Genomic DNA, 144,179 nt, shown 5'->3' with positions numbered 1-144,179 from the left:
CCCACACAAGAAGTTGCTGCTCCTCTCCTGATGAGCTTCCAGTTTAGAAAATCAAGCAACATTCACAGGGCAGGAGGAGATGGGTAAAATAAAGATACTTACACATTTGATTATACATTAGCCCAGATCCTGGGCTCCGGTGAAGCCACTTTGTGCAAGTCTATATGTACAAAGCAGCTGTAAACTTAGCTGATCCAGGTAGTTGGAAGATTCTTCCACTGTGGGGAAATCCTTTGAAAGCATTGGTCTGTTGTGGCAGATGCTAGCCCAACCCCCTCCATCCCATGGTGCAGGGAAGTGGCCAGGGAAAGGAGAGTGTGGGCAGAATGTTACCAGATTCTGTGGATCTTCCAATGCTGACCAACCCCTTGGGGCCATAGGTAGCATCATGGGGTCCACAGGCCCCACCCTGAACCGGGGCTAGAGAGGACTAGAGCAATACTAGGCTAGGGAGGCCTCGCCCCTCGTCAGGAGCAGGGCATGTTCCCAGTGGAGGAATGATTTAAAGGAAACCCAGGAGAGGAGAGTGAACTTCGTATGGCACCAGGAAGCAGGACTGATGCTGAGAGCTGGGCAGGGAATGGCAAGGGCTTTGTGAAGGCTGCTCTAGCAACAGGGACTTGGCTCCCCCGCCCCATCTTTGGGAGTTGAAAGCCTCAGAGAGACTAAACAGGATGCTACAAGACTGAAGAGAGTCTACTAGGTCAGTGACCATGTCCCAAGCTGAGGAGCTCCAGACTGGTAGGAAGTGACCCAGGGAAAAACATAATTTGGGTAGCTCAGAAACTGGAAGGAACACTTTGAAAGACCCCTAGCACCCTGTGTCGGGACCTGGTAGAGTTGGTAGGCCTGGGTCCCTTTACCTTGCCCCCCACTGCTCCTTTGCATGTTGCTCTCTGGGGGAGCAATTGGAGAATGAGGAGGTGATTGAGGCTGCAGCTGGGGCCCCCTCTGGGATGACTGGACTGGCAGAAACTGGAAGGCCATGAGTTGAGCACTAGACCAGTTGGCCATCAGACCTTTCTGCCCCAGATAGTCAGGCAGCACCTCTCAGGATTCTTCCATTTACACTGCGCAGGACTGAACATTGCTACTCTATCCAGAATCAGGATTTTATTTAGCTAGTTGGTTGGCTGTGGCTTCAGCCACCTTTGTCCCCATCCTGCAAGTCTTGAGCTCATCTCGGCCGGATCAGAGAATTAGGCTGGTGATACAAATCTTTATATACATCCTTAAATGCCTTCCTCCCACAAAATGGACGAGGTGGGTTTTCAGCATTCCTGCAAGTGAAACACTATGGACCAGAGGCCCAGTGAGACTTGGACTATGGATGTAGATGGGCATGGGTCTTGTACAGGAAAGCATGATTCTCAAGAGCTATCATAGTAAACACTAATGCACATTTTGGAAGAGATAATAAACATCATGCTTCAGAGTTTAAACCAACCTCTAGTAAAGGGGATTAGCAGCAAACCTGCCATAGGGGGCAGATTATACTACATCTGCCTAGTGTGAGGTTTCTTGCACCTTCCTATGAAGCATCTGGTGCTGTCACTGTCAGAGAAGAGATAATGGACTAGATGGACCACCCCAACATTGCCTGTGTCCACAGCACTGGCACACTGATGGGGTACACAGACCCCACATCGACCAAGAAGGGGGTAATAAGGGCTTGTAGGTGCAACCCCACCCTGTTACCGCTGTGTGAGGTGTCAAGCCTGGAGGGAAGAGTTAAAAGAGGAAAAACCCAGCTCAGTAGTGGCTGACTGGGAGAGGAGCTCTGAGCTAGCCCTGTAAAGGAACACCTACTTGGGGCCAGAGTCTAACCAGAGACTCCTAAGTTTCAGCACCTCCTTGGTACAGAACTGGCCCTGTGCCAGACACTTTTTGGGAGCTGAGGGGTGTTCCCCATAACTTGTTTGGTTCCCCTTTTTAGGGTTCTGCAGAAGTTAGCTTGGGAAGAGACTATGAGAAAGGTCTAGCCATGGGCCGTAGTAGGAAGCAGCCCAGAGATACAGCAGGTGGTCTGAACTGACCTTATCTACTTCATTCAAAGCCCCTGGCCTGGAACCCAGAGTAGAGGGAGAGCCTGGGTTCCCCCATAAAGTCTGAAATTGGGTCGAAGATCCGGCGTGATGATTGGTTGGACTTGGTTTGCTCTGGAAGGGGAAGGAATGAAAGTGATCTTGCTGGAGGGCTGAGTCACAGGAAGAGGTAGCTCACCAGAGACATGGTTGGCAGGGTTGCCTACTATGGCAACTGACAGATGCGTTTGGTCCCTGTCAGGGGGCTATAATTTGTTCTCTGTCATATCAGTGTAACTCTGGAGCAGCCCCACTTAAGTGAATGTAAGAGAGCAAAACTTGGTCCTAGATCTTCTCTTAACTTGTTGCAGGAGGCTCACTGTCCACTCACCCACCACGATAAATGCAAACTACTCTGTAAAAAGTCTTTTTTAAAAAATGCGCCTAAATGAAAGAAATCACAAGCAAAAGTGGAACTACATTAACCACTTTGCATCCTAGCTGACAAGAGTCCATTGATAAGCGCACTAACTGAGCCCCCGGGCGCAATTAATAATTTGCTGCTAGCAATAAAGACTCATCGGCAGACAGAAAAGTGGAACAAGGAAGCAGGACATAAGAAATAACGCCTTTGTCTTAGTCTTGGACTTGTTTCCCTTACTAGGACAAACAGTTCTTCTGGGAGAGAAACCCACTGGCCAACTTGGCATCATGCCGCTCCTGGCATGTGTTAAACAGGTCAGTTGGTGGTCCGCTTTCCCTGGCACAAACCTTGGTTGGATGAGTTTTCTCACAAAATTTCTTGCCTTACAAAAAATGTCCCGTATCATTTAATAGCAAAATGAGATCCTTTTGGTAGGTTTTACAAATTATTTTATAGAATTTAATGGGCTAGAGATTTATATCCCTGTTATTGAATCCTGTAGGATGGTTTTTAAAAAAAAAAAAAAAAAACTTGAGAAAGGAGACAAATTCTGTAAGGCTATAGAGTTGTTTCTGTAGTCTTTTATTTCATTTCCATAGAAGCCTATTGATTTCATCCCTATTACATTCTATAGAACACCTTTTTAACACACATACAATGGCTAAAACAGATGTTATGGGCTTGATATGGAAATTATGGGGTGAAATTTTTCTCTTCTTCAGGAGATCAGACTAGATGATCATAATGGTTTCTGCTGACCTTAAAATTTATTAATCTATTTTCATAAGGGTTGGCTCTGCATGCTACACTCTCACATCTCAGTTGCTAGTGCCTGATCTGTCAGGGAGCTGATTATACTCTGGCTTAGTGGTTTTACAATGGTGTAATTCCATTGACTTAACTCCTGATTTACACAAGCACTTTTAAAGACTTCCTGGGCATTGCTAGGGAAAGTAGAAAGGACACCATGAGTTGACCTGACTCTCAGCCCATTTCTAAGAAAACCCTCCTTCCTTGGTCATTATTACATTCCTTCTGAACTCTCTCTTTCACTTTCATTGTTACAAACCCTGAGTGGTACCACAAGGGATTTTTTAATTTCTGTTTCTCTTTCACTGTCCTGGTGTTACTCTTCCCCACAAACACATGGAAACCCTCTGACCTTCTTTCCTCTAAAGAGGTAAAATGGTATACCAGTTAGGATACTAGTTTGTGACTATTTTGTGTCTCAGGCAGAGAACAGGAGGGATCGAGGTGCACCAGTGCTCAAGGCCCCCACAGTGAAAGGAAAATGACCAGTCAGAGAGACCCAGATAATCCTTGCAAGTGATCCACACCCCCACACTGCAAAGGAAAGCAATGAAACCCCAATGTCACTGCCACTCTGGCCTCGGGGGAAATTCCTTTCTACCCCCACCTATGGTGATCAGTTATAGTAGTTCTGCAAAACAGACAAGCCAACTAATTAGCTACTCTTGTCAGTGGCAGTTCCAAGAGCTCTTTGTTCCTGTGAGAAAACAAAATCACTTCATTAGGGAAAGACTAGAAATGTGCATCCAGTTTGCATTTGAAACAGAGGAGCTCTGCAGAAAATGAGCAAAGACAGAGCAGTCCAATCATTTGCTTTCGGATTTATTTATTGCAGTTTATTTTATTTTGGTAAACGATGCAACTGTGAATGATGTTTTTACAATTGGATTTGTAACACCGCTTCTGGCAAAGACGCAGGATCTGAATCTCATTTACATTCAAGCCCCTTTCCACCATTCTGGCAGCATAAAGAAGCCTTGCAATGGACACAAATTACATTTACACTCATTTTAAAGCTGGAGGTATAAATTAGAATCAGGCCCATAGTTTATAATGATGATGGTTTATTCTCTCTGCTGCACAGGAGAGGGGATTTGTTGGTTGTAGAGGCATCTTAGTTTTTCCCCACCTACTCTAAAATATAGCAGAACGACCTGAAAGTTCAATTCTTTACTATTAGGAAATTCGCAGACAGACAGCAAGAGTGAGACATACGCAGTCTGATATTAGAAGTCAGTTTCTATATGTTCTACCCATTATAACAATTCTTAGCACTTCTATAGCACCAGTTGCCTAATCTCAAAGCGCCTTACAAACATACAATAACTGCTTCACAATACCCCTGTGATTGTGTCAGACAGTGTATATCCATCTTAGGCCCTGGTTCAGCAAAGCACTTAAGCATATTCTTAATTTTAAGCATGTTTTTTTAACTCCCAGTGAGTTCAATGGAATTTAAGCATGTGCTTACACTGATTGGGGATGGATTTAAGCACATAACTAAAGTTAAGTGTGCGTTTGAGTGTTTTGCTGAATCAGGAAAACTGAAGTGCAGGGAAATAAAATGGTTTGTTCAAGGCCGCAGGGTGAAGCGTTGGCAGTGGTGGGAATTAGAGCTGGGTGAAGAATGGATTTTTTTGGCTCATTGGCCATTTTTGAAAAATCAAAACGCAGCAAAAAATTATTTCCAATTAGAACAAAAATGAAAATGTTTGAACTCTTCTGTGAACTGGAAAGTTAAAAAATAAATTTTTAAAAAAACTTTTTTCAATTTTGACCATTTTTACCCATTTTAAAATCTTAATAGAGAATTAAACACATTGTAATGATTAAACACTTAAATTAAATAATTTGTTTTTTCAAGCCCCCCCAAAAGAAAAACAAAAACTCACCACATTTCATTTAGAAAATATTGAAACAGACGTTTTTTGTGACTTAATTTTTTTTTCTGAAATGAACAATTTGGTGAAACTAACACAAGTTGGCAGAACAAATTTGAATTTTTCATCCAAAAAAAGTTTCAGATGAAAAATTATGCCCAGTTCTAGTGGGAATAGAACTAAGCTGTCTGGATTGTTAGTGCCCTGTTTCATTCCTAGGCCTTTATGTTTCATGTTAATTAGTATTGTGTTCAGCATATTTTGTCTCAAATAGACTTTGCTATACAGTAATAAGTACCACCTCCTTGGTCTGTCCTTCTCCCCAGTACTGGGTGCTGTCTCTCTCCTCAGTTACCATCCTCATGTCTCACTACGGCTACTGGGATCATGTCTGCATACTTGCATCAAGTATGTAGCCTGCTCAGGCTACACACTTGATGCAAGTATGCAGACATCACCCCAGTAGCCGTAGTGAGACATGCGGATGGTAACTGAGGAGAGAGACAGCAGTTAATGTGCATAAACTTCCTGCAGCATTAAACCCTGACTGATGTGTTCTCTTAAGGCACTTGCTATAGGCAAGTTTGCATCCTGGATCAATGTCCTCCCCTCCAAGGATTCCTTACAAAGAGCTGTTTCATTGTTTCCATGCATAACATGGCATAACAAGTGTTTGCAATATTTATCTGCTATAAAACATTTTCCCTCACCTCTTTGATCTGAACAATACCTTTGAAGTCCCTTCCCATTTCCATTCAATAAAATGTGGCTTTCCTTATGGTTGCATTCAGAAATATATTTACCTAGGGATTCAAGCCCACTGGAATTAATTTTTCCAGACTGATTCCAATCCCTCCATCATTTCCAATGGGATGTGATTTTGCACAGGCAGGTGCTATTTTAATGATCACCTTCCTGAAGCTAGGAACTCGTTGTGTCATCACGGATGAGCTGCACAATGAGTCAGTGCGTGATGGGGAGAGGAGAATTACCTTGAAGAGGTGGGTCAATTCATCAGCCTGTTGGAGGTCCAGTGCTTTCGTTTCCCTTTGCTGCTGAACAGCCAACGTCAGGGGGAGGTAGGGATGGAAAGACAGATGATGAAGGCAGGTGAGGTGACCATAAGGAATGTGTACAAACCAAAACCAAATATCATGAGTTTCGTGCTATTAATGTGCTGGTGGTGACATCTAGGGATTTAGCCTTGAGAAAACACTTCCTGGGAAGATAAACTTTTGGCTCCTTTTGCCGGCCGCACTAATAAGCGCAACAGTCTTGGCTAAGGGTGGTGAAATGTGAGACGTGGCAGCTCTTCCCTGAAATCTGCTGCATCTTTCTGCAGATATGGTCCCATGTACAGAGGGCTTGCTGAATCCTTGGGGGTCTTGCTACATCAAGAAAGGAGTAGGAGGATGTGGATCCCATTTCTTTGCTGACAGTGACTGAGTGGAGCCAGTGGCAATGAGAATGCACACACTAGTGGAAACATAGCTTGTATGCGTCCTGTCAGTGGTCAGACCAGACTGTAGAGAACTCCAGCCCAGGGGAAGGTGGATCTCAGGATTTCTACATGCAGGAAACTGTCTTTGTCATCAGTTACATAGTATTGACTTTTCTGTCATTTTAAATTCTCCCATGAATGGTAGGCAGAAGGAGTGGGAGAAGCCTTTGCCCCCTCTTGCTCGGATGTGAGCGCTTGTCACCGCTGGAGGAGTAAGAACTAACGGCAATACAGCTCACTTTATTGCTGGTGCTGGGATAAGGCAGGAATAGATCTGGCTTTTGTAACAGTTCTGTTAGTTTCCAAAATAAGTGATAACTCTGTACATCACAGCCATGCGAGACCTCTGGGATTTGCTTTGAAGCTGGACCGATGCAAAGAGTTTGGATTATTATAGGATTTCAGAGTCGTGCAAGCCAGATGTAAAAGCTGAAGGATTCACTGTGCAGAGAGTATACAACTGGATATCTAGAAAGGTATGAAGAGAATCTTTTCTGTTTGCCTTAGAAAACATCTAAACCAAGGGTAGTTAATAGGCACACCAGGGACCAAACCTGGACCGCCAGATGCTTTTGAACGGAGCCCCAGATTTTTATTTACTTATTATCTAAACCAATAGTCCAGCCATTAACCAGTGTTTTAAAGGAAAAGGACCCCCCACTTGGAGGGAGGATGTAGACCAGTGGCTCGCTTGCAGCCCAGTCAGCACACAGCTGTGGCCCATGTGACATCCACAAGGCCATGCAGGCAGTATATATATGTTGTGTGGATGCAGCCCACATAACACGGGGAGCTGCATATGCAGCCCACAATGGTAAAACCACTGATGTAGAGTCTAAACCAAAGATTTCCAGGGCTATAAAAACTATGTATTCTAATGACCGATCTTATAATTGAACCACTGAGTTCTTCAAATGATCAGAGGAGTAAGTCTGTCTGATGTCACGTTTTGGTTTCCTAGATCCTTCTTGGGGGCTTATAATTAAATAGACATAAGATTATCCTGATATCTCAGGAAAGGAAGAGTTTTGAGATCATGTTCGTTGTGCAGGATTGAAAACTTATCCATGAGAAAGGAAAGAATCTTGGGAAGGGATTTTCAGCAGCACACAGGGTTGGTTTAATGCTGCTCCCATTAAATTCACTGGGAGTTTTCACATTGACTTCGATGGCAGCAGAGTTAGGCCAATGCTGAGCATGTTAGAGCATGTTTGGCCTATGCCTCTAGGCAATGAAGTCTGGAGAGACCATCAAATACTTGTACTTTAGTGGTAATCCATGCAGTCAATACATTCAAGAATACATCATGACATGGAAGAAGATCCTGGCAGCAAGTCATTTCGTATCCTGTAGAAAACTCCACAGCAATGGAGAGAGGGCCAGACTTTCAGCTGGTGCTAATCAGCACAACTCCATGGAAGTCACTAGAGATGCATCAGTTTACACCTGGCTGTGGATATGGTCCAGAATAGATGTAGGTACCTTGTGTATTCTGATCACTTTGCATCATTACGTAGTGTGCATGAGTGTGTGCATGTACACAAGCAGAAAGCCCAATGTTCAGCCCTTGCTTGTGCAAGTAGTGCTTGTTGGTGTGAGCTGTCAGTGGGATTACTCATGTGAGTAAGAGCGTTAGGACCTGTCCCATAATCAGACAGTTTTCTGTATAATAATATTAATAAAAGCTAGCTCTGATATAGCACTTTTTATCCATAGATCTCGAAGCACTTCTCAGGGTCAAAAGGAGGTAACGCTTTGGAGGTTGAAGTATTCCTGGCTCTGACATCAGCAGCCGTAAATATGCAGATACCCACACAGTGGTGAAATGATTGACCATATCCACTCGATTTACACAATTCTGGGTGCTGCAAATACAAGCCCAGGCCCATTGCATTAAAGAAATGACCATATTTCCTCCAACACAAGCAGCAATTCAGTGCCTCTGGACTAGTAGCATCTGGCATGAAGCACGTATGTTGTTTCCAGAAACCCAAGGCAGAAGGGCATTTTAAAGCAAACAAAAGGTTGAAATGCTCTAATTCCAGCGAGCACTTGGAAGAAGGATTTGGGTGCAGGCTGTGGAAATGCAGCCAGCACTTGAGCTAACCCCAGGCTGTGTGACGTATCACAGCAGCTATGTAAAACAAGGACTCTTTTACACTTCAGCCCTCTCCCTCCAATGGGGTGTCGCACCGAGCTGAGTGTTACCTGACTTTGATGTTCTCCATACAGACCCCATATTTGTTCATGTTTATATGGCCTGACAGTGAAGGAATGGCTCTGCTTAACATCCCCTGGGTTTCCTTGTGGGTAGTTTTAAACATCACACAGCATGTCCAACAGCCAGTCAGACCCAGCCAGCCAGCACTTGTGTCTGACGGAGCAATGGATGAGATCACTGATTGCTTGCGTAGATTTCAGACCTACAGCCTCCACTGCATGAAGATATTTGGAAAGCTCCTATCCCATCCAAATAGGGATAGGAAAGTACTGAGGTGGATGTGAGAGGTCAGCAAACTAGCACTTTCCTCCTTAAACAAAAAAGAAAAAAACGTCCAGCGTGTTTCAATTATATATATTTTCAGCCAGTCTGAGGAGCTATTCAAAAATAAAAATCTCTGAGAAATTACACTGGCTGTGCAAGTTTGGTAAGCCAGATCCTACCACCTGACTACATTTATTCAATCTCAGTGAACCAGCTGCCCCTCATTGTCCATTCAAATCAGCTGAAACTCCATTGACCTCACTGGAATTATTCCTGATTCACATCAGGGTGAGTGAGAACAGAATCAGACATGCTTTATGGAACATCCTCCGCCAAATTCTGCCCTTGTTTATGTTAGCATTCTTTGTACTACTAGGGGCCCCGCCTGAAATCACTGTTAGATGCTTTGCATGCATACAGGATCAGTCCCTGCCACAACAGCTTAGAATTGAATAGAGAAGGCTTAAAGAAAGCATTAATATCCCTGCTTTACAGGTAAGGAAGGAAGGCATAGAAAAGAAGTGTTAGCTAAGGTTGTACAAAAACTGCAAGAGGAACTGAAAACAATGGTCAGAAGGCACTCAAAGTCTAGTGCTTTAACAGCAGGACCACCTTTCTCTCACTCTCCTGAGCCTTGTGTGTTTCCATATTTTCAGTTTTCATGATTTATTTTAGATTAACAGGCCAAAATGCAACAACAAAGAAAGAACAAATGTAACATCTTCAGAAGACAGAAGGTGGCATGTGTGTCACTGAAGGATCTTTCACCTGACTCCCAGCTGGCTGTATTTATCTGTATAGGAAGCATTTCTGAATAAAAAGGACTGACCGTGAAATCAACAGGATGATGATCTTCATGGCGACTTAAAGGGCTTGAATGGGAGAACTTTCAGAGGGAGAAACCACCAACTAACGATAGAAAGAGAGAAGGAATGGAAGAAAAGGAGAATACACATATTTAAGAAAGGAACCTGAACTGTATGTCCCAAATTGTTCAAACATTATCAACATTGGGTGAAATTCTCCCCTGTGCAGAGGACCAGAACAAGGCCCATGTATCTCATATGTCCCACTTAAACCCTCCCAACTGGGATCTTTTTTCAGAACTGAGGCCCCTTCCCTATTTCTCTCCTAATTTTTCTCTGCATGGACTGAAATAGAGAATTTAAAATGATGTCATATCCAAAAAGAAAGCCCAACCAGCTGGAAGTGTATTTGTGTTCAGTGTCAATGGGGTTACATGCAACAAGGCAAAATCTTCATTAAAAGGCAATTTAGCTCAAGTGGCCAGTAGGCTGAACTGCAAGGAAGTGACATCTTGGGATAATGAATTCACTACAGAGCTCTCTAAATGATGTAAGTCCATTTATATGAAATATCTCCTTTATGAGAGACCATCCAACCTCTTCCAGTCATTAAAAACGCTGGACAAAGCCAAGAAGGGGACACCACAGTGTTATTGCAAAACAAATGCAGTAAGAGGAGAAGGGGAACCAGGGGAATCCTGATGTACATGCGTGCTTCCCTCATGCTGATAGTTCTTCTGATTGCAGAAGAAGGTTATTCAGCTTTTGGCTATGAGCAAAAGCTCTGCTGTGAAGATGAAACCAGAGTGGAATTAGTTGACCCCCAAGCCACCTTCACTACGGCCGGCTCCAGGTTTTTTGCCACCCCAAGCAAAAAACAAACAAACAAAAAAAACCTGGATGCCGCCGCCAAAGCACCAAAAAAAAAAAAAAAAAAAAAGGCCGGAGTACTGTCCCTTGAAAAGTGCCGCATGGACCGCTGGTGCCTAAAGCCAGCACTGACCTTCACTTAGTAACAAGATGGGGAAAAAATGGGACCAAACCCAAAGCCAATGTTGGTTGGTTGGACAGTTGAACTGTACATTGGGGTAAACATGAATCTATTCTGTTTGCTTCAGACAGCTGAGTCTCGCTACATCTCATTGGTAGCATGCACAACAGCCAAGCAAGACAGCAGCATTTCAGACAGAGATCCATTCCACAGCATGTGCTACAGCAACCGATATTAGCCTTAATCTTTCCCAAGGAATCGGGAGGCTTAAAGCCACCTGGGAAGTGATTTGAAGTGGTGTAAAATTAAACGTATTTTGATGCTTGAGTTCAGAATGGGTTTTTTTCAACTCATACAGGCAAGGACTGAGGGATGGCAGAAGCTGTGACAACCAGGGTAGAGGTATTAGGGGTCTGATTCTCCATGTCACATCCGAATAACGCAGTGATATATCAGGCCCTAGGAGGAAACAATAAATAGCACCGGATCCTCAGATGATGTAAACTGGCCCAACTCCACTGAAGTTCATGGAGCAAGGTCCATTTACAGAGAATACCAGGGTTGGAAGGGATCACAGGAGGTCATCTAGTCCAACCCCCGGCTCAAAGTAGGACCAATCCCCAGCTAAACCAGCTGACCATCTGGCTCATAACCGACAATACATACAAAGAGTCAGTTTCACTGGTGTGCTTTTGCTGCGTCGTACCACTCGGATATAAAAAAATGTAAACCTAGCTTAGGTGGCCAGTAAAATAAGACACATGAGTATTTTGTATCACCACATCGTCCTCATGAATCAGGAACACTATTTTTAAAAAGTGAATTTAGCACTCTAGCATCAAATAAGATTGCCTGTGCAGCCTCAATGCAGCCTCTTTGTGCGTATAAATTACAATGCTTTAATTATGTGATCACATCCAGTGGTTCTCCCCAACCACAAGACCCCTGCCTCCTTCAGCCATCTATTGAGTGTTTCTCTTTATCCCCATCAGTCAATATGTGGTCCCATGCATTTATTACTGCCCTGCATCTAAACCCTGGAATGGTTGAAAGAATATTATTAGCAAGGGCAAGACAGTGGATTTTTTTTTCCCCGCAGATCTCATTCCCAGAAACAGCTGAACTGTTTTAATTCACACTTTCCCCCCAAATTCCACCAGAGACAGACACTCAACATGGAAAATTTCAGCCCAAACTGTTACAATTTGGGAAAGTTACATGCAACTGAAAATACGGTCGTTCAATGGAAAGCACTGGGCAACCTTAACTATAGGTTTTGCTATCTGCACTGTTTATATTTGTCTTCTGGATGGACCAAGGAAGGCCCTGTTTGCCAACTGGCCAGATTCCTGGTACCTTTTGACACATTTTTCACTCATTGTAAATATTTACAGAGATGGTTATCCTTGGAATGACATCATCTTTTTCCAAAGAAATTTAGTCCAGCATTAACGACAACAAAAAAAGAAGTGATAAATATATCTGAGACTCAAGAAAAGCCCGAACGCCATGGTTGCCTGATACTGTCTTTTTAGAATGAGTTGCTGGGGAGAGACAGGGAAGGTTAGTTTAAAAAGCACCAGGGACACCAGACCAAGAGTCTGTCAGATCCGTAATGGTTTATTCTTCCATGGCACTCAGATACCATGATGATGAATGTGGTAAACCAGATTACAAAGGTACAGAGTTGTATTTTCAGTCACAGGTTGTTGTCCCCTATGCAACAATTACTGGATGAAACTCCGTGGGCTGTGTTATGCAGAGATCAGACTTGATGATCATTATGGTCTCTTTGAAATCTATGAGCTCACTTCTCCCTTGTTTCTGAGCCCCCCCCTTGGTTCATGTGGCACCAGGGAGCCATTTGGATTTCTATGGAACTGCTCACATGCTTAAAGTTAACCTCTTGTCTGAGCGTTTGCAAGTTTTGGACCTAAATTTGATTGTTGGTCATTAGTAAGAATCTCTTGCATTAGAGCAGACTGGAAAATGGGAAGGGGGTGGAATCTACAAATATTTGTGTAATGAACTGTTTCTGTTTTTCAATGACAATATTGTGTCGACAGAAATTTTCCTACCAGCAGCTCTACTTTGCGCTTAAACCAGCACATTTGAATCTAAGGATCTCAAGGCAAGGAAGGATGGTCTTGTAGCGGAGACACAATCTTGGGTGCTGATAGAACTCAATTCTACTTTTGGCTGTGAAGGGGCTTGTTCCTTCACCCCTTATGTAAGGAGTTACTGTGAAACAGTGACCCTTAAAATCCTTTCTCCTCCCTGCTTTGTCAGGTAGAAGGGAAAGAAACCTCCCTTGTGCCATTACCCCTGTGGTGGGCCTCTGTGTCTGATCCTTAAGTGGCTGCTTGCCAGGCTAATCTTGAGGAACCTCCTTAAGATAGTCCCCTGCCTCTCTGGCAGCCACCTCACTCTGTTTGAGCTGCAGCCTTTTAGCCCAGCTGTTGCTAGTCAGCCACATGGTCACAGCTGGGGAAGTAAATATTCCGTCCATTAACCCTTCATGGCTGCTATGGTGTGTGGTTTAGAAACCCAATCACCATGCCTTAGTCGCAGACTTCAGGTTTGACCTTGGGGGCAAGTCACTTAGCCTCTGTCTGCCTCGGTTTCCATCGGTAACATGGTGGTAATCGCATTCAGTGCTGTGAGAGCCTCTGGCCACAGATAATATTAAAGCACTTATATTAAAGCACTTTCCACCTGTTAATTCTCTCTTAGCAATTCAAATAGCTCCCCCCAACACATGCATCCTCTTCAATGCCCCTCTCTCTCCTAGGCCAGTTCTAACATTATCACTATTTTGCTTAGGGGTGTTGGGTTTTTTGTGTTTTTTTTTATTTTTTTACTGACATTTATACTGTAAAAAGCCTTAGTGTGAACACAGTTATACCAGTTAAAACATGCCTTATACCCCTATAATTAATTATTCCCCTTCCGATGTGAGAGTAGCTGTAGCAAATACCAATATCATTAATAGCATTACCATAGTGCTTAGGAGCTGCAGTCGTGGAAAAGCACTCCCCTGTGTTAGGTGCTGTACACAGACCAAAAGGACAATCCCTATGCCAAAGAGTTTACAATCTAAATTGAACTGTGCCCGTGTTAGGGGATTGTGCCACTTTAACTACCCCACTATAGTTAACGTGGCACAACTTTGTAATGTAGGCAAAGCCTAATATCACCTCTTCTCAAATGCATCCATCCTATACGCACTAGGTTTTCCAGAGCTCTTAGAGGATTAGTCTGAGGGATGGAACACTGCTTCAAAGCTGCAGATCTGGCTGTTGGATCTTATGAACATGTCCTTGCAGCCAGCTGTATTAAGCTCTTCAGCAGTCCTCTGGCCCTTCAGTCTGACCGCCCAGTCTGATCCCTGGAGTGATACTCAAGAAAGAGTGAGTCCCTCTTCCTGCCTCCCAATATGTGCCGCCAGCATCTTCCTTAGCAACGTGTGATTTCTGGAAGTCGTCAGTTATGCCTGAAGGGAACTGAACTAATCCTGGCCTGTGGAAGTCGCAGTAAACATTCTCCGAGATGACTTACTGTCTGTCACAACATTGTGCAAATCTATTTGTAACTGGGATTCTTGCAGGGTGAGATCAGTCCCCACCACACGGCAGTTAAATCCAAGAGGAAGTGAGAGTGTGCATTGGGTTACGTGATGATATCACCTTGCTCACTGCAGCCATATGCCTGTGGGTCTGTTCCCATATGAGAACCTCTGGGAGATTTATGAAACTGATTCAGAAGGCTCAAAGGTCCTCCTTTCTCCCATCCCCAAGGAGCCATGTTTAAAAATGATTCAAATGTGTCTGCAGCCCCCCATCCAGCACATGCTGTTCAGACTGGGTGGATGGGGTCCAAACTGATGATTATTAAATACAGTTGAGATTAGCCGGCTTGTGAGAGGCTCATTAAAAAGACAGCCTTGGCCGCTCCGGCCTGATTGCAGTGTCCCCATTATCACTTGTTCTAGGTTTGAAGAGCGAGTGCACTGAAAATGGCAGGGTGGCTTCGGCACCCTAGGGGGTGACTTGGCCAACCCTCCCCAAGTATAAGCCTGCCCAGTCCCACGGGGCACATATTCAGGTGGCTGTCCCAAGCTGAGCCCATGCCATCGCATCCACACTGCTATTTTTAGCATGTCAAACAGAGCTAGTACATGTCTATTTACCTGGCATAGGCACCTACTCTGGGGGTGCTCCAGGGCTGGAGCATCCAGGGGGGAAAAATGGTGGGTGCTCAGCATCCACCAGCAGCCCTGTGGATCAGCTCCTCCTCCTCCCTCACAGCGCCTCCTGCCCACCACGATTAGCTATTCACCAGCATGTAGGAGGTGCTGAGGGAGAGGGGGAGGAGCAGGGGCAGGAAGAGGTGGGGGGGATGGGGTAGAACGGGGTGGGCGAGGGGGAAGGGGGAAGAAGAAGGGCAGGGGTGAGGGCTTAGGGGAAGAGGTGGTGAGGGGGTGGGGCATGGGGGAGAGCATGGCTCGAGCACCCCCAGGGAACTGGGAAAGTCAGTGCCTCTGCCACCTGGGCTGGGAACCTTTTTCCTAGCTACTGTGTAGACATACGGGTAGCCCTATTTTCCTCCCTAGATGGTGTCACAGACCAGAGTGCTCTTTTCTATCCACTAGCACTCCGCTCAATGAACAGTGGCATTTCCAAGCACAAGTCAAAGAACTTCATCAAGCTGGAGATAAGTTTGAAATATATATCAGTGTCTGCAGTGCCAGAGACCTTGAAAGAATTTTGTAGCTATCCAGGCACAAAAATCCCAAATTCCAACTCTATGGCAGCATGCAACAGAGCCGCACTGGGATTCCTCCTCATCCACTTGCAAGGGTCCAAGAACTGTACCCATATACCCAGCTTTTAAACTCTTGGCAGGCAGTCCCTCACTTCATGTAATGCTCTTTTCCTTTGCTTTTGGAATGTACTTGAATGTATATTCAGCAGCTCAGGGGAAATCACTGCAGCCAGTTAGGAATGATAATCTGGAATGGAAAAATCCCACTTTACCCTATAGAGGAAACAGACAAGGCCGTGTAATCAGGGAAGTGCCATGCTGGTCTGTGTATGTAGGGAGATATGGAACTTTGTAATATCTGGCTCAGGTGCAGTCCAAAAACCCAGCAACCTGGGAAATTGCAGGCCAAAAGCCCCTCCATAAGACATTTGTTTTTTTTTAAAAATTAGTTTCTGGTACTTTCCAATATTCTTTTCCTTTTGTTTTCTCTTTCCTAGGCAGGCCAGCTCTCCACTTTGAAAGAGCCTTCCTGGACATCCTGTCCAAACAAATCCCCACCACCAACTGCTATGGAAAGCAACGAAATATTTTGTAAGCTCAGTTTAGACTTTTTAGCAACTTGAAAAGTATTGTTTCCTGCCAATGCATCAGCATTATCATTGTTATCAAATATCCTGCTTTTTCATTTCATTAGTCAAAACTTTTTTTTTTTAATTAATACAAAAATTTGCTCAGGCAGTAAGAAGAAGAGCTTAGCAGCTATAGCAGTGGACTGGGACTTTGGAGTTCAATTCCTGGCTCAACCCCTGCCTTCCTTTGTACTGATGACCGAGTTGTGGGTGTAAGGCCCTGAGCAGATACAAGATTGATATCCGCAGATATTCGTAGAGTTGCAGGGCTGTACCAGGAACCACAATGGCAAAATCAGCAGCATGTCAGGCCACTGCTCACAGGAGCAAGCACCCAGCCTAGGTAGCTCCTCCGGTGCAGCTGTACCACCCTGAGCCCAGCCCCTTGGTGCAGGCATCAGGCTCAATAGCGGCTCTCTGTGGTTGTGCTACGGTGCGCAAGCGGCTCACACACTCCCGGACAGGAGACGCAGACAGCTGTGTGGAAGGAACTCCTGTCCGGGAACATGCGAGCTGCTTGCACACACTAGCACAGGGGTCGGCAACCTTTCAAAAGTGCTGTGCTGAGTCTTCATTTATTCACTCTGATTTAAGGTTTCACGTACCAGTAATACATTTTAATGTTTTTAGAAGGTCTCTTTCTATAGCTCTATAATATATAACTAAACGATTGTTGTATGTAAATTAAATAAGGCTTTTAAAATGTTTAAGGAGCTTCATTTAAGATTTAAATGAAAATACGGAGCCCCCCAGACCAGTGGCCAGGACTCGGGCAGTGTGAGTGCCACTGAAAATTAGCTTGCGTGCCATAGGTTGCCTACCCCTACACTGTCATGATGAACATTTCAATTAAAAGCACTCTACAGTCTTTAAATTCCACGCAGAGCTGCCAGGACCTCATTTTTGAAAGTCTCAGCTGAAAAGCCAGAAAAAACAGCAAACCACAGTTTCTCTCTCTCCTAAGGGTGAAGGGTTACATCAGGTGAGATATTGCCTGTTTTTCAGAGGAGAAAATCTGAAGTGGCTGCAGCTGGGTGCAAGAGTCAGCTGTGGTCAATGGATAGTTTATGGAGCAAGAGGAAGCCTCTTCTCAAGCTATGTTTCTGAGTCTTCAGTCAGAGCTTGAATCCATTCTGAATGTGGGGCTAAATGGCTAGCTGTCCGAGCATGGGTGGAAGCCCAGAAGGTACAGGGAGTGACATTCCTACCTTGCATCACATGGGTATCTGCACTCCATGAGCATGAGGATGGAAGGATGCTAGTGTTGCCAGCGATACTGCGTGACCCAGATGTGTCTGCAAGGATAGGACTTGGCCAGGATTCTACTGCCCTGCAACTTTCCCACACAAAGGGCAGCATCTGGTGCCCAGATTGGGATGGGCGTGTGACTTGCAAAAGGGACTGTTGATGAATGCGCTCCCCCAGGACAAGTGGAAGCATAATTCCTATTGGCCTCCAGCTGCATACTATCTTGTTATGTTGAGAGGTACTGGTGATTGCATCAATCAGAAACCTCTAAGATTGGCTGGGGAAGCATCTTTTAATTAACATAATTGTCATGAGATGTTAATCAGAGGCCTCTCCCCTTCACCTAAGACTATAGGGGATTGGGAAGCTGCCCAGGGGTTTGGACTGAGTGGGAGGAGGGCTTTTGTTAAATAGTGAGAGGGAGAGAGAGGTGGGGTGGGAGGCAGAACACACACAACAGAGAAAGAAGCAGAGGCAAAAAGCAAGAAACCCAAGCAGTAGCTGATGAACACAGTGTGATCCTGGGAAAAGCTGGAGGGAGCATTTGGGTCGATTGGCTAAAGAGACTTGGGGCTGTAAGCTAAGAAACTGCTTTTGTTCTTGGTTCTTGCTGCATTTGGAGAAGCAGGACTTTTTACTTTCTTTATAAGTAAACAAAACTGCATCAGAGAAATATCCGACTCTCACCAATTTCTTCTTCCAACTGTAACATCCTAAGGGGCCCAGACTTTCACTAGCCCCTCAGGTCAAAAAGGGCAACACCTCTTTGGGCCACCATTCGAGGGTGCGTACCTCCACACCTGGCCTGGGCAAACTAGTGCAGAGGTTTGTGATGGAGACGCATCTTTGCCTCTCAAGGAAATGGCTTGTCATGGGCTGTGTTTATTACTGACCTCCTCAAAGAGACCATTGATCATCTGAAGATATGTCATCGTGTGATTGGCCAGGACTAGAAATGTACTAAGTAGGATATTTTTTTTTCTAATTTTGATGGTGCATGAGCTAAAAAAAGATCTGACTCATTATTCAGATACTATTGCACGGCTGCTGAGTCCTGTGTTTGAAGAGTAGCATCCTGCCTGTATGACCCTGATATCAGTGTGACCATGCCTGCACGAATCTTAATTAGGCCTCTTATTTGAGTATTTAATATGTTCTTGGTACAGATTTTCAGTTGTCAACATTACTGTGCCTCTTGGATTTAGGCAGGAAAGGAAGCAACTCAAACTTGATGCAGGAAGTCCTGGAAAGCTCTGAGGCAAGCCAGATCTCATGCGATTTTCAGCTTGATTTCCACGATGATGAGGACTGGGGTAAATTTGGTAAAGCTTAGGAAAAGCATCCTGATTGTTCAGGTTTTCTCCTGGTAGACCTAGTCTCTTGCTGTCTTTTGCCCATTCACAATTAGAGAGACTCCCTAAACCCCAGTCTCTGAGCCAGTGATTCAATGGTCAGGTTATTTGTGGTCTTAAGGAAAAAATAATATTCCATTGACGTGTTACGTCTCACCTCATATTTCCTAATATGTCAGGAGACTGCACCTGTACATTTCTGATCTCAAATTCAGCCACATGTAGAACCCCTCTCCCCTCAGGTGGAATATAGTCTGTTGACACAGTTGGCTTTAATGTTAACCACTTCCTTTCTTAGGGTCTGGAATACCAACCTTTGACCTGACAGCGGGCCAGGTCCTGATCCCGTTTGCAGCAGTCTAAATCTGCATAACTCCATTGATGTCAATAAAGCCGTTCTGGATTTACATCGGCTTAATCAAGATCAGACTCTGGCCCTCAATCAGGGCCAGTGCAAGGATATTTTGCACCCTAGGTGAAACTTCCACCTAGTGCCCCGCCCTTCTTTCCCCCCAGAGCATCGCTTATTATAAACTTTCAAAAATGAATATTGCAGAATGTGGTATTGTTCATTAGAATTAATACACCTTCGGCTTGAAAATGTATTAATTTCATTATTTAGTCTATATATTTCATGAAAATAAATGGCGTTGGGTCCCCTGCATGTGGCTAGAGTCCCTCCTGTCCCTGCCCCCTTCCCCCCCCCATGTATCTGGAAAGGGCTGTTTTGGGGATCAGAGCTGGGAGTTGGAATCTGGCTTCTATTCTCTACCATGGCACCAACTCATTGGATGACTTCAGGCAAGTTACTGCCCCATTCTGGGCTTCAGCTCCTCACAGAGCTAAGGTGTGAAAAGGTTCCTTGTTCCTGCACTGGAAAGTGCAATGCAGGTGGGAGAGGGTGTCTGAAGGCCTCTCTTCAGCTGTGAGGCGAGGACAGAGTTCCAGCCTCCGTCATGACCGTCCTGGTTGCTTTACTCTGCCCCACACCAATCGCTGCTGAAGCCCTTTGCTCAGAGAGCTCTGGCCCAGGGCAGAGGCATCAGTGTCATCCTGGGCCTGATTGTCAGAGCCGCTGAGCATCTACGGTTCCCCCGATGTCTGTGGAACTCCAGGGTTCTCAGCGCTTCTGAAACTCAGGGCAATTTATTTTGAATGCTGGGCCAGGACTGAGTCTGCTAAGGCAGGTCCACATACACCCCTCAGTCCACAGCAGATCTCCCATCAATAACAATACAAGCAATCAGGAGAATGGTGAGGGGCGATTGGCCTAATGCTGGGAGTGGGGCAGATACGGCCCTAATGTGGTCACTAAACTTCTACCTAGTAAAGTTAGTGGTGCATCTGCCGTCATTCAGTGGGAGAAAAAAAATCTCTTGGGTGCTGCAGCCTGCCCAGGGTTCAGCTGCACTTAACCTGAGTTGCTCGAACACTTGCAGTGGTTGTGCACCACACAGCTGGTTATCCATGTTACTTGAAAATCTGGCTCTGATGGTGTCATAATTAGACTTAACACTTACTGCCACATTTCCTAGAGCTGTTGTCCCAGGCTGGCTGCAGACTCAGGCAGACAGAACTATGTCAGCTAAACGCCCATCACCTTTGGAAGATTTTCCCTGTAGCCATAAGGGCTCAAGACAGCCATGTTTCTTTGCTGAAAACTTGCAGTGTGCTGCCGCTGAATCCCAGATTAATACCTTGTGTGGGCAGGTGCAGAGCTCAGGGCTTGAAGGCCTCTTCTCTAATGGTCTGAGCCAGTGCAGAACTAGGAGCCTTGATCTCCTGTGTTCAAAGCAAGACTCTGACAATGACTCACTGGGTGACCTTGGGCAAGTCACATCACTGTTCCCTGCCTCAGTTTCCCCAAAATGGGGCTCTATTTACCTGCTCCACAGGGCTGCACAGATGGATGGGGATTAAGCCTTGGAAGGTGGCACATGATAAGAACAGTTACACTTTTGCAGCTCGTTAACCCTGTATCGTCTGGCAAGGCCATAATTCACCCCCACAAGTGGACCAGTGGCCACGGTCTCCTCTTCCTTTCCCCTGCCCCACCTCTCGCCGCTGCATTGCTGTCAAAAGTAGGGTGACCAGACAGCAAGTGTGAAAAATCGGGACTGGGGTGGGGGGTAATAGGAGCCTATATAAGAAAAAGCTCCAAATATCGGGACTGTCCCTATAAAATCAGGACATCTGGTCACCCTAGTCAATAGCCGGGCTGATGTCACCTGCTCCGATCTGCAAATGGCAGCCCTTGGGCAGCAGACGCTGCTGCGACAGGGGGTCTGGGACTGCACGAGCCAGAGGGAGCAGGCTAGGGAGCGATGTGGGGGCTTGGGGAGGAAGTGGCTCCGGGCTGGCAGGGGAGGTGCGGGCAGGCAGTGATGCGGAGCGCGGCAGAGGGAGCCGGCGGGGCCGGTGGTTGCAGGGAAAAGGAGGGTTTAATACATCAGGCTACATTCAGAAGTGGGTAATTCTACACCTGCTGCTGCTCTTAGCATGGATGTTATACCAGCTAGACTCCCTCTGGTCATTCTTAGACTCACACCTGCTTGCCACTGTGTAACTTACCCCTTTGCCCTCTGGCTTACCTCTGAATTTGACCCACCAAGTGTAAGGGAGTCAAACCCAGACCACCTTACCCTACTCATTACCACGTAGCTTTGTAACCTGACCCTATCCCTTTAAACAAGCAATTCTGAAGAGGAGCGACACCTTGTTGGAGTCCTCCTTGCTTCTTCGGTCAAGTGCCATCAGCCTTAACATGCTTCCCTAGTAGTCAGGAGCTTGTTACTCAGAAAATGACTTGCTGCTACAGGCCTATGTCTCCCTTCTTAAACATGACAAGGGGTCATTTAAACCAGTGCCTACTCCCAGAAATGCCCATTGAATCACATAACAGATAGTAGTGAAATGAATTGTGCTGCAATCACATCATCAGTATAAGCTCCTTGTCCCAATGAGAACACACTGTCAATATAGTAATGGTTAAAATCCATCCCACAGTACCCAGCCTGAGTAGCTGGGATCTGGGGGAATGTGGCGGGAGCTGGAGCAGAGAGGGAGGAAGCCTGCTAGCTGAGGTGTCGTGGTGAACGAAACCCATGTGTCCACATCACCTAAAGGAACACTGGTCATTTTGTTTTCCCAGGCACTCAATGTCATTCAATGGAATTCACCCTGCAGGGCAGGAGGGGACCTATTGTTAGCCTCCCGCACTGTAGGCTGCACAGTGCCACTCACAAAGCATTGGGGTCCCCCCACCCTTCGTCACAGCCCCATTTATGACTGAGAGGAGCTTACTTCTCCAACTACTGAGCCGAGTCCTTTGAGCAAAGGAGGGATTATCCAGCAGAGTGTATCAACTGCTATCGCCAAACACTTTCCCTCTAGGCTGCTAATTCCCAGCCTGGGGTGGGGAATCATGCACAGCTAATTAGAAACAGGTACCGTCTGCAGGTGACATTGCCAGACAGAAGCCCATTCGCATCTGACGCAATCTGCACAGTCTCCAGTGTTTGAACAAGCCCCCCGGGGAAGTGATGAATTTGTCACACCTGTTTCTCCAAATTTAATAATAATAAAATAATTCCATTCAAGCCCGGGGAAGGCAGCATTCCAGTAACAGTTTGCTTTTACTGACTGAAATTTCCCGTAAGACGGGCCTCTGGCTATCGAGTGGAAAATCTGTCCTCACTCACTTCCCCCTGCAGCTCCGGAGCAGACGTACAGAGTCTGCCTGACTTTTTTAGTCTTGCCAGGGCTGCAGCAGTAGCTGTGGAACGTAGTGTGCTTGCTTATCCCGAGTGTTGAGTCAGAGCCATGTCTAAGGAGGCGGAGGAGCTGGCAGCTGTGTTCCAGGGGGCGCTACTAGGTCCCGGCTCACTTTGTTACGCAGCAAACTAGGAACAGATACTTGTAAAACGGGCCCTAAAAGGAAAAAAAAAAAGACATGATTTCAGTGATAACATCAAAGGAATGTGTGTAAAGGCCATAAATGTCCCATGCCATATGGACGATCACCAAAGGTTGCTTGACGCATCGGACCATGTGTTTTCCCCTAAGCAGCGATTTCTATTGTAATTTAATGATAGGACAATGAGAGGCGGAGCATTCCTGAGTGGTTAATGCTGCATGCAGGTGGTGTAATAACTGTGGCATGAGGCCAACAACTGCATACGTTCAACTCACCAAGCAGTACAATAGCCATTCTTAAGGCAAAGCTTGGGGTGTCTTGATGGCATTACGAAATGGAACTGCTATAGGCCTGATCAGTTATGCAGCATCGAGGATATACCTGTTACATCACTGAGAGCCAGTGAGAATGCTCCCAGGGCTAGAGGCACAAGGGGGACTTGGGTGTTATAATACTTAGACAGGGAACACAGGAACATAAGAACAGTCATACTGGGTCAGACCAAATGTCCATCTAGCCTAGTATCCTGGCTTCAGAGAGTGGCCAATACCAGGTGCCCCAAAGGGAAAGAACAGAGCAGGTAATCAGGTGATCCATCCCCTGTCGCCCATTCCAAGCTTCTGGCAAACAGAGGCTAGGGACACCATCCTTACTCATCCTGGCTAATAGCCATTCATCGACCTATCCTCCATGAATTTATCTAGTTCTTTTTTGATTCCTGTTATAGTCTTGGTCTTCACAACATCCTCTGGCAAAGAGTTCCATAGTTACCATTTTTGCTGCCCCAAGCAAAAAAAAAAAAATAGCCGCCTGGACTGTGCTACCCCAAGAATGGACAGAATGCTGCCCCTTATCATGTGCTGCTCCAGGCACGTACTTCCTCCGCTGGTGCCTTGAGTTGGCCCTGCAGGTTGACTACGTGCCGTATGAAGAAATACTTCCTTTTGGTTTGTTTTGAACCTGCTGCCTATTAATTTCATATGGTGACCCCTACTTCTTGTGAAAGAAGTGGTGACCCTCTCTCCTTTGTATCCAACAGCCCAGTAGTTAGGGAACTCCTATACAATGTAGGAGACCCTTGTTCAAATCCCACCCTGCCTAATGTGGAGCAGGGATGTGAACTTGGGTATCCGCTATCCCGTTATGGGATTACTCGGGTGCTTTAAGTTAGGCCCCTGCTTAAGTATCTTGCAAATCCTTAGGTACTCCCATGCATGTCTCACTTGAGACAATGAAATCCGACCCGCTGTAACCAAGAGGAGGAACTGGCCTTGGCCTTGGTGGTAAGCCTGGTCTAATGTATTCTATCCATTTTGGGGACGTCGAATCTTGTATTTCATATCGATGCTGAAGGCCAAGGAAAACAGGCTCCTTTCAGTTACTATTGTTTGGTATCAAGTGTTTTCCTGTGCAACTAAAGAGGTCCCTAGCTGAAGTTCTGTAAAGGAAGTTTAGGGCAAATGTTTGTTCACAAATTGAGGGGAGGAGGGATGATTTTTATATATAAAAAGTAGAAATAGGTGAGCGTGACTGATTCCCATTGTGCTATGATATACTTATTTTACCCTTACCCCATCCTCCACCACAACCTCAGTTATATGTCCGTTACTTCTCCTAGTCTAGTTCTGTTGATAGCTTTTGCGGACAGTGCCTAGGATAATGAGGCCATGATCCCTGCACAGGGCCCTTCGGTGCTTCTGTAATGCAAATAGCATATACAATAGTAACAATACTTGTAAATTGATATTTGTGAAAGCATCTGGCCTTTGTGGAGACCTCCCATCTTCCCAGGACCAGAAATGTGCATAGTACAGCAGAAAGTTCTCCACACTATCCCATTTTATTAATCTGGTGTTAGTAAACCTAAATAAATAATATTTAAAGGAGCCATCTTCTCCTGCACGAAAAGTGAGTTTCTTTGTTCATTTGATGAGTGTCTGCTTCTGCCATGCTGTCCCATTTGTTGACACGCCACCCCAGCTCACCTCACAGGCCTTCTTGCCTTGAGAGGACAACCATCCACTCGGCAATGGGGAAAACTCAGTTTCCATGTTCCCTGAAACCCAGGCTTCCCCTGCTCCACCACACAAAGAGATGTCAAACAACCTAACCTCAAGCTGGAGGGACACACGTTACCATGGCCTGGTCTACACCTAAAATTTAGGTTGACCTAGCTATGTGACTTAAAGGTTTGCATTCATACCCCTGAGCGATGTAGTAAAGCTGACCTAAGCCCTGGTATAGACATCTGTAGGCTGAAAGAAGAATTCTTTCGTCAACCTAGTAACTGTTTCCTGAAGGAGTGGATTCCCTACAGTGATGGAAAAATCCCTTCTGTTGCTGTAGCAACTGTCTATACTATGGTGCTACTGCAGCACAGTTGCAGCACTGTAGTTGTGCCACTGTAGCATCTGTAGTGTAGACATAGCCCCTGGGGTAAGGGGGATTTGATTCTCATCTGTAACAAGCTATCTGTCACTGCGACTTTAAATCGGTTTAATGGCCGATATACCGATTTAACGCTGTATCCGTTCACACGACGTCGTCATTAATATCGAGTTAAACGGGCTCCTAAATCGATTTCGGACTCCTCCCAACGAGGAGTAGCGCTAAATTGATAGCGATAACTCGGATAGGGTTCGTGTGGACAGAATCGACGTTATTTGGCCTCCGGGCGGCATCCCAGAGTGCAGCACTGACCGCTCTGGACAGCATCTGAACTCGGATGCAGGCAGGTAAACAGGAAAAGCCCCGCGAACTTTTGAATTACATTTCCTGCTTGCCCAGCGTGGAGCTCTGATCAGCCGGCTGCGATGCAGTCTGAAATCGAAAAAGAGCTCCAGCATAGACCGTACGGGAGGATAGGTCTGATCGTGTTATGGGGAGACAAATCTGTTGTATTCCTGCTCCGTTACAGAACCGAAATGCCAAAGCGTTGAAATAAAAACTCCAGGATACACAGCGCTGCGTGACAGCGTAACGGGAAGCCGAGACTCAAATGGACGCTCATGAAGGAGGGAGGGGTACTGAGGACTCCAGCTATCCCACAGTCCACAGCAGTCTCTGAAATTATTGCATTCTTGGCTGAGCTCCATGTCTGTAGGTTCAAACACAGTGTCTGGCGTGTTCAGGGAACAGCTCCTCAGTTTATCCCCCCCACCCGTGAAAAAAAAGGGAAAGATTGCTGTGCTATGGCGTTTGCTCAATGCACTCCTCGAAAAAGGCGCCAACGGGTTGTCTGCTGCCTTCACAAAGGGAGGGGTGAGGCGTACCCAGCACCCCCGGGGAAATGTTTCTGCCCCATCAGGCACTGTGCTCTCAACACGGAAGTGGGAACTATGGGATAGCTGAGGAACAGCTACCCACAGTGCACCGCTCCTGAAATCGATGGTAGCTTTGGACCATGGACGCAAACAATCGATTTCGGGATCCCACTGTGGACGCGCTAAACCAATTTTATTAGATCTGTTTTGTAATATCGGTTTAAGCTAATTCGAAATAATCGTGCAGTGTAGACGTACCCTGTGATTGCCTTCCCTAATAGTAGGTGGTGATCCTTCTGGGAAAGGGTTAAGAGGGTTTTGCTGGACATAAGGAAGGGGAAAGTGGCTCTTGAGAGAGAGATGATCTAGAATGTGGGCTGAGCAATCCTGAGGGAGGAAACATATGATCAGATAAGCCAAGGAAGAAGGCTTAACTGAATGTGTTCTGTTGTTATTAATCTCTGTGAACAGAACCAAAACTCAGTAATGAGCACAGGGCCGAGTTTGTAGTTTATATAACATGGGAAAGGCACCTGTTTGCACCATGTTTACTCGGTTCTGGGCTTCTATACTCCTCTATCTACCTACCCACTTGCCTTACTATTTATACTGTGCTTTATTATGGTTTCTAGCTTAAGCCTAGAGTGGACCGTACTTTTCTGAGCAAAGGGGAGACGAGGTAGATGGGAGCTGGTGGTCAGGACTTGATTACAGGCTATTGCATTACTATCTATTGAATTTATGACTATGTTAGACACTAGTGACAGATGCCAAACTCCTTCTCTCTGTGATTTAAGATTATTGCTATTAGGTCTCTAAGAACACAGAGGCAAAACAAGAACAGAGCTAACCCATTCGAAGGAGTCTGGGATTACAGCTGTCTTTAATGAAATCCAAGTTAGCCACAGAGAACATAAGTAAGTTAAATCTCATCTGCTTTGAGGTTTCCCTTTGGTCCCAGAAGAAGCCAAAGGCAGGATATGAGGAGAGGTGTATAGGCTTTTTCCGGAAACACTGAGAGAAAGGCAAGGAAAAATGCTTCCCCATGCTCCTTTTGTCTGCTTTTATGATGTGACCTCATCACGAACAACCTCATCTAGTGATGCAGGCTACAGTACAACACATTGCATAGCAAAGCAATGAACGAAGAGAGAGCAGACTAGTGATTTTACCCTCTTCTCCACCCCCAGCAAATTGGATTAAAACTTCTGGAAAGAGCCAGATTGGAGAAAGGCAGCAGGAAGAGAATCCCCTTCCTCCACATCCCCACTTTCATCCTCCCCATAACCTTACTACATAGTCCCTAGGCCAAGCAGGGAAAAGCAGTGGGACCACGGAGCATGGGGCGGTGCCTAGGAAGAAGCACTGTACACAACACATTCCCTCTGCTACGTTGCAGGATACAAATTGGGGATTAATTGATCACAGCAATAAATATTCCCAAGAGCTGTCCTGGACTGCATGAGAGCAGTCACACCGCACCAGGGGTTTCTTGCCAGCCCTTGAAAACATGATTGTACTGATATGGCTGGCAGGAGAGGCAGCTCTGAAAGAAGAGCGCCCGTGAAGGACTTAGTGCTTCTGGCTGGAGAGCCACACAGTTGGCAGCTGGGTGTCTGGTGGATTTTCCGCCACAACAGCTTTTTCTTGACCTCGCTCAATGTTTCATTAGCAATACGTAATGCAACCAGGAGGCAAGCAAGTGGAGCCGTGAGAAACAGCTTTATCAATAATGCTGAGAGGCCAGTGTTACGTGCCGAGCATCTGTTTGTCTCTCTGTCCACAGGTTTATGTTTGTAAATTTCAGGTCCCTCACCTAACTAGATCCCTCTTTGAAAGGGGAGACTTTTTCCCCAGTTCTACTCAGACTACGCCACCAGTGTGCCCTGGAAGAGGCCAGAACAAGCTGCAATGGCCCTGCAAGTGAGCCGCTTGTGTTGCCCGACGTGTCTGTATGTTTATAGCTACAGTTACGGTTCACAGGATGGGCTGGTACTAAAAGGGAGAATTATAAACTAAAATTATCTGTCCTCCATCAGCCAGTAATGCTGCCCTTCAGTAATGGCCTTTCCTGCCACATATCCCCCCCCCCGAAACACTCTGCAGAGTTGCTAAAAAATCTGCAGCTCAGTGATTTATGATTAAACTGTGGTTTATGATCAAAGCATGGCAACAGCTTAGCTTTAAAATGCAGCAGCCATGTGGGTGTCATGGACCAGCTAAGGCAGTGAATTGTGTGTCCTGGCAGGATAGCAACAGGGAAGCGCTGAACTAGAGAAGGCAAGATTCTGTCAAAAAACTGAGATCTTCATAGCCCTTCCATACCTTGGTCCCTTCCTAGAACTCAGTCCAAACCAACATTTTGGAATCGATTTAAAATGCTCCATTGACTTTGTTTTTCTCATTATTTGTTCATTTTCATGTACTCTGTACTTTCTCCAGTACTCAGATGATGATCACTGTGAGATAGATAGATAGAAGTGGGTGGTGGTATCTGGAGATAGATGGGGGGGGCGTGTCTGGGGATAGATAGATAGATTAGATGGATGATAGAACAGACTTAATTTTTCTCTGACACTCAGGTAAATCAGGGATAGTTACATTCTGGTATAAATCAGAATAACTCCATCACCATCAAGGGAGTTACACCAATTTATGTCAGCTGAAGATCTGGCCCCATCCTCTCCTATATATACAGCAGTAAGAGGCTCAAACACTCCTGTTTTATTATTGTGAGGAATAGAGTTTTGAACTATTATTGAAAAACTTTTTTGAAAGGGAAAGTATTTATTCTCAGCTTCACCTGAGAGTGTGTGTCATTCTGGGGTTTGTAAAGTAGAGGGTTATTTTAAAATGTGAGCATCAAATTATCAGATGGTGCAAATCCATTCACTTTGCTGGAACTATACTACTTTATACCAGCTGAGGATTTGGCTTTAAATGTACATCAGAGATGTCAACAAACTTTGGTAAGGCCATAGCTCTGTACTGTGTCAATGGTTTGTTCTAGCCCCGTGTGCTACTCTTCTCAAGGTAATATTAGTTCCCAGGTAATAATCCCCAAGTAATATTGCATGTCCGAGTAAGTATCTGTCTGTGGCAAGTATTTTAACTGCGACGAAGTGCTTCCATCTGCAACTTGTGAAGGGAGCTGCCTTTCTTTTTTTAATAGTTGCTTTGTGTTTCACTACTGGGCTTATTATGTCCTCTGCTAATGAATCCATGGATGAGATCACAGAATAAAATGGAAACCAAGAGCTTGTTAATTGGTAACAGAGGCACAAAGGGGATAGGTAGTCTGGTATGTGTCTGCTTACTGCAGACATTTACATTTTAGTTACATTTTACAGTTTCTTTTCCACTGAGGTACGTACAGAAGTCTGAGCTCTGTAAGATCCAGGCAGTGAAATATTCCCATATTCCATAGGTATGAACCCAGGGAGATTCCAGGTCTCCTGAGCTCTCATAAACTCAGCAGTGAGACTTTTTCCATCACCGCCTGAGATTTCTGACAGACATTGTCCTACCCCTTGAAATCTGTTCATGACTTTAAGGACAGATCATCTTGTTTGGGTGTTTCCTATGAAGGGGAATCGCGTAGGGTCTGACTTCTCTTTAATACCAGTGTAAATCAAGACTAACACCACGCAAGTCAATGCAGTTATGCCGGTATGAGAGAAGAATCAAGACTATGGAGTGTAAGGGCTGGTCTACACTAGAAAGTTGGGTCAACTCAGCTACGTTGCTCAAAGGTGTGAAAAATTTACACTCCTGAGTGACCTAGTTAAGAAGACCTTAGTGTATGGCTACACTTGAAATTTCAAAGTGCTGCCGCGGCAGTGCTTTGAAGTGCCAGTGTGGTCACAGCGCCAGTGCTGGGAGAGAGCTCTCCCAGCGCTGCACATACTCCACATCCTCTATGAGTGTAGCTTGCAGCGCTGGGAACCGTGCTTCCAGTGCTGCAGCACAGTTTACACCGAGACTTTACAGCGCTGTATCTTGCAGCGCTCAGGGGGGTGTTTTTTTCACACCCCTGAGCGCAAAACTTGCAGCGCTGTAAAGCGCCAGTGTAGCCATGGCCTAAGTCTCTGTGTAGTCAGCTGTAGGTCAATGGAGGAATTCTGCTGCTGCTGTAGTAAATATCTACACTGAAGTGCTACAATGCTGCAGCTGTGCTGCTGTAGCATTTCTGGTGTACACATAGCTAAGTCAACAGCCTTCCACAAATGACTGCTGTGGTCTTTCCTGCATCCTGGGGCAAGATTCACCTGATAAGAAGGATGCCCTTATGGTTAAGCTACTGGACTAGAATTCAGGAGATCTGCATCCAGTACCCATCCGCGCCATTGACTCTCTGTGTTACCTTGGGTAAGTGACTGAACTGCTCAGTGCCTCAGTTTTCCCACCTGTAAAATGGAGATAAAAGCACTTCCTTTCTTCTAACCTTTGTCTGTCTTGTGTATTTAGATTGTATGTTCTTTGGAGCAGAGACTGTGATGTCTTCACATTGCCAAGCACAATCAGAGCTTGATCTGAGTCAATGCATCTTGGAGCTACTGTAATACATATAATTAATAACCATATAATTAATAACCTCAGCACCTGGTTTCTTCTATCACAATGGATGCTACAAGATTCCCCTATCCCATTTCTCCTGTCCAATTCTCCCCTTTGGCATTTGGATGGCCATCCTGACCATCCTTCTGGGTTGGATGTGGTTCTCTCTATAGTCGGTCAGTGTTGAGCCTTACATTAGCAAAAAGAAATTACTGGAAAGTAACACTGTCCTATCCACTTCCCGCCACCCTAATTTCAATGGGCCCATGGGGCCAGAATGCTTCCTTACAACTGCTATTTTATTTGGATCTTCCTATACCTGTAGGATTGGTGAATGCTAACTGTTAAACCTGTGACCTTTCTAACCAAGTCACTTGCAGCTTGAAGGTGAGAAGACATAGCTCCCTGGGGTATGAGTCATCCAAATGAATTGTAATTTCTGCTCGTTAGGCTGGAATTCTGCACTCACATTTTCTTCAGGAAGAAGCCTTGTGTGACATGGAGACCAATTGGTGGTTCACTATTCTGTGTCAGCAACTCCTATCAGGCCTGACAAACTCACTCCACCTAATACATTGCAGTCATAGTATTACTTTGTAAAGAAAGTTGTGTACGGTGTCAAATGAAAGCTTCTGTTGTACTGATCATCATAAGCATTATGAGACAGGAGCTATGCAGGAAGTTGTCTGCATGTACTAAAAAGAAGTTGAAACCATGTAACCAGGGAGGGTTGATAAACAAATCTGTCCCAAACAAAGGCAGATTGATTTACCTGTTGACCTAGTCTCTGATGTGAAGGAAGCATTAAAAAAGCCAAAACACAGTGGGACCTGCATTTGCTTGTAATTCAATAGGAAATGCCAGTTTGATGAGGGGATGTCAGATCAGCTTGGAAGACACTGGAGACTCAAACCACAGGGGGATTGTCTTGTCTCTGGGGTCAGAACAGTGAGTTTGGGGAAAATATAAGGCGAGGAAAAAAGACATCTGGTGATCCATCAAGGGTGCAAATAGGACAGCACTTTTTGTATCCATGAAAGCTGGATTCTGGCCCTGGGAGCTGGTGATGCTGAGTGGTTGCTTATGTGAGATGCTTACCTTTGACAATGATTGTAGCTGCTAAAGTGATGGTTAGTCTCTTAGAAGCATTAATGCTTTTTTTTTCTTTGTAACCATATGTCTTCATTAAACTTTCTTTATATCACTTAAATCTCTGTTTGTTAATAACCTTCTCATGTTTGTCATAAATACATCACAGTGCTGTAAAATTACTCAAAGTGTGAATTCTTAATTGAATCAAACAAGCTGGGGTGTGCACTGGAGCTAGCAAATTTGGTAATTTCTGTAAGGATCCAGTGACGGGGGTGGATACTCCAGCAGAATGCTCCTCCACGGGGCTTGGGAAGTCTGGTGCACCAAGTGTTACCTGCGCGGCAAAGTAAATGCAGGCAGAGCTTTGGGGGAGATTGTTTGGGTGGGTAATGATCAGGGACCCAGTAGGTCCCTCTTTTCCCTAAGGCAGAGGGGTAATAAGGTGATTCACAGTTCTGAGTGCCTAGAGAAAGTGTCACACCTTCACCTTAAAGTACGAGATGTGGCAGAGCCAGGAGGCTCAATGCACTGTACCTCAAGCAGGGTAGCTGACAGGTGAGAAATCCAGCAGGTAGACAGCTGCAGGACGAGAGAAGTGGGTCTAGTTGATAGAGCAAAGTATCTGGGAGCCAGGACTGCTGAGTTCAATTTCTGGCTCACCAACTGGCTGTCTTTTTAACTTTGGGCAAGTCACCTCTGTGTGGCTCAGTTTCCCCCCAGCAAAATGGGGATTATAACCCTTGGAAGGATATTTGGTTAATGATCTTTTGCAAAGTGCTTTGAGAAGGTTGGGTAAAGTGTGCTTACTAAACACAGGATACCGTTGTGCTGAAAAAAATGAAAGTTTTCCTCTTTGCATTTCTTAACTGAGGAACCAATGTTTCTGTTCTCCTTTGATCAGAAAATAAGGTAGCTAACCCAAATAAGAAGCATCAGTAGAAATAATAATAATGAATTGTAATACTTAGCTGTAAGGCTCTCAGAAAGCTTCTTTTTCCTCTGTCCTGGAAGATCAGTGTTTAGTGTCAGTAATGGCAAATCCCTGGGCAACAGGTATTATGCCTTTGCAGACTCTTATTCTCAAACTGGCACTTCCTGGGAGGTCCATTTGTTGTAACCACTTGACATCTTTCTCTATAAGTGAATGTACTTTCTGAGCACAGCGTCTATTAGCTCAACAAGTACTTACTTCAGGCCTATTTTAACACACAGCTCTGCAGGGCTGTTGCTTATCTCAGGATACCAGGAGAAGCTATGCAGTGTCTACGCCATTTTTAGTTGGAAAAAAAGATGTAGAGGGTTAATCCTATGCTGAATGACTAGCCCTGAGACTGCCTAAAGCAGTGTCAGTAGAAGCACTTCAGACATGCCTCATCAAACTCAGACCTAGGAGAAGAGGGTTTCCTAGCTAGCCATCTGGACTAGATGCGTAGAGTAAACGTAGCATATTTTCACCGCACTACAAGGAGAGTTACGCAGTAATCAGTAAAACATGGAGCTCTTCCCTGCCCATGGCGAAAGTGTATCCTTTCCTCAGTGCCATCGACTCCGTTTTACGTCTCCTCCTCTGCTAGACAGGATGCTCAGGATCAACAGTGCCAGCCACCTGTGGAACTTACATGACCTTCCTGGAATGGGTGACGTATTGGATTGAAATGATGTCACATTCAGTTACAGAAGGCAAGTGTGTGTGTGTGTGTGTGTGTGTGTGTGTACACAAAGCAATGCTCATCCTAAATTATATAAGAGCTTATTAATAATCTTGGAGTTTTATACTTAAGACCCACCCCCATAGTATCTGAGCGAACTTGCACATAAAATAAGTAGCAATGGTGAAGTCCCTAGCAGATATTAATTTATTTATTATTTTTTTATTATTACTTTATTTTATTATGTATTCGTTATTAACATCCCAATTTAAGAAACCACACATCTTCAGCACCCATGTAAGCACATGGTTACCATGCATAACTTTAACAGTACGGTCAAGGGGACCATGACAGGCTGGCTGGCCTTTTAAGACAAGCCAGACTCAGCCTTCCCTGTGACCTAGCAGCTAGCACCCGGCTGACAATGGTGATATGGCAACTAAATGACACTTAGTGACTCCAGCTGCAGGGCATCAGGAGGAACTACTTAAACAGACCTGGGAAGGTAGGTTAGTGGGAAAAGCTGCAGGGAAGACCCAGGAAAGAGTTGAGTTCTTGGGTAGAGCTTGGTAAAAGCAGGAATCTCCTGCAGGTAGGAGAACCCATGGGGAGCAGGTCCAGGCTCCTCTGAATAGGAATGCGGAGATAGGGCTTAAACAGGCAGGAGGACCCACAGGCGGCAGCTTGGCTCTAGGGCTGACAAAAAAAGCAGTGAGATCCCTTTGGGGAATCTGTCAGAGTCCCTGGGGAAGGAAGGCAGTGAGGGGAAAACCTGCTAAGAGAAGCAGCAGCCAAGGAAGAACTCTGCAGGAGCAGGTTAGGCTCTGTGTGGGAAGCCCTGAAGCAGGGTCAGTAACCACACTCCAGTGGCGCAGCTGTGTAAGATTGATAAGTTCAGCAGAGAAGAGAGAAGCCCCTAGGCCTAAGAATCCAGGGGAGGCTGCTGTGTTAAGCCTAGGGAAGCAGCACAAGGAGGGTAGTATGGGTGGGGAGTATCTTATGTTACACGGGCTAAAACCCATAATTCAAGTTAAGCACTTGCTTATGTGCTTTCCATAGTGACTGCAAGGTGGTGGGGTGTGGTATAAAGGCACTGCTGGCATTCATTTGCCAAAAGCAATGCAATCGTGCTGACAAAAGCTTTCTGCCACACCATGTCATCATTTATACTCCCTTTCATACAACCACTTGGGATATGCTCTGTCGTCTCTCTAGCTAACTAGAGACCTCAAGCTGTATTTAGTCTCCTCAGCTTCCAGGGGAGCCTGCCACAAATATAAGAAATTGTAAAAGTGGGTCTGAATCTAGCTCTTAACTCTGACACCGTCACTGGGATGGAAGGAAGTCGATGCATTTTAATTGTCACCAGTTCTAGACTCTTACATTCCTCCTGGCACCAGAGCATTGGTTCAACGTGGTGAATGTAAATGGTGTTCTATGTTCTGTCCTTATAAGAGCTTGTTATTACTGTCAATAGATCTCAAAGTTCTCTACAAACGTCACTATATGTTTTCCTGTTTCTCACATGGGGAAACTGAGGCACAGAGGCGCAGTGACTTTCCCAAGGCCACTGCCTTTCCTGATAAGGGGACTTGAAATTACTTTGACTTAAAAACTGCAGCTTCCTCAATTATCTTCTCCTGCTTTGGGGTTGAAGTCTTCCCAGGTCAAGTGGAGGCTGTTCAGACAGCCTCTGCCTCCAAAGGAAGAGTTAAAGAAGGGGATACAGGAAGAAATCCTTGCAACCTGCTTCCTGTGAAGACATATTGCACAAGCCCAATGGTTTTACTCTCAAACAGCTGCAGCCCACTTCTTCTCGGGGCATAAACACAACACTTGAGAAACATCCTGCCAATAGACACATTCTAAACAAGGAGGGACTTTCTGTTCTCCTGGGAAAGCACTTCACAGAAAAAAAGTGTGAGTCATTCAAGTGTATTTGTACTGGAATAACTGGCCAATTATGTTTAATTAAAGATTATTGGGGTACAGTTCTCCTCCTTATGGTGTGATCAATTCCTCTGAAATCCATAGGACTGTTCATCTGAGCAGGGATTGCAGGATCAGGTCCTTCTCTTCTGGGTTGGGAAACTGGCTGCTGCGGACTGTGTAGATATGCCACAAGCATTATGGTTATAGCGCTCTGTCCTGAAGTCCTTGCTCACGTTGGGCTCCCACTAATATTAAAAATGGGCCTTTCAGTTCTCTGGCCTCTGATTAATGGATCGTAACAGCCCCTTTGTGCTGCTGCTGTTAGGATATAGCTAAATCTAACAGCAGGAACTTCATCAATAAGGTGGGAGCCAGAACACAACAGTTGCCATCCATAAAAGTTAAGAATCCTTTGGGAAAGTTTCTCCCAAATCCCTATTTGCACTCTATTAACCACTAAAATAGTTATTGGTTCAAGCATTCATACAGGAACCATCCAGGCATCTATCCTGAGGGCTCTTGATTGATTTGAGAGTAATCAAAGCAGGGAGGAAAATTAACTGCTAAACAGGCTACAGGAACAGCAAGTTCACTAATACCAAATACTCCAAGCAAGGGAGCCACGATACTTTAGGGTCACTAGTAAACTATGTTCACACAAACCACTTGCTGGAAAACTTCAAATGAACAAATTCATAAAAATCAACTCTGTGTCAATCATTTGCCGACAGAAGAAAATACTGACTGCATTGAACAGATGGCTTCTTGCAAAAAGTGGAACTTTCAATATTCTCATTTGATTTCTTCCTCGAGAAAGAGAAGATGAGAGCAAGGTTACAAAAATAACACAGTTAGATTGAACATGAGCCAACCACAGGTTAGAGGCATGTGGAAGTCATGACTTTCATGTTTTAGAAGCCCAATACTTTCAAGATATGGGGCGAGGGAAGACACAAAGAGCTAAACGCTAGCCTGATGAAATCTTTTTATTCTGCTAAGCTTTTCTGAGCACTGGCTCAAAGATGAAAAAATATAACAAAAGGGGATTAAATAGGCTAAGATCGCAAATGTCCCTGTGTGATTATTTGTCCTAAAATCATCAGTGAGGGGACTGGGATCTGGCTGTGACCTTTCAGATCTAGTGCCCATTTAGCCAAGTAGAAAGAACCACACAATTATATACTAATTTTTCCATGAACTTTTCATAAACACAAAGACCTATTCCCCTGATTGATCAACCTTTAAAAAGCTATCTCCCACCACGGTCCATTATCTAAATATTATTTTTAGCCCGTTATTCCTTGTTCTAACCTTAGTGCCCAATATGAATAATTCATTTTCCTCTTTACTGTATCACTTTTGTAAAATCTCAATCTTTCATCTGGATTCACATCAGAACATTACAGCTGAGATACATTTCTAATTTGTCTGGAGTTCTAAAAAAATATACTGCTCCTTCCATCTGAGAATTTCACAGTATTGTCATCCCTATTTTATGAGTGCGGAAAATGATTTCAAATAGTAATACAGAAAGCAGGGAGGTCAGGATTCCTAATGTCCTTCTCTGACCAGTAGAAAACACTGTTACAGCCCGCCAAGCTGTCCTGCGGTGTCTCAAGGACAGATCGTTAAGAAGCAGGGCACAAATTGCAAATTGGTTATGAATTCTGTACTTAGTTGTCATCAACGAATTATCAAGTGTCAACTCCTCAAGCACTAAAACAGCCTAAACATGGAGTCACAGACAGTCCCCCTTGGGCACTTTCTATCTTGCCATCCAGGTAAGCTTGTAGATAGATGATTCATTACAGCAATAGTCATTTTACTCCAAGTCCCAAAGAACCAATCACTTGCCTCAGGTCAGTTGCACCTTAGATCTCATACTAGACAACACTGGTAGCCAAACCTGTAATAAACTATCTAAAGATTTTATTAACTAGGAAAAAGGAATCAGAGTTATTTACCAGGTTCAAGCAGGTAAACATACAAGCACAAATAAGTTCCAATCTTAAGCTTAAGACAAATGGTCCATCTAGCCCAGTATCCAGTCTTCCAACAGTGTCCCCAGTCACGTGTTTCTGAGAGAATGAATAGAACAGGGCAACTATCTAGTGATCCATCATCCACTCTCAGCTTCTGGCAACCAGAGGCTAGGGACACCCAAACAGAGGTTGCATCCCTGACCATAGCCATTGATAGGCCTATCTTCCATGAACTTATCTAATTCCTTTTTGAGCTCAGTTATAGTTTTGGCCTTCACAACATCCTTTGGCAATGAGTTCCACAGATCGACTGTGTGTTATGTGAAGCTACTTTTAGTTTGTTTTAAACCACCTGCCTATTAATTCCATTGGGTGACCCCAGGTTCTTGTTATGTAAAGGAGTAAATAACACTTTTTTATTCACTTTTTCCATGCCGGTCATGATTTTATACACCTCTATCATATCCCCCCTTAGTCATCTCTTTTCCAAACTGAAAACTCCTAGTCTTCTTAACCTCTTCTCGAATGGAAGTTGTTCCATACCCCTAATCCATCTGTACATATGATCTATTGTTCTGTTTTTGTTCTACTTCCCATCTTTGAATTACTTGCAAATGTTATCACTGTCTCATTTCATTGTAAGTCTCTAACTGGAAACATATTTCCTCCCAAATATCTGTGCTTGAATATTTCCTGGGGCCTAAAACCATTCCATCCAGGTATCTATTCCACTAAATAAAAGCATGATCACCTGATCATTCATGTTTAATGAGGCAGATTCATTTGAGTTGCTGCTTTCTCATCTATATGATGCTACCTGGGGTTGTGTACACTATTAGTGACACATCAGGATCCACCAAGAACACATGAATCCTCAGTGCTACAGGCAAGCTGCATTCAAATCCTGTTGTTAATATTGGTCTGTTCTAGGCTAAATTATTCTAGAATAGGATAGTGAAGTTTATGTCAGAAATCCTAACCACCACTGACTACCTGAGCTCCAGTAATCAATTTTCCCAGAATATGATGTGGTTCAATGTACATCTGACCAGTGTTTTCCAGAATCCCAATCCCTAAAGGTGAGAAGCTTTAGCTGTGATGTTCTGCCATTAGAATCCAGTCATCCCATGGCCCATCTATCCATTATGTCCTTCTCTACATATGTCTTAATGTTCTATAAGTCTAGGGTGACCAGATAGCAATTATGAAAAATTGGGACAGGGGGTGGGGGGTAACAGGTGCCTATATAAGTAAAAGACCCAACAATTGGGACTGTCCCTATAAAATCGGGACATCTGGTCACCCTATATAAGTCTTATGAATGCTAAAAATCAGCCTTCTCTAGTCTAATGTTCTTTCATTTTCACATAGGATGAAATTCCATCCCTCCCTCCTCTCTCTCAAACAAATCTTGCCATCAAAGTTTATATCTCAAGAGAGGATGCTGCAGGCAGTAAGACCTGGGCTCCTATCCTGCTTGGCATGAACCAGTGCCTAAACGTGTATCTCGGTTCCAGAATTCTTTAAAAGAGAACCCCACCACCACACACACACACACATTGATTCACTTTTTGTTTTGCTTCTGATTCAGGGAATCACTTCATGCTGATACATAAATTAAATTAGGGAGGGGTGAGTAGATAGGATGAAACAAGAACAGGCCTGGGATGGTCAGATAAGAGGAAACAAAAACAGGTCTGAACTTTTGCCTAAAACATTAATCTCATAGGGAACCTGGTTTGAAATTTGCATAGAGCAGTGGGTGGAGAAAACAAAGAGGAAAATTATGGTGAACAGGTTTTAACAAGTGAAGGCAAAAGGCTGGTATTAACAGTTACTGAGACAAATACAGCAAAGGACTTTGAACAATCCAACATTTTTAGCTTTCTATGACAGTCTTATGGATTTAGACAACGAAATAAAATGTTTTCCAAGCATATGCTAGAGTTAGAGTCTGGAAGGGATAAGCCTGAATGCTCTGTAAATATAAGAACCATAGGAACAGAGGATTTCTTCTGTCAGATCAGAGCATTGGTACAGTCCAGGATCATGCTTTCAGCAGTAGTCAATAGCTGAAATTTACCTGAGGAATGGGAGGTTTGTGGCCTAGGTTAGATAGGAGGTCAGACTAGATTATCATAATGGTCCTTTCTGGTCTTAATTTATGACCCCATGACATTGTGAATTTCCATAATACTCTTAGCCAACTGGGCAATGATTATATTTGGGGGGGGGGTGGAAACCTTGCGTGAGCCCCCATCACACTTAACTGCCAAATAGATCCCATTGCACCCAGTATTCAACGTTTGCTCTTCACGAGAGCCAGCAGTGGTGGGAGATCTGTAGTAGAGTATCTGTGCTCAGAACAGTGGGGATGTGGTATTTTTAGACGACAGTGGACCACTCTCAACTTCTCTCCCAGGTTCTATTGGTGATTCATTCATAGATTGCGAGGCCAGAAGGGACCACTGTGATCATCTAGCCAGCCCTCCTGTATCACACAGGTCCCAGAACTTCTCCAAAATCTTTTAGCTTATCCTAGCAGACCTTTTAGAAGAGCATCCAATCATGATTTTAAAAACTATCAATGATGGAAAATTCACCTGGGAAATTTTTTTCCAATGGTTAATTACTCTGACTGTTAAAAATGTGTGTCTTATTTCCAGTCTGAATTTGTCTAGCTTCAACTGCCAGGACAGGGGACACAACTTCTTGGAAACAGAACTGGCTGCAAACAATTGGAACATAGGATTTGTCACAAATTGCAATGGGGGGAGGGAGGGAGAAATCCTTCTCCCCCTTCTCTTGACAAGCTCTATAGCTAATTGAAAAACAGGACAAACTTGTTATTCCCCCCTTTCCTAAAAAAATTGTGAAAAAATTCATCCTGCTTTTTCACAGAAAATCAAAATTTGGATGCTTTACCAGCTTTATTTAATATGGCTGCTGGTCCTGAGCTGTTTGGGAAAAAAGATGATTCTGCTCATGTAGGATTATCAACACCACTGCAAAAAAATTGGGGGGATATTTGAAATGACCAGAATATAAAGAACAGATGAGTCAACTCATAACATGGAAATTCTTAAAGAGCAGTGATAGGCCCGCATTCAGGAAACACTTTGTGCCACAAGTACTCTTGTTCACTTTGTTTAAATATATCCTTATTCTGTGAAGCCTATATGTCATGTTTAACTTTAAGCCTGTGCATCAATGCTTCCTGAATAGGGATTCTTTCCTGAATTAGAGTATGCAGAGATGCAAACACTAGATCTGGTCAAAAAAAATTCAAAATTTGAAATTTTGTTGAAAATTTTGAAATTGAGTGGGAAGCTAATTGAGGAAAATTTTCAACAGGCATGTGATTTCTTCCCCCCTTTTTTTTTTGGACTGATTGTGGAGGTGGGTGGAATTATCTGAATTTTGACACTTCCATTTATTTTTAAAATGGGAGGATGTAGCCAATAAAATATTAAATTTTCCATCTCTTTCTGACCAGCTCTTGACTCAGCCTGTCCAGTTTGTCCAGGAAAGGGTCAAACAGTAGAGTGAAATATCATTTTTTTTAAAAGACTGGGTAATCTTCTGACCATTTATATCTGAGGTAATTAGAGTCGCAGGACTCAAGGTTTAACAGGACTCCCCCAGGTCAGAAATTATTTCCCTTCTCCATGTGCAGCAGATCAGAGTTGATCATATCTATTTTGTCTCTCTTGGATATGTAAGGGTGGGCAGGATATTCCCTATAATGTAATTCCCTTGATACAGCAAGGATTGGTTACTGCTGGAGGCAGCATACTGGATTTGATGGACAAGTGGTCTGATCCTGTGTGGCAAATTCTGAATTCCTAGGAAAAGCCAGCTGACAGGAGATGCAATCAGAGGGGTGAAGTAGCTGGAAGGAGCCAGTCAACCAATTTTAATTCCAATCAGGGTCCAGGTGGTGCCCTCGGATTGTAGCTCAAAAGGATCCCACTGCTTTTTAGGAGCTTGATTCATGGCTTGTTCGAGCCAACCTAAGTGTTTGCACTGACTCCAGTGGGCTTTGGATCAGGCAAAAGGGAGTGCATCAGATGGCAGTGCTTGCTGACTGGAAGAACATCAGAGATGTGTAGTCAGGACAGTAGCTAGGTGAAGGCAGAGCTGAAACTCTGAAAGTTTTTTAAAAGGTAAGTAAGTGGGGTGGCCTGAATGGGCTAGTTTATACTGCCCGTTAGGAAGAACATCCAGGTTACCCACCCACTGAAGGAAGGACACCTTTAACTCTCAGTCACAAACCTGAGGTTCCAGGGAAGATTAGAGATAACAAAAAGATGCCCTTGAAATATACTAAAGGGGGTGGTCTGTGAATTACTGATAGCTTTGGATGAGGAAACGGGATAGGGGTTAGGGGGCTTTGTCCTCAGTTGGATGAAACACAAGCATCACAAAAGAGAACACATTATCTCTCCAAACACACACACACCCCAGACACATAATCCCCTTTTATCAGATCCCGAGAAGAAAGACGAGGCTTCTCTTTTCTCTTTCCTTTTCAAGGCATCAGGATGGAGCTCAGTTCAGACCTTGCTCCTCTTCTTCCCCCTCCCCTGCCCCACACACAGCTTTTGAGTTTGCAGCAGCTCAGAGACATTCCCTAATGAGAATGCAAGGTTGCAATTACATGGGCCTCCACCTCATCTGGTGTAAACTGGCATAAACCAAGTGAAGTTTGGCTGATTTACACCAGCCGAGGAGGCTGCAATGTGTGAGAAGCATCTTTGGACCTGGAATCCTGCTTGCCAGCCTCCTGTTCTTACTGGATTTTGTTTCACAGCATTAATAACTGGGGGAAAGACTAAAAACTCTGATAATATACTTTGCTGATGCTGTAAGGAAAATATTCTCTGAGTCACTTGCCTTGAGCTGACTTTTTTTTTTCTCTCTCATGGAGCAGGGGGTTTCCTTCTTTAGCCATAAACTGCATGCAAATACCTTTGTGTGTGTGTGTGTGTGTGTGTGTGTGTGTGTTTCAGTTTCACAAGCTAACCCATGCTCCAAAGGGACTCGAGAGGCTGTTCCTTTAATAAGCCAACTGGAAAAAAAAAATGTGAAACGCTTGCCTTGAGGCATCCCATTACAGTGGAATGAGACAAGGATCAGGGCTTCTAGCTCAGCTATAAAAACCAGGCAGAAGCTGGCTTCTCTGATCACAGTTTGCCTTACTGTCAAACATCTCTCACTCTCTCTTTCTCAAACACACACAGACTGTAATACAAGACAACTTTTTTTCTCAGTTTTGACAGGACAGCCACAAAGTGGAAAGGCGGTTGCTGACTTTTACATCCTATTTATTTCATGGAGGCTGCTCGTGGTGGGATCTAATTCATATCAGAGCTGGTAAGGTAAGTCTGCTTTAGCACAAATTGCTAAATCTAAAAAAAAACAAAAAACCCCAAAACTACAATAACAAAAACCCTCAGGAGCCTTTTTTTTTTTTTTTAAGCTTGCAGTAATAGAATGTGCCCTAGTGAACTTTACAGTCATTGCTTTTATTCAGTCTCAACTGCCAGAGGATTTCATCTGGGAACAGTTTTTTATGAAGTGTGCATGCGTTCAGGCTGTTTTTATTTTCTGAAGTCTGATATAATCAGATGAGTGTCTCAGTGGCATTGGCCTGAACAAATGAATGAACCAGTGAATGAATGAGCGCTGGGATTGCTGAGCTCTAGATCTGGGGAAATGCAGACAAAATTTGGATGACAAGGTGGGTACAAAATGAATGTCCAGTTGGAGTGGAATTCTTGAGGTTCACTTTGCTACTCAAGTAACTAAAGAATGTGCCCCCACTATCAGATCAAACCCACTTCTAATTCTTAGGCACTTCAAATAATTGTCATCACTAGGTATGAATTGAAAAGAGTTGGAAGGTTTTCATTTTTAATTGGCCACTTACCTTGAGCTAAAGTTTTTTTTTTCTCCCTCCCCTACCCCCAGGCTCCAGTTTCTTCCACAAGTACAGTGACATCCGACTCTGTATTGGGGAACAAAAGACAAAGGCAGCCACAGCTAGTATTTTATTACTAGGTATTTAAAATGGGAGGACAAGGGGACTCCAGGGCAGAGGGTTGAAATTCTGCCATCATGATAGGTAAAAATGAGCCACTTTCTGTACTAACCAGAGTTACTTTCTCATGCTTAACCAATTACTTCCTTGTCCATTACAATTTTTGGCATTACTAGTGATCCCATTGGCTTAAATTGCTTCAGCTGATAGAGAAGATTGTAATCCTTGGCTTTGTTTAAGGGTTAAGTCCTACTTCAGAACTTTCTGTGGTTACATCATTTCTAAGTGTTCTCCCTTTGTGTCTTACAACTTAATATCTGGTTAATGGGAAGAACTGGGGTTTGGCTAGTATTTTCATTCTGACAAAACTTTCATTGCACTGGGCAGATAAAATGTTACGTTTATGCTGCCTGGCGTAAATGGAAAACCACGACATGTCTCCAATGTACAGCAGGCACACACATAGTGTAGAGGCACGAGAAAGGTATTCTTTACCAACTCTTCATTTATCCGGAAGCTGGAACAAAAGCCAGTGTAACTGCAGTTATTCAGTGAATAGGGCAGAAAGTCTGATGTAGTATCTTTTTTTTCACCAGTTCATTTAGCAAATGTCTTCCTTTAGTGAATGTTCATTTTCAAACTTTCCCTCCTTATGCTGGAATAAAGTAGCAGAGAAGAAAACATATAACTACACACATTAAATTAGTAAAAAAAACATGCTCTATCTAACATATATCAGAGTGCCTGTATGTGCCTTGAAAAGGTTTAAAACCAGAGCCTGCAAATGGTATGTACTCTTTGATGACTTAGCAAGCATTAACTCTTTTATAACGGAGAACTGAAGAGAGAGCTAGATATGGAACGAGAGTTTTCTATTTTGTGTCTTTTCATTTCACATTTCTAAGCACTAAATCTTAAAAATCAGTTTTTTTTTTAATCAAATTAACATGCTCAGTTAAAATCAAGCTGAACCAGTAACCTCACTGGGTTTTCACACCAGTTATCAGGGAGTTCATAGTCAGCCTCATTCTGCAGCTGGTCCCCCTCTCCAGTATCATCCCAGCAAAGAGCTTGCTTCTGAAATGAACTTGGGGATTAGCAGCTGTAAAACAGCAGAGTAGGAAGGGACTAGTCAAAAGATTCCATCCTGCCCACACCTTCACTGGCCCCATTGCATTCATTGTCTGCAGCAAATTAATATTCATGTGCCAGATTTTCTCTTCATTAATTTTATCTCATGTCTCCTTTCATCCCTGAGAAGAGGCTTTTCTAGTTACTGTATTGATGCTGTCCATGCCATTGGAAGAGCCCTATGATCCACAGAAAAGCATGTATCTTGCAGATTAGAGCACTGAGTTTTGTCTGACAGCAAAGATGGTGTCATATAGCAAGAAGTGTCAGACAGGACATATTGCTGAAACCGCCCCAATAAACGGAGATCTGAAAAAACCTCTGCCTTTCCATTGAATTAGTGCTGCTGGGTGCTCCATAAAATTTAACTCAGAAGCACTTCCCAAAGTTACTGTAACTCTGGCCAGAGTGCATAACTTTTATAGGGAAATCCCTTCTTTTGCTAGCCCTATCACACTCAGGAGAGACTCTCTGCCCTCTCCCTCCCACAAAATAATTGCAGTTATGCTTAACTATCATGTTACCAGCCTGGAATTTCAAAAGGTGTTTGACATTCGATAGGGGTGGCTTATTCATCCTAAATCTGCCATTTATAAAATCCCTATAATAAACTAAAGGGATCTTTCATATGTGCAGATGTTCTGGGATGCTTTACCAAGACAGTCAAAGCTCTCTTAATTGAAGATATTCTGTCACTTAGGGATAAGCAAGACCAGAGTAGATAGCTGCAGAGTCTATAGTTCTTTGGGTAGGTTCCATACGCTCCTTCCTTCTCTGCTGTCAAAATACAGAACTGAAAATGGATTTAAATTACTGCGGTGATTTCGAGTCTAAAGCTTAGCAGCTTCATAACCTCAAGGGATATCATCATGTGAAGTAAAGGCCACCCGCTTATAGCTGTTTGCTACTCTTATATTACACATCTCATCTCATGTTTGCCTGGGCTTGTATGACTTTGACGTGTAAGGCATTTTGGATGCAAAGGCACAATGGCAAATGCTAATTATTAATCATTTGGTATGTTGGATTGCATGAATTGACGATGGCGAATGTGAATTTATTACCAGTGATCTGGTGTACCTAACATTACGTTACCTCACCCTTGCAGAGCTGCTAAGTTGACATAGTGAGTTAACTTTAATTAGAGTGTAATAAACCTCTTACTGCATAAGATCTGGATTCAGATTTGAATTTGGACACAAACGAAAAATAATTGGGTGGTCTCTGCATAGTTACCAACTAGCCATTTGTCTACCTTACAAGCTCAACACATAATTAAACATAAGAGACGCAGGGAGGTTGAAAATTACTCCAGTCTGAGGTCTGGGACTTGATATATTCAGCCCTGGACACATGCCATAAAGGCACTGCTAAGTAAAGGGCCACTGACAGTTTTAAGGTCCAATATCTCATAAACCTCCAGGGTTAGAAATGTATGATTTATACTACTGGAAAGTTAGGAATGTCATCTTTCCAATGGCAGAAAGCATTTGTTTTGAATTCTGGCAGGCTGTAAGATATTGGTTTGTAAAAATATGTTCTAATTTACCATTTGTTTCCCCCCCCCCACCTACGTACCTAACTTAAATTCTTATATGGTCTTTTTTTGTTTGTTTGATTTTTTTTTCCAAGCAGCACTATGTCAGGAACTAAAACATTCACAAAAAACAATAATTTATAAACTATTTAAGCCTGAAAATATCATAAAGCACTAATACCTAAGCCTTGCAGTTTTCCAGATAATAGCTGCAGTATGATCACAGAAAGCATGTTACAACTGAAGGGGAGAAACTAACAAAAATGGGAATCAGAATGACATGATTTTATGAACCAGTCTCACATGATCTTCCAGGGTTAGAAATATTATGGTAGACAATACGAATTGTTTTAGGACCAATAAAGTTTGGTCCTAGATTTGTGCCTGAAAATACACTTGAGCCCCTGGGCCAAGGAATGGAAGAAAAGGGGACAGTTGCAGGTCAACACTGAGCTATGAGATTTACTCTCATTGGTGAAGTGCTTTGAGATCTATGAATGGAAAGGACTTCCAACGGCCTGATCCAAAGCCTGTTGAAATCAGCCACCATGACCAGTGATGCTGGAACAATTTTTATAATGGGGGTGCTGAAAGCAGAAACCATGTATTTGGGTTGTTTTTACTACTTCAAGTCTGGGGGTGCTGCAGCACCCCTAGTTCCAGCACCTATGATCATTGCCTTCAGTGGATTTTGGATCAGACCTCTTAACAAGCTGCTGTTGTTATGACTACATTAGTTTGGGGTCTCTTTGTGCGCAATATTGTATACACATTTAGAGACAGTCCCTGTCCCTAGAACCTTACAAATAGACAAGACCGAAACATCATTACTGATGGCTTTAAAAGCTTTTTGTTGGATTTAAAGGAAAGAAGCGAAACGACAGTTCTTTGAAGAAGCAAAATGCAGAAAGAAGCAAAATGAACAATTCTCAGATACGTTGTTGAGCTCTTTCAGTTTCCACTGAGCTGTGGGGTTGTACAGCTTAACCATCCCTGTCGATGGTGTGCTGTCTACTTGTGCGTTCCCCACTCCAGCCAATCCAAGCTGACGTTAAATGCCTTCCGCACGTGGGGAAAGTTAACAACTGGGCATTCTTCCAGTAAATAAAATCCCCCAAAGTGTGATGGAATTAACCTGCACAAAATGGTTGAGGTAGGAGTGGGAGGGGATTCTTTGAGACAAAGGGTATTCTGTGGGCCTAGCAGGATGGTTGGATGCATAAAGAAGGAATATTGTGAAGCCCATAGTGCTGTGCAGAAAAATCCTTTACCTATGATCTTTTCCTAGTGTTAATAGGAAAAGCTGTTATAACGTAAATGTGATTTGGATTATACATCTTTCATCATACTTGGATGAGAAAAAATAATCTTCTTAGGTTTCCTCTTTGTGTCATTCACACACCCCAAATCCCATTGCTAATACACACAGCAATATAGGGCCATATCCTCGGCTGGCTTAAATCAATGTAGCTGCATTGACTTCAGAAGAACTAGGCCAACTTACACCAGCTGAGGACATAGCTCACAAACTGTCCATAATAAAACACAAGTAAGATATTGCTCCTTGGGCTATGGAAATGATGTCCCATCTACCTCCCTCCCCCATATATATAAAAGGGTTATTTGTAAGTTGGATTCAAAAGACAAATTCATTCCGAGTTGACTCAGACATTAGAAATATCCTCAAATTCACATCCTTGATGGTGTTGCCACTGTCGTTTCAATTAAACTAATCTTTGCGGTTGTCAAGTTTTAAGAATTTCTAACCAGAAAATCCCTGTCTGCAAATAGCCTGTGGCATTTTGTATTCTTCAGAAAAGGGAGGGTATCCTTGCCAAGTTTGCATTCAGTCATCTATCACGTATAAGCCATTCTTCCTCAGCAATAGGGGAACTCTGGTGCCTACTTATAAAGATTACTCACACAGAAAACGCTTTCCTTTTAACCAGAACTGCATGAGGAGCAGAAAGGAAGCTTTCTTCAATTCATATAGCTGTTTGGTTTCCAACCCCCTAACAAAAATGATATTGTTTCATGGCTAGAAAACCTATTTGTTTTTGTAATTGACTAAGAAGAACATGGTAACGGACACGAATTAGTTTTCAAATTTCAAATCTTAGAAATGAAAAAAGTCTGTTAGGGTTTAGCTTAGATATCTGGTCCCTCCCCCTGCTGAGCTGTAGCTCTAGCAAGAAATGAACTGGCTATAGTTTTAGACGGAGGTTTTCAAGATGGCCCACGGAGGGGTGCTGAACTCATTTATTTTCCTTTGAAAATTGCTGGTGTAATGGCCCTGATTCAGCAAAACACATGTTCTAATCAGTCCTGATTCATCGGAACAATTGAAACACAGGCTTAAAGTGAAGCTGAACTGGGGAGTTAAACTTTAAGATTAACTCTGTGGGCCTGCTTCTTATTTACCCTTATGCCTCTTGACACCACTGTGTAAAATAGTCTTAGAATGGGTGTAATGTTTTTCACTTTGATGCTCAGGCCTCTTAATCTTTAGGCCTTTGGGGTTGCTTTTACTTACATGCACACACACACACGCACGTCATTATGGTTATTGGTATCTCTAAGGTGCCCAGCGCTGTGGTACTTGAGCATCACTACACCAGATTGCTTTCCGGGAAAGCGATCACCTTTTCATTCCCCCATGGGCTCACAATCACAGTGACCCAATGATAACCCAATTACTGCACTGCCAAGTCTGGTATAAAGAGTACAAGATCCAAAGAGTGCAACATGGGATAGAAATGGATTTCCACTTGCCTGGTCTCTCTCAATCTGACTCTGGTCTGGTCACACTTCTGTAGCTATTTTGCTGTTCTACTAGTCTTATTTTACTGGTTATCTTAGCTTGGATATGGTACTGCCATAGGCATTTTGGGGAAGTCAGTTCATACATGTGATTTATTGGTTTGGGATCCCTTAAGAGCAAATTATGAACCCTTTACTCACATTGGTGATTGATTACTTACACAGATGCCCTCCTTGGAGTAATGGCTTATCATTAGGTGATAATTGTAGATATACCAATCTCCTAGAACTGGAAGGGACCTCCAAAGTCATCAAGTCCAGCCCCCTGCCTTCACTAGCAGGACCAATTTTTGCCCTAGATCCTTAAGTGGCCCTCTCAAGGATTGAACTCACAACTCTGGGTTTAGCAGGCCAATGCTCAAGCCACTGAGCTATCCCTCCCCTCCTTGTGAGTAAGGGGTTTGCAATCTGGCTCCAAATTAATAGTGTTGTTTTAAAGGGGCAGGCCCTGATTCTCAATTACTCTAAGGCCGCCTTACGCTACTCTGAAAGTATGAAGGAGTCTTGCATTGGATGTAAATATAACTTGCAATTGGTGTAAACTTTAAAGTCCCCGTACACTGTCAGATGGGTGCAAAGGGCTTAATGTAAATGAAAATCAGGCCTGAAGTATCTAATTTATCTTTAGTTGCTTTATATATGGACAGAGTTTATCCTATTAACTGTTAGTATTGCACACAGAGTTGGAAAGTTGAGTGGGACCTAATGCATAACGCACCAAGCTAGTTGCATTGTAAAGAAACTTCAGCTTTCTCAAGATGCAGCTACATGGGTTGACCTGATTCTGATCTGACTTGGATCCATGTAAGTCAGAAGTAACCTCTCATGGAATTACACCAATATAAAACAGGTACGACTGAGAGGAGAACTGGGTCTGTGGAATGCTTTCCAGTGGATAGAACGTATTACACCTGTGTTTCACCAACATCATTGTTTGAAATTCATTTAATTTCTGCATGCAATTAAAGGGATCGGTTTTCCTCTGTGCAATCAGATGAGCTTAGACACTGCAGGCCAAATTCTCTGTTGATGTAAGTGTGTTGACTTCAGTGGAGATCTGCTAGCATAAAATTGGGCCCTGCTCCTTGGGTTCCACAGCTCAAGTTGCAGTCAGATATGGCTCTGGTGTGGATAGATCCCAAGTGAATATGCTTGAGAGAATGGGTCAGAGTATTCTTGGAGGATTCTCAGATCTCCCTTCAGCTCAGCAGAGCCTCAGTTTGTTACATTCCGAACACTGTACAAGGTGTCTCGGTTTGTGCAGATTTCTTGCACAAGTGCAGTCATTGATTCAATGCACTACTTGCTCAGAGCTGCCTGTGTGTCTAGATTTTCTGTTCGCCTACATGATAAAAGCTTATGCTTTACATCAAAGTACCAAGGAGCATTTCAGGCTGAGTTAAGGAGGAAAGATCTACTTCTTGTTTCAAGTGCTCTGCACCCATTTCCCTCGTGGCTTGTGGATTTGATCTGTCGGTGGAGGGGGGCGAGGGGGTTGCACTCTCTGGAGTTGACTCCATCCCATCTCCGCCTTTCAACAATATTTTTTGTTCATAAAATAGAGGGTTTAAGGAAGGATCTACTACTCCACTGCTGGTTTCCAAAGAAGCAAGTTCTTGATCCATTATTTCTGACAGAATTAGGCCAAGCAGCTATCTAGCCTTGGGGGAGACAGACTTCTAGGAATTATTTCTGTGGTCTCATGTGTTGGTAAAATGTGCATATTCCTGCAAATTTAAAATGTTAGTACCAAGGACAGAGGAGTTTTCAGCTGGGATGGAATGCAGGCCACATAAACCATGAATTCTTTAAAAAAATGAGTGGTTGTCTCAAAGGAAGGTTGCCGACTCACTCCCTCAGCACCTATTAAGAGGAAGTCATAAGCCCCCGGGAATTGGAAGGGAAGCGGTAATATTTCGCGTAGCTGAGAGCAGTGTATGTTTATGGTGAGGTCTGAGGGAAGCATCATCCCAATGTGTAATCTGCAGAGCTGGAATAATTATGTGGTTAAAGCAAAGCAAAATTACAAACTGCAGTGCAAATAACCACAACTGTTACTTAAAATATCCTCCTGCCTTCCAACCGATTGCTATCTCAGCCATTCATATCTTTTGAACGCTTTGTCATTTTCCAGTCCAATGCACAAGTGTGCCAATTGTGTTCTCTAGTTACAGCTAAGTCATAAAGAAAGAAGAACACTACTCCGTTTGCCTCTATAGACAAAGATCCATCTACAAAGTTAACTTAAAAGACGGGACAATGGAATGTTTGGCTTATGGAATGGGACACTGGATAATTGCATGCTGGCTTTGTGACCCCAATATAAATCCTTTCACTTGATAACATGGTGCTTTATTTTCATAAGAGCCCACGTTCTATGAAATAGACCAAATTACAAGACAAATTCTTTGATTGGGTAACTCCATGGAGGGATAAACTTGGCTTGATTTCTCTATAGGCTGTGTGTGATCACAACCTCACCTTTGTGCAAAATTAACATTTTGTTTAAATATGAATGAATATTATCTGCTGATCACATCAGTGGCTTTACTCTCTAACTGCAAGCTTTAGCGTAATTACAAAACTATTTTTAAAAACATAACTGTTAAGTGTTTACTGTGATAAAAAGCAAAATCGAAAGTGAAGAGATGCTATTAGTCAAATTACGCTCTCCTTTCCACCACTGTAATTCTAAGAGATTGCATTTGGCTAGCATGGAGTCACTCTGGATTTAAACCAGTGTCACTGAGGAAAAAGGTGCAGTGAAAATCTTAGAATATAGAAAATGGAATCAGACCCCCAAGTATGTATAAGGAATTCAACATGTGTGAAATGTGTTCATGGTTATTGATCAGATCTTGAAAGCTCCATTTTGTTTTTACACATCCTCATCAGTATTGTTGACTCTGAGCATTCAAAAATCATGGACCTGGCCTGAAAATTATGACATTAGAAGGGGAAGAGGAGGCTCATTTTATTTCTCTTATGGTTTCTAAGCCTTTAGGTCACATTATCTTCCTGCTTATAAGCTTTTTCCTGCAACCAGAAGGCTAGAAACATACTTAAAACAAAGAAAACCTGTGGGTGTTTTGGATTTTTTTAGATAACATGATTCCAGGAGCTGGGTTTTTAAGAGAAATACCAAATATCACAAGCCTCATAATATCATGAGAGCTGGCAACAGTGAACTACTCTTAGTTGCCCCTCTACTTTGTTGATATTAGTTGGCAAATTTATTGTAGGTGTCTCAATGGTGGATTTGAGGAGAGATTTTAATGCAGTAAAGGTGGTGGTCTTGTAGACAGCTCTGAAAGGACTTCTCATGCATAGAGAGTAGAATGGAAGAAACTGCAAAGATTGTTTTGAAAGAAGCAGACAATCTGGCCATCTAGGGAAGCATCCTTTTCAGAGAGGTGGTGATGGGAAACGGGGCGAAGCATTGAGTCTGAAGGCCTTCCCGTGAATGCTGCTTCTCTGTGTTTCTAGGTGCAGTGGTTTCTCAGCCTAAACATGTTTAGATGTTTGGTTACAGTAATTCTCACTCATGTTTGTGGGATAAATTAATTATCAAAATTGGGTGGGGAAGAAATCCAACCCCATAGCACATTGTTGGAAGTTTTATTACTTTCCTCTGGAACAATGATTGTCAATGTGCTCTTTATTGTGGACTACTTACAACAGATCAAGGAGACTCCCCTCCCAGTTACACATGTTCTCTATGGCCACCATAGTGCAATGGAACTTGGAAAAGCAATATTATGGCAGACCTGGAGACACGAGGAAAATGAAATCGCTTTAATGCAATGAGTTGGGCCGTTTATGTCCCTTATTCTGTAGCTGTGCTTCTTTCCTTCTCTCTGTGTTGTCCACCATCTCTTCTGATCTGCAACCCCTCTTTGCCAGTTAGTTCTGTCTGCTAACTCTCTCAAACTGCCTTTTTTATCTGCAAACTTGACCATGATTGAATTTACACCAAAGAAACACCCACTAAGGAGACTTAATTGCTGTCCTTGATGTCTGCCATGCAAACCCAAACAGGTATGTAAGGGGGACACTGCCTCAGAATTGATTCACATGAAGTTCAAATGATGGCAGGCAGGACCACGATTGCATTTTGTGACCAATGCATCTCTGTGGACTATTTGGAAGTAAGCTACTCAGATTCCATGAACCTGTTGAACAATGTCCAGTCAGCATTATTAAAGGAGAAACTTTCTTTGGATTGAGAGGACACCATACCTTGATTAGAGGAGTGTGAGTGGGCACTGATGTACTTTCGCCCTTTTTGACTTCATTTACGTGTATTTTGTTTTTGGCTTAGTAATAATAACATACTGTATTGCACCTTCATCCAATGATCTCAAAGTATGGCAGAAATGTTAATAAGCCGAGTTTTGAGACACCCCATGAGGCATTATGTTCATTTTACAGATGGCACAGCTGAGGCAGAGTCCAGTGGCTAAACTGAGAGTAGATCTGTAAGGTGGTGTATGTTAAAGAAAACTGTATTGGAAATACTTTATTCCACTTGCCAGCAGGTAAATCTGAATGAAGAGAAGTCTAAATTTATGTAACGTATGCTTTTTCCCAACCCATTAATTTACAGCTTCTTAAATATCAGAGTAAAGCACAGGGCATTTTAACTTACAGACTCCTGTTAGTTGCATTTCTTGTCACTTTTCCATATTCTGGCCTATCTCTATGTGAGATACACCAACGTAGAGGAGCCTCACTCATGTCTAAGTAAGTCAGTCACTGTGAACTGGTGTAAATTACATATTGGAGGGTGCAGGGGCAGAAGAACAGCAACTTAGACTCCTTCTACATGGAATTAGTGGGCCAAATACTGCTGTCATGTACCTCAGTATAAATTCAGAGTAACTCCCCGGACGTGTAAACGAGAACAAAAATGCACAGTTAGTCTTAACTTCCCTGGGCCTAATTCAGAATTGATGCTAAGTGACTTGCCCAGCATCAGGCAGCATGTCGGCAAAAGAGCCAGGAACGAAACCTAGAAATTCTGGTTCCCAGCTTCCGACCATTGTGACCTGATGGAAACTAACCCTTCTGGGCTATGTGAAATGGGCTGTCAAAAGCCTATGGGTGGTTACTGAAGGAACAGTGGGGGTTCTGGAAATGAAACAGAGCTTTGTATTTGAAATTAACATAAGTTGCTATGATTAATACAGAGAAGAATACAAACTTTGTAGTTTGAAACTGTCTGTGAAGGCCTCGGAATAATTCAAAGTGACGTCACTTAGGTCTACCCAAAAAATAATGACCTCCGGAGAAAGTGTAACTTGGCAAAGAAACTTTCCAAAGACAAGTTTAGAAATTTGTAGATCTTTTCCAGCCCTTCATACATCTTTGCTAAAGGCAGGAAGAGCAAGAGTAAGCAAATACTTTTACTCTTAGGAACAGTTTTATTAAAAGGTACAGATTGTAGGACTGATTTTTGCTGCATGGTTAAGCACAAATGTTGCTTTGGCTGTGGAAGGCTTTTTACTGGAAAAGGCACTAATCTGGTTTTTAGCTTCCTTGAGTGCTGCTTGTGGACCTGTTTCCATATTTAAGAGTCCAGCGGCCCCATATGAGTCTGCACAAACTAATGGATATGACTGATTTCTGTGCTGCAAATGCAAGCCGGCGGGGGACAGAGTTTATAACAGGAGACAAAAGAAAAGGAAAGTGCAAACCCAGACCTTCTGTTTCCATGGAGTCATTTTGAGGAGGCATATTTCTATATTTCCGCTTCCGTTTTTAGAACAGAGCCCTCTTTTTTTTCCCCCGATTTCATCCCCTTCTTGCCGTTCGCATTGCTGATGTATACTGCTGTTTCCAATCTATATTCTCTGTCTGTGTTGTATCTGCCAGAGGCGTTTTAATTCCAGCCCTGGAAACTACTGTAAGAATGGAGATTGCTTTGCTGTTTCGGGAGGGGCATGTGGGGAGGTAGTAGTTAGCAGATGCAAAGTCCCCTCTTTTTATTTGATTTCTCTCAAGTTTTTAGCAAATTGCTCTACTTGGCTGAGTGCTTTGCACTCCGCCAGGATTCTGAATGTAGCTCGAAAGCACCCCACTGGCCTGCTTGTTTTGTTTCTCTTTTGCAAATTCCTGGTTTCCAGAAAATTATGCTCAAATAACCAAGCTCTTGGCAAAAGCCAGCTTCGTGCACCGACTGGATTTCCTGCTAGTCTGTGCTTCTTTTGAGGCAGTGAGAACTGGATTTCAAGAGAAAGATAGGGTTAGCTTCCCCATTGCTCTCTCCCAATTTTCCTTCTATTGGATCAGTAATATTACTCGCTCTGATTATATTCTGTCCCCTAAAACATCCAGACTGTCTGTCATGGCTCCGATAAAAATCCCTCTGCAGTTTCAACTGAGTGTTCTGTTCTTCACTTCTGTCCTAAAGCATGAAAGATGTCAGCTGTTTAACAGTGTATGACATCACTACACAACAGTGATGCTGTTAAACAGCCGATGTGTTTCACCATAGAGTGAGGGTGCGTTTTGTACGTGTGTGTGCACATGCATATGAAGTTGTTCTTATGTTCAGCTCGTAAAGACCTTGGGGATTTTTTTGAGATCAAAGGCATTGGGTAAATGTAAAATATTAGCTCCAAATTCAAAGTTTGGATTTTATTCCAGCTGTAAATTGTCCCCAAAGACTGTAGGGTTTTGTTAGCATTATCACTTATTTCCATACATTCATCTTGTTCTGCTAGTCTGCTGACCACATGTTGGCTCCACACAAAGTCTTCAACCTAGTATTGTTCCACCAGAAATTCTAAATCCAGGCAGCTTCATGGTGCTCTGCCCGTTCATTTTCTCATGGGGACTTCCTCTCTGATGCAAAAGATAACCCAGCCTATAGATAGCATGTGGGAATAAAAGAAGTTTCCCTACCAGGGAAATCAGACTCCAATTATTCTAATGTGTTTGTTTACTGGCATGGCTGTGGCACTCCTGAATGTTGTATCGAACTGTGAGCTTGGGGATTATTCAGTGCCGTTCATCTGAGGCTGTCAGTGCACTTTACAAACATTCATTCATTAAGCCACGTTTCTCCTTTGAGAATTTGTAAATGAGCAAACTGAAGCACACTGGTTAAGTTACACAGTGCTATGAGAGACAATAATATAGAAGCCAGGAATCCTGAATCCCAATCCCCTGTTCTAACCTCTAGAGCACACTGCTATTAAACCAGGGCTTATAAATGTTTCCTGCAGACCCTGCTGACACTAAATGGTTGTCTGGGGATTCCAGCCATCCAGCATATTGAGCCAGCTTTATTTCTCTGGTTATGGTTGAGCAGGCCTCTAGTTGAAACAGGGCTGCCCAGGGTGGGAGGTGGGCAAGTGGGACAATTTGCCCCAGGCTCCGGGCCTCACAGGGGCCTCCATGAGAATATCATATTCTATAGTATTGCAACTTTTTTTATGGAAGGAGCACCTGAAATTGCTTTGCCCCAGAGCCCCTGAATCCTCTGGGTGGCCCTGGTTGGGAAGCTCTTATCTAGATTGTTGACCAGTGGTAGCTTGTTTGAAACTGGAGAACTCAATCCACCTGTGAGTTCAGTTCATGTTTTAGCTTTACAATGACATAAGGAGTCTCTGCATCACCCCAAAACCTGCCTTTAACTCTAGTCTTACCATTTTTGCTTCAGCTGCATGACTTGTCAGTTCAACTCCAATTTCCCTTGCATTTTAATTTTCTAAACCGTTTGCAACAGATTGCCTAGCCTGATGAGTTGAAGTGTTTTATCCTCTAACCTTGGAAGAGGAGCTGGGAGAAAGAACTGTCTCTATTACATTGCAAAACCCCAAATCCATTGTAGAGCAGAAGTGAGCTGAATGCCTCTCCCTGCCCTTGTGCAGCAGATATATGGACACCATATGGTCAAGCTTGGAGGATATTTTCTCCCCTACACACGTAGCCTGTTTAACAAAACACAAACCACTCTGGAATATAGACTGATGTTGTAAATTCCAATTAAGATATTAGGGGAGAAAAACACTCCAAAAAGAACATTAATTCTTAATGGTCTGCTCAGAGTTCAAACAAAGATCCATGTCTCTGTGTTGTCAGTTTGGAAGTAATCCCCAATTTGCAAAATTTGTATTTTTTTATTGCAACTGTGTTTTTATGTCCTGATTTATAAAACTTAAACCAGCAAGGAGCAGCAAGCAGTTTAAGCAATCGGGGCCATCCCTTCATTGGGAATAAATCAGCATCATCCCATTGACTTCAGTGGAGCTATGCCCATTTACACCAGTTGAGGATCTATTCCATATATTGCCTCATATAGAAATCGTGGGGGGATTTTGTGTTGTATTTTTTGTTGTTGTTTGTTGTTTTTTTGGTTAAAAAAGGGACGGATGCTAAGTTGGGGTAAGTCGCTGGCACTCAGCTGAAATCAGTGGGACTGTGCTGATTTTCACCAGCTGGGCCAAAGCATTTGGTAAGAAAAGAGAGTGACATTTTTAACACTCCAAAACAATGCAATGAAATTAGAATCTAGAAATCTTGGTGCATAGGACCCCTCCTTCAAGCATTTCAAATTGCTTGCTTCATATCTAGTACCAAAAACCCTTCCTGCCACACACACACAGAGAGTTTCTTTTCCAGTCATCATGATGGTTTATTGGCATATGGGCAAACTTGCCTTGGTACCGTAGGAACTGGTGCTCCAAAGAGTGATGAGAAACAGAATTGGGACTAGTCAATGAGCCAACTGGAGAGAGAGAGAAAGAACAGTCTTCAGATCTAGGGCCAGATTCTTAAAGGCCTTTAGGCACCTAGAGATGCAGATAGTTGCCTAGTGGAATTTTCTGAAGCCTCTAAATATAGATGTTAGTTTCCCCGCCCCTTTGAAAAGCCTATTAAGCACCTATCTGCATCTCTTGGTGCCTAAATACCTTTGAAAATCTGGCCATAGGTTGCCTTTGAAAATGACCTTAGGCTTTTAAGTCACTGAAGCACTTGAATGTTACCCCCTGCACTGCTCAAAGTGCATTAAACAGCACAAGTAATGTATCAAATGTGGCTCTCCTATCCCCTTAGGAAAATGCTGTGCAATGTAGTGTTGTGTTTTGGAAAAGGTGTGTGTATGGTGTTTGTTTTAAATGTCTACACTGCTCCGTGTTTGTCAGAGAACAAAGGTTGAAGTGTACCTTGCATTTGGAGAGGAAGGTGGTGAGGTTTGTGATGGCACTTCCTGGGCAAGTTCGTTCCATAGTCTCAAACCAGCCAACAAGACAACTCAGTCTCCTGCACAGATGAACATAAGACCAGCCATACTTAGTCAGACCAATGGTCTATCTAACCCAGTTGTGGTAATCTAGCCGTCCAGTCCCAGACCTGGACTTTAGTGTCCACCAGTCTGGTCCTGTCCCAAACCTGGACTTTTGCGTCCAAAGTTTGGGGGCTTACCTGAAACTCCCCCAAGCTCACTACCAGCTTGGATATTCTCGCTGCCACCAGATCAGGAATTAATCTATGGGGCCTGATCCCCCCTTTCCTCCCTCTGGTGTCCCCAACCCTCCCTTGGTGGGACACCCAGATTCCCAATCCCTTGGATGCTAAAAGCAGGGAAAATAACCCCTTCCCCCTCCTTATCAGGCTTGCCTCGCGGCTAACCTGTGTGACCCAAGAAACCAGCTTTTCTGCTTCCCTCAGGACAATGGAGATGCAAAATACCCACAGCTGGGCTCTGCCACCCCCCTTGCTCCAGGAATGAGGGAAAAACTGTAACCACCAGAGAACAGAGAGAATTCTTCGTCTCTTTCCCCGTAGTCTGCTCTTTCCCTGGACCCAAATAGGAAAATAGCCCACAGCCTGGCTTTTCCCTTTGCCTCCCTAGGAAAAGAACTTTCACAAGGTTTAAAAAGAAAACTTTATAGAAAAAAAGAAAGAAAATATAAAACAATCATCTTGCATTAAGAAACTCAATACAGGCTCTTGCTTATAAGAAAATATAAAGAAACAGTCTGATTTAAAAGATAGCCCAATTAAACCAGCACAACAAATTAACATACAGGTAAATACACCCCAAAGACCATCATAGCTGAATTACTTTGCGGTTCCTGGGTACTTACAGATGTTTAGAAGAAGTATTAGGAGAGAATTAGAAGAAGACTTGTTTCCTCATAGCTAAGAAAACAACAAAGACCCCGAGTATACAAATTCCCGCCCCTGACTTTAAACAATCCAGTTCTCTGATTGGTCCTCTGGTCAGGTGTTCGGTTACCCTTTTCAGGTAAAAGAAACTTAACCCTTACCTACCTATCCATTTATGACACCAGTATCCTACCTTCTGCCGGTGGCTGGTGTCAGGGGCTTCAGATGGATTGAACAGAACAGGGCAATATCAAGTGATCCATCCCCTGTTGTGCAGTCCCAGGTTCTGGCAGCTGGAGGTTTAGGGGTTGCATCCCTGACCACCTTGGCTAATAGCTATTGAGAGACCTATCCTCCATGAATGTATCTAATTCTCTTTTGAACCCATCTATAATTCTGGGCTTCACAACATCCCCTGGCAATAAGTTTCACAGGTTGACTGTGTTGCGTGAAGAAGTACTTCCTTATGTTTATTTCAAACATATTGCCTACTAATTTTTGGGGGGTGACCCCTGGTTCTTGTGTTATGTGAAGGAATAAATAATTATTCCCTATTTGCTTTCTCCACACCATGAGCTTTCCCCATATAGCAGAGAGTTCCACTGTACCAGAGGAGCAGAGCTGTCAACCCTGGTCTTTATCTTTGTGCATTAGATATGCTGGACTCTGGCTGCTGAGCATCTTGAAGATAAGGACTGATACGTTGAACTTCTCTGTGGTGGATGAGCCATCTCCTAACTAGAAAGTCTTAGTGATTCCTTCATCCTCTCCTCTTACTGGATTACATCTTCTGAAATGATTTTAGTAATGTCAAACCCCTAGCATTCAAAAATCGCAAGTTGTCTGTCCCTCCATCCCCTGGCCCCTCCACTCCCCCAATTGTGAGATTGGCTTAAATCAGGAGAATTTTTTTTAAAGTAGGTCTTTTTTGTCTTCTGGCTTTTGAGCTGCTGGTATTCATGTTTTTAAGCTTTTGCTCTATAGCCATGAGGGTGGGAACTTCCTTTTCTGTTTAAATGAACGCTGAGATGTCCACATAATCACATGGCTCCAAGGGCTGGGACTCTGAGAGAACTCCAGATGTTATGAGGCACACAATAAAATTGTGGATTGACAACACTGTTTTGAATCTGTCAGTGCTCCATCATGATTGAACTGGGCCTTTCCCTCGAATAAGACAATTGGTAATGGCAAAGTACAGTAGCACAGTGTGGTGACAGCAAAGTGACACGGTGAGATTATGTGGTTTCTATAACTCTGTAGTAGATTGATCACCGCTAGGCACTAGTTTTACATGGAGCTCCTGGTAAGCTACTCACTTCCTAATGAGGTGCTCTGATACCACAGTGATGAGGACAGGAAAAACCCATAAATTAATACAGCAGCTAGGCAAGTGAACTCTGTTTTTCCAATAAAGACCAAGAATAACAGCCAATTACTGATGGGAAGTGGTACAATTCTAGTAGGTGCAGATGTTTAACAGCAGGTGTTTTACAGCCTCCCTGTATCTTTGTCCCGAATTCTTTTAGGTAAAATATAGTAAAACAACTACTTTCTGCACTGCTTGGGACTCTGATCCTATTAGACCTCATTAGCTAAGCATGGCTGGAGTTGGACCTGAGTAAAGACTTAGACATTACTCCTTGGAGGAAACGCTAGATGTAAGAAGTGCTGGTAGCAATTCAGTATGGTTCTCTCTTCCTTCTTAATGAGCCACGTTCTCAGCCTGGTGTTAAAGGGCACTGTGCTACTGAAAAAGCCATCTGAGATGTAGTCACAGTGTTTCAATTACAGCTAGGTGCTGATTTTCATGTGAAACTTTTCTTTGGTGAAAAATTCAGATTTGGCAACACCAAAACATTTTGCAAATTTGTGCTGCTCTTTCCAAATTGCTTAGGGAAAACCAAACAATGCTGAAAATTTCAAAACATTCCGATTTTTTTTTTGGGTTTTAAATGACTTTTTTTTATTTCAAAAGTTCCTTTGATTGTTGTTTTAAAAATTCCAAACATATTTTAAATGATTGGAATTGAATATTTCATTTGATCCAAACTTTTTTATTTTTTTTTCCAATTTGCTAAAATGTTAGGAAATGTAGATTTTCAAAAACACTATTTTTTTGACTTCAGAACTGAAAAATCCTTTATTCACGCAGTTCTCATTCCAGTCCGAGAGGCGTTAACCTTAGAGTGCAGGTCAAAGTACAAATTGGCCAAATTGCAATTGATCTACCTCGAACCCCCCCCCAAATTCTTAGTCTGAATTCGGATTCCGCAAGTGCAGATGGAATGCTGTGTCCAACCCCGAGGTGACCTCATTTCAGTGGTGATGTGGAATGACTCCTCTAAAGTATGTACAATTTGGAAAGACCAGATCCTTCAGGCTGGAATGTGCTATATAAATGTGTATCGATCTGCTACAGTGATGGGTGCAATAGAAACCCCTAAAATAGATTAAGATTTTGAGCATTGCTGATCATCTGTGAACAATGCAACCCTTTCTTGTGTCCCCTTTCCCGTCTGGTTCCTCTTTGCCTACGTTGAATAAAACAACGTCAAAGAAAAGCGAATGTATTTATTCGCTTCTTCCTGAGACTTTTTAAAAAGACCCTGCTTTTGTGTGTGGAATAAAATGCTTGATAACGGACAAAGCATTGCTTTGGAGGCACAAAGAAGCCCCTTCAGAGGAGCACATGACCTCATCGACAGGATTACTTGATTACATGAACTCAGACTTGGTTGCTCACCTAAAATTAATGGTAGGCTTGCTTTGCAAGGAAGCTCATTCATTCCCTCTCTCCCTCCCCACCCGCCCCCCATCCTCCCCAGCAGGGAAAAGGCTTTACCAATGTCTTGTGCTGAGATTAAACATGTATGGAAATGCAAACCACAAGGCAGATCTCCCAGGCATTCACAGGCTTCTCGCTGGACCTTTGCTTACAATCGGTGCCCTCGCTGGAGGGGCTGAGGACCAGCGGCAATTCCTAGAGCACGTCAGGCCTATTGACTTTGTTGGTTGTCCTGGGTGCTTGGAATATTGAAACCCCAGGCTCAGTGCCTCTATGGATTCTTGGGGGAGTGCACACAGCAGCAGCAGCTACCCTTTTACCAGGGTGCAGCATGTGCTCCTCCCACACACACAGGGTCCCGCCTGACTGCCTACGTGTGCTGCTGTCAGCACTAGTGGCCCCTGGCTCTTGTACAATGTGGCTGAGATTTTTTTTTTTTTTTTTGAAGGAACAGCCTAAGGGATTTGGATGCCAGTAGAGTATTTGAATGGCCTAGGGGTTTTGCAAATCCCAGCCTTTGGGTATGAGGCCCCAGATTTTGCTTGACACTTGGGCATGACTGAGAGAGGTATGGAGCACCAAGCTCCTAGACTTGGCTCCACAGAGCCTTGATTGTACAAGTGTGTCATTAAGAATAGGGAGAAAGGGCTTTTACAGTAATTGAACTTACCTCAGTGCTTGGACAGAAACTGCACAATGAAGTGGCGTGGCAACATCCCACTGTGTTGCAAGTTGGAGGCATATTTGGTGTAAGCTGGTCTCTGCATAGCAAGGAGCCCAGGAAAACACTGGAAAGCAATGGATCTGTCATCTCCTGTTAATGAAGTAACAGAGACTGAGACACATCATTTATTTCACTCTCATTATACACAATTAAAAATGCATTACATGAGAGCTCAAACACAAAGTCATGAGCTAATTCTGAATTATAGAGACATGTCCGTTAAGGATTATCTCTATTTATCCAGAGCTTAATTAACTGTCTTTAATTCCAGGGGCATCAGAGAGAAGTTATTAGAAGCTTTTTCATGTCTGTGTTTAGGAATGGACCACAATGCAGATGACTAAACATAACTGCTACATAATGCCACTTCAGATGCTTCTTAACATAAATATTAAATGCAACGCAACCTGATGGGTCTGATGCAAATCAAGAGCAGGCTGGAGATTCAAGGATACATCTAAAGCTCTTCTCTGGGCCTGATCAACTCAATGGAAGTCTTCGATGGCTGTTGCATTGCGCATCTAATGCATGTTGTTGTGATAAAGGACTCTGCAGGTCCGTGCTCTGTCTGTCAACTTTCCTATTGATTTCAGTGATAATGTGAGCCCTAAGAGTGTGAGCTGATAAGTTTACAACAAATCAAGACGTGCCTGTGAATTCCTTTTAGGGGGAAGGTGAGTTCCAAAAACCTTAGGGGCTAAAGTGTAGCTTTAAACAACAGTCCTCCATAGGGGGCACTGCAGAGTCACACTACCCTGCTGCCACTCCAGGAGGATAGGTGTGTGTCTGATTAACTCCAGCAGAGCAGTAGGTGTGCAATTGCTGCTGCATCCTTTGGAAGGGTGCAACATCCATTCCACTGGTTCTGCTGGCTTGTGCAAAGTGGGGCTGGTGGCCATAGTTTCCACCCTCTCTCTCCTCTCCTCAGCTCTGAGGAAGCTAGGGCTGCTGTAGGCATGAGACAAGAATGTTCCTTGTGCTCCCTGATCACAAGGATTGGGAGTGTGCCCAGCAAGTGTCTCTTCGCACGTATCCTCTCTACTCTGTGCTCGCCTGGGCAAAAGCAGGCAAGAAAGACCTGAGATTTCATTAGGACATGTATCTCCCCAAATTCAGTCCTCTCAGGATCAGAGAAAATTCCTAATGGATGAATCCAGACAGGCTGGAATTCTGCAGTCCATGTCAAAGAGCAAAGGCCGTCATAGTTCAGATGGTTTAAACTATGAAGGGGAGACAGTGCTGCTGCTTTTGGAGTTTTCATATATAGGCACGCACACAGACCATGGGTTATCAACATCCAATCTGGATTCTCTCGTGCTCTGGTCGCCACATCACAGCTGCTATCCTTAAGGCTGCAAAGGATAGGCAAGGATTAGTATCCTGCAAACTACAGACTCTGTATGGGCCTTTTTTGGTGTTCATGCTGGCAGAATGCTACTCCTCAGTCAGCCAGAGCTGTTGGAAAGGGGAAGGCAACCCCTCTCAGCATCCGCCTCCCTTTGAGGAGTGAATCGGTGCCCCTCCAATACTCTGGCACTGGGGGCATTGTGGTGGATGCAGAATAATATTCAACCGAAGATCTCCCACATGGCATCACGAAGCCCTGTGCTACCCTAATCTCAATTTAATAATGTTAAACACAGATCTGTTGTTTAATTTCCTCCAAGAGTGTCCAGATTCTGGAAGGGCTCCAAAGGAAGCATTCCAGCCTATTCTATAAATAATTACACAAGCAAGGCTTTAATAAGAGTATCTTATACCCAGCAATCCTAACCACCGTGGTAGTCAATTTCAGCGTTGAAAGAACTATCAGAGTCTGTATTTTCCAAAGACATCTCATCTGCCCTCTGCACCAGTGTTCTTGTCTTCTGTACTAGCTACCTATTTAGATGGCATATCCTGAATGTTATTAACCCTTTTGTCACTACCTGTAGTCACTCCAGGCCACATTGTTAATTGTCTTTGTATTACAGTAGCACCTAGTGGCCTGTCAATTAAGATCAAGGTCCGATAGTGCAAGGTGCTGTACTTACATAAAGAGACAGTCCCTGACCCAAACAGCCTCGTATGTATTGTGCAGACCGGGAACTGAGCCATGGAGATGTCAAAGATTGAACATTTCAAAGGGTCCTAGGGAGTTTGGCAAACAACTCTCATTCATTTTCGATGGGATTTGAGTGCCTAAATCCCTTAAGCTCCTTTGAAAATCCCAGTGTAACTGACTTGCCCAAGGTTATGCCAGAAATTGGAAAGTAACCCAAATTTCCTGAGTCCCAGTTTAGTGCCTTATCCCCAAAACCCAACCTTCCTCTGAATTCATTGAAATTGATGGAATGCGAAGATATCAGACTGCATTTACCTGGAATGCACATCAGCAGTCATGGAGTCCCAAAGAAGCATGCACTCAAAGCCTTTATGAAATCTATTTATTGCACATTTTCTACTGTCATTTTTTCCCAACTGTATCTTGGCCAGTTGGCTTTATTTTCTATTTAAGTTGCAAGCAATTGCTCATCAAATCTAATATTTTATAGATTTGAATGTGATTTCTGTGCTGTTGATGTTGGAAAAAAACCCATGTCTAATCCACAAACTGCCTCTATTGAAAAAATTCCAAACCGAATGTTTAATTTGGAAACATACGTTCTCTGTCTGGGATCTTGAATGACATGGGTAAGCCTAGGATGAGTTTCTATAGTTGAGAGTACAAACCTCCTGAAAACAGTGGTTTGGAATGCAATAATAGATTCTAGTTTTAGAAATTGCTGTTGTACTACAGTAGATTTGGTCTCTCAGGGGGATCCAGGGGTGCTTTATCACTCAGAATTTACTACAGTTCCTTTCTCATTGTTTTCGGATACTGGCTTTAGTTTTTTCTTTCCCTTCATAGTAATGTCACGCTGATGCCTTTGTAATACAAGACTCTTCTAAATTCAAAATTGTACACAAAACAATTAATTTTAACTCCTTCCAAAACACCCTTGGCAAAATTTTCTCTGCATGCTGCTTCTCATTCAAGACGGGAGGGCTGGAGGCGAATATTAATCTTAATGGTTTAATACCAGGATGATACACAGTAGGAACTGTAAAGCAGAAACTGTACAGCTATTCCCTTGTTGAAATCACAAGAAATTTCTGAAGGGAAAAGGGCCAAGACCTACATGAAAAAAAATGAGTGGTAGAACAAGAACAGGCATAAGTGAAAGGAATGATTTTGCAAAGCCAGTGACTACCAAATGGGATAAAGTGTAAAAACCCAAGCTGATAAATAGGGGGGAGATTTTTAGCTGCAGAAATAGCAGATAACTGCTCAACTCCCATAGGAAACCAGGGTTGTGTGCCTAAAGCCTTCTGTGCCTTTTGCCTTAGTAGAGGTGGATGAATAGAATCCAATGGTGAAGGGCTGGGAGAATAAATACAGCCCAGTGCGAGGAAGGACAAATATTATCCAGTGCTTGGAGCTGAGGAGCTTAATCCTCAGGTCCAGCTGAGCTGCGCTTAGAACAAGACCTCAGGCACTCAATGGGTCAAAAAAGAGTTTGTTTGCTGCTATGATATTGCTACTCTCTGATATGGAGGCTGTTTGGAAGCAATCAACATAAACATCAGGGCCTATTTATAGCCTCCCCCAGCTTCCTTTGTTTATCTCAAGTGCGCTAGCACAGTGTTTCTCAACATTTTTTATACCAAGGGCAGGGTTGCTGCCTTCCTAAACTGTGTCAGGGAGATCTCTGGGACCGGTGCCGGCCCAGAGAGTGGTTGTTGAGAAACTCTTCCTCCATAGGAGGTCCTCTAAGTCATTTTGGAAGGAACGGGGTTTCCATAATTTCACCACCAACGTTTATGGTGCATGCATTTTGCACATATAACCCTTCCTCTGCTGCACAAAAATTAATCCCAACTTGACAGTACAAATCATTTTCCATTCTGTCCATGGAAAATGGACAAGATCTGGGAGTTGTTAAGGAGGACATTGGTAAATGTGACCATGTGGGTCAGTAACAGCTGTGCCAAGGCGAGATGAAACACAGATGACTGCAGGATATAGCCAAAGCCCTTCATTGTAGACATTTATCCACATCAAACAAAAGCCTCAATTTGTCCTTCAAATAAGAGCTATTTAAACTGTAAAGGCAGGAACATGAAAATGAGGGTTTAGAACTTGGGCTTGATACTGAGAGGTTCTGAGTGCCACCTGTAGGAGGTTGAGACCTCAGATGCAAGACAAAAAGGGTGATCTTGTGTTTTAATGTACTGGAGTAAGACTGAAGACACCTGGGTTTATTTCCAGCTTTGTCAGAAACTTGTATTGCCTTGGGTAATTCACTAAGGGTATTTCTTCACTGCCCCGCAGTTTGGAGTTGCTACCGGGATGTGAACTGCAGCCTGCATCGAAGTGCTGCACTCTAACTCCTCCATGTGGATGCTGTGGGCACAAACTTAAAGGTCCCTAGTTCACACTTATAGTCCTGTTTGCAGGGGACTATGTCAGTGCAAACTCAGGACGTTTAAGTTTGTACCTGCAGCATCCACCCTGGGGAGTCACAGCACAGCTCTTTGGTGCATGCTGCAGTTCACACCCCCAGAGTCCAAACTGCAGGGCAATGTAGACGTGCCCCAGGCCAGGCCTCTGTGTGCCTCAGTTTTCCATCTTTCAAATGGGAGTGTAAAGGTCCGGCATTGGGGCTCGACCCTGTCAGGCGCAGCTGGGAGCCAGGGCGCCTCACTGCAGATGGCAAAGTAGGTCAGGGTTCAGATCCCTCAGCAGGAGTAGGGCCAACAAATAGTCTCTAAGTCCAGGCCCTGGGTCAGAGCAGGGCACTAAGCAGTTCAGGGCTCGGCTCCTTCAGCAGGGGGCTGAGCGAACAACTAGTCTACAAAGCCCCAAGCCCTGGTTCAGGGCGGGGCAATAAACAGGCACAGGGCTCAGATCCTCAGGCAGCGGCTGAGCAGCAGTTCAAACAGTACGTCTATAAAGAAGGCCTCTTCAGACCAGGAGGGAGGGGTAGTCTGCCACCCGTGGAAGGGTGGCAGGGGGAATGCAGGCCCTCCCACTCCACTGCGTTCCAGCCCGGGGCCCTAGCAGTGGCCAAGAATCGCTGCTGTCAGTGGGGATCCTGGCCACAACACACTGACATCGGTTCAGGCTCTTCAGGACCCAAACCAGGGTCAACTACCCCTGGGCCACTTCCGACATCCCCTCTGGGTACGTGTGTCTCGCCGGCTTCTTCCAGTGGGTCCCAGACCATGGGTTCCTCAGGATACCAGGCACAGGGAAGCTCAGGCAGCTCCTCAGGATACCGGGCACGGGGCAGGCTCGGCCAGTCCTCCTCCGGATACCGGGCGCGGGGCAGGCTCGGCCAGTCCTCCCGGGTACGGGGCGCGGGGCAGGCTCGGCCAGTCCTCCTCAGGGTACGGGGCACGGGGCAGGCTCGGCCAGTCCTCCTCGGGATACCGGGCACCGGAAAGCTCAGGCAGCTCCTCCGGATACCAGGCGAGGGGCAGGCTCGGCCAGTCCTCCTCCGGATACCGGGCACTGGGCAGGCTCGACCAGTCCTCCTCTGGATACCGGGCACGGGGTAGGCTCAGCTAGTCCTCCTCTGGATACCGGGCGCAGGAAAGCTCAGGCAGCTCCTCCGGATACCAGGTGAGGGGCAGGCTCGGCCAGTCCTCCTCCGGATACCAGGCGAGGGGCAGGCTCGGCCAGTCCTCCTCCGGATACCGGGCACGGGGCAGGCTCGGCCAGTCCTCCTCCGGATACCGGGCACGGGGCAGGCTCGGCCAGTCCTCCTCCGGATACCGGGCACGGGGCAGGCTCGGCCAGTCCTCCTCTGAATACCGGGCGTGGGAAAGCTCAGGCAGCTCCTCAGGATACTGGGCACGGGGCAGGCTCGGCCAGTCCTCCTCAGGATACTGGGCACGGGGAAGCTCAGGCCGGGCGGGAGCTTGGCCAGCCGCGTCTGGTCTCTTGGTGGCCGGCCTCCAAGTGAGCGCCGGGGCTGTGACTTTATACTTCCTATCCCGCCCCTTGACTTCCAGGGGGCTGGAATGGGCGGCGGTGGCTCCGCTCACATTGGAGGCTGCAGGGGCTCGGCCCTCTCAGGCTGCAGCTGGGAGCCAGGGTGCCTCACTACAGGGAGTAATAACGCTTTCCTTGTCCATTGTGACTGAAAGTTCTTTGGAACAGGGAAGTGTCTCTCTCATGGGGTCTCTGGGCATCATTGAAATATTCTAGTAATAACAGGAATTAAGGGCCCACAGAACCTTGCATTTCAGCCCTCCATCCCTTTAGTTAAATGAATGCATTTTCCATCCATTCTTATTTTTCCCCCAACTGCTTTCCTCATGTTCCTGTGTCTTTGTCCCATGTTAGTGCCCGGGGCAAGCTGAGAGCTATGGTTCTTGGACTTAGCATGTCATACTTTTCTGCTTGTGTAACCATGAAGATGCGAGGCTGAGCTTTTCTTGCATCCTGTCTGATGCAGCTGGATCTGCTGTGTGCCATTTCATGAAAGTCACCTCCTACAGCAATGCTTTTTGACTCCTTACCCTACAAATGGGTCACCACATCTGAGAGAGTGTTGGCTGATTTGGGGCTTAATCCAAGATGACACTTGATAACGTAATGGCACATGGTGTGACTTGCCTGAACTGCGAACATATAATTTCCTTCCAACTGGCTGCTGCCTGCATTTCAGTGTGACAGTGCCTGACATGGTGTTCTGATAAGCAGAAAACTGAAGGCTGTTCTCTCTCTCTTTTTCATTCCTTATGGATTTCTCTTCAAAGTAAGAACATTTCAGCAAATGTATTTCTTACACTGAATTTCTAGAGATGGATTCAACCTATACATTTGGAGCTGAGTTTTGAGAGCTTCAGATCTGTCCTTTTGCTTCCTGTCCATTAGAAGGAAGGGGGCCATTGAATCTGGATCAGCAATCTTGGATTCTTTGGATCTCGAATTTCTATTGAGGTTTCTCTCTCTTCTCTTTGCAAATAGTGGATCAAATACTTCGTTAGAGTATTTGGTGGGTGCTATAGAAAACCCCAAGAGAGTTACTTGATAATGATGTTCACAGAGATAGAACTCAACCTGTCTAGATTCAAAGCATGAGTCTATCTTGCTTGATCTAAAGAACTAGGTCCATCAGGTTGTAGGCAATGGTAAACCAAAACTTTTTGTGTGGTCCAATTGCTGTACGGAGAACAAAATACTACCCTGGGTTAAATATAGGTGAAGAACATAAGAACGGCCATACCAGGTCAGACCAAAGGTTCATCTAGCCCAGTATCCTGTTTTCCAATAGTGATCAATGTCAGATGCTTCAGAGGTAATAAACAGAACAGGTAATCATCAGGTGATTCATCCCCTGTCGCCCATTCCCAGCTTCTGGCAGACAGAGACTAGGGCCACCATCCCTGCTCATCCTGGCTAATAGCCTTTGATGGACCTTGTGATGGCTTGCCCACCTTTACGGTGCTACCTGATGTACTGGGGTTTCACAGAGCCCCTTCTGCTCTACCAGCCTGGATTCCCTCTCCCGGTTTTGCTGAATTAGGCTCTCCGGCCTCTTGCAGCACACAGGTAGGGCCACAGCCAGCTGCAGACACAGATTAAAGTCAGCTGTGTGGGTGAGGATTCACCCAGCACTCACAGTCACACCCCTTTTGGGAAATAAACCCAAAATAATACTGTCTTGCACAAAGATTTGCACAGCACAAGCTCATAAAAATTTGCCATCTCCCTCAATGTGAAGAAAGATATGCACAACTTCTTCCTCCCCCCCATTGGAAATTGCAGACTGAGTTTGATAATAAACAAAACAAATTTATTACTTATAAAAGGCAGATTTTAAGTAATTATAAGGGATAGCAAACAGAACAAAGCAGATTATTGAGTAAATAAAACAAAACATACATACTAAGCTTTAGATCTTAAAGAGACTGGTTTCAAGAAGTAATTTCTTACCCTAAATATTATTTTAGGTAAGTTGCAGAGTTTCAATAGCTTAGAGTTCCAGTTATTTTTCTTTTCTTACAGACTGGACCCCTGTCTCAATCTGGATTCACCCCTGCCTTTCCCTTCAGGTTAGTTCCTTTGTCCATTCAGGTTCTTTCAGCAGTCCTTATTCTTGAGTAGGCAATGGAGGAGAGATCCTATCAACCCCCTCCCCAGCCCTTAAAAGGATTTACCTAAGGTGGGAATCCTTTGTTTGATCCCCATTCCCCTACACAGGAAAAGTACGAGCAGTGTCCAAGACGGTATTTTGTATCAGGTGACAGGACCACCTAACCTGTCCGTGTCACAGCTATGCCCCAGGATGGCTCTGATGGAGAGAGATTAGTATCTTCACAGTTATATTGTTCCCTCCTAATGGCTCATCAAGGCTGTGATGGCCCATTGTCTCGTGTGTCTCCCCCAGATACACACACAGTTGTAAAATGTATCTTAGTTAAACCATATTCATATCATAACCATATTTCTATGAAGAATGTGGGGTGTAATGTCACCGACTTATCAATATATAGATAGATAGAACTTCTGTGAGTGAAGGAATCACTAATTCTCTCTCACACACACTGTTGCTTTCCCTGTTTCCTGTTTGGACTCTGGAGATTCAACCCGGTGTAAGGGTCTTCCATAAGGTAGAAGGACTAATTACTGGGTATTCTAAATAACTCAGGAGCCAGGGATTCCCAGTGAGAACATTGGGAGCTGCTGAGGGCTGAGCTATGTGGAAAACATGACTGCGCACAATTTCACTACATCCTTACGGTCCATAACTCACTAAGACTTTCTGAAGTGGCTTGAGTCATCCTTCCAAAAACCCTTCCCCTTCAGAACAAATCAGATGGCAGCCAAAGGAAAAGATGCAATGATTTTGCATTGATGTTCCCCCCACACATACACACACACCGCTCTGGGAAGGCTGCAGCATAGAGGCAGTCAAGGACTGTTGTTACGAATAATCGTTTCAGCTCCCTGGAGCAATTTCATTTAGTCTGTTTTGCACTGAAATTTTCCCACTGGGTTCTTGGGCCCTTTGGGATCTCCAGTGGAAAGAGACAGCATTTTTCTAGGCTTGAACGTACAGCAGCAGTGAGGAGACGTGATTAGTTCAGAACCGTTCACTTGTTGCCCGGCTGCTTCAAAAGCCTCAATCCCCACAGAATCTTATTTTCTTTAAAACATTTCAATGCCCTCTACTCCCTGGCCTTGCTGTGCTCGAGAAGGTGATACAAGGTCAAGGGCCCTGGCACAGTAGTGGTATTAGCAGATTTCCTTTAGGTGAGTTGAGGCTTTTGAAGCTCTTTCTTGTGAAAATCCACCCTAGCAGGCACTTTTCAGTGCTAATCCTTGGGAATGAGGTCACTCGCCCCACATTAGAAAGTGCCTGAGCTTTAACGTTTTCTCAAGTCCTCAAAGGGAAAATATCCTAGAGCAGGGTAATTCATAGTATGAGGCTTTGTGCCTGTTTGGTGGAAAGAAACAGAGAGACGAGGACACCACAAAACATGGACATCTGCCCTTTTCTGTGCACCCCAATCTTTGGGGTAACTGGGGGCCAAATTAGCCCCTGGTGCATGTTTGAGAAGCTCTGAGTCCCGATAACCCTCAGAGGGCTGCTGTGGAGTCAGTGGTTAGGAGTACAAAGTGCACCATTTGATGCTTCCTGTGCCAATGGGTGCCACAGAATATGTGTAACCAGCTCTATGCCAGCTGAGGATCTAGCTGTAGATTTTCACTCTAGATTTTAACAAAATGTGCAAAATATAAAATTCGTTGACACTATTTGTTCCCATCCTCTCAGCATAGTGAAAGTGTCTGCATGGGTCTAACTGTGTGTGTGCACATCTGTGAATTTAATTTCCATGTTATGACGTGGCGAGTGTCTAAAGAAATCATCTCAGGTTTTGCCTTCTTCAGTGCAGGTGCCACAGAGACATTTATTACCACCTACAGTGCCTCACCACCACAATCTGCCTTGATTAAAACCACACAATGTTGTCGTTTGCATACTTATCTCACCATGTGTCCAGACATCATCTGGTGGTCCTGCCACTCCTTCTGAATTTACAAAATGAACTGAAAGATACGCTAGAATTATAAGCTATGATACTATACATTTCTCCTCACACCTGGTAGCTTCCAACAAATTTCTTTTTTGGGAAATATTAATAGATTGTGTTCTCTTAGCAATCACTGGGAGTCAGGACTCCTGCGTTCTGCAATCACTGTAAATATGGTTTTCCATTTTCACTTTAAAAAATAGGTTTTCTTTGTTAAAAAAAGTGAAAAAACTTCAGCTTTAAACACCCCCCAAAATAAGATGCTTTGAAATTCTCAGAGATAAGGTACTGCTATGTAAAAGAAAAGTGCTATTTTTCTTGGTATTATGAAGAGTCCATCTCCTTTCCATCATATTATTATTATTTATTATTATTCATTGATGCATTGATGGTGATCAATATTTGATGGAGTGTTCCTTTAGGAATTTTCCCCATTTCTTTTCTCATAATCATCAAATGTCAGCAAGTCATTCTTTCATGGGATGTATACTTATTTCCTTCTGAACCCTATCAATAGTAATTCTGAGTCAGCCAGAAGGGTTAGTTTGAAACTGAGGCAGGATTCTTCATCCTCCACCAGAGGTTAATTCTGCTGCCTTTGCAGTGCTTCATTGCCTCAGCTGGTCCATTGGCATGTTAATAGTTGCTTTAGTGTTCCCTCTGCCTAAGTAAAAAACAGGACTCTAGCCATGGCCTCTGCTCTGTATTCTGAATGCCTGGCTGCAATTCACTTAATTCCTTAAGCATATGTCCAAGGCTTTAACAGTGTGATGTTGAGGCTATAGCTTAGGCTGTTGTAACTTCTGGGTCCGGTTACTGTATCACTTAATCTTATGCCTTCCTTGAAAAACAAAACGGTCTGCAGTGACTCTCTACCATCTTCTGTACAATGCTGCTGCCACGGAAGCTCTATTGTTAAATCTTTATGCAATATCTTCAGCCTACCAGTAGAGAGCCTCTGAAACAGAGGATTGTGTTTTAACAACTCCAGCATCCTCAATCCTGGTGGCTTAGTTGCCGGTTATGGACATTAGGAGTAACATTTTCCAAAGCTCCTTCGGCTTAGGAATTTAAGTCAATGAGAATTAATCTCTAAGTCATTTAGGTGCTTCTAGAAATTTGACCCCAGGCCAGGAAAATCTGACTCAGTATGAAGTAAAGAGAATGGCTTTGATCAGTTAAGCAGTGTTGTCAGCTTTACGAGCAATGGGCTGGATTGAGCACTGAAGTCAATAGAGTAACATAGTGCCAGAGGAGAATCAGGCCCAGTGTGTGTTTATCTGACATCAAGCTGGGTGCTATAAGCCGGTGCCTGTTTGTCAAGCTATTCCAAGATCCCTAAACTGGCATATCCATCCTAACCAAAGGCTGAAATACTGGCTCAGGTTTATTCATACCTAACCTAAAGAGCACGTCTCTAAGAAGATGGTCTGATTAGAAAATATTCTGCCTTGTAGTTCCTATGTCATAATTTTTTCTTCCCTTTCCCCCTTCCCTGCCAATTGCTTTAGGCCCAATCCTGGTCCTTACACGTCACATTTGTTCCCTGCAGAAACCCTCAGTTGCGTCGATGGGATTTCTGTGTGCAGAACAAGTGTAGACTGGGCATTAGTCTAGCTCACAGTGTAGAGCACAAAAAGAATTGTGCCTAGAATGCATTTTGTATCGTGGTGGCTATTTTTCATGATTCTACTATATGTTAGCTGGATGAAGTCTGCAGCAAAGTACACAGACTACTGAAGAAAGGGAAAAGAAAAATAACCCTGCAGTCCAGATGGGATTATTTTCCCAGTCAGAAACAAAATGTTTGTCCTATTTCATTAGCTAAAGTGTAAGAAGCCTGATTATTGTTTTTAATAAAAAAAACATGTAAAAATGCAAACTGCATTCCTGGTTGGTTTGTTTTTTTTCCAGTTGTAGACCTACCTAAGCGGAGACAGTAAGTAGAGACAGAAAGACAGATGAGAGCATAAATAAACAGTGAGGTCAACCCACCAGCTACCTAATCATTGTCAAGTTTGTTTGTTTGTTTTTTGTCGGCATTAGAGCAGGATCGAGCACTTGGTGAATAAGGGCTGTTGCATCTGGACCCTCTTTTGCCAACTCTTGCAAACTTTATAATCTGCTGTACATTCAAATATCTCAATCCTTGAGGTCTATGGGAGAATATTTAAGAGATATCTACATTGGATTATACGCCTGTAACCTTTGGATGCTGACTTGCATAGCAACAAGAAACATCACAGAGCGGGGGTTGATGGAGGGAAACAAAGACCAAATGCTGCAGGTTGCCATGGCTTTACATCTCTTCCCTTTTTAAATGTCTGCTCGTGGGTGGTCACTAATGGCCAGTACTGTTGGGTAAACATGTTTGAAGGATGGGAGTTGCAGGGAGGAGTGTTGCCTTTGTTGTTTCAGCCAAAAAATAGATAATTGATGAAGTAATGTATGGAAGTTGCCAGGTAGATTAGGAAAGATCTCAGATCTAAGTGGGGAACTAACCCCCCGAAGCCGGATCCTTGTCAGACCACACAAGGAACACCTGATCTGAATCAGCCAAGATATACTGGAATCCTGCGCTTTGTTTCAAAGCACAGCAACCACAACTCAGGCAGAGTGAAGTGCTTCTTCCAGACCATCCCCAAAGAATGTTGAAAAGATGTCGGTAGGGATGAAGTCTTCCGGTGTCATCCTCCAGCAGGGAGTCTTAATTGATTGGGTCTGACACACCTCTAATAAATCTATATATGATCTTGTGACTCTTCAATGGTGGAGTGACAGTGGCCCACTAAGGAAACAGGTTTTACAGTTTGAAGTCACATTCCAAAGACATAATTAATACTGTCACAGAGCCATATCCCTTGGGCATTGGTCTGAATCCATATTCCTTTAGGCTGGGATTTTTCAAGAGGCCTAAAGGATTTAGGTTCTCAAACCTTTTGAAATCTGTTAGGAGCTGGATGTCTCACTTTCCTGATGTCTTCTGACTAACCTTAAACTCGCTAGAATTAGGATGACATTATAGGGGTATAATATTGACTGATGAGTATTGTTTACTAGTTTGGAACATGCATGGGAACAAGTAGAGGAACATAAGGAACTGGGTTATTTTCTGTGATTAGGGGCCTGTTATATTAGTTTGAGGCCTAGTGGGAGTAGTTATACTAAAGGCTGGACTTTAGCTCTAATCACTCCAAGCTTAATAACCCAGTTACTTATGTCCACCTACTTCCCCTACGCATGTTCCAAACTAATGACCAATACACACAGGTCAATATAAGATCCCTATAATATCATCTTCATTCTAGCGAGCTGAAAGTTAGTCAGAAGACATCAGGAAAGGTTGTAGATCAACCTGCCTAAGTCCACTTTCTATATCCCAGCCTTCACTCTGTTGTTGATCCTTTCATCAGCCAGTTCCTAAGTGTAGCTAGATTTTTGTCCGTCAGTATCTTGTTGGCAATATGGACAGTAATTTTGCTTATACACTGGGCAAGATATGGCTAACATCTGACCTAGACTTCTCCCAAGAAGCACTAAACACCTACAGATAGCTTGTGAGACAATCAAAGTCTCGAAGTAAAATACATAGCATACCTGGGATCTCAGCTTCATCGTTTGTAAGACACTTTGAGATCCTCAAGTGTATGTCAGGAAAGGGCTTAAGCACCTGCTTAAATCCTGAATTCACTGGAATCAAGTACGGGCATGAAGTAAGCCTGTTTTTAAGTACTACCCTTAATAGGGATACTTGCATGACTAAGAACCCTATTTGCGGATGGACCTAGGTCACAAATTGAGATGCAGATCTCATCTGAACTTCACCAACCATTAAGAGTGTCTGGCTCAGGACCACCTCTATTATTAATTACCTGGTGACTTTTTCCAGCACAGAAGCTGGGTTCAAACACTTTTGAATAAACAGGGAAAGTGCTGGAGAATGATTCAAAATTGAATGGTTTACTAGAGAGAGAATGAGATGTGGTTGCACCTCGTGTGGTTCTAATTTATTTGCTATTAAAAAAAGATATAAAATACACTCTTTGGGAGCTCTGCTTTGTCTATGCAAAAAATGGACCTGAATAAAGGGGGCTGGGGTGTTCTTGTCCTCCTGTTATGAAAGTGGCTGGAATTGCATGGGGGAAACAAAATTGTTATCTACACTTTATGGGAGGCAAAGGGCCATGAAAGCTGGTTACCCAGCGGATATCTATTGCCATCAGAACCTTGGGTATCAGAGTCTTTATTGTTGTTTGGGCAGTTACCAACACAAAGAAAAAGAGGCCACATCCAGTCATGGACCAACCACTGATCTATCCATTTAACAAGACTTCTATGGGAATAGAAAGCAACACAAAAATTAAGGTATTTATTAGGTAGTGATTGTATATTGAATATGTTGGCCTGACAGAAGAAGGGCTAATTCTGAATGGAAGAAGATTGCAGGGCAGTTATTTTTTTATCGGCTCTCCAGTTCAGCCCACTTGAAATTCAGGGGAATGGAGTGGGGAGAGATTTGAATTAAAAAAGAATGACATGCAGAAAGGGCTGTTCTAGTCCAGCCAGGTGGCCATGGCTAAAAGTAGGTACTTTATGGATAGTTGATGAAAGATCAAACATTGGAAAATGGTGCCTGGTGAAAGGAGTCACCTGTTGCTGAAAAGACCTGTTCACACCTGTGTCAATGTGAAGCATTCTCTTTCTCTTGAAGGGCTCAGGTGTATCAAAGGGGTTTTGTTTTCTTTCTTTCTTTTCTTCTCCCCATTACCATCCTTACTCCCCAGCACACCTGTCTGGTGTCCTCCCCTTCTGAAAGATGGATGTAGCTCAACACAGTGCAATATACCTGCTACACTTGAACTAATATCTGTTTCTCCCAGTATATATGATGGGTTTGATCCTTAGCAAATGTAAACCAGTGTGGCTGTGAAGAAGATATCGAAGTCCATAAGCTTAACTCTTCTTCTGAGTACACATTTACTTCACTGAATTCCTTTGGGGGGGATCTATATAAGAAGCACAGTAAGTCTTGACATTGATCCCCTTTCTAGCCCCTCACTCCCCAAGTCAGTTGTAAATAAAGGGAAACTGTTGAAATTGGCTTAGTGGCTGTGACATGCTGGATGGCACGTAATTTAGGTCTCAAGTGGCCTGATGCTTTTTAGGCTGAGACTACTTGGTGGCTGGGTGAGGGGAGGGAGGGATTGTTAGTTTCTTACTAGAATGACATCAAAATGTAGAATTTCCCTTTGTTTTTTAAAGGAAATCATCTTAATTTTTGTGTTTTGACTAGTTCTGCTTCTTACCCTTTTAAAAACCGAATATCCTTCCGTAATAGCCCCCAAACTTACTGCTCACAATACTCCTTTCAGGGGTCCAGATTCTTACCTCAGGTGCACATGCACAGTGCCCATTGTCAGCAATGGACTTTACACGTGTGCACCAGTGGGTAGAATTTTTGTCCAGTAGGAGACTCAGCAGTTTTGGGTTCCATTCTTGGCCCTGTGAATCACTTAAACTCTCTGCGTCTTGGCATGTTCACTTGTAAAATGGGGACTCAGTCTCAAGTGCTCCGGGGTCTTGGATGGAAGGGGGTGGATTGTGGTGGTGTTTAAATGCAAGCTCAATGACTTGAAGCTGACTGGCTGTTGATGTCAGCAGTGGTGCTCCTGAACTCTTTGAAGCCACCGCACTTTCAGTATCGTGGATCTTTAATTGGGAGATCCAGCGGTAACTCATTCTGGGCAACTTTCATTGTTGTTATAGGGGGAAAGTACATCAGGAAGAGAAGAGAAATCCTCTTTTGTTTGAGCTGGATCTCCAAATTCTTCTCCGGACTGTGAAAGCAAAACAGCATTGAGGAGCCAGCAGTGTCCCAAAAGTGCTGACTATCACCATGGGACTTCCCATGCAGGTTTTGACCTGTGCCATCATAGCTTTGCTACACCAGCATGTCAATGGTGGGCTCATCAAGAGAATTATCCAGCAGAAGCGGGAGACCGGGTTAAACGTGACCTTGCCAGAGGATAACCAGCCTGTGGTCTTTAACCATGTCTACAACATTAATGTACCCATGGGCTCCCTCTGCTCCGTGGACTTGGATTCAGCTAATGAGGACACAGACTTGAAGTCCCAGGTTGAGCCAAGCAAGACCTACCAGGAGCACACGGTGAATGAGGGGAACCAGATTGTCTTCACACACCGCATCAACATCCCCCGCCGGGCTTGTGGCTGTGCGGCTGCTCCTGACATCAAGGATCTGCTGAGCAGACTAGAGGAGCTGGAGGGGCTGGTATCCTCTCTACGAGAGCAGTGCTCCAGCAGCGCTGGCTGCTGCCCCAGTGGCCTAACAGCAGTAGGTAAGACGGATGGGAGAAGCTGCTGCATAGCAGAGTCTGGGTCTTGGCTGCAAATACTTATCAGTGCTTGTTGAAAAACAGGGGAAAATGAACCCCATCAATTCTGAAATGCCATCAAAATTGGAAATATTTTTGACCAGCTTGTGAAATGTTAAGGTACATTTGCAAGACTTGGATTATCCACAGGCTGTAGCCAGACAGCTGTTGTTCATGAGTCCCTCTGAGGCTTAGGCTGCAGATAGGCAGCCACGTACCTAGAGGGAGGCGGCAGCATGTGAGGCTGGGGGCTGAAACATGGGCACCTTGGGGGCTCTTATTCTGAAAACGTAGGTGTCTGGAATAAGGTTCAGTGGGAGTTTTGTGGATCACAGCGCAGCCAAAACTGGGGCTTAGGTGCCAAAGTACCTTTGTGCATCTGGGCTTTCAACACAGCTATGCTTTATAACAGCAGCTGAGAATCAGGCCCTATATTATTATGATTATCATTTTACACTGACGGAAAGTATTATCCACTGGCCTGGCCGGAAATCCATCAACGGGTCATGCCTTGCAGCTTCAAAGTGGTGCCTAGACTCAAATGCCTCTTCCCTGCCTCCCCACTCCACCTTATCCCCATGTTACAGATGGGGTAAATGAGGCACCGAGACTATATTCACAAGGCAGCACAGCCAGTGGGTCCCCATTCTTGGCTGACCATTAGGGATGACCGTAATAAACATGATTAATAATAAATAATACATTGCCGGAGCCGAGATTGAAACTCAGGAATTCCTGGCTCCCAGTCCCATGCTTAGTCCACTGGAACAGGGTGTCGATATAGCAATGAAAATGGAAGCTCTCTTCATTCTTGTTTCCAACTGTTCTCTAGTAAAGGCCAATGAAAATACAGCTTACAATAGACTATAGGCCAGGGTCAAGGAGAACAAATGGATGCAAGAAAGTTTTTATTTTATTGATGTTAAGAGGATGAGTCACACAGAAGATCAAAGACAGACAGTTAAAGTAGAACCTTGACCTATAGCCCATCTAAAGATTCTTATTTATCACACTACATCATCACATACGGTATCCTACTTTGGGATAGCGTACGGTATATAATGGGACTGTCAGGAAAATTCCATCAGACATTGCATCAGGGTCTTTGGGAAAGGCAGACAAAACCAATGAAAGGGACAGACCTGCTAATCCACAAAATGCAGTAAATGGCAGCAGCTCTTCCCTGTTGTTAGTGTGAATTAAAGAGTTGTCAGTGAACTCAAATTTAAAAGGGAATCAGGGATGTATTTTGGCTCTTGAAGATGCCTTGAAGAGACCGGATCTTCAGAAAATGCTGAGCAACCACACTGAAAATCAAGCCCCATTCAGGTGTTTTCTGAAGCTCCTGTCATCACTGATTATTATAGAAATTTTAGTCTTTTTAAAAATTTTCTTATCTTTATCATACTTCTGCTCTTGTTGGGTTTGGTCGGGGCTGTCAGGGCAGTGGAATGAAGTGTGAGAAGCAATTTTCAGGGTATACGTGGCACAACCCAAACCTGAAGTGTGTAATCATACAAAAAACTTTTGGATATTTATCCAAGCCAATTTTTTTGAGATTCACCCAACTCTTAATCACTAGGTGATATTTGTGTGAGGAGGCCATGAATCCAGGCTCACTAGCCACATTGGCCCCATCCCACTGCTACCACGATTAACATTTTTTAAAGAGAAGAGGTAACAGTTGCTCCTGGGTTCAGTGGATGATAACCCCTGCCATTTTATACAAGATTATAAAATTTTGTAACTCTGATCCGTCCCATATAAGTGGTACCAGAGTGCTCTTAGTAGCAATCTTGTGTGTCTAATGAGTTTTCTGATTCATTGATACAGGTCAAGTGGACACCACGCCGTATTGCAGTGGACGAGGGAACTACAGCAGTGAGCACTGTGGTTGCATTTGTGAACCTGGCTGGAAAGGACCCAACTGCTCAGAACCAGAATGCCTGAACAATTGCAACAACAAAGGCCGTTGTGTCAATGGCAAATGTATCTGTGATGAGGGCTTCACTGGGGAGGACTGCAGCGAGCTCACCTGCCTCAATGACTGCAGTGACCAAGGCAAATGCATCAATGGTGTCTGTTTGTGCTTCGAGGAGTACACCGGGAAGGACTGCAGTGAAGAGCGTTGCCCGGTGACATGCAGCGAGCGTGGAAAGTGTGTGAAGGGGTGGTGTGTGTGTGACGAAGGCTTCACGGGCGAGGACTGCAGTGAGCCGCTCTGCCTGAACAACTGCAATAACCGTGGGCGCTGCGTGGAGAAAGAGTGTGTGTGCAATGAAGGCTACACGGGTGAAGACTGTGGCGAGCTTATCTGCCCCAGTGACTGCTACGACCGTGGGCGCTGTGTCAACGGGACCTGCTACTGTGAAGAGGGCTTCACCGGGGAGGACTGCGGGGAGCTGACCTGCCCCAACAACTGCAACAACAACGGCCGCTGCGAGAATGGGCTCTGCATCTGTAATGAGGGCTTTGTGGGCGACGACTGTAGCTAGCGGCGGTGCCCCAAGGACTGCAACAGGCGGGGGCGCTGCGTCAATGGGAAGTGCGTGTGCAACGAGGGCTTTGCTGGTGCCGCCTGTGGCCAAGTGAAGTGCCCCAAAGATTGTAACAAGCAGGGCCGCTGCGTCAACGGGCAGTGTGTGTGCCAGGAAGGCTTCATGGGCGAAGACTGCAGTGAGTTGCGGTGTCCTGGCGACTGTAGCAACCGGGGCCGCTGCGTCAATGGGCGGTGCGAGTGTGACGAGGGCTTCACGGGCGAGGACTGCAGCCAGCTGAAGTGCCCCAATGACTGTCACAACCGCGGGCGTTGCGTCAACAGGCAGTGCGTGTGCAACGAGGGCTTCATCGGCGAGGACTGCGGGGAGCTGAGGTGCCCGAACGATTGTAACAACCGGGGGCGCTGCGTCAACGGGCAGTGTGTGTGCGAAGAGGGCTTTGTGGGCGAGGACTGCGGAGAGCTGAGGTGCCCCAACAACTGTAATGAGCATGGGCGCTGCATCAATGGGCAGTGCGTGTGCGATGAGGGGTACATAGGGGAGGACTGTGCTGAGCTGAGGTGCCCCAATGACTGCAACAACCGGGGTCTCTGCATCAACGGACAGTGCCTGTGCGAAGAGGGCTTTGGAGGAGTGGACTGCAGTGAGCGATCCTGCCCCAACAACTGCAACGACATGGGCCGCTGCGTTGATGGGCAATGCATTTGTGATGATGGATACGAAGGGGATGACTGCTCCAATGGTAGGTTTTAATGTCGGTCTGAGCCAGCCAACCACCCTTAAATTACCCTTTGTTTATTCATCAGTGAATGGAGATTTAAGGGTTTTTTTTTTTTAACAAAGCTGGGGTCTGATTTGGATCTTGTTTATGATGGTGTAAGTCAGGAACGACCCCAGTGAAGTCAGTGGGGTTAAAGAAGCGTTTGGTCCAAGTGAGTGCGACCAGAATTCTTGTTATCTCTTTTGTTCTTGGGTCTAATAGTTACCACTCGATGGCCAAGAGGCTGGCAAGGCTAACACTATAGCTATGTTCCTCACCTGGTATAAATCTGTACAATTCCCATGGACTTCAGTGGATATGCAAAAAGAACAGGAGGACTTGTGGCACCTCAGAGACTGACAAATTTATTTGAGCAGAAGCTCTTGTAGGCTACAGCCCACTTCATCAGATGCATAGAATGGAACATATAGTAAGAAATATACATACATACAGAGAACATGAAAAGGTGGAAGTAGCCATACCAACTGTAAGAGGCTAATTAATTAAGATAAGGTATTATCAGCAGGAGGAAAAAAAAAACTTTTGTAGTGATAATCAAGGTGGCCCATAAGAAGGTGTAAGGATACTTAACATGGGGAAATAGATTCAATATGTGTAATGACCCAGCCACTCCCAGTCTCTACTCATTTCCCCATGTTAAATATCCTCACACCTTCTTGTCACCTGTCTAAAATGGGCCATCTTGATTATCACTACAATTTTTTTTCTCCTGCTGATAACAACTCATCTTAAGTAATTAGCCTCTTACAGTTGGTATGGCTACTTCCACCTTTTCATGTTCTCTGTGTGTATAAATATCTTCTGTCTGTGTGTTCCATTCTATGCATCCTATGAAGTGAGCTGTAGCCCACAAAAGCTTATGCTCAAATAAATTTGTTAGTCTCTAAGGTGCCACAAGTCCTCCTGTTCTTTTTGTGGATACAGAGTAACACGGCTGCTACTCTGAAACCAGTGGCTATGCAGCGATTTACAAGTGGCTGGCAATAGGGCCTACTGCACTTTTACTTTCCCATGACACTTCTTCTGTTGTGTTCTTCTGTACTGGTTGTATCTGAAATACATCTGCTCAGCCGTGGGGAAGGTAAAGAGTCCTAGAACTAGGGAGTCAGCTGGATTTGCCAAGGGAAGTAGCTTTTTAAAGTGTAGAGTGAGCTTTGACTTGAAAATAAGACTTACAGCCCTCCAGGCATACTTGAGTATAGGCTAAAGACTTCACAGGTTGACAGTCTGAATTCTGTATATTTCTGATGGCCAGGTTGCAGATTAAAGATGCATTTTCTTTGTATGACCCCTCTTGTTTATGCTGAATTGGGAAAGTGAGGGTTTGTATCTGCAGCATAGCAACTGATTCAGGTGTACGGAACAGAGTGCATGCCTCGCTGTGGCACCATGCAAGGAGAGACCAAGGAGCTCAGCTGGTTGACTGCTCCTTGGGAGTAAATCAACCTGTGGAATGGGCAGTCTTGACTCCCATCCTCTCTGACTTGCTGGTCAGCAAAGATGAGTCAGCACTGGGAGTTTTGTCATTTGCTATTAGCACAAGCCCTTAAGACAATGTGCAGTCACTCCTATAGGAGTTGTAACTCTTGGGCTACGAAACCCTTCTGTGTTTCTTTTGCTCTCCCTATGGTAACATTCCAATTCTTTATCTCCTCCAGTTTCCTCCCAGCAGAAGAATCCTGAGTCACATTTTGATCTCCCACACATGAAAATCTGGAATAATTCCACTGAAATTGTTGGAGTAATTCCAGATAGCTGGCCTCTCCCAAGCTGACAGTAGGATTTGAACTCAGGATTTTCAGCAGTAAACTCATGGGCGATTAGCACTTGAGATAAATCATTAAGTTCCCTAACAGGCAGCTCTGGTGGCCTTATAAACCACTATGCATCAGCCATTAGAGGAGAGCGTGTAGTACTATGAAGAGTGATTGCGTACAGGGCAGAAATTGGCCCACTGTCTTAATGTCTCATTGATATTTTTCCCCCCTGGCAGTGTCCCCTCCAAGTGACTTGACAGTGACAGACGTGACGGATAAGACAGTCAATTTGGAGTGGAAGAATGAGAATGTAGTCAATGAGTATCTCATCACCTATGTCCCTACCAGCGTTGGTGGCCTAGAACTGCAGTTCAGGGTGCCTGGAAACGAGACATCTGCTACCATCCTTGAACTGGAGCCTGGCGTGGAATACTTTATCCGTGTGTTTGCCATCCTAAAGAACAAGAAGAGTATTCCAATCAGTGCCAGGGTGGCAACCTGTGAGTTTAAAATAAACACAAATCTCTATATTTGACCATCTCTGTGCTCCATAATACAAATTGACTTGTCTCTTTTCTTTGGGACTTTTCTTTTTTCTTGTTCTTTCTCTGTTGTATTCCTCTTAAAGTCTGGACCAAGCCAGAGTCTCCTCAGTTTTCTTTTCCAATCTTTTCTTCCAATGGTATGCCTTCAAAACAATAGGATTACAATACTGGAGCGTTCCTGCTCTGCATGAGGCCTTCCATTGAATATCACTGGGTTCCTGTAAATCAAAACTCTGTCTTCTGTCATAACAGGCTACAGTTTAAGGCTTTGGGACTCCACCTGTAAAATTGTTTTCTTGCATTCATGTAAAAGCATTTGGCTCAATACTATTGTGATTGGATTGTCAATGCTTCCAAGTACAAATCACTTTCATTGCACATCTATCTCACCTTTCTTTATAACATCTCAATGTCTTTCACTACTACAAGGTTCAGCCCCTTGTAGGGCATGCCATACCGCACTATTCTACACCAATGGTCCTCTAGCCCTATAATAACACTGTTATAAGCTGCTGCTGTAGAATATTATTCTTTATTTTTAAGGGTAACTTGCATGATCAGAGCCAGATTAAATAAGTGCATTCACTCTTCGTTATCCTGCTGTTTCAATCTTGCCACCGCAATATGCTCATCTATTTCCAGTTGACCCTCTTGAGAAAGCAGAGGCATCGTGGTCATATATAATATATCTGATAATTTACTGCATGAACGTGCTAATTACAGTGCTTGGAAAGGTTCTAAGGAATGGAACTACCACCTGTAAGCAGGGCCGCCCAGAGGATTCAGGGGGCCTGGGGTCTTCGGCAGCGGGGACCCCCCACCACCGAATTACCGCCGAAGACCTGGCACTTCGGCGGCAGATCGTGTTTCAGTAGTAATTCAGTGGTGGGGGGTCCTTCCCCCAGAAGACCAGAAGAGGAAGAAGCTCCATGGGCCCAGGCCCTGCTCGAGAGTTTTCCAGGGCCCCTGGAGCAAGTGAGGACCCCGCTCCAGGGCTCCGGAAAAAACTCTCGAGGGTGCCCTGCAGGGCCTGGGGCCTGGGGCAAATTGCCCCATTTGGCCCCCTCTCTGGGCGCCCTGCCTGTAAGTGTAGAAGGGGGCTAAAGTCCTGATCCTGCTGCGTTAACAATGTATTGCTGCACGTGTACCACAAGAACTGCTAAACTGGCTAAGTACATAGCTATGCACCGTCGTCTCTTAAAAGGCATCACTACATATGTCGGTGGCTGTGGCGGACATTTTTGGGGGGGGGGAGAGGGGTGTCTGGAAATCAAGGATGATTAAAAAGTCCTAAAGAAGAAAAACGAAGGGTCGTTGGAATATGAATCCCCCTTCTTTGCAAAAGGGAGGGAAGATTCTTGATGGCATTTTTAGTCTTGCTGAAGCTTTATGTACGGTGGCTGGAGAGGTGGGAGAGAGGAGTCAGGATGAGGGATAGATTTTCCTATAGTTTGGTGCGTCCCAAATTAACTCTGGCATCTTTGGGGACAGAAAAAAAGTCATCCACCCATCTACAGAACCCACCTCTGATATTTGTCCACCATGTGTTTGTTCATTGTACTAATTGCCTGCCTCTCTCTCTCTCTCTCTCTCTCTCTCTATCCCCATACACCCCATCTATCTATCTTATCCAGTTTTTCCTATAGCATCCATCACTGTACTATTTAAGCATTTTGCAGTATCTCAAAACATCCCCAGTGATTTTCACCATAGTACTTGTTTGTGAATACCTAGTTCTCTGATCTGTGGGGACTCTATGCAACTACCCTCTTGCTGTTTCTCCTCATAGATCTGCCTGCTCCTGAAGGCCTGAAATTCAAATCCATCAGGGAGACATCTGTGCAGGTGGAGTGGGATCCTCTGAACATTTCATTTGATGGCTGGGAACTCGTCTTCCGAAATATGGTAAGGGAAAAAGCTCAACCTGTGACACCTCTATGTACAAGTGCAGGGTGTTGGGTTCCTTTTATGCTGCATTCGAACTAGAGCTGGCCAGAGAATGCCCATTTTATTTCACAATAACTTCTGAGGGTTTTAAAATTTGTTTTTGTTCCTCATTGGAATGAAAACCAAATTTTTCCAATGTTTTCACAAAATGGAATTGTTCCAAAGGTTTGTTTTGGATTCGATGTGGTCTCTCTGGAAATGACCGGAGAGACCCTTCATGGACCTCAGAAACTTTCCCATCAAAAACTTCATTAAAATCAATTTGTCTTCAGGAAATGTTAGAGTTTGGAGGAATAAAAAACAGTTAGTCCAACTTTAATTTTAACCAAATGCCTTGTGCGTTACAGAAAAAGGAAGATAATGGGGACATAACCAACAGTTTGAAGAGACCAGACACATCATATATGCAGCCAGGTCTGGCGCCAGGACAACAATATAACGTATCCCTGCATGTAGTGAAAAACAAAACCAGAGGACCTGGGCTGTTTAGAGTGTTTACCACAAGTAAGTACTAATCTGTTATTTTGTATATTCTGTGGAGATGCTAAACAGGAGGCAAACCAAGCCACACTTTCAAAAGTTTCCCCTTTTGAAAACATGTAGCCAGGAAGAGCTGAAGTAGCTGACACAAGGAATGCCTGGGTTACCTGTCTGGGGAGGAAAGGAATGTTTCTTCTAGCTGGCAGTGGGCCAGCATACACTTTATTCCTGTTCAGAGAGTGCAACAAAGTGAAATAGGCTCCACATCCTTAGCACACCACATGGAAACTACTTGGCACCATCAGGGTCCCTGGTGCAACTGGAGAACCTGCTTGGACTTCTGCTTATACTTGCTGTGCCAGCGCAGGACCTTTTCCTTCCTGCGTAACACAACACTTCCCATCTGCATCGGTAGAACATTACGGGCCATAAGTAAGTCGACATGAAAATGAATTTCAACTAATAGGAGCCACTCATTTTAACGTTGCTTTGATTCAACTATTAAAGGTCAATGTCCATACTCTGTTTGATCTCTCTATGATGGGATCAGAAAATTCGTGTTTTTCCTCTTTCCATAACAGAGCTTGATGGCCCAAGCCAGATTGAGGCAAGAGATGTGACAGACACCACAGCTTTAATCACATGGTTCAAACCTTTGGCTGAAATCGATGACATGGAGCTCACCTATGGACCCAAGGATGTTCCTGGGGACAGGACGACCATCGACCTCTCTGAGGATGAAAGCCAGTACTCAATTGGGAATCTGAAGCCACACACAGAGTATGAGGTGACGCTGATCTCTCGGCGCGGGGACATGGCCAGCGACCCTGTGAATGAAATCTTTGTCACAGGTAAAGAGCTTGTTCGGAGATGGTCATAGCTTCTTGTCTTCTGCTCTACTCCAATCACCATCAACACATCCATGCTAATTAGCTGTAGCATGTTGCTTCACTTCACAGTTATTATGCCAACATAGCACTATAGCAGTCACAGAGGTTTACGGAAGTCGAGTAAAATTTTCAAAAATTACTTAGGAACCTAGATCCCATTGCTTTTCCAAAAGACTTAGGCTCCTAAGTACCTGCATCTCTTTTGAAAATTGAAATTAGGTTCCCAGATCATTTAGGACCTTTTGATACTTTTACTCTGAATCTCCTGTTTTTCCCCCCACCAACAAACAGTGTTCTTCTTATCTTATCTGCCTGTCTGTCTGTTTATTGACCTAAATTTTTCCTATAACTGCCATCACCACAGTGTCTAGTTCTGAACAGCTGTTATTATTCTGCTTACATCCATAGTGGATTAGAAGAGAACTCTCTTCCTTTTTCCATCCTGGGAATCCATTGCCTGCTTTTGTTTTAATTCAGTTTCACCTTTGGTTATGCTGAGAATGCTTTGGTAAAAGGTTTCAGAGGGGTAGCCATGTTAGTCTGTCTCAGACTGTCTCAGGAGTCCTTGTGGCATCTTAGAGACTAACAACAGATTTATTTATGTGTTTATTTATTTATTTATGCCAAATCAATTTGTTAGTCTCTAAGTTGCCACAAGGACTTCTCGTTTTTTTTTCCTTTTTCTTTTCTTTTTTTTTGTGTGTGTAAAAGGTGTGCATTTTAGCATGCAGTCATGGTTTGGATCTGTTAATGAAGTCATATGACAATGCTGGGTAATAAATGGAACAGGGAGAATGAAATCCTTGCTTGCCCCAGGTTGGAGTTGTTTTAACAAAGCAGGATTTGAGTCCATTTTGGGAGTAAATTATGATAGTTCATGGAATTTTTAGATAAAATCCCTTTAGGCCAGGGTTGGACTGTATCTTTTAAATACTGAATTCCAGGGCTGGTCAACAATTTTCCATCACAACTTTTATGTGACGGAAAATGGGGTTTTCAATTAAACAAAATTAAAAATTTTCACAGGTGGTGTCTGCTTTCCTTGAAGTGGTAACTTCTGTGGGAAAACTGATCTCATCTTGTAGATGGTACCATATGCCAGGCGTTTTGAATCATTCTTTCTTTGTGTCCTGAGAGAAAAAAACCTTTTTTCCCTCCTCAGACTTGGATGCACCAAAGAACCTGAAACACGTGTCTCAGACAGACAACAGTATCACTTTGGAGTGGAAGAACAGCCAAGCCAGCATCTATAACTACAGAATCAAGTTCGCTCCCATCTCAGGTGGAGACCATGCTGAGATAACTGTGCCAAGGAGTAACCAGACCACAACCAAGGCTACGCTCACAGGTAGGATCAAAGTGAGATTGTTATTAATGTAATAGGCACCAGTAACCATCCAGAGATCTGACCTCCTATCACCATGATGCCTTGTGGCAAGGTGTAAAGGCATGTAAGGGGTTACAAATAGAACCAGGTACCCTGCCTGTCACATGGTTGATCTGGGGCAGGGCTTTGAAAACAAAGAGGAAGCTTCTTCAAGGAGAAGGCCTTGTCCTCTCCCCTCCCAGCTGTTGGCTGTTTTGAAATCTTAGGTTAATAAAACTAGCCATGAATAAAGTGCTCTTGAATTGAATCAGAGTTTGGGCTTTATTTTAAGTCCCCAGCTGGTGTCTCAGCCCACCATAATATTTATATAATCACAACATATTGCATCAAAATTGAATAACAACATTGTTTTCTGTAGGGTCTCATAAGCTATCTAGAGAGATCCGCTCTTCCTTTGTTATGAACAGAACTTTCCCTGACACTAAGAATTTTATATGCACAACAGAGGAACAGGAGACTCACTGAGTGTAAAGTATTGTATCTTCTGACAGGGTTACAAAGAATTTACAAAAATATAGAGCTATAAAAAGTCACATTGGAGAGATGTAAAGAGAAATGTGAATATATGAAAGAGACCTAAAAACACCCCAAAATCCGTGCAGACTGGGATAATAAGTGTATTTGAATCTTTTATGGTAGAAAAGATATTCAGGAGGTAAAAGACTTTGAAGACAGTTTAGATACTAGGAGGTTCATTTTTTACTAACTTGGGTACACAGTTTCTTTGTTCCTGTCAAAAGCCACATTTTCAGCCCGAGGGCCAGATTTTTAAAGGTATTTAAAGATGCAGATAGGTGCCTAGTAGAATTTTCAAATCGATTTTGAAATCAATGGCAGTTGATTTTAAGTCACTTTGACATCTCTCTAGGTGCCTCTCTGAACCTCCAGGCACCTAAATACCTTTAAAAATCGGACACCGAGTCTCTGCTTCTCTGTGCCACTTTTGCATGTGCTTGCAAAAGTGAGCATGCACCTTTTTACGCTTGCAAGCTGACCTCTTGCCTGCCAGTTAATCAGCTGGGATTTTCACATTCAACATGGAAGTCTGCACACTCATGCAGGTACAATTTATTTAAATCATCATCTCTTTGAGGCAAGAACTGTCACTTTTTATGTGTTTGTACAGTGCCTTGCACACAGGGATCCAGATCTTGGTTGGAGTCTCTAGGTAATGCAATGATAATAATAAATAATCAAGTTGACTGTGCATGTAAAAGTTTTTTTCCTCCACGTTGGAGGCCAGCTGGAGGCTGCTTGAAAATTTGGCTCTTAATGTTCAAAGCAAAGGAAAGATCCCACGCCACTACACACTACAGCTTTCTTATGCAAAACAAAACCAAGAAACATTTTATCTAGCCCCATCCCTAGACAGTGACACAACTCTACATGTTCACCATAGGTCTGAGGCCTGGAACTGAATATGGCTTTGGAGTGACAGCAATGAAACAGGACAGAGAAAGTACTCCAGCTACTATCAATGCTGCAACCGGTGAGATGATCCTTTCTCTTGGCCACACGGGGGGAAAGGGCAAAAAAGCCGGAGCCGTTCACAAGCCCCAGTAGGACCAAGTGTAGTTGTCTTGTAAATTGTGCAGTCCTCATGGTCTCTTCCACTAAAAGTGAATTTTGTTACTGGGGAAAAGAGAAAATCCCACAAAATATGGTATAGTCCAGTTCCAAATACATAAAATGTTAATAGTGGGTACAATTAACCATTGGGATGGCTTAGTGAGGGATGTGGCAAATTCTCCATCCCTAAAAGTCTTTTAACCAGGATTGAATGTCTTCCTAAAAACTTGCTCTAGTTCAATGGATCTCAACCTTTTTTGTATCCAGACCTCTGTTTCCGTACTGGTATCCCCCTTTCCGTTACCACTGTGGGAAGGGCAGTGTGATTGCAACCCCCTGATACCTGTCTGTGGCACCCACTCTCCCCATGACTGCCAGGCTGAAAACCTGTGCTCCAGATTCATCACACAGTTCAATGTGGGAATTACTGGCTGAAACTGAGTGTTGTTAAAAATGAATAAACCGGGGGGCAGATTCTGCCTCTCCTCCATGCAGTCCTGTTGAAATGAATGTTCGTGAGGGAGATCTGGATTCAGTTTGGTTTGCATATAAAAGGAACGTCACCTGCTACTACTTAGACCAAGGAATAGAGGCTGAAAGACATAGAAAGGGAAATCAGGCTAGTGTTATACAGTGAATCCATTAAGGCAGCAGGTATAATTAAGGCTCTTTCTGCAGTTAGCTTACAGAATACCCACATGGCAGCACACAGCTCCTGCACCAAGGAACATAAAAAAATCTGATGTATAAATAACTCTGTGGTTTAATGTGCAGATCTGGATAATCCCAAGGATTTAGCGGTCAGTGATAACACTGAAACGACCCTCTCCCTCCGCTGGAGAAGACCACTGGCTAAGTTTGACCGCTACCGCCTCACTTACATGATCCCATCTGGGAGGAAGAATGAAATTGAGATACCAGCAGATAGCACCTCTTACATCTTGCGAGAGCTGGACCCTGGTACAGAATATATCATCACCCTAGTGGTAGAGAAAGGCAGGCACAAGAGCAAACCCACAACAGTGAAGGAGTCTACTGGTAAGTAACAGGGTCTGAATGGGTGCACTGTGTCTGATCCTCTTAAAGAGCGGGTGAGATGGTCCAAGCAGAATGTCACCGGCTTTCCAAGCTGCTGGGGATCAGCTTTGAACACGTCAGCTCGCTGCAAAAACCTGGTTACTCTCTGTCTAGTGTGAAAGCCTAACTGAGGTGTAGCCATGTCTTTTCCTTATCTCTTTGTTTCTCTCCATCTCCTCTGTTGTGTGCCTGCTTATCCCTTAAGGAGACCCACATAATACACTTATTCTCCAGCAGAGAATGTACAACCTCATTCTTTCCTTTAAATTGGACGATTTTGTGTGTGTCTGTCTAATGGTTTATTTTGTTTCCCTACACTCTAGCAATCAAAGAAGAAGGGGGACAAAGATGTTAACAACACACCCTTTTAATATTCCCCTATGCACACCTTAATGAATTTTCATTGCAGCCTTTCTTGACACTGAAAGCATCAGAATATTGTTGGAGCCCTCACAATTCCTCTTTTGCCAGTTACCATTTTTCTCTTTCAATAGCGTAGGAAAGCTGATGTCATAATGCTAGTCTCAATCCCTTGAGTCCGTTGGATAGCACAACTGCTGCACTTCTCTATAAAAGAGAACCCATTCTTCCACCAGTATTCACCGTGAGCAGTACCCTATTCCTCAAGGAGTTTCTACTGAAGACAGCGGAGCTTCCTGTTGAGTTCAGTGTGTAAATGTGGCCCAAAGACAGGGCTATGTCAGTCTACAGCCTTAGGGTAAAAGATAATCGGCTCCTACATGTTTTCAGGGTGTTTTATGTTTAAATATTGTGGGCTAGCACTCACCCGGTATAAATCAGCATAGCTGCACTGAAAACAGTGAGGTTACATAAGTTGGCACCAGCTGAAGATCTGGGCCTGAGAGTTTCATCTTCTTTCCCTCAATTCCATCTAGAGGTCAAACTCATGCAAGAAATCCCAGATCGTACAAATTAGCAGCTGTAGACAAGAGAACATTGCTTGGTATTGTGAAGTCTGAAAATTAAAGTAGGCACCTTATTTTGCTGCCACACAGTCAATCCAATCCAACCCAACTTTATTTTCCATTGTAATTTTCATGCCAACTGTACCTATAAATGGTTTACAGAGCTGGATAATTCAAGACAGCTGAGAGTTCATATGCTGTAAACATCCACATTGTACGATGAAAAAATAAGGCCTGTAGCCAAGTGAGAGAAAACATAGGAGGCACTGACACACAGAACAAAGCTGAAGGTCTACACTGCAGGGATGAAGAAAGCTTTGATCTCTCCAGGGTTGTTTCTCCCGCTTCTCTTTGATGAATCTTCAGACCCTCACAGGAAATATACATAGAGGGTGAAAAGGTTTAAACAACATACATCAGAAGGACCTTGCTTTGGAGTTTTACAAGCTAGTCATTTCCAGCATCAAAATCAAATTCCCAAAGTCTTATTCTTTATCTTCTTGGGATATTTTAAAAAAAATATGCATGAAACCAGTGTAATGTTCTGAGTGTTTGGTCTGGCCCATGAATAAACTGAGAAGCTCCTGAAGCATCACCTGACATGCAGCAGCCGGAATTGATGTAACGTTTCTCTGGGATCTGTCCCTTGATTGGGGACGGATGCATCTCAAATGCATAAGAATCAGGAGCTGTAAAACAAGATCTTGTGGGTGTGCGAACTGAGGGCTTGCTTCTTTCTTTATTCCATCCATGTCCCAGCATGTGTGAGATCCTCCAGTCCGCAGGCCAAGCAAAACAAATCTTGTCAGCTCGCACACTCTGCCCACAGCTATAGATGTCTGTCGGTCCATTTCACCACGGGGCGGCGGGGGAGTGCTTGTTCTGAGCAGGAGGGAACAGACAGTAACTGATTCAAGTGGAAGACACCAGGAGCATGGCTAGGACCGAACTAGCTCTTTGTATCCTAGGAAGGATGAAGGGGAGGAACCCAGGGAAAAGCAGCTTGGAAAAATTGTTCATTAAAAGAGAGATCTGTCCTCACTGGAAAAAAAAAGGGAAACTGATTCATATGCAACTTATAAAATGCAATCTGCTTTAGGGCAGGGAGTGTTTGCTTTCAATGTTCCCTTCCTTTACCCATGTTGTGTATTTTAGTCTTTCTCCTTAATCTTCCCTGACTTGTTCAGTCAGGCCTGCAGAGGTCAGGGAGCCTTTGGTTTTGTTTTGCAGGGTTTTTTTTTGTTTGCATCAGTCAATTATCTCCTACTGAAATCTTGTAAGATAGGCATTGCTCCAGCCCTTGAGCTGAAGACTTTATTTTCTTATGCATTGTATGTCTGGCTGGTTCTCCCTCATACTTTCTTCAATCTTTCTCTGAGAATATAAACAACACCCTCCCCCTTTGCGTGCGCACATACACACAAATTAAGAATCTCTGCAAATTGTGTAGCACGCTGGCATAGGGTGTGTCACAATCTCCTTCAGTGGCCAGCCCGTTAGTGGATAACAGTCATCTACTGCTACCAAGTAACTGAATGGATCCTTTAGCTCATGTGGTAGAGGTTTGTGCTTTGGTGCTCAAGGTCCTGGTTTCAAAATCTGCTTAGATGGTTCTACTCACGACCAGGTAGTAAGTATGAAGTGCACAGTTCACTGACTTTTGTTCTTAGAAAAAGGAAGGAATTAAGTATTTCATATTCTACCCTTTGCTTGTTTCTTTCTTTATAGCCACACATAGTCTAGATCTAAAGTGGGAGGCGACTCCCCGCCCAGATGAGTACTCTGGATCTTGGAGTTCAGAGGCTTCTGGGATGGGGGAGGATACGCTGAGGGATGTTGTGGTCTCCAATGTGACAGCACATGGCTTTAGTCTCTCCTGGAAGGCGGACTCAGGAGCCTACACTAGTTTTGTGGTGGAGTACAAGGAGGTGGCGTGGGCAGCTGGGCCCCTTGCAGAAATCTTCATGCCCGGAGACTCCTTAGGCACTGTGATTGATGGCCTCCAGGCTAACACATCCTATAAAATCAAGGTGTATGGAATGATCGGAGGACAGCGCTCCCATCCTCTTGAATCTGTGGCTACAACAGGTACATCCTTTCAGTTATTAACTAAGGGGTCCCTAATCATGGTCCACTTTGTTAGTCGTTCCACCCAGGAGCATGGTAGATTTGCAGTTTAGAATGATATGAGAAGCAAAGGGGAATAAGCCATGTATTAGCTGGAAAGACCATTTCTCCAGCATGTCTTTCCAAACACATTTATCGAGGCAGAGAGTCAATTTGTAGTGTAATCACATAGCCCAGCTTTGAGGAAACTGAGCAGTCAGATTGCATCTTTGTTTCCCCCTGCTCCAGTTCTGGAGCGGGTGCCTGAGTAACATAATGTGGATGCTGCAGAAGGAGGAGCAGTAATACGTTACGCATGAGTGGCATGTGGAAATAAATGAATGGACTTTATAATAGCTGAGTGCCCGCTTAACATTCCTCTGCAACGGTGCACAGATTGTTCAGTGACTACTGACATGTCTTGGATGAGATGCTCTCTTGTCTTTGGAAGTGAGTTACAGGTCAAGAGCTGAATGAGAGCATGGCTTGGAGAAGATAACTTTCTACTCTGTTGAATGACTAAAGAAGATTCATTCTGTCTTCTGAGCACCCTCAATATTCAATATTCTGTGTCAGTCCTTCTTCCTCTTATGGCTTCTCCTTGTCTGAAGTTGTGTCTCTGTTTTCCCACGCTCAAAGTAACATTATCAACAATAAGAATAGGAGTACTTGTGGTACCTTAGAGACTAACACATTTATTGTAGCATAAGCTTTATCAACAATGAATAGGTGAGTCAGCCTAATAGGAACCTGCATAGTTACCACTGAAAAGTAATTTGCCAACAGATGCTACATAGTTACCACATTTGATTCCTGTTTGAAGCAGAGGTGTAAATGGGTATTGCAGATATCAGTGTGCAGCAACTACTGGCAATACAGAATTTTTACTGGTCGCCATTGTGGTATATTAATCCACCACAAGCAAGACCTTAAATCAAATCCTGGCCACCAATTGCTTCCTTTGTTGTTCTCCAATGGTACAAATGGAGCGTAACCATCTAGCTGAGGCAGAAGAGAGGGATATTTAAATGGAGGCCCCAAAATAGGATGGAAGTTTCATGGTTGACCCTGAGGCTGAAATCCTATCTTGGGAGGGTGAGAGCCCCGAGGCATAGAACGTGGGTTGATGGGAGACCTGGGAGTGAATCGATTGTGGCCATCTCTTTCCAATAAATAAAGCAAAAGACAAAAAAACAAGAAATAGTAGAAAGGAACACTCCCATCTCCATCCCAAGCACCAGAGAAATCTGACATCCAGGCAGGATATTAACATTCTTCATTGTGAAAGTAAAAGTGAGAAATTAAAATGGAATTCCCCCAGAAGGCCCAAGAACCTCCACCTAGGAAAGGATAGGCTATATGTATAAAAGGGACACCTCAGTTTGAAAGTTTTACCCTCAGGATAATAAATATAGGTATTTCATTTTGACAAGAAATTCTCATAGCAATTTATCTGTTGTCCATCCAAATGTCCTTTCTTGAGTGTAATTCCTGTGCATCTGCTATTCATTCGTCATTCTACTAGGGAACATTCTGTGGCTCTCACCCATCCATCTGGGTCTTCTAGTTTGTCTCTCTTTTGTCCATTTATCTAAATGTTCTTACCTTCACATGTCTCTGCCACCCATACACTTTGTTATTCAACGATCAAACTGTTACTTACATTTTCTGTTGTCCATTCGTCTACTTATTAACAATCTCTTATGCACTGATAGCTATCACTAGCTACATTACCTGGATGTTTTCCACGTATCCAGCTATTTTGCATTTCTGTCTCAGTTCTACGTCTGTACACTAAGCCATACATTTTTCTATTATGGGTTACTCTGGAACTAATTAGGGGTTTTCTCTCTACTTATCGAGTTGTTTCCCCTTTTTGTGTCTTGTTGTTAAACCCCCAAACAGTATCCCTAGCTAGTTTTGCAATAAAATGATTGTAAATGATATGATAGTGTAGCTTTACCTGCATGCCATGGGCCAATTTATGCCCTGCAACTCCAACTGAAGTAAGTGGAGTCCCATGGGCAAAACTAAGAGCAGCTTTTGGCCCAGTATGTATAACCTACTGGTAACAGTAAGATCCAGAATTCAATACTAGTTGCAAGCGTGTCCCCTTCGTGTGAGTTACTCACTGGAGTTCTCACATATTCCATCATCCTTCTTTCTATTAGTAATAGACTGCATGAAAAAATTAAGTCCTTGCCTGCAAATAATAGAACTGAATAATTAAAATGGAGTCATTTTCCATAGGGCTGGACAGAAAAAAAGGAAGAAAATTGTGACTTTTTTTCAAAAATTCCCCTTTTTATTTTGGAATTTCAAAATTTGATATTTTGGCAATTGTAAACCTTTGATCAACTTTGAATCTGCTCAAATCAATAGGGGGAGGGCTAGAATTTTGTGACAATATCACTTAAACTTTTGTCTTTTTTTTCTGAATTGTGAAATTTTGTCAAATTTCTGAAATTCAGAAATTGTCAACTAGCTCTACTTGTCACTCTTTCCCCTCAGTTATGTGTTTATCTCTACAGCAAGTGCAATGGGAATGTATAAAATCAGGCTGCCTTTTCCGCTCACATCTTTCCATACTGTGTATTCTTTTCTGCATGTCTCCATGATCTCCATTTCAATTTGCATAATGGATCCTGTATCTATGTGATAATTTTGCTGTTCTCCTAATTCTGCTGTTCTGTGTATGTATGCAATGCATGTCTATATAGTTGGATGTAGCATGCATGTAGAGTGGTCAAAATTTAGGCAGCATTTGCCTTAAATTAACACACTCCTCAGATTCTGCTGCTGTCACATATACTTAGAAAAGAATAGGTGTCATCCCTTGGCAAAATGCAGACTGTATAACAGCAGCTCACAGACTCATAGTAGATTAATATTTAGGTGGTGCATGCTTTTTGCAATCCCCCGCCCCCGGGGCGTCACATTAACATAATGACTCTGATAAAGCCAGTTAATAACTAAAGACTAACTCAGTATCCTCACTGGCAAAATGGGAATTAGTGTAGTAGTGGTCATTGTAGGTAATGTACTGTCATGATGATAAAGCTACTGCCTTTCAGTTATACACTGTATAGGGCCTGGTTCTGGTCTCACACTGGAGTAAATCAGATGGAACTCTATCTAAGTCAGTAATAGAGTTACACTGATCCATGACCAGTGTAAATGAATTGTTCCCATAGGCTTTCAGATTTCTTGAAGGTCAGCAGAAAAGTACATTACATGAGTATTTGAACTGGAAATGTATTTTCTAGACATTACTTTGTTTTTGTTTCAAGATGTTTAAATTGTTCTTTCTCTTCTGCAAACATTTTTGTGCTACGTTAGTATCTTGTCAGTTTGGAGACAGATATTGAATCGAGGGTACGTACCCATGCTGATCTGCCTGTCTTTTAAATGAATGCCATTGAGACAAGAAAGCAGGGCAGTTGTTTGGAATGATGTGGCTCGTCCACTAATGAAGAGATAATGCTGCATGGCTAATTGAAGACTCAGAAAAGTTATCTGCCTGTTGCCCTCCAACTGAGATGAGCATTCTTTCTTATCTGTGTAACCCTCAGAACCCCAAAGGCTGATTGTGGTCTAAGGCATGTTAATTTCTTGGGTAGCATGGACACCCTGTGCACAGAGCAAGTGCTGGCTCATCTCTTTGTCTCATGAACTCTTTAAGGTTCATATTTTCTCTCTCTTTTTTTTTTTTAAAGAATGCAGCATGTGTACAGACAAACAACAGCTCCAAGTTTGTTTTTCTTAGAGTCGGAAGAAATTTTGCAATGCTACTGCTAGAGCTGAATTCTCAGTCTGTATTCAATATGTTTGCAGTCCTAGCATGCGTTCCATTTCTGGTTTCCATCAGCAGTGTGTTAGCTGTCCTATTGTGTGGCTTCAAGGCATGTTTGAGAGATTGAGGGCCAAATTCTTAGCCAGCGTAAATCAGCATTGTTCCATGGAAATCAGTGAAGCTCTGTTGATTTCTACTAGATGAGGATCTGGCCCAGTATCTCTACTGAAAATGAGTGTCCTTAAATTGTTAGCTATTGTGATTGATGCTCTAGAGCTGCCATTGAGTGTGGCAGGTATGAGACTGACATGATGCTTTGTAATGTTTCCTTTGCTTACGACCTGGATTCAGTCTCCAAACAATCAGTTATCCCATCTGCTTTCTCTGTATTTAGAGACCTTTAATGCAAACTGCAGAAACTAACCTTTCTCAGATGTTAGGCGTCATTTGGTATCTTTGCCTTTTTTTTATATACGAAAAACTTAACTTGTGATTTACCTCTGTTTAGCACATCTAGTCACACCATCTGGAAAATCAGACAGTGAAACAACACTTAATCCTACCAGCCCAGCACCTACAGAGCTAAGTTACTTAACAAACCCAAGCACTGATTCTCACACTCTGCTTTCAGTGCCCACTGATTTTTCCATCCTGGAAGCCACTGCCCAACTTCATGACCTTAAAATAACAGGCAGGACTTTCAATAGTTTCACAGTGTCCTGGGCAGCACAAGATGCATTTTTTGATCAGTTCTTTATCACTCTGAAAAGCCTGCCCAGTTTAAACAGGACCCAGGAAATCTTTGTGCCGGGAAACCTACGAGAAACAGAATTTACCAATCTCACAGCTGTCACACAATACCTGATCACTCTCCGCGGAAGCACTCAAGGTCAGCTCTCTCAGTCACTGGATGCTCTAGCTGCCACAGGTATTTTCTATGGATTTTGTTATCCATATGTTCTCATTTCTGCTTTGGCATTCTGGGTTTCATCTCGTACTGCGGTTCCATTGCAGAAATGCCAGGCTTCATGAAATTGTTTTCTGCATGGGACAAAACCCCTGTTGCTTTGGAATGAGGGCATTGAGTTATGTAGCATGGACAGTTCCCCATCCAGCTTTTGAAGGGCCATAGCATTGATTCTCCCTTTACAAATTGCATGCAAAGAGGGGATTTGATGCATCAGCTATTTACAAGACACATGGAAATAGCAGGATATGTAACTGGGTTTTGTTTGGATTGTGAGCCAAACAAAAGGAAGATTGCAAGGAGGGTGTATCGGGCAGGGTTTCCATGGAAGTGATGATGTTTGAAGGGGAAAAAAAAAGATTGTAACACATTGTGAGTGGGGGTTTTCATAGTTTTTAAACAGCCTCTTATTTTCCTTTAGCACATTCATTTCTCCCTGAACAATCCAACAGTAAAAGGAAACAATCATATAAACTGAATGCAATTCACTAATGATCAAATACCAAGATGCAAACGTACAGTTGGAGAAATAGACAATAGACTAGCAATATTCCCAGTCCACGTACCAGTACCAAAATCACTGTTGGTGTGAGACATAGGATTTACCCAGGCCATTGAACACCCTGGGAATGGTTAGAACAGTCTCATCTTTTTCTATGATGTGTTACATCTTTTTTTCTTTAATCTAAGAAACATCATCTCTTCCTCTCCCTCCCCACGTCATCGTCATCTCTGTTGTCATGTATGGTCCAGGCTTTACCAGTGAGGCTGGCTGAGCACCCCAGCAATCAGAATTGGTGCATTGCATGTTTTGTGTCTGAGAACAGGAGAGCATGATGGGAGTTGGATGCATTTCCAGATGAAACATGCATGTCCCTGAACAGGAAACTGAAAGGAAAAGTGTTTTTGTGAGCCTGCATCTTGGAAGAGAATGGAAATTGAACGTTATGTTCAGGGTAATCTGAATGGCTTTTAAGTTGTTATGGCATTTGCAAAATAGAGAATGTTTTCCCTTGAAAGACTTTGCTGTGACTTGACTTCTTCTTCAGTGGAGGGGGGGGGGCATTTTGATTTTAAAGAAATGTCTTATTTATCTCTACTACCATCAAATGATCACTGATTTCTTTTCCAGCCTGCATTCTCCCTTTCCAGCTGAACAGTGCTACCTAGACAGGATTTGTGTTATATCATAATGTGTGTCTGAGCCCTATTTTCATTAAAACAGCTCGTGCAAAGTTCTTGAGCAGCATTGATGTGAAAAGTTACTCTGTACAATGTCATCTCTCCAGGATCACAGGGGGATGGGAGGCAGCTGGTTGGTGCTTCAGTAGACCTGAGTGATATCACTTTTCTATACAGAGATATAGGGCCTGAGTATTCATAAATCCGGTTAAGTCAATGGAAGCTCTTAATGGCTTGGCATTTCTGAAAATTAAGCCCATATTGTACACATTAGGACATGTAATACATGCAAGCACACACACACTATGTGCAACCCTTACTTTACATGATGAGCAACTACACAAGTAATCTCATTGGGCGTAGTTCTCATTTACAATAAGGCCCCTTTACATCAGCCTGCCATAAAATGGGTGCACACCTTCAAAGCACCTTACACCAATGTGGGTTAAAGGAGTATAACTGCAAACCAGGTCCTGGTGGAATATCTCTCACCAGTAAGTGCTCAGCAACATGTGTAAGGGTTGCACGATCAGGCCCTGTCATCATTATTATGGCTATCTTACTTTGATTTCAGCCATTCAAATAAGAGAGAGAAGAGCTATGGAATGGGTCCAGTCCAAAAGGTAGCCACAGATTAAAAGAGGAGATTCTCCATGCATAACCAACAGATTAGAAGATGCTATTTTCCAGCGTGACTTTGAAAAGCTTAATGTCTGTCAGTTGTCTTCCCTCACCACAGGAAGGCTTTCGACAGCATGTCCCTGAGATTCTTATTTTGAAATAATAAGTTTGTCTTTTTAAAGAAGTTACTGTTATCTGCCCTTATTAAACTTGTGTTAACCACAATTAGGGCAAATCTCTAAAGATGGGCAGGTACAGGCAGAGAAACCACTATTCATTCTTTGTCATTTTGAATTAGGAATTGATTTTTTTTTTTAAACAAACAAACAAAACCAACCTTTCTTCAAGTGGACACCATTAAAAACATAAAATTCACAGCCCTCAGTACTTACATGAACATCTGTACCTGTCTAACCTTGGAATGGGAAATACTGCAGTATCACCGTCGCTTTAGAGTGGCAAGCATTGAATTGTTAATGGCAGCTGTAAAATGGTTATGGAAATACTGACTTGCCTCATAAGGAGCCTTAATTAATGTTTGTAAAATGCTCTAAGCTCCGAAGCTGCCTCCTATATGAAATATTATAGTATTAAAATGCTGATTATTTATTATTGTCGCTCTCTCCTTGTTGTACGGCTCTGCACTGCCAAGTCTCTGAAGGAAGCTTTCCACTGAATTACCAAGGACAGATGTAAATCTATACATATATGTTATAGTGCATCTATAGGTATACTAACTATAATCGAAATTCATTAGCATGGAAAGTCATCAGGTAGCACCTCAATTATTGGTTACCTTAATCTGTAATTTCAGTAACTAATTGACTCTCTGTCCTTTATTCAGAGGAGGAACCTGAGCTCGGGAAGTTAACAGTATCGAAGGTTAGCTGGGATGGTTTCCAGCTCAACTGGACAGCAGCAGAAGGGGCCTATGAGACTTTTGTCATTCAGGTGCAGGAGCCTAACAATCCAGAAGACGCTCGGAATCTCACAGTCCCAGGCAGCCTGCGCTTTGTGAATGTTACTGATCTCAAGGCTAACGTGCCCTACACTGTCATTCTTTATGGTGTGATTCAGGGCTACAGAACCAAACCCCTTTCTGTTAACACCACAACAGGTACCTTTTCTAATTCATTCATCGCTTTCCATGCTTCTTCCTTCTTTTCAGAGAGGCATATAGGCCAGAGCTATTGCAGCGTCCAGTGAGCGCTTGAATGTCTGCACTCTTTTGCATGAGTACCCTTAATCCTAGAGGCTTATCAGAGCTTGGCTGGACATATCATGCCTGGAAATGTCTCATGATGATCAGATTTTCTAGTGAGAGTCTCAGGGCCACCATGCTGTCATTTGCTTTCAGGAGCTCCCATGTGTCCTTAAAATGACTTATTTTTGCTTGTTTTACTGACTTCTCTGGTTGGAATTGCAAGACCCAAATGTCCATTGCACGTGATCAGAAAGAGCAGACGTTGCCCTGTGAAAGCTATGAAAACCTGACTTTATAGCCCAGATACTCAAGGCCGTGAGCACCTGTGTTTTTTGGATTCCAAAAGTTATTTCCAAAACAATGCACAAAAAAACAATATGGAATTACTGCTATGGGGTGATGTCCAGTATTGGGCTGTTAACCAGTCTGAATCTGTTACTGCTCTCACAATGTGTAAATCAGGAGTAACTCCATTAAAGTCAATAGAATTACAGTGGTGTAAAGCTGGTGTAGGTGAGAGGAGACTGAGGCTTTATACAACCAAAAATTGCATAATATTATCAATAATAATGAAAGTAATTTGTATGACTCATCTCTGCACCTTTCACTGATATGCATTCCCCTTTCACTGATGTTAATATGATGTCTGGTTTGGTGAAAAGCAGAGATGGGCACTAGTCCCCACATTCATATCCAGATCTTGCATCCCTCAAAGCTCATAGATGTTCCATGGTTTTGGTTCAGGACTATCTCTCATCAATAAAAAATAACATTGTTTTAATGATCTACAAAACTCTAAATAATTAACCCTCAGATAAAGAGAACCTAGACTACGTGTCCCACCTGCCCAGTCAGATATTTGGTTTTCTTTCCCTTCCAGTTTGGATTTTGTCCCTCATCTTCACCTTGCAGGATTTTATTTATTTGCTCTACCTGCTCTGTACTTGCAGTGGATTGCAACCACTCTCATTTAGCTATGCCCTGGGAGTATATCTCCTGCCACACAGTGCACTTCTACCATCACAAGTCAAACATATTCTTCCTTGGATTGTTCCCTGCCACTGCCACTTCTAGATACTTAGGCTATAATTAATGGGACTTTCTATATCTCATTTACTCCGTGACAATAGCTGAGATGCAGTGACTCTTCCGTCAGATGCACTAATGATCTGTTTCAGACAGTATTCACAGAACCCTTACTTAAAGCCCTTTGCAACCTGCTGCGACGTCTCTCTAGCTTGGAGGATGGCTCAGACTTACTCTTTTGCTCTCTCTGGGCACATCTTATCCAGCAGCTAGAAGGAACTAGGAAAATTTGTAACTGAATTACCAAAATGAGGATGCAGTGTTTGCTTGTTGTGGTGTTGTGCTTGGCTAGAGTGGTTTTTATGACATGAATTGCTCGCTTTGCGCTGTATACTGCCATTGACTTTTCACTGAAAGCATCCATCAGGAGTTCTGAGTATGGGTTGATATCAGATTATAGTCTAGACACAGTGGACATAAATGTCCTTTAGGTGAAGAAAGTAAACTTTAGGGGGTTAAAAAGAAAACAGACCCCAGCTCAAGCCTGGATATTTACACTGCTATTTTTAGCACTGTAGCGCAAATCCAAATCTCTAGATTTGAGGCTCTGAGACTCGCTGCCACGGGTTTCTGCCTGCCATGTAGACATACCCACAGTGTCCTGCCGAAGTATGGCTTATGCATTGCTCTGTCTCTCTTAGTTTAATGGAAACAGCAGAGGACACTCTACTGGAGTTTTCCCCCTATTCCAGTCACATTCACCACCTAGCTTTTCAAGACTTTTATTTCTGGGGGAATTTTCCATTGTCAGAATGTTCTGTGCCTTTTGGGGGCCTGTCAGGGATATCTGCAGAAGAGAAGGAAGCCCCAGGAAGCTACCACAGCTTTGTACTTTGGTCCAAGCTCCAAGACTAGATGCCAACTTTTGTGTGTTTTAAACAGGAAGGGAGAGAGGAAAAGCTCAAATGAAACTCAACCTTTTCTCCTTGACCAAGCCATGGATCTAGTTTCAGCGTATCTTAAAGCAGTGAAATGTATTCTCCAAGTCTTTAAGGGCCTCAGTGTGTTCTTACACATCTGCTTTCATCCTCAGACCTCGAAGGGTATGTCTACACTGCAGCTGGGAATGTGTTTCCCGGTATTAGTAAACAGATATGTCTTAGCTCGGCATGAGCTAGCAGACTAAAAATAGCAGAGTAGCAGGAGGTAGCATAGGTGGAGGCTTGGGCTTGCCATCCAGGTATATACCCAGAGAATCCATGTGGATTGGTAGTAGGGTGACCAGACAGCAAATGTGAAAAATCGGGACAGGGGGTGGAGGGAAATAGGAGCCTATATAAGAAAAAGATCCAAAAATCGGGACTGTCCTTATAAAATCTGGACATCTGGTCACCCTAGTTGGTATTCAGGTGGCTAGCCTGAGTAGCTGCCGATGCTACCCCAGCTACGCTGCTATTTTTAGCACATTAGTTTGACTACAGCTAGTGTGTGTCTGTCTACCTGTGCTGGGGAGCATGATCCCAGCTGCAGTGAAGACATACCCAAGGATGCTTGGGTGCGCTCAGAAGCATGGGCAACCATTGCAGTCTTACAGCTTTCATTCGTGTGGCATTGTTAGACGCTTTCTCTTTTTGACTTTCTTCCCCTTAGCTCACGTCCGTTTGCAGGAACCTATTATTCGAACCCTCCATTCCCCTTTTCATCGCAGAACTCTGGCAGCTGTGGATGCAAGCACAGCATTTCTGAACATAAGGCTTCAGAGGGGACATCTAATTCTCACTCATTTTGTTTTCCTCTTTAGCAGCAGAACCCGAAGTTGGTCAGCTAATGGTTTCCAACATTACCCCCGAAAGCTTCAATCTTTCCTGGACAGCCACGGATGAGGCCTTCAAGACCTTTACCATTGAAATTATTGATTCTAGCAGGTTACTGGAGCCCATGGAGTACAACATTTCAGGCAACTTAAGGACTGCTCATATCTCAGGGCTTTCCCCCAAAACTGATTTTATTGTCTACCTCTCTGGGAGCACGCGTGGTTTCCGCACAAAGACAATAAGTGCTGCAGCTACTACAGGTATATAAATCTACCTCACATACTAACATACTCGGTTTTCTCCTAACTCTTCTTTACAGGACATGACCTTTCCCACATCCTTACCTTCCCCAGCCAACCACCCGACACCAAATCCTCTACCTCACCCTACAACGCTTTCTGATGAAGAGCTGCCAGCATTTTCTTAACCTATAAAATTATGTTTAACCCGCCCGTCCAGTGCAGGGAAAGGTAACCACGGTGATGAACAATGTTCTTATTCACAATGGAAATAATCAGCTTTCTTTCCTCTCGGCTCCATCTGAGCAGGGGAAGCTTCTGGTACAGAGGAGAACCTCAACAAGTTTGCTCAGGGGCTGAGCATGGAGCCAATACTTCTCTAGACACACCTCAGCGTTGCAACATGTGTTCGTATCTGTTACATTGCATTTAGGGGGGTTATTTCTCTTGAATAGGCAGACATATAGGCAAAGGTTTTTCTACTTTTTGAATGGGGTTTGGGTGAAATTGACTCCATGGCAGAGGACTTATATAAGGCCTATGCACTATTTTAATCCCATTTAAAACCTCAGATTAGGTTTTACATGGGACTGAAGTGGTTCACGGCCCTAGGCTGGCTGGCTGCACAGGTATGGATTTTGCTCTTAGCATCTAGAACAGCCTGAAGTTTCACATCTGGATCTCTCTGTAGCACAGCCGTTCAAAGGAAAGAAGGAATCCTATTGTTGTATGTGTGCAAAATTACACTGGAAGTAGAAATCTAGCAAATTACATTAGTAGATGGATTACTCATGGGAGGGTACTATATCACATGCAGCAATCTTTTATTACCCATAAAGACTCCATTCATATGACTTCTGAAAATGGTTCCCTGCACAAAGTTATCTGAAAACAAGAAACCTTAAAAACAACAAAGAGTCTGGTGGCACCTTAAAGACTAACAGATTTATTTGGGCATAAGCTTTCGTGGGTAAAAAACCTCATTTCTTCAGCTGCATGGAGTGGAAGTTACAGATGCAGGCATTACATAATGACACATGAAGAGAAGGGAGTTACCTCACAAGTGGAGAACCAGTGCTGACAGGGCCAATTCGTTCAGGGTGGATGTGGTCCACTCTCAATAATAGATGAGGAGGTGTCAATTCCAGGAGAGGCAAAGCTGCTTCTGTAATGAGCCAGCCACTCTCAGTCTCTATTCAAACCCAGATTAATGGTGTTAAATTTGCAAATGAATTTTAGTTCTGCTGTTTCTCTTTGACATCTGTTTCTGAAGTTTTTTTGTTCACGAATAGTTAGTTTTAAATTTGTTATAGAATGTCCAGGGAGATTGAAGTGTTCACCTGCTGGCTTTTGTATGTTATTATTTCTGATGTCTGATTTGTGTCCATTTATTCTTTTACATAGGGACTGTCTGGTTTGGCCAATGTGCATGGCAGAGGGACATTGCTGGCACATGATGGCATATATCACATTAGTAGACGTGCAGATGAATGAGCCCTTGATGGTGTGACTGATGTGGTTGGGTCCTCTGATAGTGTTGCTAGAGTAGATATGGGGACAGAGTAGGCAACGAGGTTTGTTATAGGGTTTGGTTCCTGGGTTAGTGTTCTTGTGGTGTGGTGTGTAGTTGCTGGTGAGTATTTGCTTCAGGTTGGGGGGCTGTGTGTAAGCAAGAACTGGCCTGCCTCCCAAAGTCCGTGAGAGTGAGGGATCATTTTCCAAGTTAGGTTGTAGATAGTTGATAATGCGCTGGAGAGGTTTTAGCTGGAGGCTGTACGTGGTGGCCAGTTGTGTTCTGTTATTTTCCTTGTTGGACCTGTCCTGTAGTAGGTGATTTCTGGGTACCCATCTCACTACCCACAAGAGCTTATGCCCAAATAAATCTGTTAGCCTTTAAGGTGCTAGGAGGATTGGAAACAGGTGTCAGTGGGTCAGAATCATGCTGCCCATCTCATACTGCTAAATGAGAGGGGGATTCTGGTGAGATTTTGGCTAAGATGATGGGGTCGTGGTGCAGAAAATGTGATTAAATAGGTCTTTTCCATCTCTGACTCCTCTGACATTGATTTTATTTTATTTTATTTTTGATTCTAATAATTCCGACACATTTTCATTTGTTTTTCTTCCTCTAGTAGATGAACCTCTCCTTAGCAAACTAACTGTCTCAAACGCTACCTCAGACAGTGTGTCCCTCACATGGGAAGCTCAGGATGCTGCCTTTGATCACTTTGTTTTAGAAGTTATAAACTCTGACTTGCCTTTGGATTCTCTGGTGCACACGGTGCCAGGCGCCTCACGGAGTTTTGTAATCACCAACCTAAGAGCCGCCACTAATTATACTGTCCAACTGCATGGTCTAATTGATGGCCAAGGTGCTCAGACTTTGACAGCACTGGTTACCACAGGTATTTTACCTTCCAGATTTATTTTTTCTATTCTTTCTTTTCCCTTCCACCAAACTGCTCTAGAACATGGCTTCAAAGTGACATCACTTTTCCTCATCTAGATGGCCCTTGTTAGTAAAAGAAAGGGTCACTATGGGGACAGGCTGGAATAAGCTGAATCCAAGACTGCTTTGAAAGAAGCAGATCTGGGACCCTGGAAATGGCTGAAAAGTGTCCCCAGAATTAAGGAAGCACAATGGTAAACCTTTGATTGGTTTATTTATATATACACTTATCTGCAAGCTCTCTGTATATATAATGGAATTGCTCCAGATGATTCTCTGGAACATCCTTGCATTTGACTTGGAATACTCTGTGTGTTCATTCCACACCCTCTCTCCTTATTTGCCTGTGATCTTTCTTATCACGGGAATCGGCACTATGTCTTTGTCATACCAGAAAGGCAACTGCATGCCATTTTGGTTCTTTGTTTGTAAAGGTCAAATGTCTCTCATGGCATTTGTATCTTTTACTGGTGCTTTGGGTAGCATGTTAAATGACCAACAGGAAGTGCATGGAGTGGTCCAGTTATTCAGTGCTGGTACCAAGCGTGTTTTTCTGCCTGGCATCTTTACACATCCCCCCAGGAGTGAGCTGGGATTGAAAAGGAAGTCCATCCCTTCTTGCTGTTCGGCCCCGTACACTATCACTTGCACTGTTGCCAGTGAATCTTGTAGGGGAATGGGCACCACAGTGCCTTCCAGTGAATGCCAGAGCCTTTCCAGCACTGATGGTTACTACAGGATGTTGAGAACTCATTAAGCCTTGCCTGGAGAGATTTTCAACTTGTGTTGCATGTAGTAATCTTTGAAATCTGGATGCCATGACATGGACCTGCCTGAGCTAGGGGCGAATGGCATGTGAAGGAATGTGCCCTTTTGGGTTCGGTGTGGAAAAGATTGTTCTCTTCAACCTGCATGCAGGACTGATAGCGCCATGCCTGGTTTCACCACATTCTCCCTTACGTATGTTTGCATCTTGACTACTTTCTGATCTCCTCCGCCATCTCCCCAGGCACCGAGCTCTCACCATGACAACTTCATTACCAACCATGCTGGCTCTGCATGACGACAGTCCCAGCATGCATCCTTAATTGGGGTCACTGATATATCCCTGCTCCTGGACTAGACCAAGGCAGCAGAGTGGATGGGGAACAAACGCTCCTGGCCCATTTAACCTAACTCTTGGGTGGGTAAATTGCGGTAACTTGCATCAGTTCATATGTCAGTTAATTATAGGTCTCTCTCTGTTCTTTAATTGTTCTGTTGTTGTCATGATTACGTCCCCCAGCGTGAGTCACTTACCCAATAACTCCCCCTGAATATCACTGACTCCATTTAACCAACACTTTCATGTCCCCAAAACATTTTAACAAATGGGGTTTTAATTAGGGTGACCAGACAGCAAATGTGAAAAATTGGGACGGGTGAGGGGTAATAGGAGCCAATATAAGAAAAAAAACCCAAAATCGGGACTGTCCCTATAAAATCAGGACATCTGGTCACCCTAGTTTCAATAAATTCCTCATTGTTGAATTATGTGAAAGCTGGATGGATTTGACTCCAATTTCCCAGGTTATTCCTTTGAGGATGAGAATGAAATTTATGTCAAAAGAGAATATTTTTCCCTAAGAAGAATTATAAAGGCCTGAAAAGGGGAGTTGCAGTGATCTTGTGTCCTCCATTCAGTGGTCCACAGTGTGACCTTGTGGATAGGGCGCTGCCACTGGCCTGCTGCATGAGCTTGGTCAAATCTCTTCACTCACTTGTGCCTCAGTTTCCCCATCTGGACAATGAGGATAATGATCCTGATCTGCTTGGTAAAGCACTTTAACATGAAGTGTGCCATCATTTAGAGAGTTGGCCTTCTGCAAAAGTAAAGTCTTGGTTCAGAGTTATGCAGGCATCGAGAGCCTAATTTTCAGAGGTGCTAAGCATCTGCAGTTCCCTTGGACTTCACGGGGAGTTGTATGTGCTTAGCACTTCTGCAAATCAGGCCCAAGTTTAGGCCAGACCATTGAATATATTTAACACTAAACAAAAAAGAGCAAGAAAAAAAATTAAAACTAATAAACACAATAAAATAAATTCAAGAGGTTAAATTTAAAGCCCTTATAAATGGCTATTTGCAATGCCCAGCTCCTTGTTTCTTCACCCGTTGCTCAGCAGATGGTAAAGGCTGGCTATGTTGCTCAACACCCTTCAGTAGCCATAACTCTCTTCTGCTACTAAGCACTGCCCTGCTCTAAGTAATGCTTTCTCTTCACCTGTGTTCCTTTTCCTTCAGAGGCCAAGCCACAGCTGGGCACGCTCACACTCACAAACGTTACCCCCGACAGCTTCAACCTCTCATGGACTGCGAGAGACGGGCCTTTTGCAAAGTTTGTTATAAATGTTAGAGATTCTTATGCAGCCCACGCACCGCAGGAGCTTACGGTGGCAGGAGGGGCCCGCAGCGCTCGCATCTCAGGCTTGGCAGATTACACTGGCTATGATATTAACATTCAGGGCACCACCAATGCAGGGGTCCACACAGAGCCCCTCACTGCTTTTGTCGTGACAGGTACCCATTTAAAGGCTGCTGCTTTGTGCATGGGGTTTTTTTGGTGTAAAATAATAAATAAATAAATCATTGATTAATGTGGAGGAAAAGAGAGAACTGTGCTGGCTGTTTCTCTGTGAAACTGAGTAATGTTGACACTTAAATTGATTATCCAGTTTTAGGGCGAGGAAAGGGAGAACAGGTTCAGGTGAATTAAGAACCCATCCAAATCTTTATTCCTAACTTCAGCTGCAATTAACCTTCCCCTCCAAGCTTTCAAAAACTAAGGTTAACTTCATGGGCCCATTTATCTAACCTGAATGTCTTCTAGGCCTCTTTTCAACTCTTGGCTATTTAGAGCAGCCCTGACCTTTAAAATTCCACCTGTCCTCCGGGGTCAGTTCCACTGAATAACACTAATCATCTATGAGACGGACGTCTCCTTTCTGCAGGACATGTGGCAATTGAAAGGACCAGGACTTCGGGCACCCTTGTGTCTATTTGAACCCCTACATGTGGCAGTAAGAGAGGACGTCAAGATTCAGCCCATATCTTGTTGCTATTTCACTCTTTACCCAGATCAGATCTAATACAATAACCTGGCAGCCAGGCGTGTATGATAGTGCTGCCTCCAATCCATTTATACTCCTTGAAGACTAAGCATTCCTTGCACATCATATCACAATAACAGAGGCTGTCACTACATCTTCTCTCCATTCTTTGTATGCTTTGCCTCGACCAAACAGCCATCCTGCATGTGCATGCATCCAGAAGCTCATGTCTCATTATCTATCCTTTTCTTCCTCGCTCCAGTAAAACACAGAAGTAACACCATCAGCTGAGGCATTATGTTCCGTTAGCCTCCTTTGCATAAGGCAGTCTGCACAAGCACTTCACTGAAGCCCCAAGGCTGCAGTTTGCATGACTATGCCCTCCCTCCCTGATGGTAGAGTTTTACAAATGAACCAGTGTTTGCCTTCTCCTGTCCTGTTCTTTGCTGCTCCAAAGAACAGATGCTTCCCTGTAGCAAATGTGGCATTGCTAGATTTGAAGGCAAGTTTCTCTGATCTAGGGTATGGCTACACTTGGAATTTCAAAGCGCTGCCACGGCAGCACTGTGGGAGCGCTGCCACAGCAGCTCTTTGAAGTGTGAGTGTGGTCGGAGCGGCAGCGCTGGGAGACAGCTCTCCCAGCGCTGCACGTAAACCACATCGTCTACGGATGTAGCGGGCAGCGCTGGGAGCGCGCTGCTGCCCTGATTACACTGACGTTTTACAGCGCTGTATCTTGCAGCGCTCAGGGGGGTGTTTTTTCACACCCCTCAGCATGAAAGTTGCAGCGCTGTAAAGTGTGAGTGTAGCCATACTCCTAGATACCAATATGGACACAAGAACAAATGGATATAAACTGGACATTAGGAAGTTTAGACTTGAAATTAGACGAAGGTTTCTAACCATTACAGGAGTGAAGTTCTGGAACAGCCTTCCAAGGGGAGTAGTGGGGGCAAAAGACATATCTGGCTTCAAGACTAAGCTTCATAAGTTTATGGAGGGGATGGTATGATGAGATCTTTGATTATTAGCAGGTAAATATGCCCAATGGCTTGTGATGGGATGATAGATGGGGCGGGATCTGAATTACTACAGAGAAGTCTTTCCTGGGTGCTGGCAGGTGAGTCTTGCCCACATGCTCAGGGTTTAGCTGATCACCATATTTGGGGTCAGGAAGGAATTTTCCTCCAATGCAGATTGGCAGAGGCCCTGGAGGTTTTTCATTTTCCTCTGCAGCATTGGGCACGGGTCACTTGCTGGAGATTCTCTGCACCTTGAGGACTTTAAACCATGATCTGAGGACTCCAATAACTCAGACATAGGGTAGGGGTTTGTTACAGGAGTGGATGGGTGAGATTCTGTGGCCTGTGTTGTGCAGGAGGTCAGACTAGATGATCATAATTGTCCCTTCTGACCTTAAAGTCCGAGTCTATGCTATGCTTTGCTTCCTGCAAACCAGTGAATTCTTGTCTGCCTGTAGTGCATGTAAATCTGTTTCTGGAAAATAATTTCAGTGTTTCAGATCCTTTATTTATTTATCAAGGCTGCAGCAAACCAAACCTACGAGGAGTTGAATCTAGTATTTCTTGAGGATGCTCAGTAGGAGAGGAGTATAAATCCCTTAAACCACTCTGTCATGCTGTCTGGACCATGACCATAAGCACCAGAGTGTCGAGAAGCAGGGCAGAGACCCCGAACTGCTTATATGTTCTATGCTTAGATTTCACTGACCCAGTGAAAGTATGAATTCCTAAAGCAGTGTAACAGTCTTACCATGGAGTCACAGACAGTCCCTTTGATCAGTCCAGTCTATTTTGCCACCTAAGCAAGCTGGACTCAGTGATAGTTGGATACTATACACCTTAGATCACAAAATATTCAGGTTACTCCCATTCCCAAAGGACAAGTCACTTATCCTATGTCAATTTGTACCTTAGGTCTGACACCAAAGACAATCCAATAGTAAACTATCTAAGGATTTATTAACTAAGAAAAGAAATGAAAGAGTTATTACAAGGTTAAAGCAGGCAAACATATGCAAGCAAACCAGTCTATGGTTTCAGAAGGTGACACAGTTGTAGAAATCTGTCAGCTCTGAGTGTCTTTTAGGACTAACCCAGTTTGACCCTGGGGATCTCGGCTTCTCTTTTGTGTCCTGTGAGAGTCCAAACAGCAAAAGAGATGAACATTTTTTCTTGTCAGCTATTTTTAGTTCCTTCTTCCACATTGGAACTAGCCCTTTTGCAGGTAACCTCTTCATGGGTGTTGCGGAACTATTAGCAAAGTCTTTATATTGTGATGTCCCACAGTGGCCCATTTAGTTTTGATAGGCCTTCTTGATGGACAGGAAACAAACCCTCCTGGCTGGATTCATAGTTTCAGAGCAAACATTTTTACAGTTACACAGCAAAAACTTAAATATTAACTTACAGCCCCTCCCGTTTGTATGTGAGATTAGTGCATGCAGCAACTTGCAAGCATTTCATAGAGTCTAAACACTAAACACGTTGCTATAATTCCAATACCCATCTAACCATACTAATGCACAGGTAAAACAGACGGGTTTCCAGCACTGAATCTTTAAGTGCTTGGCTGGGGCCTAAAGCCTTGCCCAGAGCTGGCACCTGGGTCTGCCCATGTCATGCGCTTCACATGCATCAAATTCTAACAAAGCCTTTACCACATCTCTGCGGCCATCGAAACTCGAGGACTTATAGATTATTAAGTAGCTTAATACTGTGGATGGGAGAATGAGGGAAACAATGTCTCAGTTCCTACAAGAAGGCCACGGGGTGCCCCAAAGTTGTTTCTCTGGTCCTTCCTGTGATAATAGTAAGAAATATTTCACTGTTCATGCCTAGGTTTTGAAGAGCCATGTGGCTTTTTAGTAGAGATGGCCTCAAGCCTAGAAGTTCCTGATCAAAACCCAAACTTTCTCAAAGCTTGGAAGTTGGAGGTCCGGATCTGAGCTCCTGGATCAGACTAAGGCTCTGTCTACTGTTGGAGCGAGGGGTGTGGTTCCCAGTTAACACAGACGTACTTGCTTTTACTCTCATCAAATCAGCACACTAGAAATAGTAGTGTAGCCATGATAGCATGTGTAGTGGTGAGCAGAAGTATGGGCTGGCCACCTCTAGTTCTTAGCTGTGGGCTACAGGTAGGTTTGTACTCGGAGCAAAGCCTGTGCTGCCCCTTGCTGCCATGTGCACTACCACAGCTGGATTACCTTCACCGCTCTGCTATGTTTAATGTGCTTGCTCAATGCGAAGTCGCACAAGTATGTCTGTGTGAGCTGAAAATCACTCTCTGACCTCGAAGCATAGACATGGCCTATGCTGTAGAATTCAGCTCAGAAACCTTCTCAGGTGCCTGAGCTGCGTGTTTCAGCTCCACGCTTCAGGTTTGGGGCCCATCTCTACTGTTCAGTGCTCTTTCTGTCGTCATACATACTGAAATGCAGGCAGGGTTTAATTGGGGGGTGGGTGGGAAATCAAGGACCAAATCCATTCAACTCTTACTAGGGATAAACTTCCACTGTAGTAAGTGATCATGTCGAGGAAGGATAGCAAGATTCCATGAGTGGGGCATCTGAGACAGCAAAGCCAGATTTTTAAAAAAGCTTATGGTCAGATTGGCAAGGGCTGAGCACCCACTGTCAGGGCTAGATTCTCAAAAATGCTCAGCATCCAGTAACTCCCACTGTGACTCCTAGGACCAGATATTCACATAAACTCAACAGGCTGGGCTCTTTTGAAAGCCTGGCCACTTATTTCAGTGCCTACATGGAAACTGGCCTCTTTTGAACCAATGGCCCTATGCCTCTGAACTTTAACTAGTGCCATTTTGGTCTAAAATCTACCAGAATAAGCATTGGCATCTCTTTAAGTTGTCAACATATCAGTTAAAGGGAAGAGAAGGGAGAAATGATTGGCTATTAAGATTTTTGGCCAGTCTGTTCTTCAGCCTTTACTTGCTGTCATTAGCTGTTGCTAGCACAATCTCTCAAAGAAACAATCCTTCAGTTGTTTAGATCTTACGCTTGCAGTGACCCGTGTTGGTTTAAGCCTTGGTTCTGATGGGTCAACCATTGGAAAGAAAAGCAGATGATATTGGTGTGAAGTTGTGAGATATGTCAGACTTGAGGTTTGTCCCTAAAGCAATGGTGATGGAGAGGGGAGGACGGAAATAGACATGTTATTCAAATCATTGCAAACCTGTATTATTCACAACTCATTCGGTGTGCATGTGAAATTGAAGAAACTTGTTTAAGTATCCGGGTTGGGGATTTTCAAAGGGACCTACAGGAAGTAGGCACCCAAATCCCATTGACATGCAGTGGGAACTGAACACCTAATTTCTTCAGGCTCCTTTGAATATCTCAGCCTTGTGGTAGTGGCCATGCATTTCCATTAAATCTTGTGTTTTTCGGGGGAAACTTGTGATTGATGTTTGCTGGAAGCTGTGACATTGTCTAACTCCCAATGTTTGTTTATTTGTTTTTTTTGCTTCTTTTCTTTTTTGTTTTTTTGCACCTTCCCTTCTCTTAGAGTCCATGCCCCCACTGGAAAACCTAACTGTCTCTGACATTAATCCTTATGGGTTCACGGTGTCCTGGATGGCATTGGAGAATGCCTTTGACAACTTTCTAGTAATCGTGGTGGATTCTGGCAAGCTGCTGGACCCACAGGAGTTCCTTCTTACAGGAGCCCAGCGGCAACTGGAGCTTAAAGGCCTTATTACTGGCATTGGCTATGAGGTTATGCTTTATGGTTTTGCCAAGGGGCGCCAAACAAAGCCCCTAAGCACTGTGGCTGTTACAGGTATTTTATCATGGGCAAATTGTTCTTTTCCATCCTCTTTTTCATGCTTCTCTTCTCACCTGGAAGATGTAGTGTGCAATCCATTTGAAAAACAAACCATGGCTTTTGCATATCCTTTTCCATCATGGCTACACATACCTCATCATGATCGAAAGGTTCACTAATGTGATCTCATTTCAACATTTCTTGGTATTCTCTTTATGTTCTCTCTCTTTGGGGTTGAGTGGAGAAGAGTGGAACAGGGTGGAGGGTAAATTGCTCCATGCAAGAATCCTTAGCTGGAGAAAGGAGACCAGATGCAGGAGTTCACCATGTTATAAGCCATCAGGTACCTTGGTATTCTTCAATTGTCTATCCTTCAGGACCATTCAGGAGAGTCATACTGGGCTTCCTGCCCATGGACTCTTCCCCTTCATTCTCCATGCCAATCTCACACAGAAAATAAACAAGAGGATCATTACAACCAATAGCGTTGGGCATCTCTTAACAAAGCATTGCCCGGGTTCTCATTCTCATCGTAGCTGAGTTTTTCCAGCTGCATTTTGGCCTTATTGAAAAATTATTGCTAGCTGACTGGTTCTTTTCACCAAGTCTTACCTACACAATTTGCTCATTCCATGCACCAGCGAAGCCGGAGTTATATGGCTGAACATTGGTGAGAAAATAAATATGGACCTTTTATTGTGAAAAATACAACCGCATTGGAGATAATGTTACTAGTCTGGTAGCATTTATACCACTAGTGATGTCTAGAGTACCCTATGAGGCAGATAACCACAATAATAGTGAGAAACCATCTTAGTTAACTGCTAGAATCCTCTTAGGTGGATTCCTCTACTAGAGATTTTACATAAACCTCTTTGGACGTGAGTGTGCAGCATTGTGGATAGAGATTTTCTTGATTTCCCCTTGCTGCTTCAGCACTGACTCCAAAGGAAAAGTGGACACCGTAGTCTAGATCAGAAGCATCAAGAAGTCCAGAACCACATGCAATAATTGTTAAGAATGAAGGAACTTTTTAGTGGCGCCTCTACAGTGCTCCTATCAAAGGGGGACAAACAAGTAACAGTGTGTAGGCACAGCTGCAGATTATTAACAATGCCTTGTTTTTATTTGTCATAAAGGTCTCACAAAGGATGGGTAACTCTAGTGGAGGCCAGAGAACAAACAAACATCACTTTTACTATTATTATCTTTAATATTGTATGACAGGGGCAAATGGCGTGTATCCAGATATTTGTTCTGCTTTGGGGTATTGTAAAAGTTGGGCACTTCTACATGCACACTCAAATATATCTTGTACAGTACTTGTATAACTCTGAATATCCAAAGGTTTTTTTCTTTTTCATAGCTAGCAGATTATTCCAATTTCTTTGAACTGTGGCTGGATATTTGCAGCGTGCTCTGTTCTGACCTAGAGCAGGTCATATGAATTGGTAGGATGGAAAAAATCTAATTTCTTCTTCCTACTGATTTCTTCTCCTTTTTTTAGAAGCAGAACCCGAGGTTGACAACCTTCTGGTTTCAGATGCTACCCCAAGTGGCTTCCGTCTGTCATGGACTGCAGATGATGGGGTCTTCGACAGCTTTGTTCTTAAAATCAGGGATACCGACAGGCAGTCTGACCCACGGGAACTAATTGTTCCAGGCCATGAACGCACCCAAGATATAACAGGGCTGAAAGAGGGTACTAAGTATGACATTGAACTCTATGGACTTATCAGTGGACAGCGTTCCCAGCCCATAAGTGCAGTAGCTTCCACAGGTATTGTCTCTACAATGGAGGGAGAAAAGCATGATGTGCATGTCTGTCTCTTTAATCTCTGTCCCTCTCACATCCAGTTTGATGTCTCACAAAGTTTTTAAAAGTGCTTTGCCCCCACAGCTCTCACCAAGATTTCTTTTCTTTGCAATCTGCTCCTTCTGATGGAGCATGCTCTTCTGCGTGGTCTTGTTCACCATATTTAATAAAACACAAGAAGGGCTATTTCATACTTGTTATCTGAAGACAAGCAGCATAGTCTAGTGGTTAGAGCACATGGCTTGGGAGACAGGAGATTTGCCTTCTATTGCAAGCACTGTCCATGATTTGCTATGCAACTTTGGACAGTCAGTTGTCTTCACTCTCCCTCAGTTTCCCACTTGTGAAAGATGGATGATAAAACTTACCTAGCTCACAGGGCTATTGAGTGGCTACTCAATTCGGGCTTGATTTGCAAGGTTGCCAGGTGCTAAGCACCCTCAACTCACACTGATTTTAATGGGCGATAAAGATGCTCAGCAGTTCACAAGAGTCTTCAGCATTTTGCAGGATCAAGCCCTTAGTGTCTCGGAAGTGCACTGAAGTCCTCAAATAGAGGACACTATAGATTACCTTAACTGTGAGTACAGTACCTGGCATCAGTGCTTATTTAGCTGAGGCTTACAGTTAATGGGATCCCCAAGGAAAGAGGCAGACACAAGAGTTTATTAGAGCCATTTTGCTTAAAAAAACCCAGGGCTGGATTCTACACTGTATCATGCCAGCTTTACTCAGGCAGAATTCCATTGACTTCAGTGGAGCTAAGCTAGCACAGAACTGGAGTAATGCCAATGCCATGGTCCTGAAGCCCGATTCCTGGGTGCCCAACTCCTGTGTGTGCCTTTCAAATCTCCCTGGAATACATTTTCACATCCAGGCCGTTTTAAACTGCCAGAGTGGTATAAAGGGGTCTTGGTGAAAATGCTAATCAGGCCCTAAATCTGGCTTCTTAACCTTTAGCCAGTGTTTGGAGAAGAAAAGAGACAATGGCAGATCAGGGTTGGAAAGCATCCACTGAGACTGCATGGCACCATGATTCATCTAACTGGTCCCCCATGGTTGAGGAGGAATGCACACTTGTGACCAGTTTCCAACTGATCACAACCATGTTCCTTAAGCAAACATCAAGCAAATGTACTTACGGTCTGAGGCATTTGCAACAAGCAGAACACCAATCCACCACAGACAGCCTTTTGTCAGACTACAGGTTTGACTCACAAGAGAGGGTGATGTTTAAAGTCAACTATACTTTTTAGCAGCATGTCCCCATTTTCACTGACTCACGGACTATTTATGGTAAACTGCAGGCAGTTATAAATTTCCTCATGCCTACATTCTGATTTGGCCATTGCAGAAAGATTTAGGAGCATGTCAGCTATTGATGCTAATAGTCCAGAAGACAGACACCCATACATAGCCCATGGATAGTTGATAATAGAGCTGAGCCCATAAAATCCCAGTTAAATGATTTAGGCTGACAGTTATGCCACTCCCAGCAACAGTAGCCAATGCCACCAAGAAATCTGATCAGCTTTTTGAGTTAGTAGCTTCTATCTGTTAGACTTTCTGCGATGATAGTAAAGAAATATTTGGAGGAATTTTGACATTTCACCATTATTTTCCCTTCCAAATAGGAAGCAAAAGTCAAAATATCAAAATATGTCATGAAATGAAAAATATCAAAAAGATTTAATGGAAACTGTAGACTTTTTGATCAAAAAGAAATAATTTAATGTGCTAAAAAAAATCTTTATGTTTTGTTTGAAAAAAAAAATGGCTGGAAACAAAAACATCATTTTGTTTTTGAAACATTCATTCAAAATTATTTTGATTCCTCTGATTGGAAAATAGACACATGTAACCAAACTCAACAGTTTCCTGCAGAACATTTCCGTTTTATTGAAACTGCATTTTTGTGCAGTAATTTGCAAAATTTGTTTAACCAGCTTTATGGACAGTCGTTGTCAGACGAACTAGCTGACTCAGGGGACTGGGCCACAGAGCCTTTCGCGTATACCCATCAGAAAGACCAAAGATAAAATGTCCATTTGGAAACTGAACTTCTCCTTCACACCAAGTTGTGGCCCCTCTAGCACGGCGCAGAATCACACTGGCAGTGGACATGAACCTAAAATGCTTTGCACTGTCACTGCACATGCTGCACCTGTGCTGTGGTTCAAGGGTATAGTCCGGTTTTGACATCAATGGGACTATTCAAACAGGGTGCAATTTGCCCCATGCAGAGAGGCACCCTCCAGGCCATACATCACATAAATGCTGAGAATAGGGCATAGGTGGGGCTGAAGTGCATGTGAAGTGCTGCGCTCCATGCAGGGATGAATTTCAGCCATGCATAAAGACGTAAGGATCTGGTCCCACCAGAGGTTTTCAGTCTCCAGGGCTATCAACCCATCAGCTTTCAGCAGCTACTAAATTCACTTGAATTACAAAACTAAATCAATATTATTTCCAGCTCTGTCTCATCCACGTTTTTTCTTCTTCACCGTTTTCCCTGGATTGTGGATTTATGGCTAAATCGGCAGCCGATTTGGTGCAGTGCACTTTTACCAAACCCAATGTCCTTTGTCTTTAAGCCCTGCCCCCACTCTTCCCTCCCCCGCTCTTGTTTTTGAACAAATCCAGCAGGCCCAAGGTGGACAGCTGAGCTGTGGAGATAATTTACAGTTCTCAGGGGAGCACACATGGTTCTCTTCTCCTTTTTCTTCTATTGATTTAGTGCCCTGCTGCTGGAGCTCCCAGGAGCACCTGGAAGTCACAACCCTCTCTAACCCCTTTTCCTGCAAACTCTTTCTTTGCAAGCCATTTCACCCCCAGGCGTTCTTTTTTCCTTTCACCCTACACCCTGGCTTGTCTCCACTCATCCTCTTAATATAGCTTGTGTTTGGAATATGTCACTCTTCTGCTAATGGACTTCTCTTGTGTGGGCTATTTCTTTTTGTTAACCATTACCAGGATTGTTTTTGTTACAGTCAAAAGGGCAGATTAGGACTGAAACGCTGCATTTGAACTTCTAAGCACCAGGTGTTGTCACCCCACAGTGCTGGGAGCCCTCATTACACTTAAGATCTAATTGGTTAAAATACTGCTCAAACGTTGGCAAAAATTTAGAACACGTCTTCAGACTGAAGCTCTTTGACATATGTTTTTCTGCTTATCTAAGTGGTGCGTGCAGTCCGATTTACATGTCTGATTCCAGCCATAGTGTAGACAAACTTATCTGGAGCCAGGGTTGGAAGGGTAACAGGTTTTTAACAAAGGGGCATGCATGTGTGTGAGAGAGAGAGAAACCAAAGCCTCAGAAAGTTCACAGTTCCCCCATCCCTCGTAAGACCTATCTACCCCCAGTGGTTCCACCTATACAAAAATTTATATGGGACCATATTCACTGTGATGCTCTGGCTGCCTTGTGTTGCTCTGGCAATGCAAATTAACCATAAAGCTAGCTTAACTGGTTGCATTTACACACCAACCAGTGAATATTCTTCTTCTTACTTATTGTTAAGTGCCAAAAATGCATTCAGTGCTGTACAGAACAAGACAGCTTTCAACCCAAATGAGTTTGCAGCCAAAACATCAGCTGCATTGCTCTCAATATATACATACCTTGCCTTGGCCCCTTTAAATTCCGCTTAGTGATGTCCCCTGTTTTGGAAAGAGCGAGACAGAATAAGCAGTGGTTTTATCCAGAGGAATGAAAGCCAAAAGAATTCCTTCCCTGTCCTCCTCCCTCTAAATGATTTGTTCTCTGGCTCTAAATATCTGGTCACTTCCCAGCCAGGGAATGTGTTTTTCCCTTCCTGCTGCCTGGGTAAAATGCTGCTTTCATATGTAGAGCTCAAGTTCAAGCGGCTTTCAGCCGGGGGCTCTACTCTGGCCTTGAGGGGATGGAATCCTCCCCATTTTCGTAAGCAGGGTGCAGGGTAGCTGCACAGCCAGACCACAGGTGATACTGCAGTCTGTCCTAGTGGATCTGTGTAATTGTGGTCCCACTGGCTGCCCTGATTCCTTTCTGCATGCCATTACAGAGAGAGAAATACAGTCCAGAATAGTGCTCCACTATGGGGAGTGAATGGTTTCTTCTACACACTGCACAGCTGGGAGGTCCTCTGATGCCACTGGGCTACTATGTTCTGTCTTCATTCTGAACCTCCAGTGATTTTGATCTGGTCTAAGAGTTACTTGGAGTTTGTGATCTTATCTGGGGCTTGATCCTGCAAGTTTCTGAGCATCCTCCACTCCCTTTGGTATCAGCGGGAGTTGAGGGCACTCAGCCTCTCGTGGGATGGAGCCCTTGATGCACCAAGACCGCAGATTTGAGACCTTTTGTGGGCTTCCTGCCTGCTTGGGATCTGGCACCATGAGAGAGGGCTCTCTTTGTTTCTGAAGACTGCTGTGCACGAATGCTTTTCAGGGTGTAAGGATGGGCTGCCTCTGAAGTTCAATGAAAAACTATAAATAGACCAAGCAAAATTGGATACAGAAAATAATGGCTAGAACAAATTCTGTCCACTATAAAAGTGCAAACCAAAAAATGGATCTGTTCCATAGCCCCTGCAATTACCATTATTCCCTGCTATATACTACTAATAAAGTAATATATAATAATGATACATTTAATAGCTTTTTTATGAGGCTGGACATGGTTGTAACTTTATTGGAAAACAAAATCAGGACTGATTGTTCTGAGCAGGTAATAAAATCCTTAGCTGTGTGGAACTTTCTCTAGCATGATGTTGAACTAGATGTTTATAGCTTCAGCTCCTGGGACAGAAGGCTGAGGTCAATTGCTATTCCAGCAAAAAATGATTGATAAGCACATGTTTTTACTCTTTCTCTGTGTCTGTGTGGTGTGTGTTTCCTCTCCCTCTGACTCCACTGGCAGCTGTGGGATCGCCCAAGGCAATCAGTTTCTCTGACATTACTGAAAACTCAGCCACAGTCAGCTGGTCGCCTCCAAGGACCCGAGTGGAGAGCTTCCGGATTTCATACGTCCCCATAACAGGAGGTGAGGAAGCGGTGGGGTAGTGAAAGGAATAAGGGTGCACTGGTTAAAGAGAATAGAGAGCAAGTGGAAGAGACTAGGGTTATACTGGTGTCAGTCACTTGGTACACAGCACAGCAGTCTAGCCTCCATATCAGAAGGACACAGAGGTTCAATTCTCTTGCTAGCCAGCAGCTGGCATGCACAATTAGTGTGCATTTAACCAGTTCCAGTGGGTGGACTTACTGTATGCCATATCTAGGATGCCATGGACCTGATTTGCAAAAAAAAGCCAGATTTCCCAGTGCTCGGCAGCATCCATAATTGGAGCCAGATTCTCCAAATAGTTCAGCTCCCGTTTAGGCTCCTAAGCACTTCAGTATGCATGCTTCATGCTGAGCACCTTTGAAAAGCTGGCCCTTGAAGATTAAAAATTGTTTGTTTTTTTTAAATTTCATCTGTGGTTTTAACTGTGTTTTCTAAGTCAATGCTATTTTGAACATCCCTTAAGGATGTTTCATTCCATCCACCATGATAGCTCTCTGTTTTGGTGCTTCATGACAAATGGGAACCTTGTCTTATTGACGTCAGTGGGTTTAACCAAGGGGAAAATTTGGCCCTGTGTGTACATAGCACGAGCATGGAGGGACAAACTCAGAAAGGGTAAGGCACAAAATGAATTACACATAGCAAGGGATATTGAAGGTAATGAGACAAGGATATTTAAATACAGAGAAGCAAGAGAAAGATGAAGGAAAGTGTAGGTCCTTTACTTAGTGGGGAAGGAAAGCTAATAATTTATGACATCAAGTAAGTTGAAGGGGTTAATTCCTCTTTTCCTCCAGTCTTCACTAAAAAGATTGGTGATGACTAGATACTCTACACAATTAATATTAACAGCAAAGGGGAAGAAACACAAGTCAAAATAGGGGAAAAAGAGGTTCAAGAATATATAGCTTAGTTAGATGTGTTCAAGTCAGCAGGGCCTAACAAAATTCATCCTAGGTTACTCAAAGAACTAGCTGAAGCAATCTTGCAACCATTAGCAATTATTTTTGAGAACTCATGGAGGATGGCAGAGGTCCCAGAAGGGAGAACATAGTACCTATCCTTAAAAAGGGAACAAAGAGGATCTGGGGAATTATAGGTCAGCCGAACTTCAATACCTGTGAAGACGCTGGAACAAATTGTTAACCAATAAATTTGTAAGCACATAGAGGATTACAGGGTGATAAGGAACAGCCCACATAGATTTGTCAAGAATGCAAAATCAATCTAATTTCCTTTTTTGACAGGGTTACCAGCCTAATGAATGGGGGGAAGCAGTAGATGTGATATATCTTTATTTTAGTAAGGCTTTTGACACAATCTCACATGACATTCGCATAAGCAAACTAAGGAAATGTGACCTAGATTCAATTATTATAAGGTGGGTGCAAAACTGGTTGAAAGACAGTACTCAAAGAATAGTTATCAACAATTCACTGGAATCCCACAGGGGTGGGTTCTGGGGCCAGTACTAGTCAATATTTTCATTAATGACTTGGAAAATAGAGACTATGCTTATACAACTTGCTGATGAACCCATGCAGGGAGGGGTTGCAAGCACTTTGAAGGACAGAATTAGAATTCAAACGTCCTTTACAAATTGGAGAATTGGTCTGAAAATCAACAGCATGAAATTCAATGAAGACAAGTGCAAAGTACTTCATTTAGGAAGGAAAACAAAAATAAATGCACAACTACAAAATGGGGAATAGCCAGCTAGGGAGCAGTACTGCTGAAAAGGAGCTGTGGATTATAGTGGATCTCAAACTGAATATAAGTCAACAACATGATGCAGTTGTAAAAAAGGGCTAATATCATTTTGGGGCACATTAACAAGGAGTGTTGTATGTAAGATAGGAGAGGATACTATTGTGTTCTCACCACTGGTGAGGCCTCAGCTGGAGTACTGTGTCCAGTTCTGGGCAAAACACACTTTAAGAAAGCTCTGGACAAACTGGAGAGAGTCTAGGGGAGAGCAAAAAAAAAAAATGACAAAAGGTTTAGAAAACCTGACCTGTGTGGAAAGAGTAATATAAAACTTGGCATGTTTAGTCATAAAAAAAGAAGACTGAGGGGGCACCTGATAATAGTCTTCAGTTAGGTTAAATGCTGTTATAAAGTTAATGGGGATCAATTGTTCTCTGTACCACAGAAGGTAGGACAAGAAATGAGAGGCTTACTTTGCAGCAAAGGAGATTTTGGTTGGTTATTAGGAAAATCTTTCTAACTATATGGATAGTTATGCCCTGTAACAGGTTTCCTAGGGAGGCTGTGGAATCCTCTTCTCTAGAGGTCTTTAAGAGCAGGTTGGACAAACACCTGTCAGGGATGGTGTAAGTCTACTCGGTCCTGCCTCGGTGCAGGGGACTGGACTTGAGATCCCTTCCAGCCCTACGTTTCTATGATTCCACAAAACTTATTTCTGTACTGGAAATGAAGTCCTTTGTTTGGAGCACAGCACCACAGCCTAAACACTAGCAGGAACATCATTTCATCATTGCCTGGACGTTTGGTTTGCTCCTAGGTGCTCCCAATGTTGTGACGGTGGATGGAACCAAGACCAGGACCAAGCTGGTGAAACTGATCCCAGGTGTCGACTACACCGTCAGTATATTCTCCATCAAAGGATTTGAAGAGAGCGAGCCTATCTCTGGAATTCTGACTACAGGTAATGCTCAAAAGAAATCAGGTCCTAGTAAGTTTGTTCAAGTTCATGTGTCATACAGAAGACTCATAAAAATCAGAGATGAAAAAGGCCGACCAAGTCACATTTTAGCTATCCCCTGATAGAGGATTTATTTCTTTTGTATTTTACCTAGTGGTTTATTATTCTTTGTATTTATATTGCAGATGAGTCTAGAGGCTTTAACTTCCCCATTCTGCTAAGCAAGTCCCAACTTGCAGTGAGAAACAGACCCTGCCTCAGATATCTTATAGTCTAAACAAACAAAACAGGAAGAAAGCATTATTAGCCCAATTTTACAGATGGGGAACCGAGGCACAGATTGATTAAGTGACTTGGCCCGAATCAGACAGGGAGTGTGGAGGCACAAGGAATTATACTCTCATCTCCTGAATCCCAGTACCAGAAAACCATCCCCTCTTTCATCTCTCTTTTGTCTAGCATAGTTTTAAATAAATCAGGGAGGGATAGTTCAGTGGTTTGAGCATTGGCCTACTAAACCTAGGGTTGTGAGTTCAATCCTTGAGGGGACCATTTGGGGATTGGTCCTGCTTTGAGCAGGGGGTTGGACTAGATGATCTCCTGAGGTCCCTTCCAACCCTAATAATCTATGATTCTCCCAGTCCCTTTGGAAAAACCATCTGCAGTTTAATTGATTCATCATTCTCCTGGGCTCATAGGGGTACAGGGCACTGGAGGCTGGGTCATACTTCACGTCCCTCACCCTTGGGAGCAGCTAATGGTCCCAGTTCAAGGTCTCTGATGGGAGGCATGAAAAGGAGGGAAGATGCAATCCCCACAAGAATAATGTAGAAAGACAGATTTTGTGATTCAAAACAATTGTGGCTAGAGGTCTGTAGACAGTTGTAATGGCTATGAGTTGCCATCAGTTCAGTCTTTTCCCCAGCCTCTGAAGTCTGAGTTTTCCCCAAGAACCTGTCTGGGACTGAGTGCATTGAGGAGGGAAATGTATCAGGTCTGGAAGAGGCCCCAAGATGGATGATGACAAGAGTATTATCTGAGAGCCTGTGGAACTGAGACTTTGAATATAATTAGTTCTCGCTGCCAGCCTCTTGGTATGAGTTTAATCCTCTTCCATGATGACCTCACTCTGCAGCAGTGCTGTTTTGTGAAGTACAGCATCTTTCCAGTAAACTCCCCCTCTCCCTTCCAAAGAGGACCACACAAGGGCAGCAGTGTGTGCCATTCGCACTGCGTGCCTAGTACAGCATCTTATACTCAGCAGGGAAGCCCTTAATACGTATAATTCCCTCATCATGGTATTATCTGTCCCTTCAGCTCTGGACAGCCCATCAGGACTGGTAGCAGTGAATATCACAGACTCTGAGGCCTTGGCAGTCTGGCAGCCAGCAATTGCCGCGGTGGACAATTATGTCATCTCCTACATTGCTGAGGATGGTAAGGATGGTCGGGGGGTGGGCGGCAGCTTTCAACTTGACCACAGGGCAGTCAGTGAGAATGGTGCTCAGGACTGAATTCAGCAACTGGGAGGGGGTGAGGAAGGTTGAATTTGAGGGATGAAGGCTGGTTAGGAGCATGTTACAGCATCCTCATTTAAGTAAGTTGTCAGTCCCTAATCCAGGTGGTGAGCAGCAGCAGAGCTGTGTCTGTGTTATCCTTGAGGTGAAGAGAAAACACTGTTATTTTCAACACATACAGCAGGGGGGGCTAGTACTTTTTGTATGGAATTGACTGTAGAGTTAACAGTTTACATTCAGCTTTGGTGTGTGTTGAGGCAGTGACTCCACTGAGTCACTGCTTCTGCTTATTTCATCCTCGCCTTGAAACACCTCAGAAAAATGGGTTTCCTTCCAATAAATTATCAGCCCTTAGCTCAGGATGTGATCATTTGAACAGAGAGCTGGTGTTAAGCCTCCCTCTGAAGAGTGCTTGCCACTTACAACTGACATCATGACTTCTAGTGGTCCGCAAACTAAAGTTCTCTGTTCCCATCTTTTGTGTGTTTTCTGTCTAGAGCCAGAAGTTACTCAGACAGTGTCTGGGAACACTGTGGAATATGACCTTAATGGCCTTCGTCCTGCAACCGAATATATGCTGAGGATCTATGCAGTGAAGGGACCACAGAAGAGTGAAACGGTCTTCACCAAATTCACTACAGGTGCAGTGGTCAAGCCTTTCCTCAACATTGCAGCCCCGTGCAGTGCGACAAGGTTCCACTGTCTGCTGCCATCAAGCCAGCACTGTAGTCACTGTATCTTGTCTCCTTTAGGCATGGATGCGCCAAGAGATTTGAGTGCCATTGAGGTTCAGTCAGAAACAGCAGTGCTGTCGTGGAGGCCTCCACGGGCTTCTGTCACTGGCTATCTCCTTATCTATGAGTCTATTGATGGCAAAGTCAAGGTACTGCACTTGGATCTAACTCACAAATTCTGAGTTGGGAGACATGCTGGTAGAGCTGCTCAGAAAATGCCAGTCAATGGGTCAGAAGCACACATCTAACATTAAGCACATGTCTCAATGCTTTCCTGAATTGGAGCCTATTATGAAAACTTAGCTACAGCCTGGACAACATATAGACAATCTTCCCTCCCTCTGCAATAGGGAAAAAAATCAGACAGCTAGCAGCTGCCTTCTCCCATCCAAAGTCTGTGGTATAAAGGCAATGGGCATATGTGGTCTAAAAGTGGCTAGTGATTTTGGGTGCTCAACTTGAGCCACTTTTAAAGACCTGATTGTCAGAGGGCAAGCATTCAGCACTTTCTGAAAATCAGGCCTCTTCTAGGTAGTCCAAGATAGTTGTCCAAAATTGTCACGTTTGGAAATTCAGTTCAGTGGCATCTACAGACATACCACAAAGGACAATCCAGCTCAATTTTTGATGAATTTCACCCCTCCAGCAGTGTATAATGTATATATATAAGCCATGTTAACTTCTACCGTGCTTGCTTTTGAGCTACACTACTTAAACATTGTAATATTAAACATTCATTTCCAGGCAACCTTTCTGATGCTACTAATGGACGTTAGCCTGGTAAAAATCTCATAGGAATAAAATTTCATAATAAATCATTGAAACGATTAAAAAGACCATCAATAATTTACGTAAAAAGGCATCTGAAAATCTAAAATATGTAACTGTTCCAGTCCATGGATTTGTTCATTTCAGAGTTTCTCTAGGATTTATTGTCCCAACAGGAAGTCATCCTGGGACCTGAGGCAACTTCCTACAGCTTATCTGAGCTAAACCCATCCACCCAGTACACAGTGAAACTGCAGGCACTGAACAGAGCCCTGAAGAGCAAGATAATCCAGACTATCTTCACCACAAGTAAGGCCCTTGTTTTGTATGAGGGGTTGGAATTATCTACTGGTTTCCATTCTGGAATAGGCAGTTGCAGCTCCCATTGAAGTCAAAGGGCAGTGGATACTTCCAGTATGCTTAGGGCTGTGAGTATGGTCTATGCTGCAGTCAGAGGTGTGACTATGGTTCATGTAGCTTGAGCTAGCTTTGGTCTAGCTAGCTTGAAAAACACTAGCAGTGAAGCCCCAGCAGCATGGACCGTACAACCCCACCTGGGATCCTAAGCATCTATACGAGCGGCTAGCCTCTGTGTAGAAGGCCAGCACGAGGCTCCCTGCACTACTTAAACTCTGTACAAGGCAGCAACCCCATTCACTTCGCTCAGACTGGAAGAATGGAATTCAGCTATTCAACCCCTCCACACTCCACCCACCCCCAGCCTGATTCAGACTGTGGGTGTAGTGGCTTGCACTCAGGTAGAATTTGGCCCTCGGAGCTTTAACCCCTGGACTAGCTTCTCCTCTCCCTTCTCGCTTTCCCACTGAGTTCACCCAGTTTTCATCCTGCTACCCTAGAGTGTTCGTTCCGATCCTACCTGGGAAGGCTCCCCAGTGAGCTGAATGCAATAGTAATGCAATGAATGCAATTCTGAAACCCTCATCAAGCTGATAGTCAAGCAGACACATTTTTGATGGCAAGGAAAATACAATGACGTTTTTAAGGATTAAATGGCTACAAAATTCCACCTGCCATTCTCCTCACTTCTCACAATTCTCAACCTTCCAAACTCAATAGCATCTTCAAATGTTTGCCTCTGACTGTGCCATCTGTGCTGACATCAGGTCAAGTGCTTATAAAATGCTAGGTAAAGTCACAGGGCCCTGAACCTGCTTGCAGTCAAATCTGGTATAAATCAGGAGTAACCTGACTGAAGTTAATGGAGCTACACCAGTAAGTGGGAGCAGAATCAGATCCTGATGTGTTTAAGTGACATCTGCCTTCTTGGTCATGATCAGTAACTGGAGACCTCCAAAGCTAAAGCATGAATCTCTGCAGCTTCAGCTAAAGAGCTAGTACCTTATTCAGGCAAACAATTAAGTCCATGCTTATTTTTAAGTACATGCTTGAGTCCTGTTGACCTCAGTGGGGAGGCAAGCACATGAGTAAGTGTGTTTACCTCCCCACTGAGTAATTGGACTGAGGAGGGGTGTTTTCCTGAATTAGAGGCCTAAGTCCTTTAGTCAGAGCCGTAAGGGACTCAAATCCTCTGGCGCAGAGGGCATCACAGAATACACGATGGACCTTGAGTTACATTTACACAGCTGGCTTTGAGACTATCAAAGTGTTAATAATAGAAATACACCTTTCCAGAATATCACTTAAGTACACCTATTGCAGTTATTTCCACTGAATATGCTAAACTCAGTAGTTTTTTTTCAGTAATTTCAAAGATGTCAAGAAAATGCCCAAAACATTCACATTTTAATAGTTTGGGGGATTTTTTATGTTTGAAGTTGTATTGACTGCCCATTTCATAGGATATCAGGGTTGAAAGGAACCTCAGGAGGTATCTAGTCCAACCTCCTGCTCAAAGCAGGACCAATCCCCAGACAAATTTTTACCCCAGTTCCCTAAATGGCCCCCTCAAGGATTGAACTCATGAGCCTGGGTTTAGCAGGCCAATGCTCAAACCACTGAGCTATCCCTTCCCCCCATGCTTCTATTAAGTTGTAGTCAGAAAAAAAATGTGCCATTGTTGCTGGTTTTTCACATGCCTTGTTTTATAACATACTTTGCATTACCCTTGTTATTGAAGAAATCCTGATTTTCATCTTGGCTTTAGTCATGCTTCCACTATTATACTCTCACAGGTCATACGTGCAAATCATTAAAGGTGCAGTTTTGTCCTGCAGGTAGTTGCAGACATAACTGATGTCACTTTAACATTTAACTATATGATTGTGCCCACATTGCAGGTAGGTAGGCATATAAATGCAGTTAATTGTGCCTTCAAAATTACAGGCATATGCAAGAGGCCTAGATTTAGAAACCTGTCCCTAAATATTTCCTTATGATATGTATTATCTGATTTTTTATGTAGAGTGAATTTCTAGGTTGCAATCCAGACCAGGGTTTGTGTCACCACCTGGTCCACAACCTTGGGTGCTTCACAATGCTTTGCTGTTGTAGCTCCCAACCTGGGATGCTCACAAACAACTTTCCAGGATGCAAATCACACCCTGAGTGTCTGTGTGTAGCTCCAGCTCTGGTCCAGCACCTCTGACCCCAGCAGCCTGTCAGCAACGCTCCAGTCTGGCTTCCGGCAACCTTGGTTATTATTTGCAGAGTGACCCGAACAAATTCCCTGTCCCGAATTTTCCCAGAAATGCGTGTGCTGCACTGTCCAGCCTTCTCCTGGGCTGTTCAGATATTACAGGCCCATTGCCTCTGTAAAGGGTCAATATTCAACAGTTTGCTACTTTAACTGGAGTTGCCAAACTGTTCTATTTAAACTCAACACTGGATTGGTTTAGCTTAAAAAACAAAACAAGTGCATTAACAATAGAAAATACGATTTTATGTGAATTCAAGTATCAGGTATGAAAGTCAGAAATTATTACAAGAGACAGAAAGGTGAATGCACTTTCTAGTAGCTAAAACTTAACAAGCTAGCCTTGATTCAAGGTAAAATCCTTACCACATTTCCAGCAACATGGCTGACCAAATTCTCAGGTCAGGATTTCACCTCAGAGTCAAAGGGCTGGTTCCTTTGTCTTCTTAGGTGAAAGATAGATGAATTGGGGTGGATGCATTTTCTTGAGAGTTACCCCTAGATAAAGTTTATTCCAGCTGTGAGGAAGGAGACATGGAGGTTTGAGGCGGGGGAAGGTTCCATGCTGTTGTTTGCTAAAATGCAGATTGATCTGTTCCTGCCCCACCCCGCTTCATTGCCAAAGATTGGCAACTTGACAGGTGGCTACCAATCAACTTTGATGACAGCTGCCTAGAAGTATCAATTTGTCCTTTGTCTTTGAGAAACCAGTTTACCTACTCCCCAAACTTGTCTGGTAAACAAACAACAGTCGTCATTTCAGCTTGTGTTCATAACACTTAATAGGCATTATGTACACATGTTACATCAGATTATTAATGATCAGTGTGGTGCCAGTTTTTAAATGGCTCCTCACAAAGCATATTTTGCACAAAGATTGTTACAATAATATCTAGAATGAATACAGGATCAAGGATTTTCTAGAGTTTACAGTCAGGTCTCCTGGGCTCTATTCCTGGCTGAGCCATTGATCAGCTGGGAAACCTTCTTGGCCATGTCACCTACGTTCTCTGATTTAATTTCTACAACTGTATACTAAGGACACTAATGTTTAATGCACTCAGTGTTCTGTAAGGATTCATTAGTTAATGAGCAAGTTGAAGAAGGAATGTGCTATATAAATGCAAAATATCAGTATTTTTTCATCCAGATTTGTGGACAGTCAAGTTGAATTGTCCATTGCACATTTTCAAGTTTGTGCACCACTACTGTATTACTCCATTCTTAGCAGTATTTCTTCTAAATGCAATAGATTCATTTGCCTTGTCACCAGAAATGGCTCACAAATTAATTACCTAAATGACAGGAAGATGCATCCCCTTTTCATAAATGATTCCTCAAGCACTGTTCTCTGCTTTTTTCTTTTGTGTGTAGTTGGACTTCTCTATCCTTACCCTAGAGACTGCTCCCAAGCTCTGTTGAACGGAGAAAGTGCCTCTGGACTTTACACCATTTATATAAATGGAAACAAGTCACAGCCTGTGGAGGTGTATTGTGACATGATCTCTGATGGAGGTGGATGGATTGTGAGTATACCGCGGGAAGGGATCCAAAACCTCTGTGTCACTATTGCCTTGTGCCTGAGTCAAGAACATGAGACAGGACCCAGCCTCAATCAATTACTGCATTATTAATGAACTTGCATTAATGTGCCAAAACACTTGGGAAATTTAACTTTTAGTTCTAAATCCGACTGCAATCAGGGTGGGAGACTGATGTAGAGGTGCAGCCACTTCCAAAACTTTGCAGGAGAAACGAGGACTGAGAAGAATGCATTAGTTCTACAGTCACACTGAAGGGTGGGTGAGCAGGGCATTAAAAACAGAGGCAAGAAGAATAGCAAAGTACGGTGCTGAGAATCTGTGGAATTCAAAGAAGCCAGGTAGGGCTGAGAGTCTGAGAAGTGTCAAAGAGTGAAGGAAAGGAGCTTGAGAAATACTGAGGCTTCATGGACAACAGGTTGAAGGCTACAGAAGGACCTGGCTGAGTGATATTGAGCTTTGAGGGAGGGCTAAGAAAGCAGAAGGCAGGGACTGACTACAAGGCTGCAAAATACAGAGGTGGCTTGGAGCCCAAGAAGAAACATGGGCCTTGCTTAAAAATAGTATTCAGTGAGCCTGCTAAAATTGTACTAGCTGGGCTGGAATACGTCAGTGCCAATGTTGCTTTGGGATGGTTGGTGTATGGAAGCCTTTAGTGTGTAAAAGTCATAACTATTGTAAATATAAAGCTACTGGCATGTTGGGGTTTTAGGTGTTTCTGAGGCGCCACAATGGAAAGGAGGATTTCTACAGGAACTGGAGGACTTACGCCGCTGGGTTTGGGGATCCCACGGATGAATTCTGGATAGGTAAGCGATTGCCAAGAGCTTTCGGAAACAAAAGAGTATGAGTCACTTGTAGGCATGACATCCGTGTCGCTGACTACAATATTGGCTTCTCTAAAGAGACTCATGGCAGGAAGATGTAATATGTGGTAATAAGACATGAGGACAGAAGATCAGAGACAACACAGTGGTTCTTTACTCATTTATCCATTCATTACTACAGGTCTGGAGAACCTCCACAAAATCACTTCCCAGGGCCAGTATGAGCTGCGTGTGGATCTGCGAGACAAGGGCGAGACAGCTTACGCTCTCTATGACAGGTTTAGTGTGGGAGACTCCAAGACCCGTTATCGGCTAAAAGTGGATGGATACAGTGGAACGGCAGGTGGGTTAAAACTAATATTTTTTCAGACTGGAAATAGGCCAGGAAAGAATGGGGGGCGGGGGGAGAATGCATTTCTCCATATCTGGCTGGAGCTACAATTTCCTTCTACTTGGTTCAGAGCAACAACTTCTGTGCACAAGCGATGGAGATTGTTGTCACGGCAGGTAAGTCTTTTGGGGAGAGACTGGAAAATGTGAAAGGATCGCTTTCCTCTATGATTCCATTCTAAATGCTCTGCTCCTTCAGATGCCACTTTTTATAATGCTTATGACAGAATGTAAACAAACATATTAAACAGACATATGTCTCATTTTAGCAATACCTACCTGTCATTAATAGGGCTCGTAATATCTTGCCACAGCACCATTTGTTAAGAATGTTCCATTGATGCCTGTTATAAAATGTTTGATAATGTTACTGAATACTTCTGCCTCTTTCATTCCCATTAAGCACAGGCCTGTAGACCAGGTCCAGCCCCGTCTTTGGCTTCAGCGTTGACAGAGTAAGGACCAAGGGCTAAATCCTGTGCCACAGGAGCATAATGGCTTACACAAAAGAGAAATACTGGGATTCTGCCGTGCATGGCCACAGAAAGAACTCTCTAGGGACTATGCACCTTGCAGCTGTCCATGGTGGCTCTCTGAATAGCTGAGTAGTGGGGATTGGCCCTGCTTTGAGCAGGGGGTTGGACTAGTTGACATCCCGAGGTCCTTTCTAACCCTGATAGTCTATGATTCTATGACAAGAGAGTAGCCAATGGCTTAGCAATTATACAACTCTATTAGTCAAACTCCCCCATTATCGGGCAAACAGACTGAGGTAGAGGCTGCTGCTTCAGCTCATGGGTTACAGTAGCAGCATCACTGCTGTGCCAACTGCTGAAGGGGAGATTCCGTTCCATTAGTGACCAACATGAAGATCGCTCTGCTCTGTCTGTTCGCTCTGGCTTTGGACAGAGGACCAGGATTGAGCCCCGAGTGCACGAACTGCGGAAATTGGCCCCAAAGCAATTTTACACAGTGCAGTAAAAGTGACCGTGGAGATCAAATTTACTTCAGACAATTGTTGAGTTGCCAGATCCAAGGACACATTGTGCAGAATTAAATTTGATGAGTACATTTTTGAGAGGTAAATGGAAAGGCAATTGAGCATCTGTCAAGGCTTAAGTTAAAGGTCTTAGGGGTTCTTTGTGTCTCCCGATAACATTATTGGCACCTAGAGTAGCGTAAGAAATATGGTCCCCTGCTCTGCTGCAGTTGTTAAACAATATAACATTGATTCAAACAAGAGAAATGCTGCACCTTGAGGGCTTGAATCTTAGAATCAAGCAAGGGCTTGAATCTTGGATTCACCAATCTTGGATTCAGTGAGTGAACAGGGAATCCATTTAAACTACTTAGTTTTAAAATGTGTATATTTGTCATTTTCTGAAGTCTACACACCGATGATGTTTAGGTCAGATGTTCAGCTGATGTAAATCAGCATAGCTCCGTGGACTGGCCTTCGTTTACTTTTGGTATTTATTTTTAGCAGAGCTGGGCCTGAACCAAAACCCCAGATCTGAAGCCCAAGAAGCTTGTGGTGGGTTCAGAATCCGGATACAGGGGCAAAATTCACAGTGTGGGCACATCTCTCCTTTATTTATTAGCAAATAGCATTTCAAGTGAAATTCAGGACCACGGTTTCAAAGTGGTCTCTGCAAAACTTGTGATATGCACCGTCAGGTTTTTCAGCAGGAGCAACCAAAGTATTTTATGCCCAAAAAACTCAGAGTTGCCCCTACCAATTGAATCATTTACACATGCAGAATAGAAGCCAAGTGAAAACTCTGACACCATTCTCTTTGTTTCTCCTACATAGGTGACTCCATGAACTATCACAATGGACGGTCCTTCTCCACCTTTGATAAGGACAATGATGCTGCCATCACAAACTGTGCTTTGTCCTACAAAGGTGCTTTCTGGTACAAGAATTGTCACCGAGTCAATCTGATGGGCAGATACGGTGACAATAGCCACAGTCAGGTGAGTTTGCTATTTGAAAGCAATGTTATGTAACAATCCACCAGGCATGGGAATGTAGGAGTGGCCATACCAAATCAAGCTACTGGTTCATTCATTCTGTTTGTCATCTCTTGTCGTGTATAGTGCTTCAGAGAGACAGGAGGAACACCATCATTAAAACTGAATAAATCATGGGGTTCAGGGGAATATAAAATCATGTTCACCAGATGAGAATCACGGTTCAATCCAAACATGTTCTCAGCCTTCTTTGATCATTCTCCCATGAGAGTTCATAGGAATGTTTGAGGCTGGAGCTTTTATCACTTCAAATACAGGTTCTCATGTTTTAAAAAAAAGAGCATTCTGTTGGAAATGAAGTAAACATAAGAGAGAACGATGGAGGAGTGACACTGTTACTCTAGCCCAAGCCCCTGCCTCCTCCAGCAGGGCTCAGTAAAAGGAATGGCATAGGAATACTGGCTTTGATGGACCTCAAAGCTACTACAGCCTCATTAATCTCATACCAGGAGTTGCTCTTGGGGACAAAAGTTGTGGGGAACCCACTGCTGTTCTATTCACAGATTGTTGCAGCTGGAGTTGGAACAGGGGACGTAGTAAATTCTTCACCAGCCTTTAAACTGAGATTGGAGATATCTTGCTAAGAAAGATGCCCTAATTCAACCACAACTTATTGGGATTGATGCAGGAATCACTGTGTGAAATTTTATAGTCTGGGTTTTATAGGTCAGATGAGATGTTCGTAATGGTCCTTTCCAGCTTTACAATCTATGAGTTTATAATGCAGAAATACAGGAGCATAATAAATATTGCAACCTCTCTGTTATGAGGTTAAAGAATAGAATATCACATGTACCGGCAGCATTGCCTAGTTGATAGAGATCTGGACTGGCAGTCAGGAGTGCTGGCTTCCGGTCTTGGCTCTGTTGCTAGCCTACTGAGGTGACTTTGAACAAGTCATTTCACCGCTCCTGTGCTTCTGTTTCACCAGCTACAAAGTACTTTGAGATCTGTGGCTGAAAAGCACTATATAAGAGCAAGGGATGCAGATTGTACTAACATGGGGTCATATTGCCTGTGTTTTTTTGTAGGGTGTTAACTGGTTCCACTGGAAGGGCCATGAATACTCCATCCAGTTTGCAGAAATGAAGTTGAGACCCATCAGCTTCCGGAATCTAGAAGGGAGAAGAAAGAGAGCATAAAACCCAGAGATGGAGGAAAGTTTGGGAAACCGGGTGGGGGTAGTGGGTGGGTTTTATGGAATAACACGGGGGAGGGGAATAAGGCAGCTGGTAATCTTACCAAAGCATCAATGACGCTTGGCCTAACAGGGGCTCCTTCTACAATCTGAGTGACCAGCCTGATGCAACCACAGTATCTTCTGCAGACCAGCTTTCACTGCCCATGGTTAATGCCCTTCACACCAAAGACAACAATCTCAAGGGTTCTGTATTGATTTTAGATTTTGGGAGGGTTTTTTTTCTCAGAGAGGGTCCGTCACAAGATTCTTCCATGGTCTAATGGGCAGCTCAAGGGAGGGGTGGGGGGAAAGGTTGTACATTGGTAGTTTGAGAACCAGCCATATTTTACACACACAAATTTGTATGATTATCATCATTATTATTATTATTAGCTGAACTTCTGTTGGTCATTGGAAAGCTTTTTTAAAATATATATAGAGATATATCATGTATCGCAGAGAAAGATGGGAGAAGGGAAGCAGTACAATTTAAACCATAAGCAAAATCTTAATTTTATATTAATATAATGACAAAATAATAATAATAATGATAATAATAAGCAACATTTTTGTCATGCTTTCTGAAACACAGCAGGACAGTGTCTGATTGTATTTTTTTTTAAATAAAGCACAATTACTTTTAAATAAACCTCTACATTTTCTTCATGCATCAACTTTGTCCACATCCAGGGTACATTTCCTTAAGTAAAGAAGGCTGAGAATGATCAGGATGCTAAATTTATTCAGAAAGCGTGTTCCCTTTTGTCAGTGTTTGGGTGTAAGTATTCTGGTGGACTCACTGCAATGGAAGGTTTTTAAAGGGTGTTCCTTTTTTTCTACCCAGAAGCACATTCACTGTGCCATTTAACTGACTGACTCTTGATTTCAACTAGGTGGGAAACAAGTGAAATGCAAAGGTGGGATTAGCTACCAAATGGTGATGTGGAACACCTGTGTAAATAAAGGGCTCCTTTAAAAAAAAAGAAAGAAAGAACGAAGCCTCTGTGTATTTCCTCTGTACCATACTCTTTGATTAAAGACAATAAAAGACATTTTGTTTTAAGCCCTGGTCTCTCTTCCTTGCCTTGTCCTCACCATGCTCCTCAGTTGTGGGCTTCTGACTTCCTCTGCCATCTCTGGATTGTGGCTTGGAAAGAAAATGCTCACTCTGTGAGCACAGACGTGAGTAGGTCTGTTCTAACAAGGACCTCACGCCGCTGGCCAAGGTGGTTGTGCCTTGTGGCAACAACTTCCTGCAAAACTCTGTCCAAGAGGGTCTTTTTTTTTCTCCCCAAATACCTGAAGTTTCTATATCATGCAGGAGCTAAAATAGGGTTAGGTTAAAAATACACGTGTGATTAGCTAATGGCATAAAATATATCTGTCTTCCACCACATTTCTTCCTAAAGGCCTCAACTGTGCCACAACATCTCTTGCAAACATTTTTACCAGGCCCTGTTCTTTTCAAGGCCACCTTTAAAACTCTGTTTACAAGATTCTCCCCTCTCCCAGCCCCCAAGAGCGTTGCCCTAGTGTAATCCTTTGAAACTGATCAAACCCTGTTTCCATTACAATGTCCCTCTAATGTTATTGATCATTCTCTGGCCCAGAGCCTCTGTCTGAGGGTATGAGCACAGATGTGTAAAGCTGGTTTATCCAGTTGCAGAGCTGCATGTTCAGCTGATGTGGAGATTCTGCAATACCAGTGGAGAATTATGGCAGACTCCTTGCCAGCAAGCTGTAGCTGCTCACAGCAGTGTTAGCACTGAAGGCACTTTCCCTGCCTCCTCAGTCCTAATCTTTTACAGGAGAGACTAGAGATTGACAAGGAACAGGAGAGTCCCCTGTTAAACAGAAAACTTCTCGCAAGATAACTTATCATGTCTACGAAACAATTACTTCTGTGGGTGTGAGTCAAAGCCCATGTGTTCTGGACTGAGATTTTGGAAGAATCAGGGTAGACAGAGCCCACTGAAGAAAGCATCCCAGACTTTATACAAGCCCCCGTGCATGGCTGGACAACTCACTTTCAGGGAGAATTTCAAAAGCACCTAAAGGATTGGCTTTTGATGGGACTTATGCACCTAAATCCCCTGGACAATTTTGAAAATACCCCACTTTGGCAGAGCTGTGCTGACATCTAGCCAACAGCTGGATGCATTCACAGAAGCTGAAGTGGAAGGATAGCCAAATGGTTATGGTGTTAGCATGTAACCAGGACACCTGGGCTCAATTCCTGCTCCCTTACAAATGTCCTGGGTGACCCGGGGCAAGTCACTGAGGCCAGATTCTGAAAGGTATTTGATAAAGTATATGAAATAGGAGTTTTGTGCCTAACTACCTTAGAGGTTCTTGGATTCAGTCTCTGTGCCTCAGTTTGCCATCTGTACAATGGGGATAATGGCACTGCCCTACCTCACAGGGGGGGTGTTGAGAAGATAAATACATGAAAGATCGGGAGGAGCTCAGATGCTATGGTAATGGGTATGAGGAGGGGAGTCATATAAGTGCCTCAGGGTATATCTATACTACCCACCGGATCAGCGGGTAGTAATCGATCTATCGGGGATTAATTTATCGCGTCTCATCTGGATGCGATAAATTGATCCACGAATTGACGCCCGTACTCCGCCTCGGCAGGAGGAGTAAGCAGTATCAATAGGGGAGCCACAGCAGTCGACTCGCCGCCGTGAGGATGGCCAGGTAAGTCGAACTAAGATATGCATAGCTGAAGTTGCCTATCTTAGTTCAATCCCTCCCCACCCCCCAGTGTAGACCAGCCATCAGAGAGAAAGATGTTAATTTGCCTTTAACCCTGACTCTTAGCATGTGAATGAAATGTTGCCACTCACTTGGGATACAACAGAACCCAGCCCACATCTTCATACAATGTCTGATAAAGAGGGAAAAGACCTATCAGCAACACCTTGTTTTCAACCCATGTTTTCTTCTGTCCCATACAGAGCTACAGTTAATCCGTTGTTACTGCAGTTGTTCGGTTAGGTCAGAAATGGCTGGATTGACGTGGTATAAAAAAAAAGTGAACAAAGATACTGGAAAAACTCACATCTCTCCCTTGACCCCCTTCATCATCACTTGAATCTTTGCTGTTTTATTAAATTGCACCCTTCAATTGGTTTCTTACATTTGAGCTTTGGCTGCTTGACAGCTGTCCTGGGGGCATTCCCCTGCAGTTTCCTGGTCAGGACTTTGGAGCAACCAGAGAAGAGACTGCCTATTAGCAAATCCATCCAAGGTTTTATGCTGAGACTCGAGTATGCTGCGAATGAATGTACGTGGAGAGTGTGGCCAGCCGCTGCTACTGTGGCTACCTAAGCAAAGCAGACATGAGCAATAAATCTCACCACAATCTGCCTCACTATGAGGTTTCAGTGCCTAGGTTTCAGAAGCAGCAACAACAGGACATGTTGCAAGAACCAAGACAATACAACACACTTTTTATGAGTCTCCCACATGACCATCTCACACAATGCACAAGTTACTCAACTCACCACAAAACAAATGTTAGACATGGAAGGTCAGAGAGTGAAATGCAGGGAGGCTGTTAAATGAGTTAAAGGTTGATAACAGCAAACCCCTTTGTGGGGAAGTGGCCAAATGTGTTGGCTAATACTAGCCAATGATTTTTGAGAGATCTTTTTGTTCACATCTTCCCCTAGCCCAACATCTGGTGGGGATTCAAACTCTCTGTCCCACACTAACTTTTTCAGACTTCAGCTAGCATTATTTCTCTCTCTTTTTACCAGCAGATGGCACGCTAGTTCTATCTTGCATTATAGTTGACTGCTCTCTACTCATGATTAAAGTATCAGTCCTTGTGTTTCACTGCACATGTAAATCCTTCATCTGTTAGCATCATCCCCACTATGCCCATGCTACAAGGAGGTACTTCAAAGCTGTTTAGCCCCTCTTTGACATCTCTGAACCAGAGTTCCACTTGGCTAATCAATCTAGGCACCTTGCCAGTTCCAGAGTACTGAAATGAAACTAAGGGATATTGAGGAAAGGTGCTGGATTACGCTCCTCATTGATATTTGTTAAAGTACAGAGTGAGCCCTTCAAATGACAAGACACCAGAAAAGGACAGCAAAGCATCCATTGTTGGATCTCACCCCCTTCTCAAGTCACACGGAGATAGCTGAATACTACAGAGACCATTTTTCACATTAATGTGAAATGTCATTGAATAATTTTGAACAAGCACATTTAAGAAACTCACAACCTGTTTGCAGACATTCAGCCAGCAAAGAATGAGGTGAAAAGCACAGAATTGATTTCTTCATTACTAGAAGCATCCCAAAACAACCTCTATCTCATTATTGTGCTATGCTATTCATCTGGGAGATCCAAATACAGCTGGTATTGACCAGCTTAGGTTTCCACCTAGTCACAGAAGTCATGCTAATAAGCTGAATGGGAAAGAGAGATTTCCAGTAATTATTCACTGACAGATACCTTGCCTGATATTTTTCAGGACCACTGGCTAGCAAGAAATTGGTAAGACCTCAAAGTAATGAATGCCAAAAGAAAACCACTGACCTAATACAATTTTGATTCAGGATCAAAAAACATACTACAGCATCTTGTATAGGCTATAGGATGCTCTATCTCGCTGTCCCTCCTCCATCCCTATTTTTAACTTGACAAAGTCATTTTGCAAAAATTATGAGAATGCTCTCAGCTTTAAGTGAATGTAAAACCTGCCAAGATTGATCTAGAGACTCATCTAGGTTTTTTTTTTTCCCAACTAAGAAATTAGAAGCCACTTTCAGAGTAAGTCATGGATAAAATTCTTGAAAGTTCCTAAGTGACTTAGGAGCATACAGGCCATATATTTAACTGAATTTAGATGCTGGACTATGCAGCTAGATGCCTAACGGGATTTTTAAAAACATCTAGGTGCTTAACTTCCATTGGCAACAACAGAAATTAGGTGCTTAGGCACTTCTGAAAATTCTATTAGGCACCTATCTGTATCTTTAGGGGCCTAAAAATCTGACCCTAATGCCTACTGACAGTTCATCTCCCATTGAGAGATAACCATTTAACCTGCTTAAGTGCTTTTGAGAATCCCACTAGATGCCTTTCTCAGCTTAATTGCCTAGCCCTAGCTCATTAAAACTATTTAGGTGCCTAATTCCTATTGAAATCAATGGGAAGATCTGGGCCTTAAATACATTGGAACATCTGGCCCTAACTCCCTTTTGAAAATGGAACTTCAGCAGTCTACCCTTATGGCAGCGTGTAGAGGACATGCACTACATGTGTAGCTACATGCTGTGTGAAAGGCTCCAGCAAGGGGAAAAGGCCCTGGAGGGGGGGTGGGTGCCAGAGGAGAAGGGAAAGGCTCTGGCAGCAGGACACTCCAGTGCTAAACATAGCAGTGTAGCTGTGCGAGGCACTGCGTGGGCATGTAGAGAGCCCATGTATATACCCTGGGGGTTCGGGCACGTAAGGGGACCTACCCGCCTAAACTGTGCCTCCTCAGCTATGCTGCCATTTATACCTGTTCTCGCTGGACATGCGGTGTGTGTGCTCCACACACCATAAGTGTGGACATATCCTGATGGTACTACGGCATTTACGCACTTTTAAAATTTTTACCCCTGTCTCTCTTTATCTGTTTTTAAATTTTTAACCCTTTTAAAGAGAAAGTCTTGCTTAAGATACGCCTTAGGCTGTTTAGAAGGAAATTTGATATAGAAGCTGGCTTGAATATTTGCATAACCACAGTGCCCAAGAAATGCTTGCAGTATTGTAGGACTGTTCGTACTCTGGGGAACAGTATGATTGGTCCAATCCAGGAAGTACACACATGAGTAATTTTATTTATGGGAGTGGTTTCATCTTTTGAGAAACACAGAGAAACTCCTCCAGTGGGAATTGCACCATCAGGAATGGTTTGGGAACTGGCTTTATTTGTGGTGGTGATAGATTTCACGATGGGGACATTACTGAAAAGCCCCTGCAAGCGATAGCTCAGAGATTGGTGAGGGCATGCTGGGGGTATCGACAAGGCTTTTAAAATTACAAGATTGCACTTGTATGTTCAGGTGGAAGATTGTTTTGTATTATCCTCATCAATCTTAGCAGAATTTATTTTTGCCTGTATTGTTGCCTAGTTAAATAGCAAAACAAACAAAGCAAAGAACCAGACCAAATGTTTAAATGTAAGTCTGAACTAGCTATAGTATATATCTTCTCACAAGAGCCTTATCCTCTCAGAGTTGCCCCACGCAAGTGCTCTTTAGAGGAAATGCATGGGATTGCATGCAGAGTTTACTTCCCAGCATGCCCTGAGACAAGGTAGCCCTACCTCTTGGACTCTTTCCTGAATAGAAAAGGTAGTCCAGACAGTTACTGATATCTGTAACTGCAGGACCTTTCTATTAAGGCTCTTTATATATGTCCTGCAGTCACTCTGAGGCGGGAAGGTGATTATTATTGTCTGTTGGACAATGTCAACTTTCAGTTTGGGATGTCTTTCCTTAAGAAGCAACAGAGAGTCCTGTGGCACCTTTAAGACTAACAGGTGCATTGGAGCATAAGCTTTCATGTGTCTGATGAAGTGGGTATTCACCCACAAAAGTTCGTGCTCCAATACATCTGTTAGTCTATAAGGTGCCACACGACTCTCTGTCACTTTTTACAGATCCAGACTAACATGGCGACCCCTCTGATATTTTCCTTAAGAAGGTCTGAGTGGGCAGATGGATGTAGTGGGAGAGCCGGAATGAAAACAGCTTTGTGCTTGTCTGGGTAACTGAGCGTCAGACACAGAGAGAGGAAGCAATTTGCCCGAGGAGACATACAGAATCTGTTGCAGAGACAGGAAATGAACCCAGATAATGAGCCCCCGTCAACTGCTTTAGCCATGCAACTATACTTCCTCGGTTCATACCACAGTAGCTGATTGTGTAACCCCCTGAGATGAAAGTT

The 144,179-nt window shown here is 43.6% G+C and overlaps 1 protein-coding gene across 1 annotated transcript; it reads left to right on the top strand.

Moving 5' to 3' along the window:
• The first annotated feature begins 42,433 nt into the window (after positions 1–42,433).
• TNC (tenascin C) lies at positions 42,434–138,282 on the top strand. The gene is given in 29 exon segments (XM_032797785.2): positions 42,434–42,686; positions 78,305–78,897; positions 80,767–82,173; positions 84,206–84,469; positions 86,304–86,419; positions 86,809–86,965; positions 87,523–87,792; positions 88,994–89,179; positions 90,618–90,707; positions 91,562–91,825; positions 94,519–94,878; positions 99,198–99,617; positions 102,304–102,576; positions 105,491–105,763; positions 107,875–108,147; positions 110,473–110,748; positions 115,826–116,098; positions 117,591–117,863; positions 122,803–122,925; positions 125,474–125,617; positions 126,932–127,051; positions 127,629–127,772; positions 127,884–128,014; positions 128,810–128,942; positions 132,622–132,773; positions 133,501–133,597; positions 133,797–133,958; positions 135,819–135,982; positions 137,071–138,282. Coding segments are annotated over 28 exon segments (7,119 nt in total). The 5' UTR covers positions 42,434–42,686; positions 78,305–78,434; the 3' UTR covers positions 137,182–138,282.
• The last annotated feature ends 5,897 nt before the right edge of the window (positions 138,283–144,179 follow it).

The sequence above is a fragment of the Chelonoidis abingdonii genome, chromosome 24 (assembly GCF_003597395.2).
Source record: "Chelonoidis abingdonii isolate Lonesome George chromosome 24, CheloAbing_2.0, whole genome shotgun sequence".
Lineage (NCBI taxonomy): Eukaryota > Metazoa > Chordata > Testudines > Testudinidae > Chelonoidis > Chelonoidis abingdonii.
Note: the sequence above shows the minus strand (reverse complement) of the source record. Positions and strands in the feature narration are given on the sequence as shown.